The following is a 144,179-nucleotide window of genomic DNA, read 5'->3' as shown; positions in this document are numbered from 1 at the left end:
ATCTCGGGGTTGTCAAAGCACGGCAGGTTAGCTGTGAGGCACTGGCTGTATAGGGCTCTCTTAGCTGGGTCCTTAAGTGCAACAGTATTGACATTTTTGTGGCACTGCTTCTGCTGCCCCCTCCGCTTTGGGGCTATTTTGATGTTGATGATGGATCGAATTAGGCGATGGTCCATCCAGCAGTCGTCAGCTCCTGTCATGGCGCGGGTGATACGCACATCCTTGCGATCCCTGGCTCGGACGATGACACAGTCAAGCAGGTGCCAGTGTTTGGAGCGAGGGTGTTGCCACGATGCCTTGTATTTGTCCCTCTGGCAGAACAAGGTGTTGGTGATGACAAGTTCATGCTCTAGACATTTTGTCAGGAGTAAGGTACCACTGGAGTTGGCTTTCCCTACCCCCTCTCTGCCAATCACGCCTCCCCAGAGGTCTGTGTCCTTGCCGACCCTTGCGTTGAAGTCACCGAGGAGGATCAGTTTGTCGCCCGCGGAGATGCAGACAGGGAATTTTCGAGGTTGGAGTAAAAACCTTCTTTGGCCTCATCAGTTGCATCGAGTGTTGGAGCGTAAGCACTGATGACTGTGGCTCACTGGTTCCGGGATAGGGTGAGTCGAAGAGTCATGAGGCATTCATTGGCCCTGCAAAGGGAGCCTTTGAGGCGGTCAACCAGCTCGTTTTTGATGGCAAAGCCGACTCCGTGGAGGCAACATTCTTCCTCTGGTTTCCCTTTCCAGAAGAAGGTGTAACCTCCACCTTGTTCCTTGAGCTGGCCTTCCCCTGCCCGCCAGGTCTCGCATAGGGCGGCGATGTTGATATCAAAGCATCTGAGTTCCCGGGCAACTATGGCTGTGTGGCATTCCAGCCTGTCGCTGTTGGGGTTGTCCATGAGAGTTCTGACGTTCCAGATCCCGAACTTCATGTGAACAGAGTGGAAGGTGCCTGTGCGTGAGTTCTTTTAACGTGCGGTGGTCGTTGCACACCGGCAACCACAGGGGCTTAGCTGAGCGAGGTCTTGGTCCAGTGGCTAGGGGGTCCAAGACTGGAGACCAGGCACTGCTATATGGGCCTAGTTGCCTACGACGATATGTTGACCACAGGCTTGGGGCTGGGTAACGCCCTTGCTGGTAGGTGGTCCGAGGCCTGGTTGGAGGCAGGCATTGGGCGGGTCAGTGGCCCAACGGGGTTCAGGATGGGAGGGCAGGGGGAGTCACTGCCATGAAACTCACCACATGTTGAAGGTAGAGAAGAGGCCAGGTCGCCAGTGGGGAAGGAGAGCTCCGGTCGTCGCTGAAGGAGGAGGGGAGGTCAGTCGCCGATGTGAGAGAGAGGGACCCGGTCGTCTTTGAGGCGGAGGTCGTCTGTCGCCATGGGAGGTCCAGCCATCGGCGAGGCGGCCAGATGCACTCCTAGTCTGATTCCCATCTTCCACCCTCCATAAACCTAAGCTCATCCAAAGCCCTGCTGTCCATATCCTATCTCACACCAAGTCCCATTCACCCATCACCCTTGTGCTCACAGACCTACATTGTGTTCCGGTTGAGGAATGCTTCGATTTTAAAATTAACATCCTTGTTTTCAAATCCCTTCATGGCCTTGCCCCTGCAACCTCCTCCAGCCCTACAACCCTTTGAGATATCTGAGCTCCTCCAATTCTGGCCGCTAGCCGATTTTAATCGTTCAACCACTGGTGGACATGCCTTCAACTGCCTCGGCCCTAAGCTCTGGAATGCCCTCCCTAAACCTCTCCGCCTCTCTACCCTCCTTAAAACCTACCTCTTTGACCATGGGCCGGAATTTGGTGAAGGCCTCCGCCCACCCAAGTGCGGCCCAAAGGACCGGCGATGGCCGCTGAGGACCCTGACAGTTCATTGGGCGGGGTTTTCATCGCCCAGGTCCCTCGAAGGTCGGTGGGCGCCAAATCTGCAATGTACACTGCCAATCTGGGCGGCAGCTGGCGGGAGCTCTCATTCTCACTGGCAAAGGCTCTTGCCGCCCAAGTGCCACCGAGGAGGGAGTCGGGCCCACCAAGGGTCAAAGAGCAAATCCATCGGAAGACCTCAGGGGACACCATTGAGGTAAGTCGCTGTGAAATGTTTTTTTAAAGTTCACTAACCTTTTTTTTCAGGATCTTCCTACCTACCATCGGGGATAGAACAGTCTCCGACCAGCGGTACATCCCTGTTCTGGCACCAACTCCCGCCCACACCAATCTGGCATCTCGGCGGGCGGGTGCTCAGTTGCTGACGTCAGCAGGCTGTTTTTGGCAATTCTTCCCTCCCACCCGCTCCAACCCACCTCAAAATTGGCACTGGGTGGAACCCAAAGTGGTATGTCAGCGGCAGTGGGCGGTAAGGTGATCAAATTGGGGCCCCAAGTTTTTGGTCATCTGCCCCAATATCTCCTTATGGTGTCAAATTTTGTTTGATAACGCGACTGTGAAGCGCCTTGGGATGTTTTACTCTGTTAAAGGTGCTATATAAGTGCAAGCTGTTGTTGTTGTACTTGTGGACATTTGTTTTGCAGGTGTTCTTTTGATCAGTTCGAACAGCACAAGTATCAGGCTTTAATGCAAAGAGTCAGCCTCTACCAGGAATGGAAGTTTGTGTCAAGGTTAGACATACGCTGGCCCATATCAGGGCAGGGTAGCATTGACTGACCTATCAATTGGTTATTCTATTTTGCTGGTTGAGCTCATTTCTGAGAACATTCCAGAGAGAAAATAGCCTTTACTCTTCTTTTAAGATATACAAACATACCCCGACAGGATTGCCAAATTCTATGTAATATGTAGGTAACTGTTATAAATAAACCATACTCTGCAATTCTAAATACAGCTTAAAATTTGCCAGGGAACTAGAGCAAAGCCGAATGCTTGTGCTTTATTTTCATTTCTTTATTAGTACAGAGAATGGCATATCAACTTGCGTTGAAATTGGACCTCAATAAACACATGGTTCTAGAGAACAGATTCTGAGTTATTATGACTTTGTCAGTGAGTTCAGATGCAATGAACTAGCCAGAGGTCTCATATCTATTGACATTAAAGAAATGTAGATCAGCTTTTCCCAGCAAAATGTAATTATTCCTGGTTAATGTGGAATAAAACAATTGCTATGAAGTCCATGATGCATTTTAAATGCTTTGATGCACATTGAACATTATCTGTTCAGAAAATACAGGCACATTTCTGCACTTCTTAAAGCCCTGCTTCTGTGAACTGGTTTCGCGGCCAATCAGAGTAAGGCCACAGAAGGTATCCAGCGAGTAAATTCACTGCATATAAATGTAAGGTACTCAGATGGTGAGACATTCCACAGGGCGCAGTCTATGACAGCAGTTGTTTGAATGATGGAGTGTTTCTGAACATGGCTTTTCAAACTCGCGATGCTCATCTGCCTTGAAATGCCTTCAGTGTAAACCCGAGATCAGCTAGATGTTCCAGAGCTATCATGCTGATCACCTCTGGAATGCACACAGGAATGCCAGGTAGTGGTGGTGGTAGTGGGTTGTGTTAAACTATCCCTGCTTTATTCAGTCTGATGTAACTCAACATCCAACTCAAGCGGTTACCGACAAGGCAAAGATTGCTTTCACATTCAGCATCCTTTTCAGGCTAACGGATGCAAGAGAGCCTGCTTATCTCATCCTGTGCACGCTGCAATCTTAGTTGATGGTGCTAACAGTATTTCCCATGTTATAAAGCTCAGAAAATTCTTGATTGCTGTAATGGAGCTCCCCCTAGTGGACTACTGCTCCACCTCGTGGACTACTGATGTACTGCAACCAATGATGTAAAGACAATAAAAGGGTCATGTGGCAAAGTCACATGATGACAGTTTTCTGTGTAGAACCATCTTGTGTATGTGTGCTTTGTAGTGATGTCATAAGAATATATCACAATCTCCACATTTATTCTATTGTATGGCTGTTTCATATCAATAATCCAGGGTAAGAATGCTACCAGACTCTCATGAATGAGATGGTGAAATAGCAGTAACGATATTGTGGATACAAGCAACATTTGGGTTATGTTTGCTGGCATTGAGAAAACTTTAAAACAATATGCCCAATGGTTGATTTTGCCACCAGCCTAATTAACCGGTGTTGAAATGATTTGTTGGATGGTGACATTATCTGCAAGCTCGTCAATATTAGATTCCACGGACATCATCCAAAGCAAACGTAGGTTGGTGAAGTACAGTCCTTTATGGAGAGGCTGCACTCATTGCTGTAATTACTGAGGTCTGCTGATATTATCCAGCTTTGCCTGGGGAAACAGTCCTGCAGCCAAATGAAGAGTGGATAACAATGAGCTTAATACAAAATCTAAGTTTCTGTGCATGTCAGTGGAGGTTTATTCTGGCTATATTTCCACGATACTCTTTGTCAGCTGACTGACTATAGACACCTATTGTCTGAGATTCAATAATGCAATGCTTTAGTAACAGTTATTCTTAAAAGGATCGATCCTCACGAAGGTTTTTGGAAATTATTTTTCCATTTTCTTTACAATCAAAGCAGTTATATAAATTGTGTCAAAATGCTTCGGCACATCATTTGTGACAGAAATTATCCAAAACAAACATAGGTTTGCCAAACAGTTTTTCTATAAAGAGAATTGGATATATTGGGGGCAAAATTGCCCCTCGCCCTGATTGGGGGCAGTAACCTTCTGGGGCTGGGACTTTTATTGCCCGGCCCGGAAGTCCGGCCCCAACACGGAATTGGGCCTTACATCCCTCAAAGAAAGTGAAGTGCTGTCTCCGGCGGTCGGTTTCCTTTGGGGCGCTCCTGGGACGGTAACTGTGTCCAGTGCCGTAGCGCTAATGCGCTATAATGCCCTCCCCTCCGCTGTGCACTCTGCAGGCTCTCTGGTGGTCGCCACTGGCACACCAGGGCAGCGTGAGACCAGGCCAGCAGCCCAGCACCCAAAGTGGAGTGCTGGGCTGCACGATGGCAGCCCGGTCCACACTAGGGCCGCCATGGTCAGGCCAAACCAAAATGGCGGCCTGGGGTGCTGCAAGCCTCCTCTTTAAACAGTGCCCTGGGAGCGGATGTCCATCAGCTGCGCAACCCATGACCTGTGAAGCTGGCGGTGACATCTGCCTGCACTAGCAATTTCCCCAACGGGGCATTACGGGGTTGGCGCGGGGCAGTGAGGGATCGCAGTGCACGGTGATGACTTGATCACTGGTTGCGCGGCAGTCTGGGGCGCTAACCACGGTGCACGGCACTGCCGGGACAGCATCTCCCAAAACTCTGGGGAAATTTCCTGGATGGCATTGGCGCCACCCCCCCCTCCCCGGGTGAAAACTGCCTTGCGCCCCATTAGCGCCCCCAGGGACACTAACGGGGCTATAAGAAGGGGCAATTTCGCCCCCCTTATATACATTTTTATATTATTTATTCACTCGCGGGATGTGGGCGTCGCTAGCAAGGTCAGCATTTTATTGCCCATCCTTAATTGCCCTTGAGAAGCTATTGTTGAATTGCCTTCTTGAACCGCTGCAGTCTGAGTGGTGAAGGTATTTGTACAGTGCTGGGAGGGAAAGAGTTCCAGGATTTTGACCCAGCGACGATGAAGGAATGGCGATATATTTCCAAGTCAGGATTGTGTAAGACTTGGGGGTGATGGTGTTCCTATGCGCCTGCTGTCCTTGTCCTTCTAGGTGGTAGACCTCGCGGATTTGGCAAGTGCTGTCAAAGAAGCTTTGGTGAGTTGCTGCAGTGCATCTTGTAGATGGTGGACATGGTGCACCGGTGGTGGAAGAAGTGAATGTTTAAGGTGGTGCTCTTGTAGCCACAGTATTTATGTGGCTGGTCCAGTTAAGTTTCTGGTCAATGATGGCCCTGAGGATGTTGATGGTGGGGGATTCCGCGATGGTAATGCCATTGAGTGTCAAGAGGAGGTGGTTAGACATTCTCTTGTTGGAGATGGTGATTGCCTGATACTTGTGTGGCGCAAATGTTACTTGCCACTTAGCAACCCACGCTTGAATGTTGTCCAGGTCTTGCTGCATGTGGGCATGGACTGCTTCATTATCTGAGGAAATATTATAGAAAATATAGCCTGAATGCTCTTTCAATTGCATATTGATGTTCTAATTTCTACCACCAAATCAACAAACTTTTATCACAATTCATCCAGCAGCGACTCATTTATTTTAGGAATTGTTCATTTGGGAAAATTTGTGACCCTTATACAAGTGTTGGGAGAGCCTATTTAATTATTCCAGTTGGCTTTTAAATGTCCATATGACCTATAGTGACCTTAGTAGACTATAAAGTTGGTCAGTTTAAAGGTCATCCAGCTTCTACAAGAAAGATGTTGTAAACAAGGGATAGGACAAAGGTGACCTAAATCATACAAGAAAGGTTGTAGGGGACAACATTAGCTTATGCATACCAAACGAGGAAACAAATAAAAGCTGAGCAAAAGCTGCAACTGCCGACTTAAAAACCGAAAATAGACATATAAAGACAAGCAGTTTTAATAAAATTGGACTTGTTGTAACTCAAGCTGCAAGTATATCTAATTAGTATATTCCATCACTTACATTGCAGGAAATCATATAGATAAAACCATAATATAGAGCATTGCAGGATTTAGAACTTTCTGAAAGGGCTTGCCAGCACTAAAACTGGTGGTTCTTTCCGGGAGTGTGGGAGTGCAAGTGTCGCTGTGGCATGGCCCATCCCATTAAAAAATGTTGATCTTTAACACCTTGCCTGGCATTTATTCTAGCATTTGGGAGTCTACTGTAATTCTGCCTTTCAAGACAAAAACAATTTATCCTGGAAGATAAAAAATGAAAATAACATAGCTGTACAGACTTCAAAACAACTTTATTATAATAATAATGTTTATTTATATAGCACCTTTAACATAGTAAACTGTCCCAAGGTGCTTCACAACAATTTTACAACACGTTAGATATTGACCATTGAGGGAAAGAGAGAAAACGCGTGAGAAGGAAGTGAAAAAGAGGTTCAAGTCTCGGGTCCGAAGCGGCAGCCAAAATGTGCACCCAGATAGACACAGAAAAAACAAAGAAAAAATTAATTCAAATGACATTATAAATAATACAATAAGGAGCATACAATAGTAAAATCAGTGTCATAAAAATTAAACAAAATTAAATAATATGTACCATAAACTATTTACAATCTATATTAATGACTTGGAAGAAGGGACTGCGTGTAACATAGCCAAGTTTGCTGACGATACAAAGATGGGAGGAAAAGCAATGTGTGAGGAGGACACAAAAAAATCTGCAAAAGGACATAGACAGTCTAAGTGAGTGGGCAAAAATTTGACAGATGGAGTATAATGTTGGAAAGTGTGGGGTCATGCACTTTGGCAGAAAAAATCAAAGAGCAAGTTATTATTTAAATGGAGAAAGATTGCAAAGTGCTGCAGTACAGCGGGACCTGGGGATATTTGTGCATGAAACACAAAAGGATAGTATGCAGGTACAGCAAGTGATCAGGAAGACCAATGATATCTTGGCCTTTATTGCAAAGGGGATGGAGTATAAAAGCAGGGGAGTCTTGCTTCAGCTATATAAGGTATTGGTGAGGCCACGCCTGGAATACTGCGTAGAGTTTTGGTTTCCATATTTACGAAAGGATATACTTGCTTTGGAGGCAGTTCAGAGAAGGTGCACAAGGTTGATTCAGGGGATGAGGAGGTTGACTTATGAGGAATGGTTGAGTAGGTTGGGCCTCTACTCATTGGAATTCAGAAGAATGAGAGGTGATCTTATCGAAACGTATAAGATTATGAGGGAGCTTGACAAGGTGGATGCAAAGAGGATGTTTCCACTGATGGGGGAGATTAGAACTAGAGGGCATGATCTTAGAATAAGGGATCGCCCATTTAAAACAGAGATGAAGAGAAATTTCTTCTCTCAGAGGGTGGTAAATCTGTGGAATTCGCTGCCTCAGAGCTGTTGAAGCTGGGACATTGAATAAATTTAAGACAGAAATAGACAGTTTCTTAAACGATAAGGGAATAAGGGGTTAGGAGAAGTGGGCGGGGAAGTGGAGCTGAGTCCATGATCAGATCAGCCACGATCTTATTGAATGGCGGAGCAGGCTCATGAGGCCGTATGGCCTACTCCTGTTCCTATTTCTTATATTCTTATGTTCTTATGTTCTTATAATTATAAATTAAGTTAAAATTGGAAAATCAGCAATTGAATCAAATTAAATCAGCTTTTAGCTTTGTTTAAGATTAATTCCCTGTCCAGTGATGCAACTAATATGGAAGAACCAATCACTGTCCTCCATCCTTGTGATGTCATAATTTTAATACTTTTTATTTCTCATTTTGTCCTCTTGACAGGACCCGCAATAGCTCCAGACTCGAGCTGCCTCCGTTGTCAGGGAGACGCTGATGTTTAAATCTCCCTCCAGCTGCTCCAGGTTCTTTAGAGTCTTGATATACCCCTTGTTCTGGACTCACCCAAAAGAGAAAATAAATCTCTCTATTTTCCTACCAAATCCTTTAATCATCTTAAACACCTCAATTAGATCACCCTTTAAACTTCTGAACTCAAGGGAATACAAGCCTGAATTATGCAACCTGTTCTCATAATCTAACCATTTTAGCCCCGGTATCATTCTGGTGAATCTACGTTTCCCCACCTCAAAGGCCTTCCTGAGATGCGATGCCCAGAACTGAAGGCAGTACTCTAATTGAGGTCGAACCACAGCTTTTTACAACTGGAGCATAACTGCCACCACTTTGTATTCCAGTCCCTTGAAATAAAGGCAAACATTCCGTTAGCCTTTTAAATTATTTTTTGTGCCTGTTCACTAGCTTTTAGTGATTTCTGCACGAACCCCTTAATCTCTCTGCTCCCCCAAAGTTTCTAGTTTCTCACCATTTAGAAAATACTCTGATCTATCTTTCTTAGGTCTAAGGTGGATGACCTCACACTTCTCACATTTAACTCCGTCTGCCACTGTTTTCCCGCTCACTTCATCTAGTATTGTCCTTTTGCAACTTTCTGCTCCCTTCTGCACTATTTATCCTGCTGTCTAACATGGGGGTCGGCAGCAAACTTGGATCTCCAACTCTCTATTTCTTCAGCGAGGAAGATGGATCTGTCAAGTGTGACAAGTTTGAGTCATATTGACAGCTCTGCTCGTTTTCAAGCTCAAAAGCAAACAGGGGGTAACTATGTCCAAATGCTGACTGTGTGTATAAGACATGAATGGTTGGCAAGTATGACTCTTTCCAGTGCCAAGCAATGTTACAGACCTTGAGTTCAATGGATACTTTCATTTGCTATTATAACGACAGATATGATCGGAGTGATTTAAAACAATGAATTCCTGTTCCTTGAGTTAAAGAATAGCTTCACAATGACCCATTTGAGAGCCAGAAAAGATTGCTTGGATGATATGGCCGGTGAAGCAAGAGATTTGGCATCCTTACCAGCCTTGAGTGCCAGTTGCTGCTCATCTCAGTATCAGCCAGCTGGAGGTGCACTCAGCATATATGTCAACCAAGTGGTTCTTTCTCCTGCTGGGAGACTGCGGCAAGTCTCCATGGGGTCCTACTTTGAATTACAATGCCGAGACAATCTGTGTTCACGGTAGAGACATTTTTACTTCTTCCCCCTTCTTTAAACAGTCCAAATTTAGGGTAAAATCAAGTCTATGTAAACTGAGACCACCTCAGGTTTTAAGTTTAATTCGGAGCCGATTGCTAATTTATACCACGTGATGACCTCACCCGCTGGAAACAGTTTTTGTATTCAAGGTGACAATGGTTTGGAGTTTCTAGTCAGTCATTAAGAAGGTGGTATGCCTGACTGTTGGTGTGCTGACGCCACATAATTTTAAGCTTGATTTAAATAGTGTGGGTGAGTTCCCACTCTATGTTGGGCCTGGTGTTGGGAGCTCACCAGGTACAGGCAGGACTGAAATGTCATGTAAGCAATTTGGAGTAAATTTGAAGGGTTGTGGCCACTTAAAGGTAAATGGCTGAATATGGGGACAAAAATGTTGGTAGCCTTTAAAATGGCTGTTAACATTTTCATGTATCTGTGTAAAATAATTGGTGGCACTATCTGATGTCCGGCATGATAAACATGGAAACAGGAAGTTGGTCTGTGGCCAACTCATGGAATAGCACTCTGAGAGGGCTGGATTTTCGTTTGGAGGGTTTTCCGGGCACTAATGGCGGTGTGGCGGTAAATTTTACATCTGCAGCCTCAAAATTCAGCAACTGGGCCCTGAGCGTGGAGCGGAGCGCTAAAGGAGGCGTTCCACACTTCTTTTAGGGCGCTAGGCCGGCTGAACAACTGAAAATCCCAAGTTAAAGAGCCGGCCTCGGAGCGCCTGAAGAGAGGCTTCCCTGGAAAAAGGAATCGACACAAAACACACAAAAAACATTCCCAATACCTTGAACACCCAACATTAAGATAAATCGCAAAAATAAAAATAATAAAACACTCAAACGTATCTCATGCAGTAATTCCTTCACTCCAGGTTTCCTTCACACCTGGTTTTCCAGGCGGTCCCACTATGGTGCCCTACGGGGTGCTGCAGGCTCAGTGTCAATCTAAATCAAAGCGCTGTCGAAACCGGGGGCATTGCACACCGGCTTGATGTACCCGAGCAGTGCTGCTCAGCCCCTGCAAAACCGGCAGCAGATTTCCCAATGGGGCGCTGGCACCTGGCCGCCTGACCGCAAATTATTCCTGCCGCCATTAACCAGGGGCGCGAACAAAGGTGGCAACATAATGACAATCCAGCCCTTGAAGTGTGAAGTGGAAATCATGCTGATTCAGGTGGTAAGAAAGAGGGTGGTACTGCTTGGCACTTCAGGGCAAGCTCCCCATGCACAGCATTGCAGCATTCTGGGAAGGAGACAATAAAGAAAAACCTGTAGTTACATAGTGATTCTCACAATGTCAGGGATTTCCCAAAGTGCTTTACAGCCAATGAATTACTTTCTTGAAGTGCAGTCACTGTTGTAATATCGGAAGTGCGGCAGCCAATTTGTACCTAGCAAGGTCCCACAAACAGCAATGAGATAAATGACCAGATCATCTACTTATTTTTAAGTGATGTTGGTCGAGGAATAGATGTTGGCCAGGACACCAAGGAGAACATTGTTGCTCTTCTTCGAATTGTGCCATGGGATCGTTTATGTTATATATGTTTACTTGTATTTACTCTGTACAGCCACCAGAGGGCTCATCCCCTGGAGTCCCAAGGGATCCCATAATCCCTTGGGAGCACAGGTATTTAAGGAGGCTTCACAGGTTGGAGAGGCACTCTGGAGACCTGCAATAAAAAACAAAGCTCACACTTTACTTTGAGCTCACAGTGTTCAGTCTGACTCTCTCTCCATACAAAACAACTGGTGACAAGATACAGATAGAAAACCCAAAGATGCGGAGAACAGTGGGCATCCTGGAGAAATTCTCAGAGGGAGATGATTGGGAAACTTTTGTGGAGCGACTTGACCAATACTTAGTGGCCAATGAGCTAGATGGGGAAGAGAGCACTGCCAAACGAAGGGCGATCCTCCTCACCATCTGTGGGGCACCAACGTATGGCCTCATGAAGAATCTGCTCACTCCAGCGAAACCCACGGAGAAATCATACGACGATTTGTGCACACTGGTTCAAGAGCATTTGAACCCGAAGGAAAGCATTCTGATGGCGAGGTACCGGTTCTACACCGACAAAAGATCTGAAGGCCAGGAAGTGGCGAGTTATGTTGCCGAGCTAAGACGCCGTGCAGGACATTGCGAATTTAAAGGACATTTGGAGCAAATGCTCAGAGACTTTTTCGTACTTGGCATTGGCCACGAAACCATATTTTGCAAACTTTTGACTGTAGAGACCCCAACCTTGAGTAAGGCCATAGCGATAGCCCAGGCGTTCATTGCCACCAGTGACAATACTAAGCAAATCTCTCAGCACACAAGTCCTGCTACAAATACTGTGAACAAAGTGATGTTGTTTTCGAATCGTAACGTACAGGGCAGGTCACACATACCTGCAGCTATACGTTCGCAATATCTCAGAGTCCACCATCAAGAGTGATGAATGCAAGGTTATTAACACCTTGTTGGCGCTGCGGGAGGTGATCATCGTTTCCATTCATGCCGATTCAAAGGATACGTTTGCAAGGGCTGTGGAACAATGGGACACCTCCAATGAGTGTGCAGGCGAGCTGCAAAGCCTGTTAAACCTGCAGAGGAGGACAGATCCACGGAGGATCACAACAAACCAGAGCCTCAGATCGAGGAGGTACATGGGGTGCACGCATTCACCACGAATTGTCCCCCGATAATTTTGAAAGTTGAACTAAATGGACTCCCGGTGTCAATGGAGCTGGACAGGGGCACGAGCCAGTCCATCATGGGCAAAAAGACTTTTGAAAGGTTGTGATACAACAAGGCCTCAAGGCCAGTCTTAACTCCAGTTTGCAGGAAACTAAGAACTTACACGAAAGAACTGATTCCTGTAATCGACAATGCTACCATAAAGGTCTCCTACGATGGAGCGGTGCACAAGCTACCACTCTGGGCGATGGTCCCATGCTGCTCGGCAGGAGCTGGCTGGGAAAGATATGCTGGACCTGGGATGATGTCCGAGCACTATCGCCCGCTGATGACACTTCGTGTGCCCAGGTCTTAAACAAATTTCCTTCGCTGTTCGAACCATCGGGGAAGTCCAAAGAGCAAAAGTGCAGATCCATCTAATTCCGGGGGCGCCACTCATCCATCACAAGGCGAGAGCAGTACTGTACATGATGAGAGAAAGGGTAGAGATCGAGCTTGACTGGTTGCAAAGAGAGGGCATCATTTTCCTGATTAAGTTCAATGAGTGCGCCAGTCCTATCGTCCCAGTCCTCAAGGGAGACGGCACCGTGAGAATCTGTGGCAATTACAAAGTAACTATCAATCGTTTCACCCTGCAGGACCAATACCCACGACCAAAAGCCGACGACCTCTTTGCAATGCTGGCGGGAGGAAAGACGATCACGAAGCTGGATCTGACTTCAGCCTACATGACGCAGGAACAGGAGGAATCATCGAAGGCCCTCCCCTGCATCAACACGCACAAAGGTCTTTTGGTTTATAACAGATGCCCATTTGGAATCCAATCGGCGACAGCGATATTCCAAAGTAACATGGAAAGCTTACTGAAGTCGGTCCCGCACACCGTGGTCTTCCAGGACGACATCTTGGTCACAGGTCGGAACACAGTCGAGCATTTGCTGAACCTGGAGGAGGTTCTTAGTTGGCTCAACCTTGTGGGGCTCAGGTAAAATGCTCGAAGTGCATTTTCCTGGCGCCTGAAGTGGAGTTCCTGGGAAAGAGAATTGCGGCGGACGGCATCAGGTCCACCAACGAGAATATGGAGGCAATCGAGAACGCACCGAGGCCACAGAACGTGATGGAGCTGCGGTCATTTCTGGGACCCCTGAATTACTTTGGTAGCTTCTTACCAGGTCTCAGCATACTGTTAGAACCACTGCATGTCTTACTACGAAAAGGTGACGAATGGATTTGGGGCAATAGCCAAGAAAATGTCTTTGTAAAAGCAAGAAAATTGTTATGCTCAAACAAATTGCTTGTGTTGTAAGATCCATGTAAGCGTTTGGTACTAGCATGTGATGCGTCGTCATATGGCGTCGGGTATGTATTGCAACAAGCTAATGATTTCAGGAAACTGCAACCCAGTTGCTTATGCATCCAGGAGTCTGTCTAAGGCTGAGAGAGCCTTCAGCATGATTGAGAAAGAAGCGTTAGCGTGTGTCTATGGGGTAAAGAAAATGCATCAGTATCTGTTTGGGCTAAAATTCGAATTGGAAACTGACCATAAGCCACTTATATCCCTGTTATCCGAGAATAAAGGGATAAATACCAACGTATCTGCCTGCATCCAGAGATGGGCGCTCACGTTGTCCACATACAACTACGCCATCCATCACAGGCCAAGCACAGAAAACTGCGCTGATGCTCTCAGTAGGCTGCCATTGCCCACCAGGGGGGTAGAAATGGCGCAGCCCACAGATCTAGCCATGATTATGGAAGCATTTGAGAGTGAGCAATCACCCACCACTGCCCAGCAGATCAAAACCTGGACAAGCCAGCACCCCTTATTATCTCTAGTTAAGAGCTGTGTGCTTCACGGGAACTGGTCCAGTGTCCCAGTGGAAATGCAGGAAGAGATAAAGCCGTTCCAGCGGCGCAAAGATGAAATGTCTATACAGGCAGACTGCCTTCTGTGGGGCAATCAAGTAGTGGTCCCCAAGAAGGGCAGAGACACCTTCATCAATGACCTCCACAGTACTCACCCAGGCATCGTAATGATGAAAGCGATAGCCAGATCCCACATTGGTGGCCCGATATCGATGCGAACTTAGAGTCCTACATTCACAGATGTAATACATGTTCGCAGTTAAGCAATGTACCCAGACCCAGGGAGGCACCGCTAAGTTTATGGTCTTGGCCCTCCAAACCGTGGTCTAGGGTACATGTCGACTATGCAGGCCTGTTCTTGGGTAAAATGTTCCTTGTGGTTGTAGACCCGTACTCCAAGTGGATTGAATGTGAGATAATGTCGACTAGCACGTCCGCTGCCACTACTGAAAGCCTGCGGGCCATGTTTGCCACACACGATGTCCTGGTGAGCGACAAGGGCCATGTTTTACCAATGCTGAGTTCAAAGAATTCATGACCCGTAACGGGATCAAACATGTCACATCTGCCCCGTTTAAACCAGCGTCCAATGATCAGGCAGAAAGAGCAGTGCAAACCATCAAGCAAGGCTTGAAGAAGGTAACTGAAGGCTCACTGCAGACTCGCCTATCCTGAGTCCTGCTTAGCTACCGCATGAGACCCCATTCACTCACTCGGATCCCACCTGCTGAACTGTTCATGAACAGAGCACTTAAGACAAGGCTCTTGTTAGTTATCCCTGATCTACATGAACAGATAGCGAGCAGACGGCTTCAACAAGGTGCATACCATGATAGCGCAAATGTGTCACATGAGATTGAAATCAATGATCCTGTATTTTTAGTAAATTATGGACAAGGTCCCAAGTGGCTTCCCGGCACTGTCGTGGCCAAAGAGGGGAGCAGGGTGTTTCGGGTCAAACTTTTAAATGGACTCATTCACCAGAAACACTTGGATCAAATCAAACTCAGATTCACGGACTGTCCTGAGTAACCCAACTTGGACCCTACCTTTTTTGATCCCCCAACATACACACCAGTGGCAACCGGCACCACGGTTGACCACGAAGCAGAACCCATCATCCACAGCAGCCCTGCAGAGCCCAACACACCAGGCAGCACAGCAAGGCCAGCTGCACAGCAGTCCAGCGAGGGCCCAACAAATGATTCAACAACACCAGCTTTCATACCGAGACGATCAACCAGGGCAAGCAGGGCCCCAGATCGACTCACATTGTAAATAGTTACACTATTGACTTTGGGGCTTTATATATGTATACTTGTATTTACTCTGTACCATCACCAGAGGGCTTATGCCCTGGTGTCCCAAGGGATCCCATAATCCCTTGGGAGCACAGGTATTTAAGGAGGCTTCACAGGTTGGAGAGGCACTCTGGAGACCTGCAATAAAAGGCTAAGTTCACACTTTACTTTGAGCTCACAGTGTTCAGTCTGACTCTTTCTCCATACACAACAGTTTATGTCCACCAGACTGCAGGCAGACTGGGCCTCATTTAATGTCTCATTCAAAAGACGGCACCTCCAACAGTGCAGCACTCCCTCAGTACTGCAATGAAGTGTCAGCTTAGATTATGTTCTCAAATCTCTGTAGTGGGACTTGAAGCCACAGCCCTCTGACTCAGAGGTAAGAGTGCTGCAACTGAGCCAAGGCTGACACCTAAAGGAAGAGTCCTTGAAGGTGCAGCTGACCATTACTGCTGGTGATGCATGTGGCATAGCTCTACACTTGGCTCTCTGTTGACTCAGAACCTGTGCAGCCTGTTCTACGTGGTTATTGCCTGGGAGGTATGTCCCTGCCTGTAAATGAGAGTTGACGATTACTGGTGGGTAGGTACATTCCACCATTAGTGCAGCCAGGCCTCCCTGACATCTTCCTCAAAAAAAAGTGGAAATGTACCGAAAAGAAGTCAGTGGCAGATTACTTGGCACTAGACTTGCTGACCAATTAAGTGAAACAGGAATGTAAAACATCGAGAAATGGTCTCAAAGTGCTGCCACAAATCTTGCGTGAAGCCACTTTGAATCCACTTCAATAAAGGGAACAGTCCTTATCAACCCCATATGCCCATTTTCTATGGGTGAGTAGATGATGAAACGAAAAACAGGCAGAAACATTGTGACATGTCATCATTGGGGCCTGTTTATCAGCATAACCATTTGTTAAACCTGTCCTTATGTCACACTGCAGATCAGTTGGCACTGTAAAGGGGAAAAGCTATCCACAGTGAATTAATCTAAACTACTCTAAACACAATGTCAGATGTGAATATTTATAAAATTGTTTTAATTACAGATCTAACAAATACATGACAAGGATCCAAATGTACAAATGTTATCGTACTCATAGAACTGACTGTAATTCATATGACTTTATTGATGATGTTATTAGGTCAGCCACTTTTGTCATTTAGATCATATCCCACAGTTCCATATAGTGTATCCTGTAAAACTTTCCATATATTTTAGTTAGCAATTAATGACTTTATCACATGTATGTGAAGTTACCAATGTCTGAAATCACAGCTCTGGAACATCATCTTGCCTAATTTGTAGCATTGTACAGTTTTAATCCATATTTTCTGACTGCAATCAAGGCATTTTAATACATTAAAGGCGCTATATAAATACAAATTGTTGTTGTTGTTGTGAGGTTTAACCTTCACCCAACAGTTTAGCAACACATTCACAATAAACATGAAATTGGCATGAACAAATGTGTATGCATGTTTCTGATTTAGGGACTACTATAGCCTGCAGCAGTGGTGTACACTGCTGTGCAGATGATTTTGTCTGCATTGTTGTCTCGGCCTGTGGATTTACTCAGAGTTATTGCATATATGATTAACATTGTGATGATCGCATTTTACTGGGGTTCAGCTGTTTATTTTTGTGTGGAGTCTGGTGATGCTGAGTTCTCCTATACTTTCTGCTGTTGAAATTAGCTTCATTTCTCCTCATATCACTCGTACACTCCTTGGCTTGGTTCAGGCCATGAATATTGCCATGCAGCCCAGCGTGAATATGTTTCAATTGAACCACCAGGTATTAAACTCGAGCACTGTGAAAGGGTAACCCTCTTATTCTGAATTTTCCATTCCCCCAACCATACAAAGTGCTATAGATAGAATGAATTCACATTAAAACGTAGCTGACACTATATTATCTCACTTTTAAAAAGGGGCTGGATGAATATCCAGTTTAGAAAAAAGGATTGAAGGTTATACATTCAGGCACTGTGCTCCATTGAGTAACTGATGATGTGTGGGTTTAGCCCATTGAAATGGCATCTGGTCAGTATGGAACAGCATAAGTTGTCATTTTAGAATAATATCTTAGAATTTTCACTCGACTAACCCCAGGGCTATGGGGGAAATATCATGTGGTTTTCTTAGTGGTTTTGATTATGGCTTGTTACCTCTCTCAGATTGAATTAGGTTTAGTCTGTGATAGCGCAAACTGTATTATTGTAAAGAACGGGTTCAATGGAACAAAAAGCATTTTAGCATTTCACATTTTCCCACGTGCGCCCCTCACTCAGATGCCCTGATATGGAGCGGTGAAACTTATCCCCATTCAAACCTAAGTACGAATATCAATAAAAACTGGAACTTGAATTCAACATTCTGATCTTTCCATATTGTAGCTGCTAAAGTGTCTGAAGTCTAATTATTGAACTGCTAGCAAATTAAAGAGTGTAAGAAAAATATGCAATCTAACCAGAAAGTATAACAGGAGGATTTTAACGGAGAGTGGATATTTAGGCAGATGGCCGAGCATCAGAATCACCCGACGTGATCAGTTTTGAGTCCGGGATGCAGGGAGTGGGAAAGGGCAGAGAGCGGGATGCAGGGAGTGGGAAGGGGCAGAGAGTGGGATGCAGGGAGTGGGAAGGGGCAGAGAGTGGGATGCAGGGAGTGGGAAGGGGCAGAGAGCGGGATGCAGGGAGTGGGAAGGGGCAGAGAGCGGGATGCAGGTAGTGGGAAGGGGCAGAGAGTGGGGTGCAGGGAGTGGGAAGGGGCAGAGAGTAGGAAGGGGCAGAGAGCGGGATGCAGGTAGTGGGAAGGGGCAGAGAGCGGGGTGCAGGGAGTAGGAAGGGGCAGAGAGTAGGAAGGGGCAGAGAGCGGGATGCAGGTAGTGGGAAGTGGCAGAGAGTGGGGTGCAGGGAGTGTGAAAGGGCAGAGAGCGGGTTGCAGGGAGTGGGAAGGGGCAGAGAGCGGGATGCAGGGAGTGGGAAGGGGCAGAGAGCGGGATGCAGGGAGTGGGAAGGGGCAGAGAGCGGGATGCAGGGAGTGGGAAGGGGCAGAGAGCAGGGTGCAGGGAGTGGGAAGGGGCAGAGAGCGGGGTGCAGGGAGTAGGAAGGGGCAGGGAGTAGGAAGGGGCAGAGAGCGGGATGCAGGTAGTGGGAAGGGGCAGAGAGCAGGATGCAGGGAGTGGGAAGGGGCAGAGAGCGGGGTGCAGGGAGTAGGAAGGGGCAGGGAGTAGGAAGGGGCAGAGAGCGGGATGCAGGGAGTGGGAAGGGGCAGAGAGCGGGGTGCAGGGAGTGGTAAGGGGCAGAGAGCAGGATGCAGGGAGTGGGAAGGGGCAGAGAGCGGGATGCAGGGGGTGGGAAGGTCCAGAGAGCAGGATGCAGGGAGTGGGAAGGGGCAGGGAGTGGGAAGGGGCAGAGAGCAGGATGCAGGTAGTGGAAAGGGGCAGAGAGCGGGATGCAGGGAGTGGGAAGGGGCAGAGAGCGGGATGCAGGGAGTGGGAAGGGGCAGAGAGCGGGGTGCAGGGAGTGGGAAGGGGCAGAGAGCGGGATGCAGGGAGTGGGAAGGGGCAGAGAGCGGGATGCAGGGGGTGGGAAAGTCCAGAGAGCAGGATGCAGGGAGTGGGAAGGGGCAAGGAGTGGGAAGGAGCAGAGAGCGGGATGCAGGTAGTGGAAAGGGGCAGAGAGCGGGTTGCAGGGAGTGGGAAGGGGCAGAGAGCGGGGTGCAGGGAGTGGGAAGCAGCAGAGAGCGGGATGCAGGGAGTGGGAAGGGGCAGAGAACGGGATGCAGTAGAGGCCCAGACGATCCTTATTGAGCTGGCAAGAGCACCCCTGCTTCTCTTAGCCCCACTAAGGAAAGTTTTTGACTTGCCTTCGGGGGCTCCTCTTCCACCCCACCAGGTTTAATTGAGTGGGACGCACACAGTGGGTGAGTCATAGGACTCAGGTTAACATATATTAATTGGGCTCCTGCCTGAATCAGGCGGGTGCAACGGCCGCCTATATAAAAGTTAAGATGGCAGCAGGAGGGACTCAAGCGAGAGTAAGTTGTCGCAAAGCACCTACCTGTTCCCGACAGGTAGCGGGTGAACATTCCCCCAAAAATGTCTCATTTTTATAGACACAGGATTACTTATGGTAGCTTGTACATTATGCAGCACCACTCACATGGTTATAAATACATACCCCCAACATTTGTGACTTTACATAGTCACAGAAAAAATAATCATTAGTAGTGTTGAATAAATTAACAATCTGTAGACATAAAACACCACAGATGCAAGCCACAATTAAATCATGATTGTTTACAATCTGTGCACAGATAGAAAAGACAAACAACCTGTAATGTATTTGCTTCATGGGTTATTTGCTTAAGAATTCATAGCAACACATTGCTATTAAGAACCAGTTGGTTTATTAACAAAGGTTTAACAATCACACTACACATTCCCAGTTCATCCACTAGGATACTGCATACATCATCGTGGATGACCTTGACCCTACTGATTGAAGTTTTATTGAGCCTTGTGAACATCACCTGACTGGCTAAGCCACTCACAACTCAACTGCTCAACCAACCTGCGAGCATTCTCACAGGTGCATACATTACACAACCATGCCTCCAAGTTATCATTTCCTCTTTGGAGCTAAGTTATACAAGAGGTGCTCCCACTTTAGTCCTCAGTCATTTTAGGGAACAGTGGGATAGAGTTTTGTCTTCACAGCCTGGACAGCAGTCTGGCAGAGCAGATTGCTTTCCCCTGTAAAACCTGCCTGATTATCAATGGAATGGGATCTATAACAAAAGGGCTATCTGCTCTGGCAGACTACCCGCTAGTCGGTGAAATATATTTGATGCAAGTAAGTGAAACATTGAGACACCAAGTGCAGCACAACCTTACTTAACAGGAAGGGATGTCAGAGCTCTCCCAGTTTATAGTGCATGAAAAGCAAAAGATTAAGAAAAAATGGAACAAGTCAGTAGATTTATTACCCTGGGCACACTATTTTTAGCACAAGTATTAACATATTTACACAAATTCTTGTCTGGGCTATTTCAACATAGACCTTAACCTACAGACCTCATGCCCAGTTAAATACATCAAACTGATTTTTCTACAAACTGTACCATGAAGGGTGGGGTACCAGGTAAGTATAATCTATTTATAAGATGCACGATTCTGTCCTGTTAACACGTGAAATTGAAATCCTTTGGCAGAACACATTTTTAGCAGGTTGAGTAGACGCTAAAATAGTGCAGAAAGGAATTGAAGTGAACACGTTAATGGATGCACTGAAATAGCACAAAGAAAGAATGAAGTCCATGGATCTGATTAAAGTGAGATGGTAAGCTCAGTCAACACCAGTTACTAAAATGGACAAACACCTGCTTTCATTTATCACAATGCAGACATTTTTAAAATCAGCAAAATGCTTAAAATCATTAGTTTCTGGTAACTGATTGCCCCAACTCTACAATCCAGATAATGTATTTCCTTTCAGATTGATGAATTGGAAAGCTGGTTTGTCATAACACATTGCTCCCACCTAACGCATTTCATTATGTCTTCCCATCTTGGGATAAACATCTGCCCCCTCATTAATATAGATAGAAACCAGTTCCTGTGAGAAATGCTTGGGTGTAATCAGTCTGTCATTTCAAAATGGAATAAAATGACAATTTTATTATACCTGAACCATACTGCCAGCTGTTGTGCACAAATGCTGACACCAATTGGAAACGGAACCTATAGATAACTGATTTCAAAAGATCTATTGAGCATGTTTATTTCTGAAATAAATTTCATTTTAGGAAACACAAAAAAGGCAACTCCTCCAGTCTGCCATTGCTCCATATTTATATGATATTAAGTTATAATTAAATGCAAATGGTTGCTGACAAAATATAGAGTGATCGTAGTAGTGGGCAGTATTTTGCTCCCATTTGACTTTGAAAGATGATAGCATATACATCAGAGAGTTTCTGATTCCAATGGGCTTGTGTTAGCAATTTTCTAAAATTGTTTAGTCAATTGTAATTTTCCGTCCAATTTGAAAAGCAGGTTTTGGAACACCCTGCCCAGACCACTCCCGTTACTAAAATTAGTTTCTATTTTAATGCACCGAAAGCTTGTGCAAAGTGCACACGTGGCTGTTAGTCCAATTCAAACAACAAGACACAACCATGCAATGATCATCCACGGCTACGATTATCCTGGGTACAATACTGTAACTACAACACAGTGCTTCATTTACAGCAATGTAATCGGCAGACCATTTTTGAGGCACTGAAAAGTCACTCGCTAGAATTTCAACACTTCCCATGTGATCCATTCAGTTTTTCTCTTATTTTCTCCCCTGACTCCTCTGCTCCTGGAGGCAGTTATTGATGTAAGGATCGAGCTCCACGGGTAGCTGTTAACCACTGCTAATGCCTCAAATGGTCATTATTCACACGTGAGCCTGTACAGTGACCAATTCACCAACAGGGCTGTTCTGGCCAAGCTGAATCCTGCCCTCATCCATCAGGGCACTTCCAGTAGGACTCCTGATTTATGCAAGGCTGGTGAAATACAAGCGGAACTGCGTCTTATTAACAATTCAGAGAAAGAATGTTTAACCCAAATTGGTATCAACAAAATCACAATAATTCACTCAAAAATGTGACCAGTGGGCAAATAATACAAAATGTTGCAGATCATGGAAGGGGGGCAGTGAGTTGGCAGACACCGAAGCTAACTGTTGATACACCAGGGGCTGCATTTTCGGCTTTGATGATTTCGGGGTGGTAATGGCAGCGGGGCAGTAACGTTTGTGCCCTGGAATAGTTTGTGTCTCAGTCATCAAAATTGAGCAGCAAGGCCCTGAGTCAGGGGGCGCAGCGCTAAGGGAGGCGTTGTACATCTTTCTTAGGGCGTTGGCATGGGACAATCCCGAGCTAAAGAGCCGGTTCGGGAGTGTTCAGAGAGACACCTGGGGAGAAGGAAAAAAAAACACAAAAACATTCCCAATACATGGCCCACGCCACCACAACATAAATCGCAAAAGAAATTAAAAGAAAAAAACAATCACACTTACCTTAGGACTGCATTACTTACCCCTCTGCGGTCAGTATAGGTTCTCCGCCCGATTTCCCAGGTGGTCAATGCAGGGTGTGTGGGTCAGGCAGGAATCAAACACCGTGCTGGTGTCACAACCAGGGGCATTGCACACCGGCGCAGCTCTTCCGGGCGGTGCTGCTCCGCGCCCCCGTAAAACCGGCCCCAAAAACCCTCGCGGGATGCTGGAGGCTGACCGCACGCCCAGAAGACCTCACCGCCGCCATTGCCACCGCTCTGGGGTGAAAAACAGAGCGCAAAGGACTGAAATATCTGCCCCCCAGGCATTGAGACCTTCTTGGTCTATTTAAGTAAACAGCACACTTACCCTGGCACTTGCCCACTGAGCCATGCAGAGAGAGTAGTGCAGAGAGAGGAACAGGAAACATGATTGATTTCTCCTCCCTGATGCAAGAATTCTGAGCTCAACTGTTGTGTCCCTAATCTCATCCCAGCTAACCCTGCATCAATCAGGGATCTAACTGGGGACCTCCCTGAGCTGTGTGACTCAGCAACACACCACATGTGAAGTGTTGAAATTCTAGCCAGTGCCTCGGAAAATGGTCCGTCTGTTGTGCAATGAGCCACAAAGGCAGAGGATAAAAATATCTATGGGCGCGATTTTAACCTTACCCACCCGGCCGAAACCTGGTGGAGGTGGCCAGTTAAAATCACCCAGGTTACTTAGCTGCCAGGAACCCACCATTGAGAATTTGAACCCACTCTACTGAGCAGGAAGCAAGGACACCCGCCCACAACTAGCTTGTCAAGTCCTGATGGCATCATTCGAACCACACTGCAATTTTAACTTGTGGCCTGAGTGGGGAAGCTGCTGTGGTTTTCCTGTCAGATGCAAACAGTTGGAAGAGGAGCAGGGGCAGGAAGACCCCCAAACAGGTAAGTATTGTTTTTGACTTTACCTGCAGGACCAGAACGAGCAGAAGTGTTCCTCCAAGCCCAAGAGGAAAGTTTGGGCATCCCATGTGGTGGGCTCACCCCCGTTTCCCAAACGCGATTCCCCCCACGAGTGGCCCCGGAAGCTGATCCTGCCACCTACCACGTGTTGGTGGGCAGCCTTGGGGCTATGGAATTTTCTGCCAATTCCTGCCTGGAACAGGTGGGACGTTGACCAGTGGGATTTTAATAAGACTGGGAGTTAAATTAGCCCAAGCCTCATTTCTGGAGCAGGTCACACCTGCCCAGAGATAAAATGAGTTGAGAAGTGTAAAAGAGAAACAATTAGATTTTAAACTGCATCATAACTACAGGATGTGCCATGACCAGCAGTGAAATATGATTAAAAATAGAGACAGAAAGTGGCGAAAATATACGGCAGGCTTGTCAGCATTTGAAAAGTGTTAATATTTCTGATAAAGAACCATTTCTGAAAAGTGATTGATATTTTTGCAGTTTATATTAACTAGATAACTGATAAGCAGTGAACTTATGATGAACTTACAACCCAAATGTACATCATAATTAACTGCTGTATATAAAATATTCTACAAAACATAAGAGTAATTTTATCATGAGCTATTTAACTCAGGCAGAAAATCACCTATGCCAGGAATTTTCTCACAGCTGTCCCAGCACTGCTGCTGTAACTTCAAAACCCCATTTTTGGGCAGTTTCATGTACACTGACTGTTTATTTTTGAAGGGTTCATATAGCCCAAATCATAAATTAAAGAAAGAAATAACTTGGATTTATATAGATTTCTCAACCTCAGAACATGCCAAAGCATTCTGCAACAATGAAATATTGGCCTCGAAATTCACAGTCCGAGGAAGGACCATTACTGCCCATCAAAATCGAATGGCCATCACTTTGGGCTCAACTGGCCGCCCCAACATAGATTGGGCCCGGGAGGTCTTGCAGTGTTGTGGGGCTTGCGGCAGTAGTGACGCGCTAAAAGTGCTCACCACTGCCGCTCCGCCCCCGGACCCATTTTCAGCGTGAAAAAGCCGGCCCTTCAGCTGACGGTGCCCGCCAGCTTTTAGGGCCGGTGCAGAGTGGCAGAGATCTCGGAGCCGTGGGAACGGAGAGAGACAAGAAGGAAAGATCCAAACCTGAGGATGTTCAGCACAGAATCCGCACTAAAGGGGAGTGGGAACGAGGGAGGGAGGGGGAGAGGGAGAGAGGGAGAGGGAAAGGGAAAGAGAGCGGGTGAGAGAGAGAGAGGGAGAGGGAGAGAGGGAAAGAGAGAGGGTGAGAGAGAGGGAGGGAGAGAGAGAGAGAGAGAGAGAGAGGGAAGGGAACAAAAGAGAAAGGAGAAAGAGATAGAAGTGAGGAAAGGGACTGAGAAACAGAATGAGAAAATTTGATTGGGAGAGTGAGAGAGATAGAGAAATAGGAATAGAGAAAGAGAAAAGGGAAACAAAAACTAGAGAGAGAGAGAGAGACATAGAGATCCCGAGATCCCGAGATTCAGAGAGAAAACTGAAATCTCAATCCAGGGGCTCAGACTGGAAACGTCAGCCCAGCTCAGCATTCCGAGCAGTAACAAATCTGTTCCACCTCCGCCACCCCCAGGCTAGATCCAATGTCATCCCATCATCTGTCATTGAACTACAGTACGCAGACAATGCTTGTGTCTGCACACACTCGGAGGCCGAACTCCAAGCCATCATCAACACCTGCATAGAGGCATACGAAAACATGGGCCTTACACTAAACATCCGTAAGACAAAGGTCCTCCACCAACCTGACCCCGCCACACAGCACTGCACCCCCGATTATAAAAATCCACGGTGACGCCTTGGACAACATGGACCACTTTCCATACCTCTGGAACCTACTGTCAGCAAGGGCAGACATCGATGACGATGTCCAACATCACCTTCAGTGTGCCAACGCAGCCTTCGGTCACCTGAGGAAGAGAGTGTTTGAAGATCAGGACCTCAAATCTGGCACCAAGCTGATAGTCTACAGGGCAGTAGTGATACCTGCCCACCTATATGGCTCAGAGATGTGGATATTTTCCAGCAGACACCTCAAAGCATTGGAGTACCACCAGTGCTGCCTCCGCAAGATCCTGTAAATCCATTGGAAGGACAGACGCACCAATGTTAGTGTTCTTGCTCAGGCCAACATCCCCAGCATCGAAGCACTGACCACGCTCGATTAGCTCTGCTGGGCGGGTCACATTGTCCACATGCCTGACACGAGACTCCCAAAGCAAGCGCTCTACTTGGAGTCTCGACACGGCAAGCGAGACCCTGGTGGGCAGAGGAAACGCTTCAAGGATACCCTCAAAGCCTTCTTGATAAAGTGCAACATCCCTACCGACACCTGGGAATCCCTGGCCTAAGACCGCCCAAAGTGGGGGAGGAGCATCTGGGAGGGCGCTGAGCATCTCGGGTCTCGTCGCCGAGAGCATGCAGAAACCAAGCGCAGACAGCGGAAGGAGCGTGCGGCAAACAAGGCTCCTCACCCACCCTTTCCTTCAACCACTGTCTGTCCCACCTGTGACAGAGACTGTCGGTCCTACATTGGACTGTACACCTGAGAACTCACTTTTAGAGTGGAAGCAAGTCTTCCTCGACTTCGAGGGGCAGCCTATGATGATCTTACCCGTGCCTAACCTGTGACTTCACCTCAGTGTCTCTCCTGTGGCTGCCTCATGGGTCTGGGAAGGTTGCTGTGTTCCCTGTGTGGAAGCTGCAGATGTCCTTCTAGGATGCCCTCGAGCAGCTTTGGGCCTGGAAGGGCCGGCTGGAGACTGGTCAACACCCTCCTGGGAGGGTTCAGTCTGACTTAGCTCGGGCGAGGCCAAGCGTGGAGGCACTGGTGGAGTGACAGGTCTGGGGCCAGGAATGCTGTGAGCAGGAGGAAACGCATCATCCGTATCCTGGTCTGAGGAGCCTGAATAACTCACCAGGGGCGGCACAATACCACCACCACCAATCTGAGGGTGCTCAGGTCAGTGCTGTGGCACCACACCGGAAGGTCCCCTGTGGCCCGTGGTGGACCCAGCCGCGAAAGCAACAACTGAGGTCTCGGGGAGCATCCAGCTGAGATTGCATGCGAGCAACCACAGTCTGAAAGTCACCAGATATGACACCACTTAGACGCACCGCTGACTCTTGCAGAACCGCGGCCATCCTTTCCAAAGCAGCACTGATACGCTCGTTCCCTCGTGTCTGTGCTACATTGAATTTCCCGTGGGAATCACGCTTCAATTAAGATTGCAAACTTACAGGTTTGAAGGGATAATAAGACTGGAACACTTTTTGTGGTCAAAAAGCTGAATTTGAATCCAATGGCCACCGCAAACTTTGCGGCGTTAATCAGGGAAGAAAGACCTTAAAAGCATCAGCTTTCTGGCTGCACTGAATTTTGGCCCCATAGTCACTGTTACAATGAAGGGAAACACAGCAATCAATTTGTGCACAGTATGATCCTGAAAATTGCAATTACAGGTGCAGCATCCAAAATATGGAGTTCCAGAATCCGGGACGTTCCGGAATACGGACTACGGACCGATCGGTGGCAGGGTCGTCTGGAATCCGTAAAATATTCCGGAATTCGGGCCCGCCGACCCTGACGACCTCAGGGTCCTGCCGCTGCCTGACCTCGGGCCTTGCCTTACCGTCCCTCGCCCGGCTGAACATCTCCTCCTCGGCGGGGACCCGCCCCCCCCTCACCCCCCTCACCCCCCTCACCCCCATTTCTGATGTTCCGAAATCCAGAAATACCCAAACCTGGGCTCGGGTGTTTCCGGATTCGTGATGTCAGAAAGATAATCGAAAGTCGGGAAAGTCTGGAATCGCGAGGGTTCCAGATTCTGGATGCTGCACCTGTATATAAATGCTCAGATAACATGTTTTAATGAAGCTGGTTAAGAGATAGATGTTAGCGAGGACACCAGGAGAACTCTCCTGCTTTTCAACTATTGCCATGGTCAGACGGTGTTTCATCTGAAGGACAGCACCTCCAACAATTGTCAACCTAGATTATGTGCTCAAGTCTCTGGAGTGGGACTTGAACCCACGACCTCTGACTCAGTGGCAGGAGTGCTGCCGATTGAGCCAAGGCGGACACCTTGGGAAGGCCCAAGTTTGATATATGGTCTGTGCTAAGTTATCTAATTCTGCACATGCACAATCATTGAGCTATAATCCCTACTGAAATAATGCATATTAATGTCAGGTGAGGGCAGAGTCAGCTTTGCCTGCGATATTGGCTGCTAAGTCACCTGCTGTCACTCACTGTCTCGCTCGTTAGATGAGGTACTTGTTATATATGTGGACTTGTAGTTACTCTGTACAGCCACCAGAGGGCTCATTCCCCAGAGTCCCAAGGGATCCCATAATTCCTTGGGAGCACAGGTATTTAAGAAGGCTTCACAGGTTGGAGAGGCACTCTGGAGACCTGCAATAAAAGACTACGGTCACACTTTACTTTGAGCTCACAGTCTGACTCTCTCTCCATACACTACAACTGGCGACGAGATACAGATAGCGAACCCAAAGATGCAGAGAACAGTAGGCATCCTGGAGAAACTTTCAGAAGGAGATGATTGGGAAACTTTTGTGGAGTGACTCAATCAATAATTCGTGGCCAACAAGCTAGATGGGGAACAGAGCGCTTCCAAACGAAGGGCGATCCTACTCACCGTCTGTGGGACACCAACGTATGGCCTCATGAAGAATCTGTTCACTCCAGCGAAACCCACGAAGAAATCGTACAACGATTTGTGCACACTGGTCCGAGAGCATTTTAACCCGAAGGAAAGCGTTCTGATGGCGAGGTACCGGTTCTACCCCTACAAAAGGTCTGAAGGCCAGGAAATGGCGAGTTATATCGCCGAGCGAAGACGCCTTGCAGGACATTGCGAATTTGAAGGACATTTGGAGCACATGCTCAGAGACTTTTTCGTACTTGGCATTGGCCACGAAACCATACTTCGCAAACTTTGGACTGTAGAGACCCCAACCTTGAGTAAGGCCACAGCGATAGCCCAGGCGTTCATTGCCCCCAGTGACAATATGAAGCAAATCTCTCAGTACACGAGTGCTGATACAAATACTGTGAACAAAGTGATGTTGTTTTTGAATTGTAAAGGCAGCTGCACGTCTGCAGATATCTCAGAGTCCACCATCAAGGGTGATGAATGCAAGGCTATTAACACCTTGTTGGCGCTGTGGGGGTGATCAGGTTTCCATTTATGCCAATTCAAAGGATACGTTAGCAAGGGCTGTGGAACAATGGGACACCTCCAACAAGTGTGCAGGCGAGCTGCTAAACCTGTTAAACTTGCAAACCAACAGGTTGCAGAGGAGGATCACGATGAAACAGAGCCTCAGATAGAGGAGGCAGAGGTACATGGGGTACACACATTCACCACGAATTGTCCCCCAATAATGCTGAATGTTGAACTAAATGGACTTGCGGTGTCACTGGAGCTGGACACGGGTGTGAGCCAGTCCATCATGGGCAAAAAGACTTTCGAAAGGTTATGGTGAAACAAAGCCTCAAGGCCAGTCTTAACTCCAATTCGCACGAAACTAAGAACTTACACAAAAGAACTGATTCCTGTAATCCGCAATGCTACCGTAAAGGTCTCTTACAATGGAGCGGTGCACAAGCTACCACTCTGGGTGGTACCGGGCGGTGGTCCCACGCTGCTCGGCAAGTGCTGGCTGGGAAAGATACGCTGGAACTGGGGCAACATCCAAGCGCCATTGCCCACTGACGACACATCGTGTGTCCAGGTCTTATACAAATTTCCTTCACTGTTCGAACCAGGCATAGGTAAATTCCAAAGAGCAAAAGTGCAGATCCACCTAATTCCGGGGGCACAACCCATCCATCACAAGGCAAGAGCAGTACCGTACATGATGAGAGAAAGGGTAGAGATCGAGCTAGACCGGCTACAAAGAAAGAGCATCATCTCAGCGATCGTGTTCATAGAAACATAGAAACATAGAAAATAGGTGCAGGAGTAGGCCATTCGGCCCTTCTAGCCTGCACCGCCATTCAATGAGTTCATGACTGAACATGCAACTTCAGTACCCCATTCCTGCTTTCTCACCATACCCCTTGATTCCCCTAGTAGTAAGGACTTCATCTAACTCCTTTTTGAATATATTTAGTGAATTGGCCTCAGCAACTTTCTGTGGTAGAGAATTCCACAGGTTCACCACTCTCTGGGTGAAGAAATTCCTCCTCATCTCGGTCCTAAATGGCTTCCCCCTTATCCTTAGACTGTGTCCCCTGGTTCTGGACTTCCCCAACATTGGGAACATTCTTCCTGCATCTAACCTGTCTAACCCCGTCAGAATTTTAAATGTTTCTATGAGGTCCCCTCTCATTCTTCTGAACTCCAGTGAATACAAGCCCAGTTGATCCAGTCTTTCTTGATAGGTCTGTCCCGCCATCCCGGGAATCAGTCTGGTGAACCTTCGCTGCACTCCCTCAATAGAAAGAATGTCCTTCCTCAGGTTAGGAGACCAAAACTGTACACAATACTCCAGGTGTAGCCTCACCAAGGCCCTGTACAATTGTAGCAACACCTCCCTGCCCCTGTACTCAAATCCCCTCGCTATGAAGACCAACATGCCATTTGCTTTCTTAACCGCCTGCTGTACCTGCATGCCAACCTTCAATGACTGATGTACCATGACACCTAGGTCTCTTTGCACCTCCCCTTTTCCTAATCTGTCACCTTTCAGATAATAGTCTGTCTCTCTGTTTTTACCACCAAAGTGGATAACCTCACATTTATCCACATTATACTTCATCTGCCATGCATTTGCCCACTCACCTAACCTATCCAAGTCGTTCTGCAGCCTCATAGCATCCTCCTCGCAGCTCACACTGCCACCCAACTTAGTGTCATCCGCAAATTTGGAGATACTACATTTAATCCCCTCGTCTAAATCATTAATGTACAGTGTAAACAGCTGGGGCCCCAGCACAGAACCTTGCGGTACCCCACTAGTCACTGCCTGCCATTCTGAAAAGTCCCCATTTACTCCTACTCTTTGCTTCCTGTCTGACAACCAGTTCTCAATCCATGTCAGCACACTACCCCCAATCCCATGTGCTTTAACTTTGCACATTAATCTCTTGTGTGGGACCTTGTCGAAAGCCTTCTGAAAGTCCAAATATACCACATCAACTGGTTCTCCCTTGTCCACTCTACTGGAAACATCCTCAAAAAATTCCAGAAGATTTGTCAAGCATGATTTCCCTTTCACAAATCCATGCTGACTTGGACCTATCATATTACCTCTTTCCAAATGCACTGCTATGACATCCTTAATAATTGATTCCATCATTTTACCCACTACCGATGTCAGGCTGACCGGTCTATAATTCCCTGTTTTCTCTCTCCCTCCTTTTTTAAAAAGTGGGGTTACATTGGCTACCCTCCACTCCATAGGAACTGATCCAGAGTCAATGGAATGTTGGAAAATGACTGTCAATGCATCCACTATTTCCAAGGCCACCTCCTGAAGTACTCTGGGATGCAGTCCATCAGGCCCTGGGGATTTATCGGCCTTCAATCCCATCAATTTCCCCAACACAATTTCCCGATTAATAAGGATTTCCCTCAGTTCCTCCTCCTTACTAGACCCTCCGACCCCTTTTCTATCCGGAAGGTTGTTTGTGTCCTCCTCAGTGAATACCGAACCAAAGTACTTGTTCAATTGGTCCGCCATTTCTTTGTTCCCCGTTATGACTTCCCCTGATTCTGACTGCAGGGGACCTACGTTTGTCTTTACTAACCTTTTTCTCTTTACATATCTATAGAAACTTTTGCAATCCGTCTTAATGTTCCCTGCAAGCTTCTTCTCGTACTCCATTTTCCCTGCCCTAATCAAACCCTTTGTCCTCCTCTGCTGAGTTCTAAATTTCTCCCAGTCCCCGGGTTTGCTGCTATTTCTGGCCAATTTGTATGCCACTTCCTTGGCTTTAATGCTATCCCTGATTTCCCTAGATAGCCACGGTTGAGCCACCTTCCCTTTTTTATTTTTACGCCAGACAGGAATGTACAATTGTTGTAGTTCATCCATGCGGTCTCTAAATGTCTGCCATTGCCCATCCACAGTCAACCCCTTCAGTATCATTCGCCAATCTATCCTAGCCAATTCACGCCTCATACCTTCAAAGTTACCCTTCTTTAAGTTCTGGACCATGGTCTCTGAATTAACTGTTTCATTCTCCATCCTAATGCAGAATTCCACCATATTATGGTCACTCTTCCCCAAGGGGCCTCGCACAACGAGATTGCTAATTAATCCTCTCTCAATACACAACACCCAGTCTAAGATGGCCTCCCCCCTAATTGGTTCCTCGACATATTGGTCTAAAAAACCATCCCTTATGCACTCCAGGAAATCCTCCTCCACCGTATTGCTTCCAGTTTGGTTAACCCAATCTATGTGCATATTAAAGTCACCCATTATAACTGCTGCACCTTTATTGCACGCACCCCTAATTTCATGTTTGATGCCCTCCCCAACGTCACTACTACTGTTTGGAGGTCTGTACACAACTCCCACTAACGTTTTTTGCCCTTTGGTATTCTGCAGCTCTACCCATATAGATTCCACATTATCCAAGCTAATGTCTTCCGAACTATTGCCTTAATTTGCTCCTTAACCAGCAATGCTACCCCACCTTCATTTCCATTTATTCTATCTTTCCTGAATGTTGAATACCCCTGGATGTTGAGTTCCCAGCCCTGATCATCCTGGAGCCGTAATCCCAATCACATCATATTTGTTAACATCTATTTGCACAGTTAATTCATCCACCTTATTGCGATACTCCTTGCATTAAGACACAAAGCCTTCAGGCTTGTTTTTTTAACACCCTTTGTCCTTTTAGAATTTTGCTGTACAGTGGCCCTTTTTGTTCTTTGCCTTGGGTTTCTCTGCCCTCACTTTTCCTCATCTCCTTTCTGTCTTTTGCTTTTGCCTCCTTTTTGTTTCAGCGAGAGGGCCAGTCCCATTGTCCCAGTCCTCAAGGGAGACGGCACCGTCAGAATCTGTGGCGATTACAAAGTAAGTATAAATCATTTCTCACTACCAAAAGCCGACGATCTCTTTGCAACGCTGGATCTGACTTCAGCCTACATGACGCAGGAACTGGAGGAATCATCAAAGGCCCTCACCTGCATCAACACGCACAAAGGTCTTTTTGTTTATAACAGATGTCCCTTTGGAATCCGATCAGTGGCAGCGATATTCCAGAGAAACATGGAAAGTTTACTGAAGTCAGTCCCGCACACCATGGTCTTCCAGGACGACATCTTGGTCACAGGACGGAAAACAGTTGAGCATCTGCAGAACCTGGAGGAGGTTCTTAGTCGACTCAACCGCGTGGGGCTCAGGTTAAAACGCTTGAAGTGCGCTTTCCTGGTGCCTGAAGTGGAGTTCCTGGGAAGAAGGATTGCGGCGGACGGCATCAGGCCCACCAACACGAAGACGGAGGCAATCAAGAACGCACCGAGGCCACAGAACGTGACGGAGCTGCGGTCATTTCTGGGACTCTTGAACTACTTTGGTAACTTCTTACCGGGTCTCAGCACCCTGTTAGAACCACAACATGTCTTACTACGAAAAGAGGGTGAATGGGTTTGGGGAAAAAGCCAAGAAAATGCCTTTGTAAAAATGAGAAAATTGTTATGCTCAAACTAAATGCTTGTGTTGTATGATTCATGTGAGCATTTGGTACTAGCATGTGATGCGTTGTCATATGGCGTCGGGTGTGTATTGCAACAAGCTAATGATTTTGGGTAATTGCAACCGGTTGCTTATGTATCCAGGAGTCTGTCTAAGGCCGAGAGAGCCTACAGCATGATTGAAAAAGAAGCGTTAGCCTCTGTCTATGGGGTAAAGAAAATGCATCAATACCTGTTTGGGCTAAAATTCGAATTGGAAACTGACCATAAGCCATTTATATCCCTGTTTTCCGAGAGTAAAAGGATAAATACCCCAGTATGCACGAGAAGGATGCAAGACATAGGAGAACCATGAGCAAACGGAGCTGGCTGTTTGTGTTTCGGGTCAAACTTTCAAATGAACTCATTCACCGGAAACACTTGAACCAAATTAAACTCAGATTTACGGACTACCCTGAGCAACCCAAGTTGGACCCTAACTTTTCTGATCCCGCAACATACACACCAGTGGCAACCGACTCCACGGTTGACCACAAAGCAGAACCCATCATCCACAGCAGCCCTGCAGGGCCCAACACACCAGGCAACCCAGCAAGGCCAGCTGCACAGCAGCCCAGTGAGGGCCCAGTAAAAGATTCAACAACATCAGCTTTCACACCAAGACGATCAATCAGGGCAAGAAGGGCCCCAGATTGACTCACGTTATAAATAGTTACACTATTGACTTTGTGGGGGAATGTTGTTATATATGTGGACTTGTATTTACTCTGTACAGCCACCATTCCCCAGAGTCCCAAGGGATCCCATAATCCCTTGGCAGCACAGGTATTTAAGAGTGCTTCACAGGTTGGAGAGGCACTCTGGAGACCTGCAATAAAAGACTAAGTTCACACTTTACTTTGAGCTCACAGTGTTCAGTCTAACTCTCTCTCTCCATACACCACAGTACTAAAGAACTGCAGTTACTTGTCTATCTAGGAGTCAACAATTTCAGCAAAAGGGAAGGGCAAGAGAGAAAACTGACAGGAAATGTAGGAGTGAACAATCTAACAAAAATATATATTTTTATAAATGCAAAGGAAGAGTACAGCTAAATGAGGGGCTTCAACTCAAATTTTGTAAAAAAAAATCAACTAACAACAATAATCTCCATCAGAAAACATTATAAAATCATTCCAGACACTGAAAACCCCATTTATCTATTGCATTTAAATTGGCCACATCAATACTAAATTATACCCTACGTATTGGATGCCTGTATAATTTTGCTGTTTTAATTCACTACTGAACCATACCTCATCCCACATAGCGTTCCTATTTCTTTTTGGTTTGAATGTTTGATTGCTTCAGATTCATTTTGTAATGAGACTTGTCGCTCAACTTCTGATCTGTTTTAAATTGAATATTCTTTCCAATATTTCCCTTCACACTGCTCACCCATGCTTCTTGCCATTTCTCTGAGTTACTGTGCCTTTACTTGTTCTTTTATGGATTTATTCTTTGGCAATCAGCCAGCTCCATTTGCTCATGGTTCTCCTATGTCTTGCATCCTTCTCGTGCATACTGGGGCAACTTACCACCAAGCTGCCCCTATTCCCCGGCCCATTCTATGGAGTCCATATGCACCTAAATCCTGCTTTGACATTTTAAGGAACCATTCCTTCTCTCCTTTTTCTTACTTTAGTTCTTTATCCATTTCACTTTCATTGTAACAATTAACCTCAAGGCAGAACCCATTTCCATATCATCCTTCACACTTTGGAGAAGTTCTTCCAAGACCCAAATCTCTGAAAATAGTACAACAGTTCTAAGACTCTCCTGGTCCACTCTTGCCCAATGGTGGATGAGGCTGCAGTCAGATTTCTCCATCTAACTCAATCTTTCCTTCGTCCAGTTCTGATCTACCAATAATCTATTTTCAAGAACACACTGTGCTAGGTCAACTACTCCAACATTTCTAACAAGTCTTTCTTTTAACTTTAAGGTAATAATGAAGTCACATCTATTCTGTTTCCTTGCTTTAGGTAGTTATAACATGTGTAGGAGCATTGTAACCTAGCAAGACACCTTGGGGTCGAAATTTGGTATCGCCCCGTTTGGGGGGCAGTAACCGAGGCGAGGCGGGACTTCCCGTGCCTGGCACGGAAGTCCCGCCCCCGACATGGAAGTCCTACACCGGCGGCGAAATTGGGAGTACCGCCCCCGAGAGGAAATGGAGCACAACATTGGGCGCTCCCCTTCCTCTCGGGGACGGGACCAGGGCAGTAAGCACGCAAATTTCCAACTCTACACAGCCTCTCAGCATAGCATTGGCGTGAGCACAGGCTCCTCCCCTTCCATTAAAGGAGAGGGCACGCTGCGAGCTCTGCAGTGGGGCGATGGCCCTCCACTAGCCCAACGGGGATGCGGGGTGCCGTGACTGCACCATCATGGCAAGGACCCCGCGAAATACACCATGAAAGGCCAGACCGGTAAATCGGCCGGGGAAAAAAAATGGCGCCACGCACCTCCCCTTTACCTTTTGTCCCGTGAGTGGCATGCGGCCTGGTTCGTGACCCATGAGGCTGGCACTGACATCGCCCATGGTGACCTCACGGGGCGCTGCCCAATTTCCGCTGCGGGGCAAAAACAGGTCGCTGTGCATGGCAATGACATAATTATCGCTGGCGCAGTGGCCCGGCATGCGACTAGAGCAGAGAGGGGTGCTACCGGTTTTGAGCCTCTGCTAACTCCTGCGCAATTTTGCGGGAGGCGGTAGCGCCCCCTGGGCATAATTGTTTGCACCTGACGAGAGGTGCCCCGGTCATGTCAGGTAAGTAGGTGGGTTTTCAATGAGTATTCATTCTTCTGAATAGTTGATAGCAGCAAATGTGGTATAAAAGCTACCATTTCACAGCTGTCCACTTTTCAATCTTAGAAGCCGGAGCCTTCAGGATTTGGAAGTGTTTGGAATAAACTCTCTATGCACTGTCACCTCCTTGGAGCAACTTCTCTCACCGCTAACAGATCACTTCTGGCATTTCAACTTCAGCTGCCATCTAATCCAGCTGCATCGGTGCCCTTGAAAAGCATGTCACCTTGATCCTCAGAATCCCACCACGATCAGCCTGAACACCAACATCACCAGGCACACCAGCAGCACTAACAACAACACCAACCTTTTCAGCAATCACCTGATGCTGCACAGGGCACAGGGCATCAGCACCCGACCATATTGCTGCCCAGGATGCCAGGGATGGCCTCACCATGGCCAGATTTGCTTCACTTGATGCTGTACACCCTGGCTGCCACATGATGCGCCAGGTTGGCACCACCCTACACCAGCACCATAAAGCATCCCTGCAATGCCCAAGCCATTCCTTTCACACTCATCACCATTGTGGGGGGTACTGTTATATCTCGCCATTCACTATAACTCACCAAGCCACTTCCAAAGGTGCACACAAATCTGTCCAAGAAGGTAAAGTGTTGAAAATAAAGATTTTAATGTTTGACAACACTTTAACAGAAACTTTAAATGGACATGGTTAAAAGACCCAAGTGCCTACCCTTGTGTGTTGTTAGTTGGTCTGATTGGACAAGGATGAGGGTGAGTGTGAGGAGTGGCTAGTGAGATGGGAATATGATAATGTAGATAGAGAGAAAGATTAAGGGTGGAGGTGCAAGGTAAGTTGGTGTGAGTAAGGATGTGCAGGGATAGAGTAGGGAAGGCAGAGTGATGTGGATGTGATGAGTGGCAGAGCAGGATGAAGTTGAGTGTGGCTTTGCAGTAACATTTCGTGATCGACTGAGATCATTGAAAGGTTTGCACCACTGTAGCCTGGTCCTCCTGACGACATCTCTGCTTGTGCCATCCTGTACAATGTGAAACCAGGCTGTGTTGGTGTCCTGGGGATGTCTCTTCCGCTCATTGGAAGTGAAGAGAACCTCCCTACATGCTGTGACTACCTGCATAAGCATCTGGAGGGAGTCATGGGAGAGCCTGGGTGCAGCCGTACACCTTTGTGCCGTGCTTGTCAGTGTTTGCAGCTCCTCAATGCTATAGAACACTAGCAGTACAACTGTCAAAATGAATGTGGACATGATCCCTTTAAGGAAACCTGCTGATGACACGTCATCAAATGACATAATCAGATCCGCTTCCTTTTAATTGGCCGGGAACCTCGCAGCACGGGCTTAACAAGCCCCATCATTGAAAAATTATTTCCAGGAGCGGGGTCACAATCCGCCACCTACTCCGACCACACTGGACCCGCCTCAGTAGGCGAAATCTCGGCCCATGTGTGTAGACCTGGCAAGCATGGCCTCCATTTTGTATGGTTGCTGAAAATGGCACCAATAATTAACTCCTGAGTGCAGTATAAATTTCTTTACAAAAATGTTTGGCATTTGTTTTCCTCTGTCTGCCAAAAATTGAGTGGCCAGGACACAAATTGTATGAGGCCCACCTTAGAGTTATGAAATCGGATTGCTCGTGCATGGTAACATCCCAATGAAAGTGCCATGTAGTGCATGCCCTGCAGTGCTCACCAAGCACCCCATGAAGAAGCAGCCTGTTCTGAAAATTCCACCATAAAACCTGTGTGCTGATCATCAGTGAAATCCTACATCTATCACGGCAAAAAACAGTCGCATACTTTGTCCCTTTCTTGAGTAGCATTTTACTTTTCTTTTTTCTATGCAAGTACACTAAATGCAGAAAATCTAATTGATTTTCTTCCAGTTTCTTTTTTCAAAGATACTACCACTGCTTTTAAAACACCTCTGTGGCACACTCAGAGTGATACAATGATGTAATCACTCATCCTGTTTGTGCATTCTCCTCCATTTGAGAATCTCAGAAACTCTGCTGTCAGACGACATACTCTGTTCTTTTAACTTTCTTGTACTTGTGCAGTATATCCAGCTCTTAACTCTTAGTTTCAATAGGATGTAGTTCATTGTCTTTCAAATTCAAATCAGTGAATAATGTAAGCAGTTAATTGACTGGTGTGTACATACACGCTGGGAGAGAATGGAGGGATGGATGTCAATTGGCACAGTTAGTAAGTCAGGCTACACACGGTTTAACATTTTTTTTTACTTGTTTGAAAGCATGGCTTCAGAGATTTTCTAGAAGTACAGAGTCAGTGGGTGTATTTTTACTTTACATGAACTTCCTTAGGCCTCACAGTCATCACTTGCACACATTCATTCCACTGTATCCCATTGGTCCTTCCAGCTCAAATGGACAGACAGATAAAACTTTAATTTCATGCAGCTTACATATCACATCAAAGCCACTGGCTAAACAACTATTCACCACCAGTGTGCTAATTAGGTGCTTGAGTGTTAGCTACCCTGGCTTTGGATGCCCTAATTTGACCCAAACTTATGCCAGTTTGCAGATACTCTCTTTGTTTGCCTCATGGCGTGATTTGTGAGAACAAGATCACAAGCCAGATCTTACTCAGTGCACCTCAGGGATTTAAAAAAAGTTCCAAGCCTGCAAAGTCTTGGGCCTGGCCCCAAACATTGGCAGACCTTCAGGTCTACAGGGATCGTGGGACAGGTCTTTTGCATTCAGTTTTTCCCAAACGCTCCTTCCTTGTGACCTCCCAATGGTCGTAGGCAGAGGAAAGTGATGCAGGAGGCTGGAACACCGCTGTTACATCTCATTAAAATTGGGACACTGGGCCTGCATCTAGCCACGGAACCGGCCTATTGACATCACTCGGGAAAGTTCCAGGAAATCCTGGGGCACCATAGGTCTCCACTCCATTTACCGCTTCACTGCAGTTCCCAGGCGCAGAGAAATGAAAAATCAACCTTCATCTTTTCCATTTACCATGTCTCCAATAGAATGGCCTAGAAGCTGCATTAGCAGCATCATCACATAAATTGCAGTCTGAAAATACTTTAAATATATTAAATTATTTCCTAGCGCTAACTTGGAATGGATTTGTTTTTCTTATCTGGTTCAGAGCTCATCTCCAGTCATCATCATAGGCAGTCCCTCTAAAAGTGAGTCTTAGGTCACTGAATAGTCCAATACGGAAATTACAGTCTCTGTCACAGGTGGGACAGACAGTGGTTCAAGGAAAGGGTGGGTGGGGAGTCTGGTTTGCCGCATGCTCCTTCCGCTGCCTGCGCTTGTTTTCTGCATGCTCTCGGCGATGAGACTCGAGGTGATCAGCGTCCTCCCGGATGCTCTTCCTCCACTTAGGGTGGTCTTGGGCCAGGGACTCCCAGGTGTCGGTGGGGATGTTGCATTTTATTAAGGAGGCTTTGAAGGTGTCCTTGAAACGTTTCCTCTGACCACCTGGGGATCACTTGCCGTGTAGGAATTCCGAGTAGAGCGCTTTGATATGAAAAGGTATTGTATTTTCATGTGACATCATTGACTGCAATATTACCAGTATATCTTGGAGAAAATTACAGGGACCTTCAATATTCTGTGCATAATCTGAGCTGTTAACTTTCAGAAAGCATTTCTGTGGGCTAAACTCGTCAGAATAAATAACAAAAAGACCTTGATTAAAAAGCCAATATAATTTGTGTGTTTACACTGAACACAGGATATGCTGTAAGTATTACAGAGCAGGCCCAACACGTTTCCTGCTTTTTCTTTATCAAATGGATCTGTATTTCCATCATTTTCTGTTTATACTTCACAGTTTAGATTTTTTTTCCATTTTTCTCTGCAGTGTTATATTTCTAACTTCCTTCTGTGCATTACTCACAAGCCTTCAGAATTTTCGGTTAAGTCTAATAAGAATTGTTTGAAAGATGAATTCCACGATCAGGTCCTGAGGTCAACTACAGGCTAATTGCTGTTTGTGAGAGAAGTTTGCAGAGTGCTGGGTGCCTCTGAATTTACAGTTCTAGGGCAATCTGGAAACTTCCAACCAAAAGGACTCAGCATGAAATGACAATTTTATTTTACACTTGCGTCATTTTAACTGCGACAGAGACTCTAGCAGCTTTCATTTGGACAGATGTATGAAGATACAGCAAGCTCACAGCTGTGTACCACAGTTGTTGCCTTCTGTTCTTCATTCTGTCCTCATGCACAAGCTTTGTCTAAAGGACCATCATTTTTCTTCATGGAAAAGCATCTGGAAAATCTTTCATTGCTTGGCAAGGAAGAAGAGTATTTTTGCACATTTTGACACATAGCTTGTGTTAAGTATCGAATAACTCCACGAGGCTAAGTACGGTGAGCTAATTCAGGCATGACTTTACTCCAGTTTATTTATTCTCAAAGTGAGGATTCAACATGGCTGCCAACATTATATACCCAGCTTGCACGAGTCTGCCAGTGACAATTAGGACTCCACCAGTCGCGCCCTCCGGTGGCAGGTAAAACCCAGTTAACATACATAACATCATTCCCCCCAAAGTCCTTGGTACAGGTTGAATTTACAAGTAGAGACGGTCCAGGGCCTTCCACTCCCTGGTTGATCTTCTCAGTTCGAACCCAAGCTTGGGTGAGTTAGTAGGACCATTGCTGCATTGCGGAGCAGTCAGTCTGACAGGACGGTCGGGGATGGTAGGTTCGTCTTCGTGAATGACACAAGGGTCAACTGATGGTTGGATGTGTGTTGGTTGGTCGATGATGATGTCATCTTTAATTTGTTCTGGGTTATCTGTGAATCGCAGTTTGGTTTGTTCGATGTGCCTCTTGCACGTTTGGCCATTTAACAGTTTGATGACAAACACCCTGTTCCCCTCCTTGGTCAAAACCGTGCCAGCAACCCACTTTGGACCATGACCATAATTCAGGACAAACACAGGGTCATGAACAGCGATGTCACGTGATACCACCGTGCGATCATGGTACCATTGCTGTCGTTGCCTTCTGGTTTCGACATAATCATTGAGATTCAGATGATGGGAGAGCCTGGTTTTGAGGCCTCTCTTCATTAACAGCTCAGCAGGACGGACCCCGGTGAGCGAGTGGGGTCTCGTCCAGTAACTGAGCAGAATGCGGGACAAGTGGGTCTGTAGGGAGCCATGAGGCATGCGTTTTAGGCTCGCTCCGCTTGACCATTAGACGCGGGTTTGAAAGGGGCAGACCTGACATGCTTGTTGCCATCACGGGTCATAAACTTGTGGAACTCCGAACTGGTGAAACACGGTCCGTTGTCGCTGACAAGGATGTCGGGCAGGCCATAGGTGACGAACATAGCCCGGAGGCTTTCAATAGTGGCTGTGGACGTGTTGGATGACATGATTACGCAGTCAATCCATTTGGAATAAGCGTCCACTACCACGAAAACCATTTTGCCGAGAAAAGGGCCGGCAAAGTCTATGTGGATCCTTGACCACGGTTTGGATGGCCATGACCACAGACTCAGTGGAGCCTCCAGTTGCATACAAGTGTTGCAGTGATGCACGCATGACTCCAAGACCAAGTCAATGCCACAAACGTGAGACCTGGCAATGGCTTTCAGCATGACAAAAGTTTCCCTGCCTTTTTTTGGCATAACAACACGGTTATCCCATAACAGACAATCAGACTGAATAGACAATTCATCTTTGCGGCGGCTATAAGGCTTAATTTCATCCTGCATTTCCCTGGGAATGCAGACCAATTTCCATTTAGGACACACCTTTTTACCCTTGACAGTACAGGATCCTGGCTGGTCCAGGTTCTAATTTGGCGAGCCGTGACAGGTGACCCCTCGCTCTCGAAGGCATCCATGACCAGCAGCAAGTCTGAGGGCTGCGGCATTTTCACCCCGGTTGTGGCAATGGTAGCCGGCTAAGTGCAGCAGCACAATTTTCAGTGCCTGGTCTGTGGCGGATGACATAATCATAAGCGGATAATGTCAGTGACAATCTTTGGATGTGGGATGAGGCATTGGTGTTTATACTTTTGCTCTCAGAAAACAATGAAATGTGTGGCTTGTGGTCAGTTTCAAGCTCAAACCGAAGCCCAAACAGGTATTGGTGCATTTAACTAACCCCATATACGCATGCTAAAGCCTCTTTCTCTACCATACTATTGGCTCTTTCAGCCTTAGACAGACTTCTGGATGCATATGCAACTGGTTGGAGTTTGCCTGATACCTTGGCTTGCTGGAGCACACAATCGACCCCATATGATGAGGCTTCGCAGGCCAACACTAACCGCTTACATGGGTCATGGTGCACCAGTAATTTATTGAAACATAGCAGGTTCCTGGCCTTCTCAAAGGTTCTGTCTTGAGATTTGCCACAAACCCAGTCATTACCCTTTCTCAGCAACCTGTGCAAGGACTCTAGCAATGTGCTCAAACTCGGTAGAAAGTTACCGAAATAGTTGAGAAAACCCAGGAACGAACGCAGCTCCGACACACTCTGGGGTCTGGGTACGTTTGTGATGGCTTCTGTCTTCGAGTCCATAGGCCTGATGCCATCTGTTGCAATCTTTCTCTCCAGGAATTCGACTTCTGGCACCATGAAAATGCACTTGGAGTATTTTAGCCTGAGTCCCACTCTGTCCAGACGACGTAGAACCTCTTCCAGGTTGTGCAGGTGTTTGGTGGTATCGCGACCGGTGATCAGGATGTCATGTTGGAACACTACGGTTCTTGGGACGGACTTCAGCAAACTCTCCATGTTTCTCTGAATATGGCTGCCACCGAGCGAATTCCGAAAGGGCATCTGTGGTATATAAACAGTCCTTTGTGCGTGTTGATGCACGTCAGTTTTTCCAAAGATTCGTCCAGCTCCTGTGTCATGTAAGCGGAGGTCAGATCCAATTTGGTGAATGACTTTCCCCCCCCGCTAGCATTGCAAACAGGTCGTCAGCCTTGGGTAACGGGTACTGATCCTGTATTGAGACTTGGTTGATTATTACCTTGTAGTCGCCGCAGATCCTGACCGTGCCATCATTTTTCAACATCGGAACAATTGGACTGGTCGCTGAACTCGACTGGTGATATGATTCCTTCCCATTGAAGTCTGTCTAGTTCAATCTCGACCTTCTCTCTCATCATGTATGGAACCGCCCGAGCCTTGTGATGGACAGGTCTTGCATCCAGGCCTAGGTGGATCTGCACCTTGGCTCCCGTGAAGTTGCCGATGCCTGGTTCGAACAACGAGGGAAACTTGCTCATCCACTGATGATAAAGCTTTACTATCATTCCAGTTCCATTTAATTTTCTCAAACCAACTCCTGGCGAACAGCATTGGGCCATTGCCTGGAACGGTCCACAATGATAAATCATGCACAGCTCCATTGTACGATACCTTTAATGCCACGCTGCCAATGACTGGTATGAGCTCTTTGGTGTAGGTACGCAGCTTTGCATTGATTGGGCTCAGTTTGGGTCATTTTGCCTTAGTGTCCCACAGCTTTTCGAAAGTCCTCTGGCTCACTATTGACTGACTCGCACTCGTGTCCAATTCCATGGATATTGGAACCACATTTAATTTAACTTCCAGCATTATTGGAGGACTTTTGGTAAAAGAATGTACCCCATACCCTTCTTCATCCTGTATCTCAGGTTGAGTTGCCTGTGCCACCTGATCCACACTGGATCAATCATCCTCATCCACGTGGTGTGTCGCAGCACGCTTGCTCAGTTGCAGATACATTTACTGAAGGTGCCCCATTGTTGCACAGCCTTTGCACACATATTGCTTGAATCAGCATTGATGGGCCCGATGATAGCCCCCGTAACGCCAACAAGGCGAGATTTGATTCACCCCCGATGGCGGACGTTGAGCAGTTACAGGTCATAAGAATGCGGATGAGTAGGCCCTGCCATGTGCAGCTCTGCCTGCCGACGATGTTATTGTATGCACAATACTTGCCGGTGAGTTTCGATACTAAGAAGATATCTGTTTTGAGTTTTCGTCCGTGGACATGAATGCCTGGGCGATCGTGATGGCCCTGCTCAGGTCTAGAGATTCAGCAGCCAGCAACTTTCGAAGGATGACCTCGTGGCCAATGCCAATTACGAAAAAGTCCCGCAGCATTTCATCCAACATAGCTCCGACGTTGCATGGCCCAACGAGATGTCTCAGGTTGACAACAAATTCCGCCACATCCTGACTCTCAGAGCAATTGTGCATATAGAAACAATATCTCACCATGATGATGCTTTCCTTCGGTTTAAAGTGGTTCCGAACCAGCGTACACAATTCATCACAAGTCTTATCCGTTGGTTGAGTCGGTGAGAGTAGATTCTTGATAAGGCCGTAAATTTTTGACCCACAAACGGTGAGGAGAACTGCCCTGCGCTTAATTGTGTTATCGGTTCCTTCTAATCCGTTGGCTACGAAGTACTGGTCGAGGCGATTAGTGAAATCCTCCCAGTCTCCCCCTTCCACGAATCTATCTCCAAAATTCCAACAGACATGATTGCGTGAAAGTTTGTATTTTTAACACATCGCCAATTGTTAAGTATCGAATAACTCCACGATGCTAAGTCCAGTGAGCTAGTTCAGGCATGACCTTACTCCAGTTTATTTATTCTCAAAGTGAGGATTCAACATGGCTGCCAACATTATATACCCGGCTTGCACATGTCTACCAGTGACCATTAGGACTCTGACAGTCGCGCTCTCCAGTGGCAGGTAACATACATAATACCTTGTATGATTGCTTTTTTTAAAAAGTTGACCAAACAATTTTTCTCCATGAAGAATATTTTCTTTTAAGTCCATTGATTGGTGAACAAACCATTAAATTTCTGTCCCATTCCCACTCTGACCTCTCTGACCTCGGCCTCATACACTGTTTCAATGACGCTCAATGGCAGCTCGAAGAACAGCACCTCAGCTTTCGATTAGGCACTTTACAGCCTTCCGGATTCAACATTGAGTTCAACAATTTCAGATCATAAACTCTGCTCCCATTTTTTCGGACAGCAGATGCTGGTAATAATGGTTCTGCTATTGCCATTTACACCTCCTCTCGACCTATCTTTTGTTTCTTTACCTGTTCCATTACCACCTCCTTTTGCCTTACCCCATCATCCCTTTTGTCATTTAATCAATCCAGACTTACATCCTATTACAGACCTTCCATTTTGATTTTTTTCCTCTCCCCTCCCACGCCCCCCCCTTTCCCTGCCCTCTGTACTTGCTTAAAAAATGTTACATCTCTAACCTTTTCCAGTTCTGACGAAAGGTCATCGACCTGAAACGTTAACTCTGTTTCTCTTCACAAATGCTGAATATTTCCAGCATTTTCTTTATGAACATTAAATTTATCGTAGCAATACATTTAAAAATTGGGCCAAATTAAATGTCGTTCGACCTATCATTTTGCAAATACAATGCAAATTCACCTTTTGCTTAGACTTTTTTCTCAAAGTTTCTTGTTCCTATTTGAATAATGTCATTATAATCCCTTAAGGCTTTGAACAGATCATTGAACTCATTTTATTGTTCAGAAGTTCCAATAAATTTCAACGGTACAGAGTGTCAAAATAGTGGTGCTGCACGGTAATATGTTTTTTTTAAATCTCTCTGGGCACTTCTGCTAATTATCAGGGTACCCTTACTCCATTACTATGTTCCAGAACAAGAAAAAGGTTTCGACTGAAACTATAGTTCTTGTTTAAAAAGTGCCTGAACTAATCAGTTCCAGTGATAATGTTTTCAGGATTTCCCCGAATCTACCCACGGAGTTTACAGACAGGAAGCTGAAGTATCAAGTCATCGACCATTACTTCCTTTTTAGGTGCAGTGCTGGGGTTTTCTCAGAATTTATGCCTGATCTAACACTTTTCAAAAGAAATTCTAACTCCATTTTCTAGTTTTCTTTTCAAAGAACTTTACTCCTAATTTGTAATAAAAATAAGCCTCATGCAAACGAATGAGATGTTTCTCTTGTTGTAATATATAAGCAGTTCAACCAAAGGGACATTGGTCTGGTATCATGTCATGAGTTTTAAACGAGCTGGGATATAAGGGGAACTTCCCACAGCTAAAAATGCCTCAAGACGTGTGAATGGAATCCACGCTTATGCAAATTAGTAGCAAATTTTCCTTTATATACCTAAATGTTTACGAACTGGCCACGTATCATGTTCAATGTAGGTGTTCAGTAAATGAAAACACAAGGTGCAGTCATTTCATGTACCGGCTAGAAAATGATATGTAATGGGTGACTATGGGGGTGGAGAAACTGCTCAATCATCCTGAGTCAGTTTCACAGATGAAGATGAAGCAGGAAAAATGAAAGAGGCGCAGACATTATGTTCAAGGCGCAGACAGGAACTGTGAGACCCGTTGTCGTTAAAAGTCTTGGAGCTGGAAAAGCAGCAAGGTAATTTGATATTTTTTACATATACTAAGCAGGATCAAGACTGGCAAGTCAGTTAATTAATACCAATTATCTTTAAATGTATTTTCGGAAAAAAACAAACATTTCCATAAATTTCTGAATAGGTTGAGAAACTACTAAAATAATCAAAATAAATAATTGAAAATTGCACTAGTGTAAGTCGTTATCTAGATGCTATCAGGTCAGTAAATCTTTCAACTCAAAAATGCTATAACTTAATATTCAGAAATAAGTTACAAGGATTCAATTTGCCGCAAAGTGTTTATGTTTTAAAAATTATGTTAAAGTGTGTTTGTTGAAATCTTCAATTAACTTTTGGATCGGAATATTTCAAGATTGTTTCCATATGATTCTTGTGTTATAACTAGTTCCATGTATGTACAGTTCTATTAATGTAACAAATATTTGGAAATCACATGTAACGTGTCATAGCTTATAGGCTTGTTGAAACTCATACAATAGCAAAGGAAAACCAGGCCAACAATGTCAGACCCTTGACTATAGATTTTATATTTTAATATGTTTGGTAGCAAATGGTACTTAGTGTGACTATGAATGGTTTGAACACAATATTAATTTAGTAACAGAAAATCAATTCATACAAATAAATCTTTTATCATTGCAGCATATTCCTATTTAAAGGATTAAAAATATAATTTGAGGAATGAGATCTAACATTTTACAGTTTGCTCCATTTTAATATTTCTACAAGATGAGAATTATAGCTGATGCACAGTAGAGCTTCTATTTAAAGAAACAATTAATAATGCTGTTTAAAGGATTACCATTTACTGTCCTGTAGTCCAACATAGAAATGAACAAAAAACATTAAAAAATTTGATGGGAACACATTTTAAAAACACATACAATCCCAAGATTTTAACTCCCTGTTTTGACAACTGAACCACATTTAACACAATGGGCCCAAGTTTCCACATGATTTGCGCCTGATTTTTAGGAGCAACTGGTGGAGAACGGACTATCTTAGAAATTGCAATTCTCCACATTTTTTTTTCTGCAGTTCTAGTCAGGTAGAACAGTTCTACTTTGGAACAGAATTTTTTCTTCAAAAGGGGGCGTGTCCGGCCACTGACGCCTGATTTCAAAGTTTCCACAGTGAAAACGTACTCCAAACTAAGTTAGAATGGAGCAAGTGAAGATTTTTGTAGAACTGAAAAAACCTGTTCTACACATAAAAAAATCAGGCGCAGGTTACAAATTAGGCGTCCAGAACGAGGTGGGGGGGGAGGGCGGGGGGAAGGGAAGTCATTAAATTCTACAATCAATCCTTATTTATACTTCTACAAATATTATACAAATAAATTCAACCTGAATAAACATTTATAAGCAAAGAAAAGATTAAATAAACCATCTTCCTACCTGTGTGAAAGTGCTTCAGCCATCGTTCGTTCCCGTGGTGGGTGGGGAAGGAAATCGCCATTTGTTGCCGCGGAGGGGAGGGAGGGGGAGGAAACCGGCGTTTGTTGCCGTGGAGGGAAGGGAGGGGAAGGAGACAGTGGTTTGTTGCCGTGGAGGGTGGGGAGGGGAAGGAGACAGTGAGAAGGATAGCCTCAGTGCTGATGTGCTGATGGCAATGTGCTTTTATTAAAAAATGTTCAAAAATTAAACAGCTACAAAGAACTACAAAAATGGCCGAGTGCCAATGTTTCCTTCACACTGCGCGTGCGCGAACGCTCCAACGCGCACGCGCAGCGTTGCCGGCAGGAAAAAAACTAATTTAAATAGTACCCGCCCCCTCCCACTTACAAAATCGGCGCGAGTGTAGGCTCTGCCCCCCTGGGCGCCACGCCAAACAGACAAGGAGCTGCAAAGCGCTCGAGAATAGCGCGTTTTTTTTCTGGCGCCGTTTTAGGCGCGAAAAACGGGCGCCCTGCTCGGAGGGGCGCCCGTTTTTTATCCTGTGGAAACTTGGGCCCAATGTATGTATGATTCTTATTTTGAGTTCACAGCAATCACTCAATGTCACACTTCACCTCGTGTCTCGAGAATATCTGTTTTGTAACCAGTCCTCACACCACACATGCCACAGATCGAGCCCAGTGGTCATGGCATTTGTGAGTTTGTTCCTACACCCAAAATTGCTCAATTTTAATGCTTGCACTTCGGCACGAAACATTGTCAAGACTAAATAGAGCGTTTACAACAAACAGACAGCAATGTTAGCACTGTTCAACTGCTTTGAGAGAGGGGCAATTCATGCAGTCAGCCTTGGTAAAACGAAAAGTTCATTGCCTTGATTTTATTTGCAATATTCAGCTATATAACTGACCAGCTATCTCGCGACATCTACATTTTTAGATATTTTATATTGATATATACATGTATTTTGCAGGGCTACGGGAAAAGGGTGGGGGATTGGGACTAGTTGACGTGCTCTTGAGCACGGGCTCAATGGGCCAAATGGCCTCCTACTGTGCTGTAACCATTCTATATATGAATATAAAATAAGAACATTTGATCTCATTTCAAAAAAATAGAATTTCATTAGGAATAATGTATTTTAATAGCTTCCCCAAATGTATCATTTTATTACTCCCAAAAAGTAAATTTGGACTCATTTGAATAACAGAAGATTGCTAATTTTCTAATTGCCTCGCCCCAAAATTCCACCAGTGTAAGTTACTGCTACTAGCCCTTCCTCAAAAGCAGTAGCATTTCCAAGGAATTTTACACCAACACCATTTTATGTTGGTAGCTAGCATGAAATGAGGAAGACAGGATTTACAGAACTGAGTCCACAATTCTGAGAATCTCAGCACTAATTACAGAGTTCCTGCCATGTACAAATGAAGAATAAACATATGCTGCACACTGCCCACTGGGAAGGAGTAAAAGAAAGTGGTGTGTGAATTATCCTGGGACCACTGTCATGTCTCTTATATTGACGGCTTCAGAGCCGCACTGGTAGATAGCAGCCTGGAGGCAAGCTACCCAAACGTCTTGAGTGGATGAAGTACGCAGTCTAGGTAGACCAAATGGTAAAAAGCACAGGGTGTAGGTAATCAAGCAATTACATATCAATGAAGGCAATGGGCCTTAAATTCACTTCTTTCCCCCTATTTTTCTATGTAATTAATGACCCGCTAACAAAATTGCATTCTCAGCAATTTCCCTTTTGAAAAGTTATGTGTTCCAAAATATCATTAGGGTATTAATTACACAGAAAAACAGGCATATCGCCTTTATTTTAAAAGGAGAAAGTTTGGGCTCTATTGTAAAATTGTTATTGTGCATGTAGAACAGGGAGAGCAACTTCACTACTGTTTCATCAGCATCAGACATTTAAGGAGGTACCACTTCAAAAAAAATTGATTTTTGTTGTCAGTTACTGTAAAATATTTCATTGAAATGAGTTACACAAAATTGACACAATTTAAAAGAAAAGGTTTCTGTTGCTAGAGTTGGAAGCTGTTTCGTGGGTCAGCATTGAAAACAAAACTATTTGGTATTTTTTTTAATTCATTCACAATCAATTTGCGCTTAAATGTCTTTATTGGCTACAATATGGTGTTAACGACACACAAATCACATAGTTGCTATTTAAATCATTTCAACATCTTTATACTGAAAGTATATTAGTCACAAAATATTGTAAAAATTATCCATTTAAACTGTTATCTCAACAGTTGAGAAATAAAACAAAGTAGCCCCTGACTGTAACAATTACAGACTATGAACTGCAGCAAACTGAGATTAATATGTCCTTTTTGAGCACACTTTGTACAGTTTTAGACATATTTAGCCAATGCTAGAGGTCTGTGGTAGAAACATTTTCCTGGCTACATCAACCTTACTAAGAATCCCCATCACTAATTCTCTACATTAGATACATTTGATTTATTTTTCAAGAATAATTAACAATGTTACTGTCACACATTGGATAATGTTACTGCAGTCCACCGATAAAATACTTATTAACACATCAAAGCCAAACAGATAGATTGTTGGGGTGGATTTCTAATTTGCCACTCGGGCGTTTTGGATTAGCTGTTTGTTATAGAAACCGCTTAATTCTCATTTCCATTGCCCGGGTGGTGTGTTGAAAATCTACCCCATTATATTTATCACAAACAAATGAGCAACTCAATGAGTGTGTGAGTTACGCAGCCAAACTCTTGCAATTCATTCTATCGTTGTTTTAACGTGGCACAATTGCATGGGCTATATTTATCCGAGGGCAAATCAGTACCTCTTCCATAGGGAATCAAAAGATATGGGGATCGAGTGGGAAAGTGGAGTTGATGTCGAAGATCAGCCATGATCTTTTTGAATGGCGGAGCAGGCTCGAGGGGCCGTATGGCCTACTCCTGCTCCTAATTCTTATGTTCTTAAACGTTAAGAAGAACAGTTACCCCTTTTCACAATAGGGGACTGGTATGTACCCATCCCATCGGCTATGGAAACAGAAAAGCAGTATCTGTGAAGAGAAAAGACAGGTTAATATTTTGAGTGTGTAATCAGAAATATTGCAATCTGTCTTTTCACTTTACAGATTTTAACTGATCTAACATGCATTTTCAGCATTTTCTGTTTTTATTTCAGATTTCCAGCATTCCCACTTTTTTTCTCATTCTATTTTATATCTGGCATTATAGATTATCTAAAGCCAAATCTCAAAACCAGAAAAACCCATTGTGAAAGACTTCCCTGGCCTTAGATCACAAAATGTCTGCTCCACGTTACCTGCCTTTATCTCATGGCATCATGAGAACATGAAAGGCTTCAAGAAAATGGAGCCATCTACCTATGAAGCCTTACTGCAGCCATCATTACACTTCCCTTTTTAATATTACTTTTACTAAAAACAAAACAGCACAGATCTTCCAATTTTTCAGGTTAGTTACTGTTAAATACACTTAATCTTAGGGCATTGGGAATATTTTTTTTAATTCATTTTTGGCGAGGCCAGTATTTATTGTTGGGCTAGAAATTGCCTAGTGCCCTGTTTGGGGCGATAACTTTTGAAGGAGCGCAATAGTGTTGCCGGGCGCTATACAATTGATTCTGACGGGAACTTCCGCTTTAGTGTTCCAAGAGGGAAGTGGAGCGCTAAATCGAGGGCAACCACATCCCTTAGAGCGCTAAAGGGAGTGAGAAGGGTGGTAGCGGCAGAGCGCTGAGCAATGTTCCGTGTAGTGCTGTCAGTTTTACAGGCTCTTTCCATCCCTTAAAGGGAAGGGATAATACTGCGGTCATTGAAGCCTAAGGTTGTGGATGTTGGGCATGGCACCTGCGATATGCACATAGCAGCCCCAAGCACTCCAAGAGAGTGCAGGGCTGATCAATCGTGGGCTGGAACAAAATCAAAATGCTACGTTGCCCTACCTGACCACCACTGCCTTTAATTAGCACTCCTGAAGCGGCAGCCGAAATGACAATGCCTCCTGCAACTGCTGTTGTTGAACCCCGGCAATGCTGCGGGGGGGGGGGGGGGGGGGGGCGGCAGGGGAAGCAAAATTTACATCCGGGGCAGTAACAGGGCGCTGCACACTGGATAATGTCACGATCTATGGGCCGCAAGAGATCGAGGCGGTAAGTTTTAGCGCCAGCGCTAACCCAACAGGAAAGTTCGTGGGTGTTGGTGATTTTGCCGCGCCTGGTGAGGCACCCCTTAGCACCCTGTTACTGCCCCTCCGGATGTGCTAACGGGAGGCGCAAAGTAGACTAATTTCTCCCCCAAACACTTTGGTGTGGGACTAGAGTCACACATAGGCCAGACCGGGTAAGGATGGCAGGTTTCCTTCCCTAAAGGAGAGGAGTGCGCAATTGGATTTGTTACAACAAACCAACAGCTTCATGGTTACTTTGCTTTTTATTCCAGCTTTTTAAAAAAAAGCTGAATTCAACTTCTCACACTGCCATGTTCTCTGGATTATTAACTCGAGCCTCTGGATTACTAGTCCAGCAACATAACCACCACACTACAGTACTTATTTTCAATGATATGGACTGTATTTTGGAAGGAATATTTGCATTTTTTCCTGCAAATAAAAGATCAACACTGAAAAGAAATAAATGTAATCATATTTACGGCCTATCTAATGAGAGTTTCCAACATTAACATCAATGTTATTCTACCTGGAGAATGAGAAATCCTGACTTAACCCGCTCACATTTTTGTAACAATAAATGTTTCATGTTACTACAGAAAAGCTTTAGAAGTATCAGCTCCTCAATTATGAATACATGTTTAACAATTATCTCAAGAATATTTCCCTTTCTCCCATGTACCATGGCAACAATATAACTGTGAAATGCTTAGTCATTTGTGTCAGTAAATTGTTTCCTTTGAATATCTTATAGGTATCCAAGAATAACTGACTATTCATTTTCTGTGCCAATGTTCTCTCTGTTTTCCTTGACGGTGTTGGCTCATGATGGTGTATGGTTGCAATAGTGCCTTTGGTATATAGCCACTGCGGCCATTCTCCATCGATGAGTCTGCAGACTATTTGGCAATGGGTGGCGTCAAAGCCCAGCATGATCCAGTCCTCACCACCGTGGTGCCCACATGTTTGCACTTTTCTAATAGAAGATGGCTTAAACATGAAATGAGACAGTGATGAGGAACAGGAACCATGACTGTTAGCTCTTCTTCTCCTTACACCAGGGATACCAAAGACATTTTCAGCATCCTGATTGCTGCTCTGAATCAGATTAGTTAACTAAAAATCAAAGCTGGGATCTTCAAATCCATACAGCTTAGCACTGCACCTAAGGGGATGGGGGATGGGGGTGGGGGAGGGGGGACTGTTCACTCTAAAAGAACTCCATCTACATCACAGGGGTTCGGCAAATCTTTTTCTCTTCATTTGCAATTTACATGAAATATATTATGTTACTTACACATGATGTATATTTAGCTACAGTTAAACCAAACATAGTTTCATTCATTTCTTTATTCCACATAAAGTGAAATATAACCCATTGGCACAGATTCAATACATACTCATCGCTCGCTTAAATACAGAATTACTTGCAAAAATCTGCAATGATGAAACGGGCAGGAACACCACTAAGAGACAAATGAAACCATTTCAACTGACGATTGCATTTTGACACTCGTTAGTTAAAGCCAGGCTTCAGTAAAGTTTTTTGGTGCCGGTAACAATTTATATATGAACTCTAATAAACCCTAGAGAATCAGTCATTTAAACATAGAAAATAGGTGCAGGAGTAGGCCATTCGGCCCTTTGAGTTTTGTCTTCAATAGTTAACCTAAGTCGCTGTTTATGAGCAGTCTAGGGAGGACATTGTAAAGTTTCAAGCGCATATTATGTATGTTGTTGTTACAAGGTTAAAGTTATTGAAAAGTTAAAACAGTATGTGATGAAACAAAAAAGTGACAAGTTACACACCATCCTGACTTGGAAATATATCGCCGTTCCTTCATCACCGCTGAGTCAAAATCCTGGAACTGTCTCCCTAACAGCACTGTGGAGAAAACGGAAAATGCTGGAAATCTCAGCAGGTCAGGCAGCATCTGTGGAGAGAAAGCTGAGTTAACGTTTCAGGTTGATGACCCAGCATCCGCAGTATTTTGCTTTTGTAGCACTGAATGAAGCAGTTCAAGAAAACCACCAGCTTCTTGAGGGCAATTATGGATGAGTAATAAATCCTGGCCTTGTCAGCGACACCTACATCCCATGAATGAATGAAAAAAAACGATTTCACTCTGTGAACAAAGCATGAACAAAAGAAGACAGCCTTGCATTCATATAGCGCCTTTCACGACCACCGGACATCCCAAAGTACAGTCAATGATGTACTTTTTGAAGTGTAGTCACTGTTGTCATCATCATGGGCAGTCCCTTGGAATCGAGGAAGACTTGCTTCCACTCCTGAAGTGAGTTCTTTGGTGGCAGTACAGTCCAATACGAGAGCCACAGACTCTCACAGGTGGGACAGATAGTCTTTGAGGGAAGGGGTGGGTGGGACTGGTTTGCCGCATGCTCTTTCCGCTGCCTGCGCTTGATTTCTGCATGCTCTCGGCGTTGAGACTCGAGGTGCTCAGCGCCCTCCCGGATGCACTTTTTCCACTTAGGGTGGTCTTTGGCCAGGGACTCCCAGGTGTCAATGGGGATGTCGCACTTTATCAGAGAGGCTTTGAGGGTGTCCTTGTAACGTTTCCACTGTCCACCTTTGGCTCGTTTGCCGTGAAGGAGTTCCGCACAGAGCACTTGTTTTAGGAGTCTCGTGACTGTTGTAATGTAAGAATTAAGTATTTTTTGACATGTAGTCAGTGTTATAATGTCGGAATGAACCATAATATAGCACAGCTCTTACAAAACCAAAATATTGCAGATGCTGGAAATCTGAAATAAAAACAGAAAATGCTGGAAATACTCAGATCAGGCAGCATCTGTGGAGAGAGAAACAGAGTTAGCGTTTTAGGTCTGTTCTGATGAAAGGTCATCGACCTGAAATGTTAACTCTGTTTCTCTCTCCATAGATTCTGCCTGACCTGAGTATTTCCAGCATTTTCAGTTTTTATAGCACAGTTCCTGTAACATTTTCTTTTGATGCTCACCCTGCCATGCTCCATGGCCTGCACCCCAATAAGGGTGTGATTCATTCCTACATTCCTCAGGTCTCTACCAGTGCCACTTTCTAAGCAACTGTGTGCTGGGTACAAGACCAGCATGGGTGACTGTCTTCGTGACTTTCTTTCCTTCCCTGAAGAAGTCATTGTGGGGGAACCTCAGGATTACATGTGGATCCCATCACATACCTTGTTTATCCAAAAATGGAGGGGGAAAGAAAGAGAAACAGAGAAAGAGAAAGAAAGTGAGAGAGAGGAAGAGAGAGAGTGCCAGATTGCGAACTTGTGTGCTTGTGTCTGTAGTACTCAGGGCTATTTCCTTTCAATTTATAATCTGTAAAATAAAATTTCAACATCTCTCATCCCTGTATGGCGGGAAAATAGCTTGGTACCTGGGTGAGTTCACAATGTTTGCATGCTAACTGAGGATAGACACAAATATGTTCACCCAAACCACTTAATTACAGCCACCTAACATTCTCCATCTAACTTACAATACGAATGGGAACAGTCACAAGACAGTAATCTAATTGGAGGAGCTTGGAGAGTTGTACATAGAATAATGGATAGCCAGTAGTGAGCTGTTGGCTGAAATCTAATTGAGGGGTTCACATGTTGAATATGAAAAATTGGGAGTGAGTTAAAGGCTGTAACCTAATTGGAGAGTTCAAATGAAATCACAAACAAGGAAGTCAAAGTGCAGGTCACTAAGGAGACATTGCCAGTGCTGTAACTGCTATCACAATGTTGCAAATTCTCTGGTCTACTGACAGAATACTGCTTTCATGTGTTCTCTATGCTGCCTCTGTATAAGCATCCTATTGACTCGAGGGTAAGTGTAAGATCTGTCTGAACAATGCTTAATTTCTAGTTTGCGGTTTAGGTAGGCTGATCAAGTCTCAGTTATTTTTCTATGAAATCTGACCTTTGTTGAAGCATCGCGTACTCTTGTCGATCATAAATTACACCCCAGGCATTTTCCTAGGTTGACAGCTTTGCATTTAGCTAGTTCTTAAAAGTCTACGTTTAACAACAGATTGAATTTTACTTGGGGACCAAGGTTCAGTGAACACCACTTAAAAGGTGATCAATGGAATCTTTTAATCGTACGGGCCTCATGTCAAAACAATTGCTGCAATGATAAAACTTTTGATATATGTAGATTTTCACATTCATTGCCTGAAAATCCAAGTGTTTGAGTCATGGAGGAGAGGATTAGGCATGACTGTGCTGCCTTCCACAGTTGAATAGACAGCCAACATCTAAAAGAATGAAGAAAAAAATTGCATTTATGTAGCCTTTCACATCCTCAGGAAGTCCCAAAGCACTTCACAGCCAACAGAGTTTTTTTGAAATGTAGTCACTTTGGGGAACAGTGGCAACCAATTTGCACACAGCAAGGTCCCAGATGCAGCAATGAGATAAGGACCACATAATCTGTTTTTCATGGTGTTGATTGAGAGATAAATGTTGGCCAGGTCGCCCCTGCTCTTTTTCGAATAGTGTCACACTATCTTTTATATCTACCGTGAGGGCAGATTGGGGTGTTGATGTAATGTCTCATGCAAAAGATCGCTCTGAGAATGCAGTCGTTCACTAGATTATGTGCTCAAGTCTCTGGAATGGAACTTGAACCCACAACCTTCTGACTCAGAGGCTGACACCGACATCTAGGCTCACACAAAAAAATGGGTGCTTGAGTGAGGTAGCGGTGAGCCACCGATGCCCGTGGAACCATACCTAACCTAGTAAGAGTCAGCACCTTCAGGAGAGGAAGGATACATTTCGGAAGGGAAAAATAATGGCCCAGAAATTATGGTCGGAGGCTTCCCGCGATGCCAACGACCACAAAAATGTATACGAAAGTACCCGGTGGTCCCGGAATTTGGAGATGTGTGGTCCCAGGGCCTCTATGCAACGGCTTTCGTAGAGGCACACGTATCCCAGGAGTGTATGGGTTTTGTACACATCACTGGGATCACATGGGCCGGCCCAACCTATCAGAGTAGGTATGGAACCAACCTAAGTATGAATGGGAATACCCTCAAAAACGCAGAAACAATGAAAATAACCACAAAAAAAAATCACATATTTCAAATTAATAACAATGGAATTTAATTAATTATTTAAAACTAAAATCTTATTTTTTGAAAAATAAATGTACATGTTTTAAAGGGTCTAAAAATAAACTTACCTTATTTAACAGGAATTAAAATGTTTAAATTATTTTTTTAATGTATTTTTCTGCTCTTTAAAAGTCTTATGCTGATAAAAACAGGCTTTATGCCTGCTTTTATCAGTCGTAAGAATTTGAAGGACATTCGCTGGGCAGGAGATGGGCAAATAGCTCTACTCTCTATCCACGGAGGCCTTTTAGTTTCGGATGCGATGCAAGTGCCGGGTTTAGGTGCATGCGCTTTGCATACCTAAACCCTGAACTTGCAGGGACCCCATGGGCATGTGCGCACCTTGTACATGCCCGTAGGGAGCGTGAATTCAGGCCCAATGTTTGATGAAGTATTTTACCCACAATATTTTCTTTTAAAAACAATTTTTTCTTGATGGTATTTATTCATTCACCAATGGTTTTTTCAGCCCTAACTTCTGGTGCCAAAACCTCCACCAATTTACTCTTTCACCAGCTTCTGGAAAGTGTAAGCCACCCCTCTCCTAGTTTCTGTCCCTACGTAGTAAGATGTCGTAGCCGCCACTCAATGTCTCTTTGCTTGGTGCAGCCCAGATCAGGAACTGAGCAGAGTGGGGAGTGGGGAGGAGGAGAAAGGGTCAGCTGAAATCCAAGTCCTTCTGCTCTGTAGTGCTACACAATAGTGTTCTGATGCACTGTACATCTTAGTAGCTTTATAGTATAAGAGTTTACATGATTTAATCAGCAACACAATGTACCTCTGCCATTCATCACATCTGCCTTCTCCAAGCTTCCCGATCAAAATACACAATTCTAAATCAAACTGAAAGGTACTTTAACTGCCAGTGGGTTTCGAGTGGGAATCCATTGCTTTCAGTTAGATTCGTGCCAATTTGTAACAGAATGAGGCCATGGGGATTTTAACCACCTGGCCTCATTAATGTGCTGCTGGCTGACTAGAGAATGTCAATCTATGGAAATTTGGGTGGCCCTTGACTACCCGCCATCACCCGGGTAAGTGTGGGGACCAGGGCTCCAGAGGAAAGGCTGGGTGGGGGGATCTCACAGTAGGTCGCCTCACAAAGGAAAGTGATAAACTTACAAATGGTCTCTCTGCTTCCAATCCCCTTCTCGCTTACCTTCATCTAGCGGGAAAGCCACAGTGGTTATAATAATAAGACCCTGATCTACATATTTAAAGCGGACACTGCTGGCTTTAGGTAGATACCTTTGATGCCTACTCAGAGGAGCAGATTAAAATTAAAGGCAGCGGGATTGTGGTGTGACACAATGGGTAAGTCACCTGGTCAATTTTAACTGCCTAACTGCTCGGTTTCTGCCAGGACGTAGAGTTAAAATCCACCCCAAAATTTCAGAAGTTTATATTGCAACAGGTGCATGAGTAAATTCAACAATCCCTGCACTGGCAGCATGGAGCCGCATTCGAAGATAGGATGGTTCAAGAGAATTTTTATAGCCCTATCTCTGAGCCACGCTCTCTAAGTGCAGCTGTCTGCCAGGAGTATGGGACCAATGAATTTATCTCCTCCTCTTTGGCCACAGAAACCTTGCAACTAAGAGTTTTTAGGAAGGATATTTGCTGGCTGCTTCAAGGTCACAATCTGCCTGAAAACATATTTTATTAAAAAAAAATCTCTTGAATACAAGTTGACTAATGCTCGGCCCAGATTAGTACGTTTGTTGAGTTTGAGTTCATAAGAACATAAGAAATAGGAATAGGAGTAGGCAGTATGACCCCTCGAGCCTGCTCCGCCATTCAACAAGATCATGACTGATCTGATCATGGACTCAGCTCCACTTCCCCACCCGCTTCCCTTATCCCCGTATCATTTAAGAAACTGTCTATTTCTGTCTTAAATTTATTCAATGTCCCAGCTTCCACTTCTCTGAGGTAGCAAATTCCACAGATTTACAACCCTCAGGAGAAGAAATTCCTCTTCATCTCATTTTTAAATGGGCGGCCCTTTATTCTAAAGATTATGTCCCCTAGTTCTAGTCTCCGCTTTCAGTGGAAACATCCTCTCTGCATCCACCTTGTCAAGCCCCCTCATAATCTTATACGTTTCGATAAGATCACCTCTCATTCTTCTGAATTCCAATGAGTAGAGGCCCGACTTATTCAACCTTTCCTCATAAGTCAACCCCCTCATCCCCTGAATCAACCTAGTGAACCTTCTCTGAACTGCCTCCAAAGCAAGTATATCCTTTCGTAAATATGGAAACCAAAACTGCACACAGTATTCCAGGGTGTGGCCCCACCAATACCCTATATAGCTGTAGCAAGACTTCCCTGCTTTTATACTCCATCCCCATTGGTTTTCCCGATCACCTGCTGTACTACATTTGGGTACTACATTCACAGGCGATAATTGCAGCTCTACAACTCTTTGACATCTGCAGACTTATGACAAAATTAGCAAACTCATTTAGCCAAACTAGGATGTTAAATAATTGGAGTCAAAACAACGGAGGTTTGACTGCAAGTAAAGAAAAAGGTTTCTATTTTTAAAACAAAAGTAGCAAACGGTTTGTGTAAAGTATACCTTTTAGAAGTTTCCAGACACCCCAACAGAGCAACTGATTAGTCATTCTTTTTTTTGTCTTATAATACTCCTGTGAAGCGTCTTGGGACATTTTACTAAATTAAAGGCATTATATAAATACAAGTTGTTTTCTTGTAGCAGGCAGAAACTCTCGTTGCATGATAGAGCATTAATAATTGGCAGTACAGGAGTTTGGTGGGGGGAGGGGGCGGGGGAGGGGGGGTGGTGGTGAAGTGAGGGAAGCGAAAAGAAATAAGTAAATTTGATCCCAAATGCAACTGAGTTGCCAATCTCAGAAACACTGCTTAAAAGGCAGAAAATAAAGGTTAGACATCTCCCCATAGGGAAGGGAGAGGGTAATCCTGTGCCCCTCTCAGGCTGAGAACCAAACGAGGTAAGCAGGTCAGCCATTCACCATTTTGGCTGCAGGACATGCATTGCACAGGAAGATGAGAGAAATAGGGTAAACACCCAGAACCTCTGCAGCAGCAGGAGCATTCAGAAGCTATGCAAATCAGTTGTGAATGATGTCTCCAGGCATTTCCCTTGGTGTCCAGAAATAGTGGGTCTTGGGCCGGGCATCCAGCCCTCTAAGGAGCAGAGGGGAAGGCAGCAAGACCATGATGAGCCCAAAAATTACATGCCACCTTTATCCCATTGTCACTAAGAAAAGTCAGGCTGGAGGCCGTCTAGTTGCTGTCTTTGGACAGTAGCTAGTCGGCCTCAGAACTAGCAGCAATTTCTGCTTCCTGCAGGCTTCTCTGGACTGTGGCTGTGGTCGATTTCCAACCCCATTTCTAGATTCAAGGCCTTGTCACGGGGTGGGCCTATACCTGGGGTATGTTGGGCCAATCTAAATGGCCTGAACCCGGAATTACCACCTGGCAAGAGTGGAAAGTCAGCCCTATAGGACCTTACCCCTATACTCTGAAGGTGCTTTTGAGTCCTGTCCCTGAACCTAGACTGTCCAAAACATATATCACTCGCTCAAAAGGTTAAATAAAGAGCAGTTGTTCTTTTCCAATTTTATTAAAATTTCCTGCATTTTGTGAACTGATATTTTTCTCCTCTTGCAGACCTACCTTGAATTACATCTTATTTTGACCGAGAAGAAGCCCACAATCGGCCCATTGTGACAAGAATTGTCTGGGGCAATTAGCCTTCCAACAGCATCATTAGAAAAAAGCTCATCCTGCAATGCAGCCACGGACCCTTGTCTCACCAATCCCAGGTGTGATTCTACATTCTGGTAAGTTCCTAATAAAGAAATTCAAGAAAGTTGAGAAAAAAATGTATTGCGGTTAGATTCTGAAGAGGGCTCTGGGAAAAAATTAAAGTTTTTTTTTATTGTGGAGTTATTTTTCCTAGAGGTTTCCGCAACTGCTCAGTTAGATAAAATTTGTAAAACAACGACGACTTAGGAAGTTATTTTCGATTAGTATATAAAAATTAATTAATTACAAGAGAATAATAGTTTCCAAGTACCAAAAATTCAAAGAACTGAAGTGGTGATTTAACGAGTCTGTGTGTATGTGCTATAAAAACAGTGTGTGGACAATAGCATTGTACATTTGTGGGGATGTGTATTGTGTTTCTCTCTACACACAATTGCTATGACAGGACACAGAGCCTGGCATCGCATGTGTAACATAGGAACAGTAGCAGGCCATTCAGCACTTGAGTCTGTTCGGCCATTCAATTAGATCATGGTTAATCATCTTCTTAACTCCGTCTATCCGCCTTGGTTTTGTAACCCTTCACACCTACGCCTAACAAGAGTCTATCAATGGTTTAGGGGTCAAGGAAGTTTATGCATGCAGTCAATTTCTTTACAGTAACAGGGACTGCTAAATTTAGGAATAATCTGAATTTAGTTTTTCTCAAAACATTCAAATGGCAATGCTTAACTTCGATTTCCCCTATTGATAATACAACAAAATGGGTTGCTGCCTTTCAGATTTTTAAAGAGCCACTATTGCTGGGTTCACACTGAGCATTTACAGCAAGTTCTAAATGGAATGGCAATGGATAATAGCTATTATAATAGGCCCATAATTTTGGGACCATTTTCTCTCCTTTACCGAATCATTGGCTCCTGTTTGGGCAGGGTTCCATGGGTTGCGGTTACTCTCCAGATCATCAACCAATTGACCATCTTCACATATGACCCTGGACAGTGAATGTTGGCAGGGTTTTCAAATGTGGGGAGGGGTGTTATAGCGGACTCCAATCCCAACCTTGCCTACATCCACACCTGCAGAGTGTCCAGCATAGGTCCTTGATTAAAATGCAAGCAGGAGCTCTGACCTGATTTATTTTCTCCAGCCCAGGAATACTAAAGCTAATTATAGCACCCTTAGTGCCATCTTAAAAGGAGATCAGCAAACTGAGCACAGATCCGGACCTGCCTGTAAGACTCAGCTAATAATACACGAGGTGCCGTCAGTCTGTGTTGAAGAATCACTATTACTCGATATCTGAGGTGGGCAATATGGGAATACGGGACGGTCATTATAAGACGGTGCCTCATTCTGTCCTGTAATTTGATATGCAGCAGAAAGTATAATCAGGAAAAATCCCCACTCCCAAGTTTAAATGGACAAGATGCCCCAAGGCTCATCATTAAACAGCAGACATGATGAAGTACTACCTGGGAAAGATAGCAAATTAGCACATTTTATTCACCATGTAGTAATATAATCAGTATGCAGACAACTGATAAAATATGTCATACATCATCTCCACAATTGTACATAATTAATATATTACTGAATATGCTTTAATGAAGATGTTAAAAGGACAAACCTTGATTATTTCCCCCCCACATACCCTTATTATTTTAAACAAGTACAGAATTAGGGACTCAATTTTTACTGTCTCCTAATGTTGTCATGTCATACACTATTTTTTGCCTGAAATGGCTGAAGGCTCTGCATTTTAATCACTTTGATCACATGTGGTTTTACTTTTCTATGTATTTTTTTCTCCCATGCATATATTACTCATAGGGTGCGGTAAGCTCCTAATTACATACCCAGCTCTATTCTTCTAATATCGCTATTATTTCAGCATTCAATTTAGCGAAGAATTATTGTTCATGAAGATCATTAAAAATCCATACAAAATACTCTTTGCATGGTTAGGTGCTGTTTTAATACTACTGTAGCTCATCCTGTTTCGGTGTTTATTATTGAGTAATGACCTGCTCTATTTATAATACTGCAGTAAACAGCCAGAAACAAATGAGAAAGTCCAAAAATGAAAGTCTTGCATTTTTATAGCAACTTGGGGTGTCCCAAAGCACTTCACAGTAAATTAAGTACTGTTGTAATGCAGAAAAATCTTTAATGACCAGATAAGCTGATTTAATGATGTTGGCTGAAGGATAAATATTGGCCAGGCCTCCACCTCTTTGAATAGTGCCATGTGGTCTTTAACAAGGGCAGACAAGGCCTCGGTTTATTGCCTCACATAAAAGACTGCGCCTCTGACAATGCTGCACTGCCTCAGTGCTACACCAAAGTTTCAGCCTAGACTATTTGCTCAGGTCATGGAGTGAGTCTTGAACTTTTTAAAAATTTGTTCATGGGATGTGGGCATTGCTGGCAAGGCCAGCATTTATTGTCCATCCCTAATTGCCCTTGAGAAGGTGGTGGTAAGCTGGTTTCTTGAACCGTTGCAGTCCGTGTGGTGAAGGTACTCCCACAGTGCTACTAGGAGGGAATTCAATGCTCGGTGGTCCGTCCGGTTTTATTCATATTATGAATAAAACTGGACGGTATTATGAACCTTCTTACTACCACTGAGCCAAGTGGTACACCTTGAGAAAGAGAGAGAGAACATCTTTCATAGTCTATTCTTTTCAAAATACTTTTCTATTATTTGAGGCCATGTTCATTGAATATATCAGAGCAGAAACAGAAGCCAAGCGTGCATAAGTGGTGTACCCAAGTACAAATAGCTTTCCTCCTTTTCCCTCTTCCTTCAATCTTCCTTCTCCTCCAGAGAAGCAGAAATACATAGAAATATTTAAGAGATTAAAATTAAAAATATGAAAAGGACACTTGTTCAACAATCTTATTCCCTTGACAAAACATGCGCAATTTTCCCTATTCTGGACTCCACCCAGGAAACCAACCCCAGAGAAAACCTTCAATACAAGAAATCTCTGAAATTAATCTGACTCACAAATGTAATTGAGCAAGGCTTCACCATATTAATCTGATATTACACCTACGCTATTCAACTCGCTGCATTCTAAAGGTGACTCACCTGTGGTCCTAACAGCACATAAATTATTGTGTTCTGTTACGAACTTTACATCTTTATAATCTTCACTCTAGTTCCCAATTGGATATTTATTTTGTTCTTTTTAAGGAAGAGTTCAATCAACAATATACTAACTTCTTTGAATTTAGGACCCAAGATTGACTTAATTGCAAATTTCTATTTACTTGGACATTCTGTTTAGTTTACAAAGCTTTAGATGGTACAAAATATTCGGGACCATTTCCACAAATTTATTTCTAGTGGTAAGACATGTGTATAAGGAGCTGGTTGCTAGCTATTGCTGCAATGTGAAACAGTTGTAGATATCATTGGTATAGGTCTTCAGGAACCATTGCATGTTACAAGAGTCATCCAAATCTCTGTTGCCCGAATCATGACTTGCACTAACCCATCCACCCATCATCCCTGTGCTCGCTGACCTACATTGGCTCCTGGTCTGGCAAAGCCTAAAATTCTAAATACTCTTCTTGGTTTTTAAATCCCTCCATAGCCTCGTGCCTCCCTACCTTTGTAATCTCCTCCAACCCTAAAACTGTCTAAGTTCTTGGAGTTCCTCCAAATCTGGCCTCATGCATCCCGACTTCTTTCGACCCATCATTGTTGGCCATGCCATCAGCTGTTTAGGCCCTAGTCCTCTCTACCTCTCTCGGCTCCTTTAGGACATTCCTTAAAATCTATCTCTTTGACCAAGCTATTGGTCACCTGCCCTAACTAGAAAACATAGAAAACATAAAAAATAGGTGCAGGAGTAGGCCATTCGGCCCTTCGAGCCTGCACCACCATTCAATAAGATCATGGCTGATGATTCCCTCAGTACCCGTTTCCTGCTTTCTCTCCATACCCCTTGATCCCCTTAGCTGTAAGGGCCATATCTAACTCCCTCTTGAATATATTTTCCTTCTTTTGCTCAGATTCAAATTTTTGTCTGATTACACTCCTGTGAAGTGTCTTGCGTCATTTTATTATGTTAAAGGCGCAAAAGAAGTGCAAGTTGCTGTTGTTATAAATCGTGACTCTGCTTGTAGTGAAGCCCTCTACTTTTAATTGGCAGAAAGTAGAATTGCATTAGTGGTTCGACTGCCAACAGTGCTCCTTAAGGAAAATCCACTCCTTTAATCACAAGTTTATTAAAGTTATACTGATCCAATTGTGTAAATTTAGTCATAAAACAATATTGAGGTGAGATTTTCCTTGACTGCAACGGAAGCAAATTTTGGGTTTTATCCCACTGAGAGAAATTTTATACTAACTATATGTTTGGGGGGAAAATTGCGGTCGGAGGCTTCTTTCAGACAAACGCCTCCGACCCAAAAATATCTGGTGGTCCCGGAGGGAGGGAGGATTTTGGTCAGAGGCTTTCATTCGCTGCGCAGCATACGGGAACATGTCCTCCAGATACGTAAGTACAGGTTGGAATCACATGGGCCTGGACCACCAATCACTATCTACTATTCTCATTGATAATAATGGAACTTTGTTTTTACGAGCTCCCATGACTATCAATGAGAAACACCACTTAAAACAAGAAACACAACACAATAAGTAAAAAAAACACCTCACATATTTAAAATTAATTGAAATTGAATGTAATTAAAGTTTAGAAATATTTTTGTTTGGAATTTAAAATTTTTTTTTCATATGGTTAAAAATAATGGATGGGGTTTTTAATATAAAAATGAGTGATAAAATGTAATTTTTCTATGTTTTAAAACTCTTACACTGGTAAAAGTAAGCTATATAAATGGGCTGGACAAGAGTTGGGCAAATAGCCCAATCTCTCCCGTGCAGATGTCCATCGGATGGGCATGCGTAGGATCTGACAAAAGGCATTTTGACAGATCGCAAAAGCCAGTTCTCGGCGCACATCGGACGCACCCGGTGAGGCCGCAATTTTTGGCCCTTTGTGTAATTCTAGTCCATTGAGCAAGTCAGGCAGAGTTGATGAACTGTCTAGTGCGGCAAACCTTTGGAAGCAAATGATCTGGTTATTGGGAATATACAGGAAAATGTCTACTTTGGGTGTACAAATGTTGACATGCTTTTAACTGTAATGGAACATTTTTTGCAATCTAATATACAAACTGTAATATAGGTGGTAAGATGGCTTAAATATCTCCTTAGAAGGAAAAGATAGTCACCCGGGTTATAGCATGATCATAAACGTTATATGACAGCTTTATATTTGTTCGTTCAGGGCAGCTTGCAAGCAGACATTTTGGCCCAGATATAGCAGTCAGCGGCGGACAAACATTGACCACTACAATTGCATGTACCCACAGACATTCTATGGGCTTTTGCACTGGAACTTGCGGTTATTAGAAATCCAAAACAGCGCAGTGCCCTCGACAGAGGATCTGGGACCTGTGTGAACAGGTCAAGTGACTGTGTATCTCCTTAACCAATCAGATTAAAGAATCCTGACTGAGACACGCAGAGTCTGAACCAGGAAGTGCAAGTTTGAATAGCCAATTCAATGACAAATCATGTACAGAAAGCAAAATAAGAGAGGAAAAGAAAGATGGGATTAAGAGATGAGACAGAAATAATTTTTTTTTTAATTATTTAATTTAAAAAAATCTCCAACAATAATTAAAGTATGATACATGTAAACGTTGATTTCCAGTGCCAGATAGGTTGTTTGGTAGTAATTAATACTTAACACACCGTTAAAATTCATTTACACCTGAATGGACAAGCCCTAACTTCTTCTGATATGTTTAGTGCGTAACTATCATATAGAAACATAGAAACATAGAAACATAGAAAATAGGTGCAGGAGTAGGCCATTCGGCCCTTCTAGCCTGCACCGCCATTCAATGAGTTCATGGCTGAACATGCAACTTCAGTACCCCATTCCTGCTTTCTCACCATACCCCTTGATTCCGCTAGTAGTAAGGACTTCATCTAACTCCTTTTTGAATATATTTAGTGAATTGGCCTCAACAACTTTCTGTGGTAGAGAATTCCACAGGTTCACCACTCTCTGGGTGAAGAAATTCCTCCTCATCTCAGTCCTAAATGGCTTCCCCCTTATCCTTAGACTGTGTCCCCTGGTTCTGGACTTCCCCAACATTGGGAACATTCTTCCTGCATCTAACCTGTCTAACCCCGTCAGAATTTTAAACGTTTCTATGAGGTCCCCTCTCATTCTTCTGAACTCCAGTGAATACAAGCCCAGTTGATCCAGTCTTTCTTGATAGGTCAGTCCCGCCATCCCGGGAATCAGTCTGGTGAACCTTCGCTGCACTCCCTCAATAGCAAGAATGTCCTTCTTCAGGTTAGGAGACCAAAACTGTACACAATACTCCAGGTGTGGCTTCACCAAGGCCCTGTACAATTGTAGCAACACCTCCCTGCCCTTGTACTCAAATCCCCTCGCTATGAAGGCCAACATGCCATTTGCTTTCTTAACCGCCTGCTGTACCTGCATGCCAACCTTCAATGACTGATGTACCATGACACCCAGGTCTCGTTGCACCTCTCCTTTTCCTAATCTGTCACCATTCAGATAATAGTCTGTCTCTCTGTTTTTACCACCAAAGTGGATAACCTCACATTTATCCACATTATACTTCATCTGCCATGCATTTGCCCACTCACCTAACCTATCCAAGTCGCTCTGCAGCCTCATAGAATCCTCCTTGCAGCTCACACTGCCACCCAACTTAGTGTCATCCGCAAATTTGGAGATACTACATTTAATCCCCTCGTCTAAATCATTAATGTACAGTGTAAACAGCTGGGGCCCCAGCACAGAACCTTGCGGTACCCCACTAGTCACTGCCTGCCATTCTGAAAAGTCCCCATTTACTCCTACTCTTTGCTTCCTGTCTGACAACCAGTTCTCAATCCATGTCAGCACACTACCCCCAATCCCATGTGCTTTAACTTTGCACATTAATCTCTTGTGTGGGACCTTGTCGAAAGCCTTCTGAAAGTCCAAATATACCACATCGACTGGTTCTCCCTTGTCCACTCTACTGGAAACATCCTCAAAAAATTCCAGAAGATTTATCAAGCATGATTTCCCTTTCACAAATCCATGCTGACTTGGACCTATCATATTACCTCTTTCCAAATGCACTGCGATCACATCCTTAATAATTGATTCCATCATTTTACCCACTACCGATGTCAGGCTGACCGGTCTGTAATTCCCTGTTTTCTCTCTCCCTCCTTTTTTTAAAAAGTGGGGTTACATTGGCTACCCTCCACTCCATAGGAACTGATCCAGAGTCAATGGAATGTTGGAAAATGACTGTCAATGCATCCACTATTTCCAAGGCCACCTCCTTAAGTACTCTGGGATGCAGTCCATCGGGCCCTGGGGATTTATCGGCCTTCAATCCCATCAATTTCCCCAACACAATTTCCCGACTAATAAGGATTTCCCTCAGTTCCTCCTCCTTACTAGACCCTCCGACCCCTTTTATATCCGGAAGGTTGTTTGTGTCCTCCTCAGTGAATACCGAACCAAAGTACTTGTTCAATTGGTCCGCTATTTCTTTGTTCCCCGTTATGACTTCCCCTGATTCTGACTGCAGGGGACCTACGTTTGTCTTTACTAACCTTTTTCTCTTTACATATCTATAGAAACTTTTGCAATCCGTCTTAATGTTCCCTGCAAGCTTCTTCTCGTACTCCATTTTCCCTGCCCTAATCAAACCCTTTGTCCTCCTCTGCTGAGTTCTAAATTTCTCCCAGTCCCCGGGTTCTCTGCTATTTCTGGCCAATTTGTATGCCACTTCCTTGGCTTTAATGCTATCCCTGATTTCCCTTGATAGCCACGGTTGAGCCACCTTCCCTTTTTTATTTTTACGCCAGACAGGAATGTACAATTGTTGTAGTTCATCCATGCGGTCTCTAAATGTCTGCCATTGCCCATCCACAGTCAACCCCTTCAGTATCATTCGCCAATCTATCCTAGCCAATTCACGCCTCATACCTTCAAAGTTACCCTTCTTTAAGTTCTGGACCATGGTCTCTGAATTAACTGTTTCATTCTCCATCCTAATGCAGAATTCCACCATATTATGGTCACTCTTCCCCAAGGGGCCTCGCACAACGAGATTGCTAATTAATCCTCTCTCATTACACAACACCCAGTCTAAGATGGCCTCCCCCCTAGTTGGTTCCTCGACATATTGGTCTAAAAAACCATCCCTTATGCACTCCAGGAAATCCTCCTCTACCGTATTGCTTCCAGTTTGGTTAACCCAATCTATGTGCATATTAAAGTCACCCATTATAACTGCTGCACTTTTATTGCACGCACCCCTAATTTCCTGTTTGATGCCCTCCCCAACATCACTACTACTGTTTGGAGGTCTGTACACAACTCCCACTAACGTTTTTTGTCCTTTGGTATTCTGCAGCTCTACCCATATAGATTCCACATCATCCAAGCTAATGTCCTTCCGAACTATTGCCTTAATTTGCTCCTTAACCAGCAATGCTACCCCACCTCCTTTTCCTTTTATTCTATCTTTCCTGAATGTTGAATACCCCTGGATGTTGAGTTCCCAGCCCTGATCATCCTGGAGCCACGTCTCCGTAATCCCAATCACATCATATTTGTTAACATCTATTTGCACAGTTAATTCATCCACTTTATTGCGGATACTCCTTGCATTAAGACACAAAGCCTTCAGGCTTGTTCTTTTAACACCCTTTGTCCTTTTAGAATTTTGCTGTACAGTGGCCCTTTTTGTTCTTTGCCTTGGGTTTCTCTGCCCTCCACTTTTCCTCATCTCCTTTCTGTCTTTTGCTTTTGCCTCCTTTTTGTTTCCCTCTGTCTCCCTGCATTGGTTCCCATCGCCCTGCCATATCAGTTTAAATCCTCCCCAACAGCACCAGCAAACACTCCCCCTAGGACATTGGTTCCGGTCCTGCCCAGGTGCAGACCCCAGCTTCACGCCCTTCCATGTATTTGAATGCAGAGTCTCTCGGTGAGCTACCAGTATAGGAAAGCTGTTGAAGGAGCAGGGCAACTCAGACAGTAACTTCCTGATTCCCGCATTTACCTGCGCACGTGCAGTCGCCAGAAGTTGCTGTCTGATTTACACTTTAATAACGATGAGCACCGATTTTATCCTATTCTCCCATTAGCACAAGAGAAATAGAAATTTATCAAAGATTCACTTCAGTGGTGCTGGTCATTGGAGGGGTTAAATTTTCTTCTTCTTCTTTGGCAGTCCCCCTGAGTCGAGGATGATTTGCTTCCACACTAAAATGAGTTCTAAGGTGACTGATGAGACCAATGCGGGATCTCTGTCACAGGTGGGGCAGATGGTGGTTGGAGGGATGGGTGGGTGGGGTGCTTGATTTGTCGTACGTTCCTTAACATGCCAATATATTATGAGAAAATTGTTCTCAATGAACTATATGAACAGACTATACGCTTGATACGGTCACAAGCAATTTATCAAAGAAAACTGTAGCTGCAGCTATTGTAATTACAGGGGTGACATGATGAAAATAGACTGATAGAAAAAGGACAAGACCCCTCAGAGACTTCGAGAAGAATTGCAGGCCCTTGGTCCAGCCTGAAGTAGAAGTATGTCATACTGCCTGTGAGTCCGCTTTACATCTATATTGTAATGAAATACACCAAGTGATTGAATGGTGTTTGAGAACATGTGTGACTCATGGCCCTGAATTCACATGTGTGTGTTGAAACACAACACGCACTGATTTTGTTACGTTTCATTGTTCCAGTAATCTATTAAAACCAACAAGATACATACTATAATTCTTATTATAGTATATAGTTAACTTTTTCACCTGCTAAAGAGCCTGTTGGCTTATGGCACAAAACATTTAAAACGATACATGTAATGATGTGAGCATATGCAGCGATGCCCCCTCGGGTGGGCTTACAAGTAAATGCTGTAAATATAAAGAAATACGAAATGATTGGTGTGGAAACAAGCAAAACAAATGTCACACTGTCATGGTCTGAAATGCAAGTATTTTGCCAATATTCCTCAACATTAAGGTGTTGGCATCATGCATTGCAAGCAAAGTATTGGCACTGTTTGGCCCTTCACACAGAAGGAATTGCTCTTTTAGAATGGTGGACGTGTCTGAACGTTATACACCACTTATATTTAAAAAAGCCTTGCATTCCTATAGTGCTTTTCATGATATTGGCACTGTCGTAATATAGGAAACACGGCAGAAAATTTACACACAGCTAGCTCCTACAAACAGCAATGAGATCATTTGTTTTTTTTAGTAATGTTGGTTGAGGGAAACTGGGAAACATTTCCCTGCTCTTTGAATAGTGCCATGAGATCTTTAACGTCCATCTGAGAGGGCAGATGGAGCCTTGGTCTAATGTCTCATCTGACAGTGCAGCACCCCCTCAGTATTACACTTGAACCCACAACCTTCTGACTCGGATCGAGAGAGCTACCAATGAGCTAAGACTGATTATGCTCTTTTAAAGCTACACAACTATGTAAAATAGTGATCAGTCTTTCAGTTTATATGATTGACAGAAATAGACATTAAAGGAGACACTCAGAAAAGGGGTGTTGGACCCGGTGGTAGGGGTAAAGAAGCCCTATAGAGAGCTGCCAATAGGGGTCTGGAAAATTAGATGGATCAGTGACTTGGCGATAACAAAGACACTCTGCAGGATTTTGACATTTGCTTGTGGTTCACAAGTTCAGAAGCTGGTAGTTTTCAGTTCATTTAATCTCATCCTTTCAGACCCAACTTCTCATCCTACTATTTCAGCATCTAGCTGTTGTGACTGTCTATATGAAGGCAGCCAGTCAGAAGCTGAACTGTTACAGTTGCTTTGGATTTATGTCAATGGCCACTACTCATCCATCAATAGGCAGGGATTGTATTCATCCTGAACATGTCCTCTCCAAAAACTGCATCTGCAATCAATTTTGGAAAAATATTAAAAGGGCCACTTTGGTGCATACATTATCAGACAGATATTTTCATATTAAATTTTGTTTATTCACCATTGCCAAATAATTAAAAAAAACATGTAGTATAAAGATGACTGCAGGTATACTATTGCTCAATCCACCACTGCATATTTTTTTAAACATTTGTTCTGGGATGTGGGCGTCGCTGGCAAGGCCCGCATTTATTACCCATCCCTAATTGCCCTTGAGAATGTTGTGGTGAGCCCCCTTCTTGAACCGCTGCAGTCCTTGTGGTAAAGGTACTCCCACAGTGCTGTTAGAGAGGGAGTTCGAGAATTTTGATCCAATGACGATGAAGGAACGGCGATATATTTCTAAGTCAGGATGGTGTGTAACTTGGAGGGGAAATTGCAGGTGGTGGTGTTCCCATGTGCCTGCTGCCCTTGTCCTCCTATGTGGTGGAGGTCGTGGGTTTGGGAAGTGCAGCCGTAGAAGCCTTGGCAAGTTGCTGCAATGCATCTTGTAGATGTCAGACATGCGAACAATGTGCCCGCCTGCCAGTTGTGGAGGCAGGCGGGTCACATTGTTCGCATGCCTGACACAAGACTCCCAAAGCAAGCGCTCTACTCGAAACTCCTACTCGGCAAGCGAGCCTCAGGTGAGCAGAGGAAATGTTTCAAGGACACCCTCAAAGCCTCCTTAATAAAATGCAACATCCCACCGGCACCTGGGAATCCCAGGCCAAAGAGCGTCCTAAGTGGAGAAAGTGCATCCGGGAAGGCGCTGAGCACCTCGCGTCTCATCGCCGAGAACATGCAGAAAACAAGCGCAGGCAGCGGAAGGAGTGTGCGGCAAACCAGTCCCAACCACCCTTTCCTTCAATGACTGTCTGTCCCACCTGTGGCAGAGACTGTAATTCCCGTATTGGACTGTTCAGTTACCTAAGAACTCATTTTTAGAGTGGAAGCAAGTCTTCCTCGATTTCGAGGGACTGCCTATGATGATGATGATGACTCGCATAGCTGGTTATTCCAGTTACTTGGGATTTATATATTTTGACGAGTCAGTACGAGTTCCCGCTCCTACAGCAGGCTGTTTAATTAATGTTGCCATCATATCAACAACTAACAACTCATCTAAATCGCAGCAGTTGTGATTTAAACTGCAGCATTCTTGACTGCAACAGAAAGGAAGGTGTCTGTGCTGGAAAATGATGGAGTAACTGAGGCTTCTCAATCAGGTGCCTCCAGATTTACTAATGCTGCTTGAGAGCAGATGTACAGGAAATGCCACACAGAGGCAGCCTCCAACAAAGTGACTGGTGCAGAAAGCCTGGCAGGAGAGGGCCGACAGGGCGAATGCAGTCATCAACACTCAGAGGATCGAATTCTGGAAGATGGCAAAAAGTTGGCAAGTTCAGGCTACAGGACGTATTTATAGGCAAGTACTTGCCCTAAGTATTCCTCATGGCATGTTATTCATTTCCTGTCACTCCACCGTAAGCTTACATACAACCTTATAGCCTTCCAAAAGTTTGTCATGCAACAGGAATCAAATACAATCTACCTAACAACTGATACTCCTCATACTGAAATTGTAAAAGAATTTAACGCAGCAATTGTTTCTAACAACTTGCATTTAATCTAGTAAAACGTCGTTAATGGAGGATATACTTGCATTGGAGGCTGTTCAGAGAAGGTTCACTAGATTAATTCCAGAGATGAGGATAGGTTGAGCAGGTTGGGCCTATACTCATTGGAGTTCAGAAGAATGAGAGGTGATCTTATCGAAACATATAAGATAATGAGGGGGCTCGACAAGGTGGATGCAGAGAGGATATTTCTACTCATAGGGGAAACTAAAACTGGGGGACATAGTCTCAGAATAAGGGGCCGCCCATTTAAAACTGAAATAAGGAGGAATTTCTTCTTCCAGTGTGTTGTAAATCTGGAATTCTCTGCCCCAGAGAGCTGTGGAGGCTGGTCTTTGAATATATTTAAGGCGGAGATAGACAGATTTTTGAGCAATAAGGGAATAAAGGGTTATGGGGAGCAGGCAGGGAAATGGAGCTGAGTCCATGATCAGATCAGCCATGATCTTATTAAATGGCGGAGCAGGCTCGAGGGGCCAAGTGGCCCACTCCTGCTCCTATTTTTTATGTTCTTATGTCCCACAGCAGCATAATTCAATCAAATTTGACATCGAGCCACAAGGAGATATCAGGACCGGTGACCAAAAGCTTGACCTGGACAGCAGAGCCGTTCTCAGGATGCCAGTGGTTTGCACAGTTGAAACCTTGTTGCTGCATGGCTCTCATTACATCACCACTCTGCATCTATGGCCGGGTTCCTGACAGGAGTCATTAGCCAGTTGGTGAGGGGATCACCTTTGTCCCCCAGCAGCCAGCCTGTTACCCGATGATTAGGGTAGAACAGAGCGGGGTAGTGAAGACTGGCGCAGTATGAAAGCGTCTTAACTGTTGAGTATCTGTAAAGCATGCACTCCCATGTTCCACCACCAGGGAGCGCATCCCCTGAAGTCCCAAGGGAATCCTAGCATCCCTTGGGAGCACTGTACATAGCCGGCCCCTAAGGCCTGTTACTCACTCTGGAGTGTCTTAATAAAGACTGAGGTCACTGTTACTTTAACCTCCCTGTGTGCAGTCTCATCAGTGTTAGGAACACAACATTAACTACTGCCGGGAAACCATGGACAAATCTGCACGAGTCACTGCCTGTGGTCACACACAAGCTGAGCATTGAGGGAATGGAAGTCCTTCCTATTGAGAAAAAGAGCTGGTTCTTGATGTAGCGCTACATTTGTGCAGTCCTACTCCTGCGTGATTCCAGCATTGCAGGTAAATCCCAATGCTCTTTCTTCCTGCCTGGCAGCGTCCATGGGCAAGGTAATGATTGTTGAAACTTCTCAAAGAGGGCATCAGTGACCTGTTGAATCGCCGTGTGCACCGAAAACTCACTGATGCTGGTGGTGTCAACAGCAGCATTTTAGAAGGAACCAGAGGCATAAAATATTAGAGCCGTAGTGACTTCCTGATTTCACTGCTAGATGGCCTAGCTCCAATTTTAAGATAGTGCCCACTTGTAATTGATTTTGCCTACCTGAGGCAGGGCAGTGCATGCATCAGAGTTGGGCTCCAATAGGTGGCACAGCTAAGTGACCATATCCCTGTTGAATCGCAGCCTTACACCTTGCTCCTCTGTGAGGTTCAGGTGTGATGTTCTGTTCATGAATACCCGATTGCTATAAGGTCTCCTGTGCCCTTGCTTCCTTTACACTTTTCTTGGAGACAGTGCAGGTCTTTAATCCCTTCCTTGCTGCTGCTCCTCCTGATTTCGGAGCTTCAATGATAAGACTCGCAGAATTCCCAAGTTCAGTAATTCAGACCAAGCAAATGCTAAAATAATTCCTGCCCTTCACAAACTTACTCTTCAAAAGTATTAAATGGGTAAACACTTACCCAAACTACCAAAAGCCCTGGCCTAAAAGCACCCTGGCAGCCTTAAACAACTAACCAGAGATTTACACTAATGGAGATGAGGACACTGAAAACATGAGAGACACATCGCAATTTCTCCCCCAGTACCTGCCGTTTAACAGCTGCAGCTGTCACGTATTTCCTGCAGCCCAACTGAGCGAGCTTTAGGCAGCAGGCCTAATCCAGGCTGGGAGCTTGAAGTGAACATATAGGGGGGGAAATTGCAGTTGGAATCTTTCTGCGCGCGAATGCCTCCGACCAAAATTGTTTTAACGAAAATATCTGGTGGCCCCGGAGCAACTTAGGGTTGCACTCGGAGGCCTAGTTTCGCACTCCAGCATACGGGAACATGTCTTTCAGAATCGTATGCGTATCCTAGGATCACATGGACCTGGACCACCAATCACAATATCGTATTCTCATTCATAGTGTGAGCTCTGCGCTCCGATTACTGTCAATGAGAATACCACTAAAATCAAATAAAGCACAAACATAAATTTAAAAAAAACACTAAAAAAAAATTAATAGAAATTGCCTTGTTTTAGAGAAAATTTATTTCTTTGAAATTAAAAAAATGTTTTAATTGTGTTAAAAATAAACTTACCTTCATAGACAGGGTTTTTAATATAAAAATAAGTAATAACATTTCATTTTTCTATGTTTTAAAACTCTTATGCTGGTAAAAGTAGACTATATGCCCAAATCTCCGCCCACCAATGTCCTTCTCCCGGGGATGTGTGTGATTTTTTGATAGATCGCAAAAGCCGCTCTTGGCGCATGCGCATCATATCCCGAGAACTGGCATTTGCGAGGCATCTACGGGTGTGTGCGCGCATTGTACGCACCCGGAGAGGCCGCAATTTTAGGGCCATCATAGCAAGACTGACCACTCCTAATTCATATGGGCGCAAAGCTCACAGCATCCTGAACCCGAGGACTGTCGCATCATAAACCGAAATAGCTTTAAATATAAACTCGTTTATCAAGCTGAATATTTACATCTTTCATGGTGGAAACTTAAAAATGAAACTTGTGCTTTTATATTTACCCGTAGATGTATTCCTAATGAACTGAAAGCTTATTTTCCACCACAGTTTATAAATACTGTTCACCTATTTATTTCATTGATTAAAGTAATTACCATTAATTCGCTTAATGAACTTAATTCGCAACAGATTTGGAAGCAGTGTAAGTATATTTGCACGTGTAGGAATAGTAATCCTGAGCTCAAAGTATACAGGGCTGCTGTTCTGATGACTCTGCTTTATACCAATGAAACTTGGGCAATATATTCACACCTCATTAAGGGCCCAAGTTTCCACACGATAAAAAACGGGCGCCCCTCTGAGCTGGGCGCCCGTTTTTCGCGCCACAAAGTGCGCCTACAAAAACCCTCCGTATTCTCCACCTCCCTGCAGGTCCTCTGGCCCTCGGCGCGGCGCAGCAGGAGCTGTAGGGGGCGGAGCTAGGACCCTGCGCCGAAAACAGTGCCGGGAGCTCTGTGCATGCGCGCTACAGTGGGCACGCAAGTGCAGTAGCTCCAGGCTCCCGAAACTGTGTGGGAGGGGCCCGAAGCACGCAGCCCCTAGCCCTGGCCGAATGGCCTCACTGGGGCTGCGTGAATAAGGCTCCTCCCACGGCCAGCTCCTGCTTCCTGCCGACTCCCGCTCCTGCTTTCCCCCTCCCCCCAGACCCGACCCGTCTGCCGCTGCCGCTCCTGCTTCCCCGCCGCTCCTGCTTCCGCCCCCCCGATCGGACCGGACCCGACCCGACCCGCCTGTCGCTGCCGCTCCTGCTTCCCCGCCGCTCCTGCTTCTGCCCCCCCGATCGGACCCGACCCGACCCGACCCGCCTGTCGCTGCCGCTCCTGCTTCCCCGCCGCTCCTGCTTCTGCCCCCCCGATCGGACCCGACCCGGCCCGACCCGCCTGTCGCTGCCGCTCCTGCTTCCCCGCCGCTCCTGCTTCTGCCCCCCCGATCGGACCCGACCCGGCCCGACCCGCCTGTCGCTGCCGCTCCTGCTTCCCCGCCGCTCCTGCTTCTGCCCCCCCGATCGGACCCGACCCGACCCGACCCGCCTGTCGCTGCCGCTCCTGCTTCCCCGCCGCTCCTGCTTCCGCCCCCCCGATCGGACCCGACCCGACCCGACCCACCTGTCGCTGCTGCTCCTGCTTTCCCGCCGCTCCTGCTTCCGCCCTCCGCCCCCGACCGGACCGGACCCGACTCGACTCGACCCGTCTGCGTCTGCCGCTGCCGCTCCCGCTCCCACCCAACTCGACCCGACTCTACTCTCGCCCCCGGACTGGATCCGACCTGACCTCCCCCTCCCCAACCTGACCTCCCTCTCCCCAACCTGACCTCCCTCCCCGACCTGACCTCCCTCCCTCCCTCTCTCCCTCCCTCTCTCCCTCCCTCCCCCTCCCTCTCTCCCTCCCTCTCTCCCTCCCTCTCTCCCTCCCTCTCTCCCTCCCTCCCCTCCCTCTCTCCCTCCCTCTCTCCCTCCCTCTCTCCCTCCCTCTCTCCCTCCCTCTCTCCCTCCCTCCCCCTCCCTCTCTCCCTCCCTCTCTCCCTCCCTCTCTCCCTCCCTCTCTCCCTCCCTCCCCCTCCCTCTCTCCATCCCTCTCTCCCTCCCTCTCTCCCTCCCTCCCCCTCCCTCTCTCCCTCCCTCCCTCTCCCTCCCTCCCCCGCTGACCCGAACCAAACCTCTCTCCCCGACCCAACCCAATGCCACCTACCTCTGGTGCTGGGGACGGGCCCTGCCCGAAATCTCGGGCCCGGCCCGTTCAGCCTTCGGTCCCGACAGCAAACCGCTTCCTAAAGGCTTGCCTGAAGAACTTTCACACAGGAAGGAACATGGTTTATTTAATCTTTTCTTTGCTTATAAATGTTTATTCAGGTTGGATTTATTTGTATAATATTTGTAGAAGTATAAATAATGATTTATTATAGAATTTAATGACTTCCCTTCCCCCCCCCCCCCCCCCCCCGCCACCTCGTTCTGGACGCCTAATTTGTAACCTGTGCCTGATTTTTTAATGTGTAGAACAGGTTTTTTCAGTTCTACAAAAATCTTCACTTGCTCCATTCTAAGTTAGTTTGGAGTACGTTTTCACTGTGGAAACTTTGAAATCAGGCGTCAGTGGCCGGACACGCCCCCTTTTGAAGAAAAAATTCTGTTCCAAAGTAGAACTGTTCTACCTGACTAGAACTGCAGAAAAAAAATGTAGAGAATTGCGATTTCTAAGATAGTCCGTTCTCCACCAGTTGCTCCTAAAAATCAGGCGCAAATCATGTGGAAACTTGGGCCCTATGAAACTGAATCACTTTCACCTGACCTGCCTCACACGACTAATGAAGATCAGATGGTCACAAGAGCCTCAACACTGAAGTTCTCAAAAAAAGCTGAGATAGATACACTGATCATGAAGACATGGCTACGATGGTCAGGTCACGCAGTGCGAATGTCTGATGAACGAATCCCGAAGATGATCTTTTATGGTGCATTGACAACTGGTAAGTGATTTTGTGGTGGTCAGCAAAAGACATATAAAGATTGCTTCAAAGTTACTCTGAAATAGTGCCAGCTGACATCCCTAAGTGGGAACATCTTGCTCAAGATAAGAAAAAAAGACCTTCATGACCACCGGACTTCTCAAAGCACTTTACAGCTTTGAGGGCGTAGTCACTGTTGTAATGTGGGAAACGTGGCAGCAAGCAAGCTCCCACAAATAGCAATGTGTTATGTTGATTGAGGGATAAATATTGGACAGACCACCAGGGAAAACTCTCCTGCTCTTCTTCAAAATAGTGCCATGGGATCCTTTACGTCCATCTGAGAGAGCAGGCAGGGCCTCGCTTTAACGTTTCATCTGAAAGACGGCACCTCCGACAGTGCAGCACTCCCTCAGCACTGCACTGGAGTGTCAGCCTAGATTTATGTGCTTAAGTTCCTGGAGTGGGACTTGAACCCATAACCTTCTAAGAGGCGAGTGTGCTACTCACTGAGCCACAGCTGATACTATGAAAGCATGTTAAAAAAACAAACCATGAGGGCACCTCCTACTATAACACTCGTCGCATTGCTGATGATGAATGTAAACGCCAGGGGAGGAAGTCTTGCTCGAAAAAAAAATCAGGATTCTCAACCTGGTGCATCGGGATCCATTGTTCACCCTGGGGATGCTCATTCTGAGCACAAACTCACTGCAAAAAAAATATACGTTGGTAATCTGGCTATCTTCTTCGATATCGATGGACGATTGATGATGACAGATATGGAGCAAAATATTAGCATGTGGGTAAGCAATCAGTTGCCCCGTATGTAGTGAACCCTTGTCTGCTGCTTGTAAATCAAGATTCAGTCTTTCATACAAAGGGCCAGATTTTCACCAGGTTTGTGACCGGGTTTTCGCCGCGATTTGACCCTCCGTGGCGAAAACCCGGTCAGCGGGATCCTTGGGCACCTCTTTGCGGCGGTGCTTCTAAGTACCGCTGGGGAGAGGTGCGCCGATGTGCAACAATGCAGATTGTGCTTGCGTCATACTTTCGACTCTCTCCCGATCCATACGCCCAGAATAGCAACAGGTCAAACCTGTCGGTGCAGCCCTACCAGCAGTGGTAAGTATGAAAACCTGCCAAAAAAAGGGAAGTTAAAGTTTTTATTTTTTAAATTTTTGTTCAGCGATTCAATAGATAATGGTCGTGTAAATGTTTTTTGAGTGCTTTTGGAATGTTTTGGGGAATTTTTTGTTGTTCTTTTTCCCCCTCCCAAGGCCTCTCTTGCAGTGCTCCCGGCCCCGGACACCAGAGGACATATATTTAAGTTGTTTGGCAGAAGAACGAAAATCAACATGAGGGAAAACTTTGTTTAAACAGCGAGAGGTTAGGGTTTGGAATGCACTGCCTGAAAGGGTGGTGGAGGCAGACTCAATTGTGATGTTCAAAAGGGAATTGTATAAGTACCTGAAGGAAAAACATTTGCAGGGCTATGAGGAAAGGGCGGGGGAGTGGGACTAATTGAAGTGCTTGTGCAGAGACTTGGCCTGGGCTTGACCTCCATCTGTGCTGAAATCATTCTATGATTCTACAACACTTGGGGGTGGAAATTTGGTCGCGCCTCAGTTGGAGCGGTGTCCTGGGCAGAGCAGTAAATTTTGCACCGGCAAATGGTTTGCATCTGCCACCGAAAAAATTCATCAGCTGGGCCCGGAGTTTGGAGTGGGGCGCTAAGGGAGTTGTTGCACACCTCTTATTGGGCGCTAGGTCGGCTGAGCAAGTGCTGAGCTAAAGAGCCGGCCTTGGAGCGTCATAGCAGAGGCCTGGGGGCGGGGGGAGAAAAAAAACCTGAAAAAAGCCCACCAAAAACATTCCCACTACACAATTCATGACACCACAACATAAATCGCAAAAAAGAAATGATAAAAACAGTCGCACTTACCGCAGGTCAGCATTATCTACCTGATTGCAGCCACTACAGCTTTTAACGGCAGCTTTTACAGGTGTTCCCTAGAGGGCAGCTACGGAGCGCTACAGGTTGGGCGCCAACCAAAAATTGAGCCGGTGTCGCAACCGGGGCATTGCACACCTCTCCCCGGGCAGTACTGCTCTGCCCCCGCCTCCGGTCAATACCAGCACCGAATGTCCCGGCAATTGCTTATTACCGCCCCTCCAGGGCGCTAAGAACGACGGCAAAAGACCAAATTTCCACCCCTGAGTTTTTTATGTACTTATGTTTTCCCCCCTCCACTACAAGTAAGGGAATGTGTATAACTACTGCTTAAGCTACATCATCATCATCATCATCATTGGCAGTCCCTCATATTGAGGATGACTTGCTTCCACGCCAAAGAGGGATGAATTCACAGGTGTTTCAATGAAGGACCTAATATTCCAGGTCCTGAACTACATCCTGAAGAGTGGAAGATGCCTGTGCATTGATTTTTTTAATGTGTGGTGGCCGTTGCACACCAGCCACCATACGGGCTTGACAGAGCTAGGTCTTGGTCCAGCGGCAAGGAATAACCCAGACGACTGGAGACCAGCTCTGCTGCATGGACCGAGCACGCACACATATCGCAGTGTGGGCTGACCCATGCTGCCCCTGGGCCCTCGCCTCTTCTGGCCCCAAACTCATGCCTCTCCTGGGCCCCGATCACGTCGCTCTGTAATCACTCGCCGCTCTTGCACCCCAACCTCGCCACTCCTGCTGTACCGGCCAACGCTCCAATCACCGACCTGTACCTTGGTGGCATCCAATCCAGTCGCCCTCTTCACAGCCGTTGCTCTCCAGCATGTACTGTACCTTGAAGTGCTAAGCTACAAAGGCATGATGACTACTTAGCATATCAAGGCCATTCCAGATTTGCAAGCGCGATAGGGCTGTGCCGGGTTTTTATATGAAGTTGTTTGTTAGCTTTTACTAGTTTTTATATATTGGCATGTATGGTGGAATTTCTCACCTCTTTCAATCGTTCCTTGCTCCTATTATCTTCAGCATTCAAAACCATAGGATAGGATCAACTAACTACTACTTGGCGATTTATTTTGCCTTTCCTTTTATTCGTGGTGTCCTGCATTGTGGGCCTTGACCCTTCATCTAAATTTCTAAAAAAATAATTCAAAAAGAGATAATGACTACTTTAATCCATAAAAAGAAACTGCATTGATCCTGAAAACCCTGCAGTTACAAAATAACTTTTATTATTAAGGGAAAGCAATGTGTTCCACACATCATAGGATAGCAATGAAAGGAGTTCAAAGCAGCTCTTATCGTTCAGACTAAGATTACCAAACCCAAAAGTCTGAGTGCTCCAGGATTAAGAAACATTTGACTAGCCATTTTAAATGAGAAATATAGTAACTGACAACAGTTGTTATAGTTTTTATAAATCATTTGGTAAGAAAGGGAAAAGAGAAAAATTTACTTGACTCTTCATTTTAAGTAGCTGACATAACAGGATGCAGCAAGCAGGAAACAATAATAAGCAAGATCTCTCAAATTTTACCTTGGTAGTTGAGAGATTGAGAGAAGCTACACAGTGATTGGCAAGGCTAATGTGTGTCCCAACAACTGTGATTTAATAAGTTATGGCTAACTTTGCATTGGAATTTCTGCTCCAGGTCTGAGAAGAAAGTACGTGAAGTTTCCCTTTTGGTATTCTCTATTGATAGTTTGGATTGCTACAGGATGTGGAAGTACAGTAATAGTGGCCTTTGTATTTCAGCATTACATGCTGGCCTGGCTCAAGAACTAGTAGTGTGAGTACAGCTGCTTTAGTCAATCTTGAAGCCAAATTGGTGTTCGAATTTGGGTACTAAACTGCAAACTGCCGTCTGATACTAGTAATACTGCTTCATGATCCTCCTCCTCATCCTCATCATAGGTAGTCCCTCGAAATTGAAGAAGACTTGCTTCCACTCTAAAAGTGAGTTTTTAGGTGACTGAACAGTCCAATGAGGGAATTACTGCCTCTGTCACAGGTGGGACAGACAGTGGTTGAAGGAAACTAGTATTAAAATAGTCTATCTAAACACACGCAGCATTCGAAATAAAGTAAATGAGTTGACGGCACAAATCATTACAAATGGGTATGATTTGGTGGCCATTACAGAAACGTGGTTGCAGGGTGGCCAAGACTGGGAATTAAACATACAGGGGTATCTGACAATTCGGAAGGATAGACAAGAAGGGAAAGGAGGTGGGGTAGCTCTGTTAATAAAGGAGGATATTAGGGCAGTTGTGAGAGACGATATTGGCTCCAATGAACAAAATGTTGAATCACTGTGGGTGGAGATTAGAGATAGTAAGGGGAAAAAGTCACTGGTGGACGTAGTTTATAGGCCCCCAAATAATAACTTCACAGTGGGGCGGGCAATAATCAAGGGAATAATGGAGGCATGTGAAAAAGGAACGGCAGTAATCATGGGGGATTTTAACTTACATATCGATTGGTCAAATCAAATCGCACGGGGTAGCCTGGAGGAGGAATTCATAGAATGCATACGGGATTGTTTCTTAGAACAATATGTTACAGAACCTACAAGGGAGCAAGCTATCTTAGATCTGGTCCTGTGTAATGAGACAGGAATAATAAACGATCTCTTAGTAAAAGATCCTCTCGGAATGAGTGATCACAGTATGGTTGAATTTGTAATACAGATTGAGGGTGAGGAAGTAGTGTCTCAAATGAGCATACTATGCTTAAACAAAGGGGCTACAGTGGGATGAGGGCAGAGTTGGCTAAAGTAAACTGGAAACACAGACTAAATGGTGGCACAATTGAGGAACAGTGGAGGACTTTTAAGGAGCTCTTTCATAGTGCTCAACAAAAATATATTCCAGTGAAAAAGAAGGGCGGTAAGAGAAAGGATAACCAGCCGTGGATAACCAAGGAAATAAAGGAGAGTATCAAATTAAAACCAATGCGTATAAGGTGGCCAAGGTTAGTGGGAAACTAGAAGATTGGGAAAATTTTAAACGACAACAAAGAATGACTAAGAAAGCAATAAAGAAAGGAAAGATAGATTACGAAAGTAAACTTGCGCAAAACATAAAAACAGATAGTAAAAGCTTTTACAGATATATAAAACGGAAAAGAGTGACTAAAATAAATGTTGGTTCCTTAGAAGATGAGAAGGGGGATTTAATAATGGGAAATGTGGAAATGGCTGAGACATTAAACAATTATTTTGCTTTGGTCTTCACAGTGGAAGACACAAAAACCATGCCAAAAATTGCTGGTCACAGGAATGTGAGAAGGGAGGACCTTGAGACAATCACTATCACTAGTGGGGTAGTGCTGGACAGGCTAATGGGACTCAAGGTAGACAAGTCCTCTGGTTCTGATGAAATGCATCCCAGGGTATTAAAAGAGATGGCGGAAGTTATAGCAGATGCATTCGTTATAATCTACCAAAATTCTCTGGACTCTGGGGAGGTACCAGCGGATTGGAAAGTAGCTAATATAACTCCTCTGTTTAAAAAAGAGGGCAGACAAAAGGCAGGTAACTATAGACCGGTTAGTTTAACATCTGTTGTGGAGAAAATGCTTGAAACTATCATTAAGGAAGAAATAGTGGGACATCTGGATAGGAATAGTGCAATCAAGCAGATTCATGAAGGGGAAATCATGTTTAACTAATTTACTGGAATTCTTTGAGGATATAACGAGCATGGTGGATAGAGGTGTACCGATGGATGTGGTGCATTTAGATTTCCAAAAGGCATTTGATAAGGTGCCACACAAAAGGTTACTGCAGAAGATAAAGGTACGCGGAGTCAGAGGAAATGTATTAGCATGTTTAGAGAATTGGCTGGCTAACAGAAAGCAGAGAGTCGGGATAAATGGGTCCTTTTCGGGTTGGAAATCGGTGGTTAGTGGTGTGCCACAGGGATCGGTGCTGGGACCACAACTGTTTACAATATACATAGATGACCTGGAAGAGGGGACAGAGTGTAGTGTAACAAAATTTGCAGATGACACAAAGATTAGTGGGAAAGCGGGTTGTGTGGAGGACACAGAGAGGCTGCAAAGAGATTTAGATAGGTTAAGCGAATGGGCTAAGGTTTAGCAGATGGAATACAATGTCGGAAAGTGTGAGGTCATCCACCTTTGGAAAAAAAACAGTAAAAGGGAATATTATTTGAATGGGGAGAAATTACAACATGCTGCAGTGCAGAGGGAGGTCCTCCTGCAACTGTATAGGGTATTGGTGAGGCTGCACCTGGAGTACTGCGTGCAGTTTTGGTCACCTTATTTAAGGAAGGATATACTAGCTTTGGAGGGGGTACAGAGACGATTCACTAGGCTGATTCCGGAGATGAGGGGGTTACCTTATAGTGATAGATTGAGTAGACTGGGTCTTTATTCATTGGAGTTCAGAAGGTTGAGGGGTGATCTTATAGAAACATTTAAAATAATGAAAGGGATAGACAAGATAGAGGCAGAGAGGTTGTTTCCACTGGTCGGGGAGACTAAAACTAGGGGGCACAGCCTCAAAATACGGGGGAGCCAATTTAAAACCGAGTTGAGAAGGAATTTCTTCTCCCAGAGGGTTGTGAATCTGTGGAATTCTCTGCCCAAGGAAGCAGGTGAGGCTAGCTCATTGAATGTATTGAAGTCACAAATAGATAGATTTTTAACCAATAAGGGAATTAAGGGTTACGGGGAGTGGGCGGGAAAGTGGAGCTGAGTCCACGGCCAGATCAGCCATGATCTTGTTGAATGACGGAACAGGCTCGAGGGGCTAGATGGCCTACTCCTGTTCCTAATTCTTATGAAAGGGTGGGTGGGGAGTCTGGTTTGCCACACGCTCCTTCCATTGCCTCCTCCTCAACCTCAACCTGTAGCTTTGGCAAGGCACATTTGACAGTCAATATGCATGATGTGAAAATTTCCTCTGGCTGCAGAATAGTACCTATAATCCTGTATGCTAATGCATCAGCAACTGAAACTATTAAATCTAAGTCATTAAAAGCCTTGCATCCAGTGTGTATCCATCACGTCATACTCTACAAAGGTATCACACCCGATAGTAACCTAAATGCCAAAACGGTCGTACCTCAAAAGCACCATGATCGAGGAATTTGACTCAGGCGGTGATGCAAAACAGGCAGTATCGAACTGGCCACCCGTCACACACAGTGCCTGATATTCAGTATTGCATTCAATGTCTAGGCCAATATCGCCACAAGGCAAAACATACAGTAATTGGGTGAGGAGAGCATTCATCTGTTCAGTTACCAATTAAATATTTTGATTGCTTAAACATGAAGAAATCAAAAGCAGTTGGATTCAGTTCATGGGCACCAATGAGGAATGAGTAAACAGGAGAAAAGTGATCTAATCACACAACATTTTTTTCAAAGCCATCGATCTGAAACTGGCAAGTAGCAAAAGCTGACCAAATAATTTTGTAATCTTGATTTGGGCCACCTTCTGCTTCTGAGAACAGTTTTGGAGTTCCAGGTGTTTGCTTCCTGCTAATTAAAACATTATAACATCCCTACATTACAACAGTGACTACACTTCAAAAAGTACTTCATTGGCTGTAACATGCTTTGAGATGCCCTGATGTTGTGAAAGATGCTATATAAATGCAAGTCTTTCTTTTTCTCTTTTAGGATTACAAATGCAGGTTGGTTTGTGCCAGCAGGATATGAAAATTACAGCCCAAGAGCACTACCAAGCTGACTCGATGACCAGAGCCATCATTCTCCTTTACTAATGCAAGTTACACATGTGTTTTCTTTCATAAAACCTTCCCCCTAATCTGCTCACATTGCTGGAAAAGCCATATGATGCTACTACAAATGGAACATTGGCTAACAGATGGGTTGCACATCCCCCATATTTATTTGATGTGTAGTATTCGAGCAGTTTTCTATTGCTGGGTGAAGTGACAGAAGTTACCACAAGTGCTGGATTACAGCCAGAGATAACCATGTGACATAGAGCAGTAAAACATGCAGTAACAGCTCTCCGTGAAGGCTGCCCAGCCATATACTACCATCCCGAGCTGAAGTGTTTATCACTTGATCTACCTTTGTGCACTTTACTCCATTACAAAACCCTCAATTGTGTAACAAAGTAGACTGAAATTTTGAAAAAAAACTTTTTAAAAGTGTAAAGAAAGTATTTAGATAGCACTCAGAATGTCCCAAATCACTTTATTAGTACTTTTTGAAATGTAGTCACTATTGTAATGTAGGAAATGTGGCAGCCAATTTGCGCACCGCAAGCTCCCACAAACAGCAATGTGATAACAGCCAAATCATCTGTTTGTGACATATATACATTTTCTCATAGCTCAGAATTTTCTGCAAAAATAAGTGTGAATGATGCTCGCCATTATTAATGTGAAAATCAGCCAGCAACTTGTGGCGAGGGAAAGATACCCTGTGAATTGTGAATCGGCACAAGTTGCTGGATCGTTTGCGCTGCTCCAACATCAACTTCATGAAAAATGCATCTCTCCCTTAACTTTAATGTTTGCTGCATTTGTACATTAATTGCTTATAAAACTCACAGAAATTTAAGAGTAGTAATTAATTGTGCAAGTACTCTTTTAATGACATAATTGTTAATGACTGCCAATCAACCCCTCTTGCACAGAAAGTAAAGAATTAAAAGTTGGGTTTCTTATTCCTTCAGGTTGTGAATTGTTGTTAGAGATTTAAAAATGTCAAATTTTAAAATTAAAATAAATCTTACTTTTCCTTTCTGTCTCTTTTTCCTCTCTCAATCCAATCTTTCTTTCCCTGTCTTTGGTTCTCTTTCTGTACCTGATTGTCATTGAATTTACCCACTCTAATTCACCTTCCTTCTCAGTCCTTCCTCTATTTATTTCTTAATCCTTAAATCTCATTGGTTAAAGAGAGAGACAGTTTGTCCTGTTGTTCACCAATGTCCCAGATGCCCCGTTGTCCTTGACGTACCATTATCAACTCGCACTTCCAGCAACTTTGTGGTGCAAAATATTTTGAGCTGAAGGGTGCAGGAACAAGTATAAAGGGCAGGGCACGCGTGAGATGGCCCACTCCAGACAGCAGAGGGAGATGGGAGGTAATGGCTGTGACTCAGTCAGGGCTATTTCCTGCTCTGTGGGCAGGGGGAGTGTAATCGGTCAGGTTCTATTTTTTTCACAGTTGGAAGTTGGGGGTGGGGGGAATGCTGAAATAAGCCAAGGAAAATTTCGCACAGAAGAGATGGAGAGGAGTGATTTACTTCTCAATAGTGGGTGTGGAGGTTGGCAGTATTGGAGTCCAGCTCAATGTAGGACTTGGGATCCTTATCCATGCGGAAAAGGCCGGAATTCCTCAGCAAGGAGAAGGAGCTCTGATTTGGTTCTGTCATGCATTGCATATCTGTGTGTCACTGAGTGGGGGGGGTGGGGGAATTAATAAGCAAACAATGCTATTATCTCTAGCTTGGGCTGTCTACAACCTTACCCTTCCCCACTCCCACTATGGGTTCCAACTAGAGTGTTTTCTTAAAACTAGTCAATCCCCCAATTGCAATACCAGTTTGCTTTTGCTCATGTCTCTTATGTGACCACTTTTTTCCTTTAAGCAGATACAACATATATGATTTTAGAATTGCAAAGACCAGAGACATCAACATCCAAGTTGTCACCCTGCATCGGGACTTGTTTAAGTCCACAGCAGCACACAAGCACTATGGACTCAACTTACAACACAAGTGTGGGACATTAGTTATATATGTCTTGTGTAAAAGTGCAAAAATATTGGTTGATAACTTCGCATGTCACCTCAGTGAAGTTGCACCATGCTGTGAGTAAATTCTGATATGAAAACAATGACCATAGTTTGAGCAGACAAAAACGAGGTCATTTTAGCTTTGCAATCGTCACGATGCCTCTAAACATCTTTAGCATTTGCTCCCACATTTAGACATGGGAGATTGTGTTCACTTGCTTAGCCACCTCTATTCAGGCATTCTGAACAGCTGTTCTAATAGGCAGGTGCCAGTTTGCCCCAAAAAGGGAGACCTCCTTTGCTACACCAGTTGGAGCATCACCTCTAGGGCAGCATCTTCACATGGTACAGATCTGTTCCTCAGTCTTTTCCCTGCCATGAGGTAAAGATCGATGTTAACACATTTAATCACTTAATGCACCTCCTGCAGACTTTAAAGATGGTGCTGCAGCAGGTATCCTGCCCCACAATCAGCAGGCTCCTTGTGTTTGCGCCTATCGGTGCAGGTTAACAGAAAGCATACTAATAAACTGACCGTGCAAAATTGTGGCCCGTAAGCCAGATTTTAATGTTTTTCAGTTATCTGGTTTTCAAATCCTTCCAAGCCTCGCTCCTCCCCTATCTCTGTAATCTCCTCCAGCCCCACAATCCCTCCCCCATATCTCCCACCCTAAGATATCTGCGTTCCTCTAATTTTGCCATCTTGAGCATCCCTGATTATAATCGCTCAGCCATTGGTGGCCGTGCCTTCTGTTGCCTAGGCCCTAAGCTCTGGAATTCCCTGCCTCAACCTCTCTTCCTCACTTTCCACCTTTTAAGATGCTCCTTAAAACCTCTCTCACCTGCCCTTATTTCTCTTTATGTGGCTCGGTGTCAAGTTTGTCATAAAATACTCCTATGAAGAGCCTTGTTAAAGGTGCTATATAAATACAAGTTGTTGTTGTTCTAGTAACGTGACTGAAGGAAAGTCGAGGCATTATTTAGTGCCAGTCACCAACAGACTTCACAAGATGTGGATTTTTGATGGGCAAGCCTTCAGACCGATGGAAGATGCCCCCAGCTGTGAGAACTGAATTCCATGAGTTGTTCAAGCTACTGTTTCTCAGCCCATGGTACTCAGTTCTGCAGCTTGGAAGCTTTTTACCTCCATGCAGCAGCTACTTGTTTGGGACACCCTGTGTACTTGAATGAGGTAAGTAAGCAACCAAAAGTCTGTGCCATTTAGATATTGGAAAACCAGCAATTTGCACCTAAATTACAATTTGTAAAATAAAAATTATTAATGGAAGTGGTGACTCATAGAAAATGACATTCATTGTGCAATTTAATACATTATTCTCTTGCAATAAAGCTGTTCTACTTGAGCAATAGTGGAGTCCGAGCAGTACTTGAAGCTAATATTTTGTCTCACCTTGTGCTTATTACAAAGGATTCATTCATCTTGTGGAAGAGGAGACATTTAACGAGCAACTTGGGAAATAATTTCATCAGTTTGAGGAAACCCCTTCAAATTGCTAGTAAATGGAGTGAACAGGAGCAATACACTGAATCAGTGAGCATAAGCCCCAATGCAAAGACACATTTAAATAATGGCAGGTGAAATAATAATCTGTAATGGAACCATGACCTACCCAAGTGAGACATTAAGGACTGAAAACAGCAGGAAGATAGAATAGGGCACAGTTTTGAAGTAAGAAAAGCAACATTCTAAGAGCAAATAAAAGAGTGCAATGGGGGGGGGGGGGAGGAGATTGTATAATGTAGGAACTGCTGCACATGTTTCCACTAACTTGTTAGTTACATGAAAGTACAGCCAGTCAACAAAACGCATATCGGTCATTAAATTTGATTCTTTTTCAAAATGATAGGAGACCCATAGAAATTGTCTGTGACGGCATAAATTCATGGGGAGATCAGATGACTAAACTTTTTAGAATAGGCACTATATTTAATTGCGCAGAATTGTTGGAGGCAGCACGGTATGTTGACCTGCCATAATCTTTCTGTCTTCATATTAGCTATCTTTTCACTTAATGCATGTAGATATTTTAATATTTCTACCTTCAATAAATGTTATATCTTGAACATTTCATCACACCAATGTGATTTTTATACATAAAAATAAATCTATATTCTATATGAAGTGCTGTTTTCAGATAGGGGTAGGTTTTTATTTAAACAATAAGGTATTTCTTGCTATATTGACCTTAAATACACTACTACCTTCTGACATTTGTGGAAAGTATAAAACCTTTTTTAAAACTAAAACATTGTGAACAAGCAACAACTCTTCATTATTCTGCTTTCATGACCTCAGAATGTCTCAAAGCTCTTCAGTCAACGAACTACTTTTGAAGTGTAGTTGCTGTTGTAATGTAGGAAACACAGCAGCAATGTGATCATGTCTAGACTGTTTTAGTGGTTTTGGTTGAGGAATAAATTGACTGTGAAGTGTTTTGGGAGATCCTAAAGTCGTGAAAGGCGCTATATAAATGCAAACTCTTTATTGCCAGAGCAACTTAGCAGTGTTGATTAAGAAATAACAAAGCTATAATGCATCGATATTTGCATCTACTGAAGTAGCACATACTATTCTGCAGTGTAAGGTGCCCTAACATTGTGACTGATAACAAAGCACTCAATAGTTTAGCTTTGTAAAGTCCTGTCCCCTCAGTACAGTTTCACACGAGGCATATAGTGAAGTCAAGGTCACTCTGGACCTGCACCTTTATTTCACAGCTCTGGAATGCTGCACTTGCCTGAGACCTGTCCTTATATACCTTTCTCTTGCAAGTGCACCCCTGGTGGTAAGGTATGCTGGTGGTTACAGGTCATATCTTAATACAGTCATGTATACCATGTTAGGATACAGTGATATATAATAATGTAAGATACATGACATCACCCTCCCCCAAGGTCTTTTTGTCTTTATAGGTTCAGTCTCTCAGGTGGTCAACTCTCTCGCGTGGAGCGTCTGAGTTGTGGTTCAGTTGTTTGCCTTGGTGTCTGTTTTTCTTTGCGTGTGGTTGCTGGTATCTCGCCTGGGCTGTCTGTTTCCATTGCTGTGATTGTTGTTGACTCGCCTGGGCTGTCTGTTGGGATTGCCCTTTCCTCAGGTTGTTCCCTCTGTCTGTCCACCAGGTGTGGTGCGAGTTCCACATTGTAGTCTGCCTCTGGTTCCGCAGTGTTGTTGGTAAATCTGCTTTTGACTTGGTCTACATACCTCCAGCAGGTTTTGCCATTGTCCATTTGTACTACCAGTAGCCTGTTTCCTTCCTTGCCCATTACTGTCCCTGCAAGCCATTTGGGACCCCTGCCATAGTTTAGAACAAACACTTTGTCCCCTGTCTCATTCCATCTCCCCCTCGAATTTCTGTCATGGTACTCAGTCAGCTTACGGCGCTTTGCCTGAACGATTTCGTGCATGTCTGGTAGGATTAATGAGAGCCTTGTTTTTAAAGTCCTTTTCATCAACAGTTGTGCGGGGGGGATCCCAGTCAGTGAGTGCGGATGAGATCTGTATGCCAGCAGTAGTCGCGACAGGCGACCCCGTAGCGTGAGACCTTGGATTTTAAGCATGCCTTGTTTAATGATTTGCATTGCTTTCTCCACCTGGCCGTTGGAGGCCGGCTTGAACGGTGCCGTCTTGATGTGATTTATGCCGTGGTCAATTATAAAGTCTTGGAATTCTGCGCTGGTGAAGCACGGACCATTGTCACTGACCAATATGTCAGGGATTCCGTGCGTTGCAAACATGGTTGCGAGGCTCTCCACAGTGGTGGAGGTTGTGCTCGAGTTTAAAATGGTGCATTTTATCCACTTTGAAAATGCATCTACAACTACGAGGAACATTTTGCCCATGAATGGGCTCGCATAGTCTACGTGCACCCACGACCACGGTTTGGTAGGCCAGGGCCAGGGGCTCAGTGGAGCCTCCTTGGGGCATTGCTGAGTTGGGCACAAATGGTGCACCTTCGGATGCAGAGCTCCAAGTCCACGTCAATACCAGGCCACCAGACGTGGGATCTGGCTATGGCCTTCATGAGAACGATCCCCGGGTGCTCGCGATGGAGCTCCCGGACAAATGCCTCTCTGCCTCGCAGAGGCATGACTACTCGGCTGCCCCACATCTGGCAGTCTGCTTGTAGTGATAGCTCATGCATGCGCCTGTGAAAGGGTTTTAATTCCTCGGGGCAGGCATCGCGAGCCTCTGCCCAGTCACTGGTTAGGACACATCTTTTTACTAAGGATAACGCGGGGTCACTGGCCGTCCAGGCTCTGATTTGGCGAGCCATCATGGGTGAACCTGTGGACTCAAAGGCATTGATTGCCATGACTATCTCACAGTCCTGTTCATCAGACCCTTCCATAGTTGCCAGGGGTAGCCTGTTGAGCGCGTCGGCACAGTTGTCTGTGCCTTATTGTGTAGTCGTAGGACGCCAGCATGAGTGTCCACCATTGAATTCGCGCTGAAGCGTTGGCGTTTATTGCCTTGCTCTCGGGTAGGAGGGACGTGAGGGGCTTGTGGTTGGTTTCTAACGCGAACTTGGCCCCGAAAAGATATTGGTGCATCTTTTTGACACTGTACACGCACGCGAGTGCCTCCTTCTCTACCATTCTGTACCCGCGCTCTGCCCACGAAAGTGACCTGGAGGCATAAGCTATGGGTTGTAATTTGCCCGCACTATTGACATGTTGCAAAATGCACCCGACCCCATACACTGACGCATCGTATGTGAGAACTAGCTTTTTACCTGGGTCAAAGAAAGTCAAAACACTGTTGGAACACAGAAGGTTGCGTGCGTTATTGAAGGCGCATTCCTGGGCGTCCCCCCAAAACCAATAGCACCCCTTCCTGAGTAGCACGTGGAGACGCTCCAGCAGCGTGCTTAAGTTCTGCATAAAGTTCTCAAAGTAATTGAGTAGCCCGAAAAAGGCGCACTGTTCTGAGACATTCCGGGCCTGGGTGCCAGGCGAATTGCTTCTGTTTTGGACTCTGTTGGGCGGATTCCATCAGCGGCAATCCTTCTGTCCAAAAATTCAACCTCGGGTGCGAGAAACAGGCACTTAGATTTCTTGACTCATAGGCCTACCCGATCCAACCGCTTTAGTACTTCCTCCAAATTATGGAGATGGGAGTCGGTGTCCCTGCCCGTGATAAGTATGTCATCTTGAAATACAACCGTCCCCGGGATGGACTTGAGCAGACTCTCCATGTTGCGCTGGAATATGGCAGCTGCCGACCTGATGCCGAATGGGCATAGATTGTACATGAAAAGGCCTCGATGTGTGTTGATGGTGGTGAGTAGCTTGGATTCCTCGATCAATTCTTGCATCATATACGCAGATGTGAGGTCTAATTTTGAGAAAAGTTTACCTCCAGCCAATGTGGCAAATCAGTCCTCCGCTCTGGGCAGCGGGTACTGGTCCTGTAGGGAGACTCTGTTTATGGTAGATTTGTTGTCCCCACAGATTCGTACGGATCCATCAGGCTTCATGACTGGGACGATGGGACTTGCCCAGTCGCTAAATTCCACAGGTGATATAATGCCTTCCCGCAGAAGCCTGTCTAGTTCGTGTTCAATCTTTTCTCTCATCACATAAGGTACAGCTCTGGCCTTGTGATGGACCGGTCTAGCATCCTGTGTGATGTAGATTTTGACTTTGGCCCCTTTGAAAGTGTCCACACCTGGCTGAAAGAGATGTTCAAATCATTTTATAACTGTTGAGCAGGAGGTCCGTTCCTCTAATGACATGGCATGGACATCATCCCATTTCCAGTTTAGTTTTGCCAGCCAGCTTCTCCCCAGCAGTGCTGGGGGATCTCCGGGGACAATCCACAAGGGAAGTCAGTTCACTGTCCCTTTGTGTGTGACAGAGAGTATGGCACTGCCGAGGATTGGTACGATTTCTTTGGTATAGTTCCTTAGTGTGGTGTCGACCCTTGTGAGTTTTGGTCTGTCTCTTTTATGCGGCCACAGTTGTTCAAATTGTTGAGCGCCCATGAGAGATTGACTCGCTCCCGTATCCAGCTCCATGTTGACAGATATCTCATTGAGTAGGATCCTCATCATTCTAGGAGGCATCCTGTTGTAGGATCAGCGGCCATTGATCGTGTTGACCCGCTGTACATCGGTGTCCCGGGTGCTGTCCCCACCATCTTCTGATCCGCTTTCCGACCCATCCGATTCGTATACCAGCCGAGCTGCCATTTTTTTGCACATGTGGGCCAAATGCCCTGTATAATCACAATTTCTGCAAACAGCCTGCTGAAATCGACATCCCCTTGACGAGTGCCCAACCCCACACCTCCAGCACAGACCTGTTCTATTGTTTAAAGTGTTCCCAAAGAATGAGCTGTGTTTGGCTGATCTCTCTTGAGCTTCTCTCAGTTTGTAGTTGATTGCTCGCATTGTGGGTTGATGAGGTGTGAACGGCCGTTCCTGTGGCCCTTGATGGCTTCTGCCTGCTGTTGAGAGCCTGTTCTCCCGGTTTTGTCTGTGTGAAGGGGTAGCAGCTTGTTTAGTGCTGTGAACTTTTTGTTCCGATATTTCATTAGCTGTCGTATCTGCATTGTAAATCAACCTCGTTTCTTCTTCCTCTACCAAGAATGTCTGTGCAACCAGTGCTGCTGCCTCTAAGGTCAGGTTCTTGGTCTCTATGAGCTTTCGGAATATGCCTGTGTGGCCTATTTCTTCAATGATAAAGTCTCTCAGCATTTCTCTCCTCAGTTCATCGGAGAACTCACATAAACTAGCCAACCTCCGAAGTTCCGCCACGAAGTCGGGTATGCTCTGGCCCACACAGCGTCTGTAGTTGTAGAACCTGTGTCTGGCCATGTGTAGGCTGCTCGCTGGCTTCAGGTGGTCTCTTACCAGTGTGCTCAATTCTCCAAACGACTTGCTTGCTGGTTTCTCGGGTGCCAACAGATCCTTCATTAAAGCGTATGTTTTCGAGCCACAGCTGGTCAAGAGATGGGCTCTTGTCTGCCTTATCGTCGCCTAACCAGTCTTTGGTTACAAAGTTTTGCTGGAGCCTTTCTATAAAGTCCTCCCAATTGTCTCCCGCATTGTACTTTTCATCTGATCCGTTGTTTGTCATTCTGTGGATTCTGTAATCCCGTAACTCGTCGCCACTGTAAAGTCCTGTCCCCTCAGTACAGATTCACACGAGGCATGTAGTGAAGTCAAGGTCACTCTGGACCTGCACCTTTATTTCACAGCTCTGGAATGCTGCACTTGCCTGAGACTTGTCCTTATATACCGGTCTCTTGCAAGTGCACCCCTGGTGATAAGGTATGCTGGTGGTTACAGGTCATATCTTATTGCAGTCATGTATAGCATGTTAGGATACAGTTATATATAATAATGTAAGATACATGACAAGCTTAATATTAATAAAAACAAAAATGCTGAAAATCTGAAATAAAGCCCGAAAATGCTGGATGTACACAGAAGATCCGTCACCATCTGAAAGATAGATTAACTTTTCAGTTAGTGACCCTTTGTTAGAGCTCATTCTGATAAAATAATCGTCTCTCAAAACTTTGACCAGCCATGAGTCATTTTAGATGCTGAAGAATTTTCTGTGTATTTGCACATTTCCTGTTTTTATTTTAGGTCAAATAGTTTACAAGGTTTATCATTATTTTCAACTATAAGGGGTTCCTACTTCTTAAAATGGAACTCTTTTTGCTGTTTATTTGATTCAGTGCCTGTCCTGATTAACTAATGTTGTCCCTTCCAAAACTCAATTTTCAGCTTAAGTATATTCATCGGAGTAACTATTTGTACTAAATCTCCCTGCTGCGCATGCATCTCCTGACACATGCGCAGAAGTGAAAGTTGGACAAATATCACCGACTCCGCCCCCACCCCAGCGTAATTCTCACTAACCCCTTTCTGTGCATGCGTCCAACACCACGTTGCCTCCGATCCATCCAGCAGCAGTGACCGCTTCTGCTGAGCCTCCCGCAGCGCCGCAAGCATCTGCTTGGGGGGGGAGCGCGGGCAGCGGGGAGAGCGAGAAGCAGAGAGAGAGCTTGGTGGGGGTGGGGGGGGAGAGAGAGAGAGAGAGATAAAGAACTTGGGGGCAGAGAGCCTGGGGGAAAAGAGCGAGCCTGGGGGGAGGGGAGGGGGGCTAGAGAGAGAGCCTGGTGTGGGGAGAGATAGACCCTGGGGGGAGAGAGAGAGATCTTGGGGGGAAGAGATAGACCCTGGAGGGAGAGAGAAAACCTGGGGGGAGAGAGCGAGCTTGGGGGGAGAGAGAGCTTCAGGGGGGAAGAGAGAGCTTGGGGGGGGGGGTATTGGAGGGGAGAGAGGGAACTCAGAGAAGACGGATCACGTTCTTCCTATCCCTGGTGCGTGCAAGCTCGATGCTTGTGTTACAAGGGACATCGTTGGGGTAGACAAAATCCAGAAGTCACGGCACTGTCACTATTCACTTCATACCCAATAAATATTTTAACAATCCGCACACAATGCCCCATCTATCGGGGTGGGGGTAAGGTCTTGCGCTGGGGTAATGGACTTTGGCTGTGGGAGGCAGCACATGTGCTGGGTTAAGGATCTTCAGCTGGGGGAGAGATGCACTTACGCTGGGGTAATGGACTTCGGCTGGAACTTGGTGGCTTTTGGGGAGATCTATCCTCTGTGACTTCAGAAGTCAAAATGGATCAAATTACAAATTGGAAAGTCACTCAGAACTTGGGCTGGGCGGTTCCAGTTACACATTCAGAACTTCAGGGCATGGCTTATCCTCCAAGGGGACTAATCAGCAATAGGTCATGTAAAAATGGAGAGCCAATCAGGGAAACTGTTGCATTTCAGTTCGTACAAACAGACGCAGCCTATATTGACAGATCAAATTGTTGCTATTGAATTAGGACCTCTAGACTTAATGATTGAAGTCCAATTGTCTATAGTTATTCAAGTGGTTTTTAGTTTCAATTTCTTTTTAAAATCTTTAAAAAGCTGTCAATGGAAAGTAAATCTCAGATTCTTTAAAAAATATATATTTTTGTATTAAGCTTGCTCATAGGAAATGTTTTAAAAATCACAATATATTGGTAAATTTAAAATTACATTTCTATGTACGTCCAAAAATGGGTCAACCTCTATTGATGCCACTGAGGCTGGTACAAGCTAATAAATGAATTTAACTGCTGTTTTGCATTCTTTTCCTACATTTGTCTAATTGCTTGAAAATAATTTTGTGTACTCTAAACCTCCAACATTAGTTCATCTTTGTACTGTTCCAGTATATGCTGTGAAAGAATGATGATATCAATTGTCCCAAGATTCGGAAGTGTTAAACTATAGCTTTTGATACTACTTATGAGCTATGCACCACCTTTGGCAAGATTACACTGGCCAGTTCTTTGCATTATTAGATTTTCTCCCGTTCCCTGTATATTTATGTTTGTGCTCTTCAGTAAAGGGAAGGCACTTGTTGATATCTCCAGTTCAAACTTGGAACTGTGTAAAATAGATACTGACCTATTTTATACTTTTTGTATGGTTCAATAACAGACTATTCATGCCGTGGGAATATATCGGCTGAAAAAGGTGGCATTATCATCCATTTCAGACATGGCTCTCTCAAAGTACCTCCGCAACTTTTGCAGTACCTCCAGATCAGTTCATTCTTCATATCCTAAATTGCTAAAGAATTCATGATCTGTTGTCATGGTATGTAATGCATTGTTGGACTGGCTCTACACAAAAACCTATACCGATCTCTAGAACTCCTGAATAGCACTGTGGATTAATGCCCTGTGTGCTATAGTACTGGGGCAGATAAGGATGGTCTAGTTTAAGAATGTAAGAAATAGAAGCATGAATAGGCCATTTGACCCCTTGAGCCTGCTCCGCCATTCAAAAAGATTAAGGCTGATTTGATCTTGGCCTCAGCTCCACTTCCCTGCCCACTCCCCATAACGCTTCACTCCCTTATCATTCAAAATATATTCAATGACCCAGCCTCCACAGTTCTCTGGGGTAGAGAATGCCAGAGATTCATGACTTTCTGAGAGAAGAAATTCTTCCTCATCTCCGTTTTAAATGGGCGACCCCTTATTCTGAAACTATGCCCCCTAGTTTTAGATTCCACATGAGGGGAAACATCCTCTCTGCATCTACCCTGTCAAGCTCCCTCAGAATCTTATACATTTCAAGATCATCTCTCATTCTTCTAAACTCCAGTGCGTATAGCCCAAACCTGCTCAACCTTTCTTCACAAGACAACGCCTTCTTCTCAGGAATCAACGTCACGAACCTTCTCTGAACAGCCTTCAATGCAAGTATATCCCTCCTTAAATACGCAGTACTCCAGGTGTGGTCTCACCAATACCCTGTACAGTTGTAGCAGGACTTCCCTATTTTTATACTTTTACATTTGTGGTCTCTACACATGTACCTCATCTTAGCTGAGACAGCATGGGAGCACAACAATTGATTTCAGCATCCCCAGACTGGGGGTGGGGAAGATGATAGTGAGGAAGGAAATTAGATAGGATTTATATTACTGATCACTTGCTGAAAAAAGTCTTTATGAGAACACTGGCCTGGACAGACTGGCTTAGTCAGCTCATAGCTTCCGCTGCTCAATAGCTTCATACACTGGCACATGTACGAAGAATTACCATTTGGGTGGCTGGAGAGCTGCTGGACCCCATGGAATTCCACCCCAGCTGTTGGCGTCCATGGAGCCTATACACAGCTTGACCATCAGGACTGAGAAACCAAAAATATAGTGTTCTCTTGTCTATCTTGTACAGTAATTTGCTACAACAGATTGGACCTCCAATGCACCACGGCACAAAGTTATAGAATGCAGCTTCATATCTATGATTCCCCTCACTGGAAACTCATTCTACATTTAAGTTATGCCTCTGTGGAGATGCCCCAAGTGCACTCCTGGTGCTTCCTTTCAGGGCAGGAAGGAGAATTGTACGGTCAGCTTCCATAATTCACTCTTGTACATCTTCTGAAAGCCAACTACAGGGTAGGGTATCACGGGCAGGGATCAAGGCACTGATCTTGAACCTGTCCTCTTAGCTAAGATTTCTGAGTTGTATTGACATACTAGCCAAGCAAGCAATTGAGGACTTTCTGTTGTTCTTAATATTACATCATGAGTTTTGTGTGTTACCTTGATCTCTAGAAATGATGCCAACATGCAGAATCTTGATTTCTGTAGAAAAGCTCGTGTTTGTCGAGCAAAAATCTGCAAGAGTTTTAGCACATGAGCAATCTGCATTATGGTAATTACCATCCTGTATGACTTCAGCAAGTCCGTGCCGTTGTCAGCGAGATACATAACAGTCAGATTCTGGAGAAACTACAGCTCATATGTGATTGCTCTCGACACTGAGTAATGTTTATCTGCACTAATTAGCTTTTACTGTGCTCACAGGTTCATTGTCTGAAAATGACCTAGTGCATACCGAGACTTAGGAACATGATTCAAACTGTTCCAGACACTTATGAAATTAATTAAGTTTCTCCTGAGCCTCATTGATGAGACAACTTCACTTTTCAAAATTTGATATGATGAATAACTGAAAACAAAAACAGCGCACGTCAGTTACATTGTAAACGGGTTTCCAAAAGATTAACAATCACGTTTTACTATTTTACCTGGAAACAGCTAAAAAGCAAATGTGTAGTCATATAAAACAATGGCTTTGATATTTATTAATTAACAAATACCCAATTTAGATTGCTCGGTTAACCTGAGACATACAACAGTGATTAAAGGCATATAGAAATAGGTGGGAAAAGGATCAGCTTGTTCTGGTCATAAAAGCATTGTTACCCTCCGAAAAGTGCTTTGATCAGATACAGAAGTTTCCCAATTGCTGTTATTGTCTTTGTTCCAGAATCAATGAGATGACTGCAGTGACATTGCCATACTACAGTACTATATTAGCGCCCAAATGTGCATCTTGCCTTCTTGACAATGCTGTTCTTGACTTTGCAAGTCAATTTTTATTGATGGAAAATTATTCCACACAATGGAACATTGTGGGAGGAGAATCTACTCCTAGGCCATCAGCTAGTTTAGTTGATTTGGTTGATTTAGTCTTACTGCCATCTATGGTCCTTTTTGCTAATTTATCTGGGGCCATGTCCCTGTTTAGGGCTTATTAGGTGCCTGTTAGTAAGCTTATCCATCGTGGCTTAAGTTAATATAACTAACTCAGGACTATGTACTCATGACCTTAAGCTAATTTAGGTTAATAATAGTGATGAAACCTTTAGCAATTGGATTAATTACAGGAGTTCCTGCCTTGCACCTACCTCAAACATGTCAAATGCTCTTAGATATAGATTTTTGGATGCTTGCTAAATGAATTGAAAAATGTGCAGCAGAACACGTGTGAAAACCAAAAAGAGTGCAATGAACCAGTAGCCAGGACTATGCAAAGTGCAAGATCAACAACAGAGGCTGACTGGACAGACCACAGTGTAGTTATTTTCAACAACATTCATCTTGACCTGAAACCAAAATATTATTGACATTTTAAAAGGGAAAAACCCAAGTGATCTTGGGCTGATAAGACAGATTACACTTTAATAGTTACTGAAATATATTTTTTGCAAACTTAGAAGGTTGACGGTCACCAAACCTACTCGTTCAAAGAGAAGTTAAATTCGCAACTGTTTTTACCAAAGGTAAGCAGAACCCTCAAGAGGAAATGATTCACTGACCTGTTTTCATATGCATTTGTTAGAAAGCCACATAGGAATGATATCTAGGCTAGTAGCTAAGCACTTCTAATGGCAGTTGTTGCTCTGCAATTTGTATCTGTCCACAACACGGCCTCCATTCAACAGCAAAGCCAATGGCATGACATGTTGCTCACAGTACAAGGCCAGTACAAATCCGAGCATGATCATCACGATGGAGACATCACCATATCCGTAAGTGAGGCTTGTTAGACAACAAACATAAACTAATACCTCACTTGAGTGTGCAGCCAATGGCACATCACATTCCTCACAGTATGAAGCCAGTGTTATAAGTCGGAAGAACAAATCACCATATTCCTACTCATTAAATGAATGCAGAATCTCCTGCTCCAGTTGCCAAGCTAAGGGATATCAGTCTATCTCAGACCTTGGGTACAAAAATATTCAACTTTGATAAAGCAGGAGACAGCTTAAAGACAAAAATATTCTCTTCTCGAGCTATCAGGGGGAGCTCCAGCTGTCAGCTTGCCTGGCTGCAGGTTGATCCAAGCTTCAATCAGAATTCCAAATCATCACAGTGAATGAAATTATAATAGCACTGCAAGGCAAGGAGTACCACTGTGCATATAAATACTGTCGGTGTAAGATTTAGCAAAATCTTCCAAATTCAATTTAGGCTGTGCTTTAAATAATTATTTTAAATAATTTTGCAAAAGAGAAGTTCTCCCAGTGTCCTGGCCAACATTTATCCCTCAGCCAACATTGGTAAAAATGTTTAATTGATCATTTATCTCAGTGTTGTTTGTGGGAGCCACGTTTCCCTACACTACAACAGTGACGACACTTCAAAAAAAGTGCAGCACTTTGGGACATTCCACGATGAAGATAGGTTCTATATAATTGCAAGTATTCTTTCCAATGAAATGTGTAAAGCAGAAAATTATAGTAATGATAGTACATTTGGTTTTACTCTTAATGGCCCATAATTTGCGGTCAGCAGCGAAGCAAAGGCCCCAAAGAAAGCTTCCCACAAAGATCTTGCAATCTCTGTGAACCATTCATCCCTGGAACCATTCTTGTAAATCTTTGCACCATCCTCTTTGAGATGGTAACAGCTCTTTAAAAGGGGGGTAATTTCAGCCGCTGTGACTCCTATTTATGAAGCCCAGGACCCCATATGGCTTTTCCAATGTGCGATTAAGATCAGTGCAGTTTAGTGGGAAATCCCGAGTACGAGCTGCTGTGATTCCTACAAGCTGTCTAAGCAGCCAATCACAATGCAGACTTCTCACAGACAGGGAACCAGGAAGTGAAGGAGCTCCCTTTAATTCTAACTTTTAAAAAATGTTCTAAAGACCGGGCGTCTCACATGGGGAAAAGGTAAACCTGAAATAAATAATCTTAAAAAAATATATATTTTTTTAAATGTTCCTAAAAAATAAATTGAAAATTAAAATGGAGAAATTTGACACACCAAAATTAAAATTCATTTTTTGGGGCCATAATGCTTGTTTAGCCATCAATACGTTGTTAAAACCCTAGTTATACCTAATGCAGCAAGGTCTAACTTTCAATTGGATATTTATCATCGATATTACTGCGGAAAGGCCGATATTTGTCAGTTTCACTGATTACACGGATTGTCAACTGTGGGACCGGGCGCAGCGCAGCAAGTATCGGAGCGGTGAATGATTGACCACAACTTCAGGATTTAACGCATGCACATCCTAACGCAGAAATTCTCGGAAAGTTTCAAAGGGGTAATAACAGCAAACACTGTTCATTCTGTTATTACTCATGGCGAATTCCGGGCAATTGCTTGGTTAGCTGGGCTACAGCAATAAGGCAACTACTTAAAACAAGAGTATGTAATTAAAGAGTGAAATAAAAAATAGACCAGACATTAACGCAAGTAAATAAAATTAAAGATCGATAAAAATGATACAACAGATTATATTTTTAAATGAAGAATGCATTCAAATCTAATACGCATGCCCTATGTTAATGCCAATATAATACCTTTATGCACCCAAGCTGTCTGTTTAGAAAGCGAAAAGCTGTTAAAAAAATTCAGTATGAAGCTGCTCTTATGCAATTGAGCAGTCTTAAAGCTAACATAAGGGGGACAATTTTAGGCACTTAAGTACCTCCAAGTTGGTCAAGATGGGCTGTTACGTTGAGATGCCGGTTCAGCACAAGATGCCAGCTTGGTAAAAAAGTTTAAGCTTGCACTAGGAACAGCCGCCCAGAGCATCGTTAAGGTACTGATCACCACTTAAATGATCTGCTAGTGCTAATTAAGGATGCTGCACGGCATTTTGATAGTGCTTGACCTAACTTCCGCTCCGAGCATTGACCAGCTGATTCGGAGTAAACAAGTTGGTGCAGAGGACTTCAAGCACTACTTACATAGAAACATAGAAACATAGAAAATAGGTGCAGGAGTAGGCCATTCGGCCCTTCGAGCCTGCACCACCATTCAATAAGATCATGGCTGATCATTCACCTCAGTACCCCTTTCCTGCTTTCTCTCCATACCCCTTGATCCCTTTAGCTGTAAGGGCCACATCTAACTCCCTCTTGAATATATCCAATGAACTGGCATCAACAACTCTCTGTGGTAGGGAATTCCACAGGTTAACAACTCTGAGTGAAGAGATTTCTCCTCATTCTCAGTCCTAAATGGTTTACCCCTTATCCTTAGACTGTGTCCCCTGGTTCTGGATTTCCCCAACATCGAGAACATTCTTCCTGTATTTAACCTGTCCAGTCCCATCAGAATTTTATATGTTTCTCATCCTTCGAAACTCCACTGAATAAAGGCCCAGTTGATCCAGTCTCTCCTCATATGTCAGTCCAGCCATCCCGGGAATCAGTCCGGTGAACTTTTGCTGCACTCCCTCATAGCAAGAACGTCCTTCCTCAGATTAGGAGACCAAAACTGAACACAATATTCCAGGTGAAGCCTCACCAAGGCCCTGTACAACTGCAGTGAGACCTCCCTGCTCCTATATTCAAAACACCTAGCTATGAAGGCCAACATATCATTTGCCTTCTTCACCGCCTGTTGTACCTGCATGTCAACTTTCAATGACTGATGTACCATGACTCCCAGGTCTCGTTGCACCTCCCTTTTCCTAATCTGCCGCCATTCAGATAATATTCTGCCTTCGTGTTTTTGCTCCCAAAGTGGATAATCTCACATTTATCCACATTATACTGCATCTGCCATGCATTTGCCCACTCACCTAACCTGTCCAAGTCACCCTGCAGCCTCTTAGCGTCCTCCTCACAGCTCACACCGCCACCCAGTTTAGTGTCATCTGCAAACTTGGAGATATTACACTCAATTCTTTCATCTAAATCATTAATGTATATTGTAAATAGCTGGGGTCCCAGCACTGAGCCTTGCATCACCCCACTATTCACTGCCTGCCATTCTGAAAAGGATCCGTTTATCCTGACTCTCTGCTTCCTGTCTGCCAACCAGTTCTCTATCCACATCAGTACATTACCCCCTATACTATGTGCTTTAATTTTGCACACCAATCTCTTGTGTGGGACCTTGTCAAAAGCCTTTTGAAAGTCCAAATACACCACATCCACTGGTTCTCCCTTGTCCACTCTACTAATTACATCCGCAAAAAATTCCAGAAGATTTGTCAAGCATGATTTCCCTTTCATATATCCATGCTGACTTGATCTGATCCTGTCACTGCTTTCCAATGGAATGATCCTGTCACTGCTTTCCAAAAGCTGCTGGAGGTTTGAAGAGGACTTTTGAAACACATGGGGAGACTTTAAGAACATAAGAAATAGGACTCCGCCATTCAATAAGATCATGGCTGATATGATCATGGACTCAGCTCCACTTCCCCGCCCGACCCCCATAACCTCTTATCCCAATGTCCCAGCTTCCACAGCTCTCTGAGGCAGTGAATTCCACAGATTTACAACCCTCTGAGAGAAGAAATTTCTCCTCATCTCTGTTTTAAATGGGCAGCCCCTTATTCTAAGCTCATGCCCTCTAGTTCTAGTCTCCCCCATCAGTGGAAACATCCTCTCTGCATCCACCTTATCAAGCCCCCCCATAATCGTATACGTTTCGATAAGATCACCTATCATTCTTCTGAACTCCAATGAGAATAGGCTCAACCTACTCAACCTTTCTTCATAAGTCAACCCCCTCATCCCAGAATCAACCGAGTGAACCTTCTCTGAACTGCCTCCAAAGCAAGTATATCCTTTCGTAAATATGGAAACCAAAACTGCACGCAGTGTTCCAGGTATGGCCTAACCAATACCTTGTATAGCTGTAGCAAGACTTCCCTGATTTTATATTCCATCTCCTTTGCAATAAAGGCCAAGATACCATTGGCCTTCCTGACCACTTGCTGTACCTGCCTACTATCCTTTTGTGTTTCATGCACAAGTACCCCCAGGTCCCGCTGTACTGCGGCACTTTGCAATCTTTCTCCATTTAAATAATAACTTGCTCTTTGATTTTGTTCTGCCAAAGTGCATAACCTCACTCTTCCCGACATTATACTCCATCTGCCAAATTTTTGCCCACTCACTTAGCCTGTCTATGTCCTTTTGCAGATTTTTTGTGTCCTCCTCACACATTGTTTTTCCTCCCATCTTTGTATCGTCAGCAAACTTGGCTACGTTACACTCAGTCCCTTCTTCCAAGTCATTAATATAGATTGTAAATAGTTGGGGTCCCAGTACTGATCCCTGCGGCACCTCACTAGTCACTAGTTGCCAACCAGAGTATGAACCATTTACCCTGACTCTCTGTTCTCTGTTAGTTAGCCAATCCTCTATCCATGCTAATATATTAACCCCAACCCCGTGAACTTTTATCTTGTGCAGTAACCTTTTATGTGTCACCTTGTCAAATGCCTTCTGGAAGTCCAAATACACCACATCCACTGGTTCCCCTTTATCCACCCTGTTCGTTACATCCTCAAAGAACTCCAGCAAATTTTTCAAACATGACTTCCCCTATAAATTCATGCTGACTGCCTGACCAAATTTTGCTTTTCGAAATGTCCTGCTACTGCTTCTTTAATAATGGACTCCAACATTTTCCTAACCACAGATGTTAGGTGAACTGGTCTATAGTTTCCTGCTTTTTGTCTGCCACCTTTTTTAAATAGGGGTGTTACATTTGCAGTTTTCCAATCTGCTGGGACCTCCCCAGAATCCAGGGAATTTTGGGAAATTACAACCAATTCATCCACAATCCCTGCCACTACTTCTCTTAAGACCGTAGGATGCAAGCCATCAGGTCCAGGGGATTTATCTGCCTTTAGTCCCATTATCTTACTGAGTACCACCTCCTTAGTGATTGTAATTGTGTTGTTAAGTTCTTTCCCCCCATAGCCCCTTGACTATCCACTGTCGGAATATTGTTAGTGTCCTCTACCGTAAAGACTGATACAAAATATTTGTTCAGAGTTTCTGCCATCTCCATGTTCCCCATTACTAATTCCCCGGTCTCGTCCTCTAAGGGACCAACATTTACTTTAGCCACTCTTTTACTTTCTATATACCTATAGAAACTCTTGCTATATGTTTTTATATTTTGTGCTAATTTACTTTCATAGTCTATCTTCCCTTTCTTAAACAATTTTTTAGTTGTTCTTTGCTGGCTTTCAAAAGCTTCCCAGTCTTCTGTCCTCCCACTAGTTTTGGTCACATTGTATGCCCTTGTTTTTAATTGGATACCGTCCTTTATTTCTTTAGTTAGCCACGGATGGCTATCTTTTCTCTTACACCCTTTCCTTCTCACTGGAATATATTTTTCTTGAGAGTTGTGAAATATCTCCTTAAATGTACACCACTGTTCATCAACTGTCCTACACTTTAATCTATTTTCCTAGTCCACTTTACCCAACTCTGCCCTCATACCTTCATAGTCTCCTTTATTTAAGCTTAGTACGCTGGTTAGAAATCCAACTTTCTCACCCTCCATCTGAATTTGAAATTCAATCATGCTATGATCACTCATTCCGAGAGGATCCTTTACTAGGAGATTATTTATTAATCCTGGCTCATTACACAGGAACAGATCTAAGAAGCCTGCCCCCTGGTTGGTTCCATTACATACTGCTCAAGGAACCTGTCTCTTATGCAGTCTATAAACTCCTCCTCAAGGCTACCCAGATCAATTTGATTTGTCCAATCAATATAGAAGTTAAAATCACCCATGATTATTGCTGTTCCCTTTTTATAAGCCCCCACTATTTCCTGGTTTATGTTCCAATCAGTAAGCTGTCTGGGATACTTTCTGCGATACTTCGTCAAGACTTCACCAACACTATCATGAGGCCAGACAGAGCAGCACCAGCTGCTGCAGGAGAGCAGGATAGGAGAGTGAGGTGGGCTCCTGGGCTCCTCCCACCCCCCTCCCCCCACTCTTTGCGGATACAGGACATCTCTCCTCCTCTGGACCTCCTCCACCAGGACCTCCAGTGCCATGCCCAAGAACGCACTCGGTCCCTGAGCCATCCTAAAATGTGTCAGCATACACCACACCTTCAGTTGAAGTGGATAAGTGGAGCCAAAACTGTACACAGTGCTGCAGGTGTGGTCTCACCAAACTCCTATATAAAATTGCAGCAAGACTTCCTTACTCTTATACTCCAACCCCCTTGAAATAAAAGCTAACATAACATTTGCCTTCTTAATTGTTTACGTTTCCTTACCTGCTAGCTTTCTGTGATTTGTATACAAGGACCCTCAAATCCCTTTGAACATTTACTAGACTGTCACCTTTTAAAAATATTCTGCTTTTCAATTCTTCCTACCAAAGTGGATCATTTCACACTTCCCCACATTATACTGCATCTATCACCTTCTTGCCCAATCACTTAACCGGACTATATCCCTTTGCAGCCTCTTTGCGTCCTCCTCATAGCTTACTTTGCCACCTAGATTTGTATGATCAGTAAACTTGGTACATTACACTTGGTCCTCTCATCCAAGTCATTGATATAAATTGTAAATAACGGAGGCCCTAGTGTTGATCCTTGCAACATTCCACTAGTTATACCTGGCCATCCAGAAGATGACCTGTTACTCTGTTTTCTATCCATTAACCAATGCTAATATATTACCCCAATCCCATGAGCCCTAATCTTGTGTAACACGCTCTTGTGTGGATTGTCTTCTGAAAGTCCAAATATACTACATCCACTTGTTCCCCCTTATCTAGCCTACTAATTACACCCTCAAAAAACTCTTAATAGATTTTTCAAACACGATTTCTCTTTCATAAAACTGTGTTGACTCCACCTAATCATATTGTGATTTTCCAAGTGCCATCCTTAATAATAGATTCTAGCATTTTCCTTACTGCTGGTGTCAGACTAACTGGTCTATAATTCCTTGTTTTCTCTCTCCCTCCTTTCTTGAACTGCAGAGTTACATTTGCTCTCTTCCAATCCATGGGGACCGTTCTAGAATCTAGGGAATTCTGGAAGGTCAAAACCAATGCATCCACTTTCTCTGCAGCCAATCTCCAATCTTGCTAATGGTCTCAACACTGCAGCAAAGTTACTTGCTATTTCTCAGGCAGATCAAACAAAATTAATTTTGTTAATTCATTAATTTAACGTTTCCTTCATGATCTTGTATTAGCAAAATATCAGATTTAGAAGAGTTGATATTACAATATTGGTGAGGGAGATCCAACATATGTGTATTTTTATGCTTCTCTAAACGATACTTTTTGCTGATCGCAATATGAATCACCAATTTAGGATAATGTAGCACATGAAAGTGGGTGGGAATAATGCAAGGACACGTACTGAGAAAGTGCTCAGGCATCAGGTGTCAATTATTGAAATGAAGGCTTGCAATAGGCAGTGGAGATAGTATTTTCCAATTCAGATTTCCAGCATTTGCAATATTTTGCTTTTGTATTTTCCACAATTACCAGGCAAGTTTTATTTCAATTAAATTTAATTCAATTGATTATTAAATGTATTCACCTGCTACAAACATTAAGCTTCTCTCCTTGCTGGCTGATTTTCGTCTCCTTCAGCTGCTCCTTTGGGAGTCTCTCCCATTTGAGCCTTTGTCTGTTGCCGTGGTGATCACAAGTCTCCTTTCGAGTCTCTCGCCATTTCCTCAGCCAGGCCCAAGGTCAGTCCTGATCTTGTTCTGGTTTATTGCCACCTACATGCCCTCACTCCCTTGCCTGCCCTCGCTCCCTTGCCTGCCCTCGCTGCCTTGCCTGCATGGCCCCAGTCCCAGTCCAGTTCACCTTCTCTCCCTCACCTATCCTCAGCTCACTACTTGCTGCTCATGGTTACCATTTGTTGTCTTCGCCGAGAAACCGACAATTTGTTTTGAAAGCTCTGATGCTGCTAGGATTTATAAATGTTTAAAAACAAATGACCAGTTTCTGAGTTTAGTATTCAAACTAACTTTTCTTTGAAGCTTGTGTGAGGGGATGGGTGGAGAAGGAGTGAAGAGAGGAATAGGGCAGAATGCAGAGGGGTGGGGAGGGTTAAAGGGCTATGGGTGATAGAACACAGAGGAGAGGAGTGAAGGGAAGTCGATTGTGACAAGGAGAGGGTGGACGTGATAAGAGGCAGAGAGTAAGCAGCCTCTGGCTGCCTATCCTTGGGGGGATTAAAGGGAGGCAAGTGGGCTGAGGGGGAATAGAAGGCTGCAGTAAGGAAGAAAAGGGGTGAATACTTCAATGGGGTAAGCGAAGCAAGAGGTTAATAGGAAAATTAAGAGATAGAATGACAATTGAGGGATAGGAAATGGCATGAATAGTTCCTGGGTGGGTGAGCATGAGAAATGAGGGTGGATGTATTCAAATTAAATGTCAATTGATCACAGTTCAAAAATTTTACAAAAAACAAATTATACAAAGACAATTTCTGTCCTGACCTGCACTGCCAGCCATAATGTGCCATGGCAAATGCCACAGTGATTTACCTTCCGCTTCCAAGGTGGGTGATCCAATGGAACCAGAAGTACTGTTAAGAGACAGACATAATTATTATAAATCAATGAGAACCCAGAATATCCACCAGGGTGGATTGAGACAAATCGACATCAAGCCGGACCTGTCCGTTATATCCCCTAACCAACTGTAATGTATACACCTGGTTTGTAGAGCTGTTGAGTTGGGAGTGGCTTAGCCAGTCACATGATGTTCACAAGACTCAATAAAACCCCAGCCAGTTGGGTTCGGGGGAGCCACGATGAGGCAGGTAGTTGTGAGCCTGGTGGATGAACTGGTAATGTGTCATCATCATAGGCAATGCCTCAGAATCGAGGAAGACTTGCTTCCACTCTTAAAATGAGTCCTTAGGTGGCTGAACAGTCCAATACGAGAGCTACAGTCCCTGTCACAGGTGGGACAGATAGTCGTTGAGGGTAAGGGAGGGTGGGACTGGTTTGCCGCATGCTCTTTCCGCTGCCTGCGCTTGATTTCTGCATGCTCTCGGCGATGAGACGCGAGGTGCTCAGCACCCTCCCAGATGCACTTCCTCCACTTAGGGCGGTCTTTGGCCAGGGACTCCCAGGTGTCAGTGGGGATGTTGCACTTTATCAGGGAGGCTTTGAGGGTGTCCTTGTAATGTTTTCTCTGCCCACCTTTGGCTCATTTGCCGTGAAGGAGTTCCGAGTAGAGTGCTTGCTTTGGGAGTCTCGTGTCGGGCATGCGGACAATGTGGCCTGCCCAACGGAGCTGATCAAGTGTGGTCAGTGCTTCAATGCTTGGGATGTTGGCCTGGTCGAGGACGCTAACGTTGGTGCTTCTGTCCTTCCAGGGGATTTGCAGGATCTTGCGGAGACATCCTTTGTGGTATTTCTCCAGTGTCTTGAGGTGTCTACTGTACATGGTCCATGTCTCTGAGCCATACAGGAGGTCGCGTATTACTACAGCCCTGTAAACCATGAGCTTGGTGATAAATTTGAAGGCCTGGTCTTCGAACATTCTTTTCCTCCGGTTGGCCAAAGGCTGCACAGGCACACTGGATTGGGTTGGGGCGATGACGCAGCCCTGTTTGACCCCGGTCTGGACGTGAATTGGGTCTGTAATGGATCCGTTGGTAAGGATCACGGCCTGCATGTCGTTGTGGAGCAGGTAGAGGATGTTGATGAACTTTTGGGGGCATCCGAAACGGAGGAGGACGCTCCATAGACCCTCGCGGTTGACTATGATTGTTAAACCTTTTGCTAATATACCAATTAGTTCTTAATAGCAATTCTTAAGAAAAGAACCCATGAAACAAATACTTTACAGTCACCAATAACAATGCCACAGGAGATCTGCTGCTATAAGCTAATCCTATACAAATAAAATACGCAGGACATAGACTAACTGTGTCCATGTTATTACAAACATCATTCTCAGACCGTTCAACAAGGCACAATACAGCTGGCAGGGCAGATCGGGACAGAAATTGTATTTGTATAATTTTCTGGTAACATTTTTGTGCTGTGAATCAATTGATCAAATGAAGCTTTCTCCCCTTTTCTTCCATGTGATGTCATGTGCTGCTGGCAGGATGGGGGGCTGCTAATACTTGGTGCTATTGAATGGGCTGGATGTAGGACCAAGCCCATTTGCAACAGTGTCAAATAAGGATGCATCAGACAAAGGCACAGGGTGTAGGGAAAACCAGAGGCGAGAGCTACCTATCCATCCTGCAGGACCCTGGTGGTCCCACGCAGTAGATTGTGTCATCGCCCTTTTGGAACTCAATGGTGTCAAGCCAGATAGGTAAAGAAAGGGATAAAATTAAAAGGAAAATTGGAGATACTGTAAAAAAAAAAATTCCCCACAGAAAGTTAAAAATCATCCCCATGCACAAATACACTTTTTAGTTTAGCTACATTTTCAGAGTGCAGAATAATCCTAGTAAGACTGGAAAACATTGAACCCTTCCTATGAAAACATAAGCAAAGACAGAAAGAAGCCTTTTCGTGGATAATTGGTGCTTTTTAGCGGCTCTGTGCCATCATCTAGGTAGGTCTTATCAGGGCCACCAGATGAAGCCCCTTGCAAACTGAATAACGAGAGTTTGTGGATAAATGTGGATTTCCATATCCCACCCCACATTCCTCCCCAGCAATGGGAGGACAACATCCTCTACAGATCACAGTTTGGAGAAGAATTGAATGTTGCTTTTGGTAGCATCATTATAAAAAAAATGTCACCGTACTTGAAGGCGTTACTGTTAGCAAAATGAATCATATTAAATAATACACATTATGCTTTGTCTATGGATGAGGTTCGGTCAGTAAGATGCAACTGAATATTCATGCTTCACAAAATACAATTCTAAGTACTGTAGTAGAGAAACATTCTTTTGAAACCATTTAGTAAAAAACAAGCTGTTCAATTATCTTCCCTTTTTGAACAAGGCCCTTCAAACCTCTTTGCTACAAGCTGTAATTACTTACAGTTCAATTTGTTTAATAAAAGGTTTTATCTGCTGCCAGTCAGGATATTTTCTCGAGAACCATGTCTCTCTGCTTCAGCATCTCAGGTTAGGAAGGTGGGGGGTGGGGGGTGAGAAACTGCTCATATCCCTTTTCCTGTCACACCCTAAAACTCTTACCCTGGTGCCTTCCTCTTCTGGTCTATATGCTTGTCCTTGGTGACAAAATATTCAGAATCACAGGATCAAATCCATATGTACATTGATGCCATTCAGCTTTATCTCTGTCTTTTGATTCCAAAGCTATTGCTCAACTTTCCTTCAATTGCCTTTCTGACACCAAGTCTTGATCAAATCAAAATTTTCATCAGATCAATGTAGGTAAAGCCAAAGCCAAAGCCATCCTTTGTGGTTCTTGTCAGCTCCTATGTACTTATTTTCTTAACTCCAGCAACCTCAGATCATGCCAGTAGTTCAAAGCATGGTTGGTTGCTTGATCCACAACTTAGAATAGATGTGGTGAAGAAAGTGGTCATCAAGACAACATCACTCTACCTTCAAAATATCACACCTCTCCATCCCTACTATTTCTCCATTGTTGCCAACATTCTTAAGCCATGACTTTATCTTGGAAGCTCAACTTCTTTAATATTATTCTAGCCAATTTCCTTGCTTCCATCCTCCAAAAATTACAACCCATTCAAAAATGCTACCATCCATGTCCTTGCCTACTCAAAGCACCTGACTTCTACCACAATAATTGCTGCCAGGCTCTACTAGCTCTTTTTGCCCTTCATTATCAATTTCAATCTTTGCCTTTAGCTTTAAATACTGGATGTCCTGGATGTCTCCAATTCTGTGGTCTCTTTCAGCTCTATGCCCGACTCATAGCCATCACTCTAACAGTGATCTACTCCTTGTTCGAGGAGGTAACCAGGAGGGTCAATGAGGGCAGTGCATATGATGTGTGTAAATAGATTTAATCAAAGCTTTTAATAAGGTCCCACATGGCAGACTGGTCATGAAAGTAAAAGCCCATGGAATCCAGGGCAAAGTGGCAAGTTAGATCCAAAATTGGCTCAGAGGCAGGAAGAAAAGGGTAATGGTTGATGGGTGTTTTTGTGACTGGAAGAATGTTTCCAGTGGGGTTCCACAGAGCTCAGTATTAGGTCACTGGCTTTTTGTGGTATACATCAATGATCTAGACTTGAATATAGGGGTATGATTAAGAAGTTTGCAGATGACACTAAAATAGGCTGCGTGGTTGATAATGAAGAAGAAAGCAACGGACTGCAGGAAGATATCAATCAACAGAAAAGGACAAAGACATAAATGAGTGGGCAAAAATTTGGCAGATGGAGTATAATGTTAGAAAGTGTGAGGTCATGCACTTTGGCAGAAAAAAATCAAAGAGCAAGTTATTATTTAAATGGAGAAAGATTGCAAAGTGCTGCATTACAGTGGGACCTGGGGGTACTTGAAACACAAAAGGACAGTACGCAGGTACAGCAAGTGATCAGGAAGGCCAATGGTATCTTGGCCTTTATTGCAGAGGGGATGGAGTATAAAAGCAGGGAAGTCTTGCTACAGCTATACAAGGTATTGGTGAGGCCACGCCTGGAATGCTGCATGCAGTTTTGATTTCCATATTTACGAAAGGATATACAGAGAAGGTTCACTAGGTTGATTCTGGGGATGAGGGGGTTGACTTATGAGGAAAGGTTGAGTAGGTTGAGCCTATACTTATTGAAACTCAGAAGAATGAGAGGTGATCTTATCGAAATGTATAAGATTATGAGTGGGCTTGATAAGGTGGATGCAGAGAGGATGTTTCCACTGATAGGGGAGACTAGAACTAGAGGGCATGATCTTAGAATAAGGGGCCACTCATTTAAAACAGAGATGAGGAGAAATTTCTTCTCTCAGAGGGTTGTAAATCTGTGGAATTCGTTGCCTCAAAGAGCTGTGGAAGCCGGGAGATTGAATAAATTTAAGACAGAAATAGACAGTTTCTTAAACAATAAGGGGATAAGGGGTTATAGGGAGCGGGCGGGGAAATGGAGCTGAATCCATGATCAGATCAGCCATGATCTTATTGAATGGGGGAGCAGGCTCGAAGGGCCTTATGGCCTACTCCTGTTCCTATTTCTTATGTTCTTATGTTCTTATAACTGGTCAGGTGGGCAGAACAGTGGCGAATGGAATTTAATCTAATAAAGTGTGAGGTAATGCATTTGGGGAGGACTAACAAAGAAAGGGAATACACATTAAATGGTAGGACACAGAGAAGTGTAGAGGAACAAAGGGACCTGGGTGGATGTCCACAGATCGTTGAAGGTGGCAGGACAGGTGGATAAGGTTAAGAAGGCATACGGAATGCTTGCCTTTATTAGCCGTGGCATAGAATATAAGGAATATACTTGAACTGTATAAAACACTGGTTAGGCCACAGCTGGAATACTGCGTGCAATTCTGGTCACCACTTTACAGAAAGGACGTGATTGCACTGGAGAGGGTACAGAGGAGATTTACGAGGATGTTGCTGGGAGTGGAGAACCTTAGCTATGAGGACAGATTGGATAGGCTGGGTTTGTTTTCCTTGGAACAGAGGAGGCTGAGGGGTGACCTCATTGAGGTGCATAAAAATATAAGGGGCCAAGATATAGTGGATAGAAAGGGCCTATTTCCCTTAACAGAGGGGTCACCAACCAGGGGGCATAGATTTCAAGTAATTGGTAGAAGGTTTTGAGGGGATCTGAGGGAAAATTTCTTCACGCATAGGGCAGTGGGGGTCTGGGACTCACTGCCTGAAAGGGTGGTAGAGGCAGAAACCCTCACCACATTTAAAAAGTACTTGGATGTGCACCTGAAGTGCCGTAACCCGCAGGGTTATGGACCTAGAGCTGGAAAGTGAGATTAGGCTGAATAGCCTCCTGTTGGCCGACGAGGACACAATGGGCCGAAATGGCCTCCTTCCATGCTGTAAACTTCTATGATTCTATGATTATCTTCTACGCTCCACCACTGGTGGTCATCATTTCAGCTCGTGTGTCACTGTCTCTCTGTCTTCCCTCCTCTCTTGCTGATTTCAAAAGTCTTCTGAAAGCTTTTCTTTTCTCTTTCCTTTTTAACCCCATCCCCTCATTCCATCCACCAGTGTTGCCTTTCACTTGATGTTCAGTTGGCTGTATGTAAATCATTTGAGGCCAGCTTTCTGACATGTTTTCCAGTAAACCCTGCTTCATTGCTGGAAGTGTACTGCTTTAAGATCTTTTGACTATTTTTCCCACAGAAGAGATTTGGAAAAAACAAGTTATTTTAAATGTTATAGCATAATGCAATCATCCAATAAAAAGGAGGGGTGAGATAATTGGTAGTTAAGATGCTAATGAGCTAACTTTCCTCAAACTGTGAATAATAAACAATTTATTAGATTTTCTTGGTAATCGATAAGCACCTCAGATCCAGTGTGTTGGGCAGTCACTGATTCTGTGCACTCTGCAAGGAAAAACTGGATGCAATCAGAAATGCACCGACTCCCAAGAATGTCACTGAACTTCGATCATTTTGGGGTCTTTTGAACTATTATGGGAAGTTCCTATCAAATTTGGCCACAGTATTACATCCACTGAATGACCTATTGAGAAAACAGGCCCATTGGAAGTGGTCAAAAGAATGCGATACATCATTCAAGGAGTGTAAAAGTAACTTGGTAGAGAGCACCATGTTCATTAATGGGCCGCCCCGACCTGTGTGAGAACACCACCACAGGTCAGGGCTATAAATAGAGCTGGAGCACCGGGCCCTGGAACATCATGGGCCGCTCCGACCTGTGTGAGAATACCACCATAGGTCAGGGCTATAAATAGAGCTGGAGCACCGGGCCCTGGAACATCATGGGCCGCTCTGACCTGTGTGAGAACACCACCACAGGTCAGGGCTATAAATAGAGCTGGAGCACCGGGCCCTGGAATATCGTGGGTCACTCCGACCTGTGTGAGAACACCACCGAAGGTCAGGGCTATAAATAGAGCTGGAGCGCTGGGCCCTGGAACATCATGGTGGAGGTGCGTCGAATGAAGGTATGGGGCCCAGAAGAGCCGAGGGCCCAGGGGCAGCACGGACCTTCCCACACTGCGATATGTGTGCGCACTAGGTCCATGCAGCAGAGCAGGTCTCCAGTCGTTCTGGTTAATCCTTGCCACTGGATAAAGGCCTAGCTCTGTCAAGCCCGTGTAGTGGCTGATATCGGTCATCACACGTTAAAAAAAAATCCACGCATAGGCATCTTCCACCCCCTCAACTGGAGTTCAGGACTGGAACATCGGGTCCTTCATTGAAACATCTGTGAACTCTCGTGGAAGCAAGTCATCCTCGTTCGAGGGACTGCCTATGATGATGATGATGATGCACTCTGCAGGAAGTCTGCCAAACCTTCCTTTTCAGGCTGTGAGCAGCAAGGGATAAAACAAAGACAGATACCAGCAGCCAGCATTATGAAACAAAGTAGTGAAGCAGTGAAGCCCAGACAAAGACTATGAGTAGGACATAAAGCAGGGGGAGTTAGAAATATCTAGTTCAGATCACAAGGGAGTACTATAGTTAGACTCATGGCTTACTCAATTGTGCGAGTAGATATAGAGCAGTGCGAGTGAACTCACATAAATAAAGGGCTCTATTTTCGCCACCATTGGGCGCCGTTTTTTGGCATCCGCTGATTCTTTTTTGAGCAATCATTTTCCTCAAAGTTTGTATGCCAGTAGCGACTGTCAGCGCCATTTTTTGTACACCAGATTTTTTGGCACAGGGTCTGGTTAAAAACTGATTTCTGCACCATTTTTGGCCCTTTAACTGATTTTTGCCAACAGGACAGGGCACAGTGGCCTTAAGTACCCATCAGAAAAACCCTACGTTAACTTAACAAAATCGGCGCTGAGTATATTTCTGAGTTTTTGGAGCGAGGGAAGAAGACAATTTAAAGCACAAATTCATGATGGTTTTTGCAGAGGGAACTCAGAAAATAACTCAGAAAGTTCATTTTTCCCACAGAATGTTTTTGAGAATGGGAAAATTGCGATTCCACCCCACCACAAAATCCCTGCTCACGGGACTCCAGGCATGGGTCAGAGGAGTGCCAGCCAGCTGAAGGATCGCTCCCTCGGCCAGACACAAGCACAGGAGCTCAGCGCTTGGATTCCACCATCCCCCGGGCTCAGCTTGTAATGAAGCCCAAGGGTGGGGAGGCGGGTGAAATCCAAGCACCGAGCTCCTGTGTTTCTGTCCGGCCGAGGGAACGATCCTGCCGGCATGCACTCTAAACTGTACATTGGAGATGGCACAACACACCAGCAAACATAGGCATTTCGGCATAAGTTATAACTAAAGTGCCATAAATCTCTGTGCATTGCGTCTCCATGCGCGCAGACCAGGGTGTGGCCCATTCTGCTAGCGCGTCACCTAGCAAAGGTGTGTGTGTGTGCTGTGCTTCAGTAAGTCTCACAATAACAAGAATAACAAAGTTAAGAATAATAATATTACTATGCCTCGTGTAGTAAGGTTGGTTTACATGCACGGCATATGGAGGCGACGGATAATATGACGACACTGACGTCGCACAAACCAGATCGCGCGGGCATTAATGGGGAGGAGGCCATACCCTGATCGAATCTACAGGGACAGGCGCTCATACCTACACATGAGTGAGGCAGACTGCATTCGCAGGCTGAGATTTAGAAAGGAGGTCATCATCGAGATCTGCCAGCTAGTCAGGTCAGACATACAGCCAAGACGTGACAGGAGGACTGCCCTACCTTTGGAAGTGAAGGTCACTGCAGCACTTGCCTTCTATGCTTCTGGCTCATTTCAAGCAGCAACTGGGGACATGTGCTGCATCTTGCAACATGCCACATATTGGCCCCAAGTTTCCACATGATTTGCTCCTGATTTTTAGGAGCAACTGGTGTAGAAAGGAGTATCTTAGAAATCGGATTTCTTGTCATTTAGTTTGCTCCAGTTCTAGTCAGTTAGAACAGTTTCCCTTTGGAACAGAATTTTTTTTTCAAAAGGGGGTGTGTCCGGCCACTTACGCCTGTTTTCAAAGTTTCGTCAGTGAAAACTTACTCCAAACTAACTTAGAATGGAGTAAGTGAAGATTTTTGTACGCTCGAAAAAACCTTGTCTACACTTTAGAAAATCAGGTGTAGGTTACAAATCAGGCGTAGGGAATGGTGGGGGGAGGGTTTAAAGGGAAGTTTACAAACATTAAACACTTCAATTTTACAAATAAAGAGCCATCATCAATAATAAATGATAAATACATCAATAAATCAACCAATAAATCAATCAAAAAAAATGAATAAGAAATAATTTTTTTTTTTTAAATCAATAAATAAAACATTTTCTACTTACCGACTGCAGCACCAGGAGCCCTCCAACAGCGTGCTGGGATGCCCCCCCCCCCCAAGTGTGTCTCTGTCAGTGTCTCTATCTCTCTGTCTGTCTGTGTGTCTCTCATTCTCTGTCTGTCAGTGTCTGTGTTTCCGACAGCGATGGGAGGGGGAGGAGAGGGGTAGAGGGAGAGAGGGGGGGGAGCAGAGGGAGGGAAGGGGGAGGGATGGGGGAGAAGGGGGAGGGATGGGGGAGAAGGGGGAGGGGGGGAAGGAGGGAGGAGGGGAGAAGGGGATAAAGGAGATGGGGGGAAGGAGATGGGGGGGAAGGAGATGAGGGGGAAGGAGATGGGGGGGAAGGAGATGAGGGGAAGGAGATGGGGGGAAGGAGATGGGGGAGGGAAGGAGATTCGGGGGGGGGGAAGGAGAAGGGGGAGGGAGGCTGAACGGGCCGGGCCCGAGATTTCGGGCAGGGCCCATCCCCAGCACCAGATTTACAGGTAGGTGGCGTTGGGTCGGGTCGGGGGGTTGGTGGGAGGGAGGTCGGTTCGGTTCGGGGGGAGGGAGGGAGCGGGAGGTCAGGTCAGGGAGAGGGAGGTCAGGTCGGGGGGAGGGAGGTCAGGTCGGATCCAATCCGGGGGCGGGGCGGGGGGGAGTGGGAGTCGGGTCAGGTCCAGTCGGGAGGGGGGGGTAGCGGGAGTCGGGTCGGGTCCAGTCGGGGGGGGAGCGGGAGTCAGGTCGGGTCCAGTCGGTGGGGGTGGGGGAGCGGGAGTCGGGTCGAGTCCAGTCGGGGGTGGCGGGGCGGGGGGGGGGGGGAGCGGGAGTCAGGTCGGTGTTGGGTCCGGTCCGGAGGCGGGAAGCGGGAGTCGAGTGGGGTTGGGAGGAAGCAGGAGCTGGCCGTGGGAGGAGCCTTATTCACGCAGCCCCAGTGAAGCCATTCGGCCAGGGCTAGGGGTTGCGTGCTTCGGGCCCCTCTCACACAGTTTCGGGGCCTGGAGCTACTGCACTTGTGCGGCCACTGTAGCGCGCATGTGCAGAGGTCTCGGCACTGTTTTCGGCGCAGGGACCTCGCTCCGCCCCCTACAGCTCCTGCTGCGCTGCGCCGAGGGCCAGAGGACCTGCAGGGAGATGGAGAATCTGGAGGGTTTTTTTAGGCGCACTTTGTGCCGCGAAAAACGGGCGTCCAGGTCGGAACTGCGCCGTTCTAGGCGCGGCTCGAAACTTGGGCACATTGCTTCATTTGACAGGTGACGGCTGCACTGTATGCCAAAAGGGACCAGTTCATCAATTTCCATATGACCACGCAAGCAATGCGAGACAGAGCTGTGCGGTTCTCCAGAATTGCTGGCTTCCCCAAGGTACAGGTGGTGATCGACTGTACCCACATTGCCTTGAGAGCATCTTTGGACAATTCTGAGGTTTATCGCAACAGGAAAGGGTTCCATTCCCTAAATGTGCAGCTCGTCTGCGACGATATGTATTGGATCATGGCAGTGGATGCCAAATACCCAGGAAGCATCCACGATTCTTTCATAGAAATATAGAAACATAGAAAATAGGTACAGGAGTAGGCCATTCGACCCTTCGAGCCTGCACCACCATTCAATTGGTTCATGGCTGATCATTCACCTCAGTACCCCTTTCCTGCTTTCTCTCCATACCCCTTGATCCCTTTAGCCGTAAGGGCCACATCTAACTCCCTCTTGAATATATCCAATGAACTGGCATCAACAACTCTCTATGGTAGGGAATTCCACAGGTTAACAACTCTCTGAGTGAAGAAGTTTCTCCTCATCTCAGTCCTAAATGGCTTACCCCTTATCCTTAGACTGTGTCCCCTGGTTCTGGACTTCCCCAACATCGAAAACATTCTTCCTGTATTTAACCTGTCCAGTCCCGTCAGAATTTTATATGTTTCTATGAGATCCCCTCTCATCCTTCGAAACTCCAGTGAATAAAGGCCCAGTCGATACAGTCTCTCCTCATATGTCAGTCCATCCATCCCGGGAATCAGTCTGGTGAACCTTCGCTGCACTCCCTCAATAACAAGAACGTCCTTCCTCAGATTAGGAGACCAAAACTGAACACAATATTCCAGGTGAGGCCTCACCAAGGCCCTGTACAACTGCAGAAAGACCTCCCTGCTCCTATACTCAAAACCCCTAGCTATGAAGGGCAACATACCATTTGCCTTCTTCACCGCCTGCTGTACCTGCATGCCAACTTTCAATGACTGATGTACCATGACACCCAGATCTCATTGCACCTCCCCTTTTCCTAATCTGCCGCCATTCAGATAATATTCTGCCTTCGTGTTTTTGCTCCTAAAGTGGATAATCTCACATTTATCCACATTATACTGCATTTGCCATGCATTTGCCCACTTACCTAACCGGTCCAAGTCACCCTGCAGCCTCTTAGCGTCCTCCTCACAGCTCACACCGCCACCCAGTTTAGTGTCATCTGCAAACTTGGAGATATTGCACTCAATTCCTTCATCTAAATCATTAATGTATATTGTAAAGAGATGGGGTCCCAGCACTGAGCCCTGCGGCACCCCACTAGTCACTGCCTGCCATTCTGAAAAGGATCCATTTATCCTGACTCTCTGTTTCCTGTCTGCCAACCAGTTCTCTATCCGCGTCAGTACATTACCCCCAAAACCATGTGCTTTAATTTTGCACACCAATCTCTTGTGTGGGACCTTGTCAAAAGCCTTTTGAAAGTCAGAATACACCACATCCACTGGTTCTCCCTTGTCCACTCTACTAGTTACATCTTCAAAAAATTCCAGAAGATTTGTTAAGCATGATTTCCCCTTCATAAATCCATGTTGACTTGGACCGATCCTGTAACTGCTTTCCAATGGACCGATCCTGTCACTGCTTTCCAAAAGGTGTATAGTTACTTGCTGATGGAGGTTTGAAGAGGACTTTTGAAACACATGGGGAGACTTTAAGAACATAAGAAGATAAGAAATAGGAACAGGAGTAGGCCATACGGCCCCTCGAGCCTGCACCACCATTCATTAAGATCATGGCCGCCCGCTCCCCTTAACCTCTTATCCCCAATGTCCCAGCTTCCACAGCTCTCTGAGGCAGCAAATTCCACAGATTTACAACCCTCTGAGAAAATAAATTTCTCCTCATCTCTGTTTTAAATGGACAGCCCCTTATTCTAAGATCATGCCCTCTAGTTCAAGTCACCCCCATCAGTGGAAACATCCTCTCTGCATCCACCTTGTCAAGCCCCCTCATAATCATATACGTTTCGATAAGATCACCTCTCATTCTTCTGAAAATCAATGAGTAGAGGCCCAACCTTTCCTCATAAGTCAACTCCCTCATCTCCGGAATCAACCTAGTGAACCTTCTCTGAACTGCCTCCAAAGCAAGTATATCCTTTTGTAAATATGGAAACCAAAACTGCACACAGTTTTCCAGATGAGACCTCACTAATACTCTATAACTGTAGCAAGACTTCCACAAGTATCCCCAGGTCCCGCTGTACTGCAGCACTTTGCAATATTTCTCTATTTAAATAATAACTTGCTCGTGGCTGAGATTTGCTGGGTGATCGTGACAGAGGTTCAGCGAATGTTTGGTGTGGAGGTGCGGTGCGAGGTCGTGGCAGAGGTGTGGCGAGTGTCTTTGTGGCGGAGGAGTAGTGAGGGATCGTGGCGGAAGTAGGCGAATGCTTGTGGCGGAGGAGTGGCAAGTGATTGTGGCCGAGGTGCAGCGAATGAGGGTACGGGGCCCAGAAGAGCCGAGGACCCAGGGGCAGCACGGGCCAGCCCACACTGCAATATGTGTGCGCACTAGGTCCGTGCAGCAGAGCAGTCTCCAGTCATCCAGGTTAACCCTTGCCACTGAATAAAAGCCTAGCTCTGTCAAGCCCGTGTGATGGCAGGTGTGCAACAGTCACCACACGTTAAAAAAATCCACGCACAGGCATCTTCCACCCCCTCAATTGGAGTTCAGGGCTGGAACATCGGGTCCTTCATTGAAACATCTGTGAACTCATGTGGAAGCAAGTCATCCTCGTTCGAGGGACTGCCTATGAGAGCCCAAGCTCTGGAATGACCTCCCTAAACTTTAACGCCTCTTTCCTCCTTTAAGATGCTCCTTAAAACCTACCTCTTTGACTATGCTTCTGGTCACCTGTCCCAATATCTTATGTGGCCCGGTGTCAAATTTTGTTTTGGTAGTGCTCCTGTGAAGTGCGTTGGGACGTTTTACTAAGCTAAAGGTGCTATATAAATGCAAGCCGTTGTTGTAGTAAATATCCCTTGTTTAAAAGTATTAATGTATTGATTTTAGATTTTCTTTAATGTGCTTAGTTTTGGAATTTTCCAGAAGCCATTGAATACTGACATCTTGTTTAAAGGAGCTACACACTCTGATGTTGCTTCTTCCCCTGAAAGCAGTACCTCTGCTGGAGACCTGTGGCATCTCACCCAAATGGATGGTCACATGTGCCTCTTGACAGAGAGCGTCACCGGCATGCGGTTCCCCAGATGAAGGGAACACATTGCCACTGTCTTTTTATCGCATTAAATAATGTTGAGACAAGAAAGAATTAACAGAAGGGTGATAGACTTCATTTCATGTTGCAATGATACCCCTGTTGCTGCAATTTCCCACATTACAAAAGTGACTAAACTCCAAAAGTACATCATTGGCTGTAAAGCGCTTTGAGATGTCATGTGGTTGTGAAAGGAACTATATCAATGCAATCCTTTTTTTCTTTCTGCAGACAAGAGATTAGGGAATATTGCACAACAAAATGATAACTGAGACTTTCTGGTCTTGCCACCGTTTCTTATTGTAGCCTATGATTTAGTCCGACGCTCTCTTCAAGGTCTCACCTGACTAATCAAGGCAACGGAACGAAAATCTTCACTCAAAAGTCGTCACAAAGGAGCAAGCAGCAATCAGAAGATGAAGAAGATAAAGTATTGAACCAAGACCTGGAACATCAAAAGCGTTAGTGATTCACAGAAGGTGCCATCAAAAGTTAGCGACTTATGGAAAAACAATCTCAAATGAACATTTAATAAATCTGTTACATTGATTAAAAAAAAACATTTGTGTTGACAATAAAATACCTGATCAGAAAGAAGAGATAATGGAATTATATATATATATATATATATACAGTATGCTTTTAATACTGCACCATGTCATAAACAAAGTAATTTATATAGTAACTACAAACTTACACAGCCCACTTGCCTACCCAACATTTGTGTTTACAAGGGCCTTGGCTTCATGAAAGTGCTTGGCAAATATTTTGCTTTCAGAGGGAAATGGGCTATAATTTCCATTGCACAGATGTCACATTCAAATGACATGTAGATTCACTTCAAAATATCACCACAAAAATCCATGAAATGTTTCCTAAACCCGTTCATGAAGGCTCTGCCCCCTGCAGTAAGTAGCAGGCAAGACAGGCAGAATTCAGGCTAGTACAGCTGCAGTATGTTATCAAACAGTCTCACATTTCTTGGCAAAATAGCAATGCATCATATGATTTCTGCCAATACAGTTATTGTTCCAATTCTTTTCTGTAACAATTAGAATTGTAAGAAAGCCTCTGGCTGAGAGTAATTTAAGTTGACAATGCATCATATCTTTATGAGGCTCAGATTTCCCCAATTTTCAATGTACTTACATTTTTCTTGTAAAGAAAAAGTCTTTATTTTCCATCAGGTGTTTATGCTGAAGCAGCATGTTCCTCAGGGATCTTTTACTTTGCTGCTTACATTGTTGACTAGTCATGTATCTGGCTTCTCACTTAAAGGTCAGTGTGTAGACACAGAGAAATCTCTGTCAGTAACCCCAATGCTTTTTTGTAGCTTATTTGTACACTAACCTACATAGTAACAGGAATTGGCATTCAGCCACTAGAGTCTGCCCCGTCATTCAATTAGATCACGGCCGACCCATACTTCAATTCCTTTTACCTGCCTCTGATCCATTTCCCTAGATACCCGTATCAATCTCAGTCTTGAAAGCTTCAATTTAGTCAGAATCCACAGCCATCTGGGGGGTGAGGGGGTGGGGAGGGGGTGAAGGGAGTTCCAGATTTTGACTACACTTTGTGTGAAGAAGTGCTTCCTGATTTCAATCCTAAATGGTCTGGCTCTAATCTTGAGATTCTGCCCGCTTGGTCTGGATTCCCTCACCAGAGGAAAAATACCTTCACACACAGAATGCTGGGAGAGCAACGAACAGACTGAAGATGATGTCACCTGTGTTCGAGAGATTCCAGTGACCAAGGGCTGAGAGCTGTCGTTCAATTATCGCCTTTTGTTAAGTATACTACGCTGTAAGCTTAATAAATCTTGATCTATGGCTCAAACATACTGAGTTCTGTCTATTGATGTCTTGTCCAAGAACTTTTAAAAAGCTCTCTATCTAGCCTATCGAATCCTTTTATCATTTGAAAAACATGTCAATTAAATCGCATTTCAATCTTCTAAACTCAAGGGAATAAAAGCCAAGTTTATGCAACCTGTTCTCAGCCCTAGTATCATTCTGGTGAACCTGTGCACCCCCCCCAGCCAATAAATCATTCCTCAGGTGCGGTGCCAAAATCTAAACATGGGGTCTGACCAAGGCTCTGTACAACTTTTTCCACTTTGTATTCCATCCTCCTGGAGATAAAAGCCAAAATTACACTACCCTTTTTGATTACGTTGTGTACCTGTGCACTCGGTTTTAGTGATTTATGTACAAGAACATAATCATCATTGTAACCAAAATGATATACAGCTCTTCCTTCCGAAGGAAAAGGTTTCACCAAAGCTTTTTCATGGAAACATCATCATCATCATAGGCGGTCCCTCGAACGAGGATGACTTGCTTCCACGTGAGTTTACAGATGTTTCGATGAAGGACCCAATGTTCCAGTCCTGCACACCAGTTGAGGGGTGGAAGATGCCTGTGCATGGATTTTTTTAACGTATGGTGACCGTTGCACATCAGCCACCACACAGGCTTGACAGAGCTAGGCCTTTATCCAGTGGCAAGGATTAACCAGGATGACTGAAGACCTGCTCTGCTGCACGGACCTAGTGCGCACACATATCGCAGTTTGGGCAGGTCCGTACTGCCCCTGAGCCCTCGGCTCTTCTCGGCCCTGAACCCTCATTCACTGCACCTCCACCACGACTGGACAACCTCTTGTTGACTGGCGCAGACACAATGGTAAGTATATCATGGAATCTAATACGGCCAGAGTGATCCCTTGGACTAGTTTTGATCGCCTGGATGGGTTGGAGAGGAATTTTCCCAATTTTTTTTCCCCCCAATTGGACTGGGGTTTTAAACCTGTTTTTTTTCCTCTCCTAGGAGATCGCATGGCTCCGGCTGAGGTGGAGTGTAGGGGGTGGTCTCGAGGGTCAGGTTCACTTCTGACCTTCTGAGCAGTTCGAATCGCTCCCACTCCCTGGGTTCTAGACTTTGGACTTAGTACCCACTCAATAAGCAAGTTAGAGTCATAAATGATACAAAGACACACAGGGATGGCAGCAGCAAGCCTCTCTGAAAATGAATAAATCTGCAGAGAACCTGTCTGTGTATCTGCCCAAATCTTCTGTGCAGTGAAAATCTTGCTTATAGTATGGGGACATCTAGTGTCCATACGATTGCATTGCAGCACAGACAGAGCACCATTCTACTCATGCAACTGTATCCAAAGGAATTTTCACTTTTGCTGTCGATATCTATATAATGCAAATCAGTATCTTATTCACCAGTAAAGGTGGTCTATTCAAACCAGAGACTGACAAATTGCTTGCTTCAGGATTAATTGCCTCAAACCCCTGATCTGAAAAAGGAGAGGGGAGAATAATCAGCGAGGATTCCAATTCATGGCTGCCATCTAATGAAAAGTGCACGTGTGGATGTTACCAGAGAACAAAATTGAGCTTAGCTGTGATGCCTTCCATAGTTGAATAACCCATCAACACACAAGCTCATACTTGAAAAATTATCACATGAACTGGAGGGGCTTACAGTACAGAGAGGTCATTGGGCCATCATAACTGTACCAGAGCTAATCTATGTTCCTGTCCTTTCCGCAGATGTTTGTCATGTTTTTCAAAATATTTATCCAGTTCCATTTTAAATAATGTTATTGTTTCTGCTTCAGTAGCCACTTATGTAATGCATTTCATGTTCTAATGACCTTTAGTGTGAAAACATTTCTACTGACATCTTCCTTTATTCTTCTCATGTCAATGCACAATCTGCACCCGCTTGTTACTGATTCACCATATAGCAGAACACCATGGCCTCGATATTAACCACCCCTCTCCCCACACACAACAGGTAGGAGGGGGTCCGGGGGTGGGTAAGTTAAAGACTTAGGGGCCGAAATTGCTCTCCGCCCCGTTTGGAACGGATAATTCAAATTATCTGGCGAATTACCGCCAGTACTGATGCGGCCAGGAATTGAGGGCAATTGCCCACTTTTGTCTTTAAAAATCAACAGGATGGTGTTGGGAGTGGCAGAGGGGAGGAAGCGAGTCGGGAGCAGGGCAGAACGCAGGCAGTGTCATCAGAGCCGCGCTGAGCACGTAAGCACGATGTGGACGTGCCGTGTCGCGCTGACGCATAGCAACGTCCCTTCCCTTCACTTAAAGGGGAGCAACGCTCCAAGGCCGAGCGAGGCTTCCTTAGTGCCCACTGGGCCACTGGAAAGGGCTTCAGCCGGACCAGCAGTCTGGCACCCAAGAGGGAGTGCCGGGCTGCCTTTTGGCGGCTCAGCCGAACCCATGGCCGCCATTGTCGTGCCGACTGCAGAGTTGGCCGAAAATTAAAATAAAATGGCAGCCGCGGCGGTGTGTCCTCTTTAAGGGCGGATGTGTCGCCCAGCCACTGGCAGCATCCTGCCACGCAATGGTGCGTGTCCTACAACGGATCAGAACCCTGGGCGGGGCGGATACACGGGACGCGGTGGACACCTGTTTCTGCTGCCTCCGGCCCGGGGGCAATTCCGCATGAGTCGGACCATCTGCCTGCCCCCAGTCAGAAAGGCCTTACCGGCCCGTTACCACTTTTAATATGAGGAATGCGCCCCAACACTGCCTTACAGGCACCGGATTTAAAATTCATCGCTGCTGCATGGGTTTTCCAGGGGTCATGAAACCCGACAGTGCAAGGGGTAGCGGGGTGGGGGAGGTGCAGGAGCTGCTGCCTCGACAGTTTAAGTGCCTTTCTCAGCACTGCCTGTGGGCCAGGAGGAGCAGGAGTGTTCCCCTCCAGGCCTCACGAGGAAGGCTTCGGTCTTGCCCCCTGACAGATCGTCAACAATTCCCCTATCCCCCATCCCCAGACTTGACTTCTCCTGATTGCTGGGAAGTATCCCTAAGGGTCGCCGGCTACGGATTCCTGCCAGGCTGTCAGATGCTGGGCAGGAAATGGATCACAAAATGAAAATGATGTCCTGTGGTCCCCGGTCTTGCCGGGTTCGTTGGCTGTTTTTAGCTGCCTAGGCAAATATCGGGTCCCATACAGAAGAAACAATGTTTTACTGTTTACACTCCAAACCTTTCAGAATTTTAAAAAATGAACAATTTCTACAATGAACACTATTGTGTTCCTAACACAATGAGGCTGCACACAGGGAGGTTAAAGTAACAGTGACCTCAGTCTTTATTAAGACACTCCAGAGTGAGGAACAGGCCTTAGGGGCCGGCTTATATACAGTGCTTCAGGAGATGCGCTCCCTGGTGGCGGAACATGGGAGTGCATGCTTTACAGATACACAACATCACTCCCCACAAAGTCAAAGTGAAAACTATTTACAAGGTGAGGCGATCGAGAGCCTTTCTTTCCCTGGTGGACCGCCTCAGTACAAATGTCTGTTCTGGTGTGTTGGCTGTGCCCTCGCTGGGCTGGCGTATTGTTGGCTCTGCAGGGCTGCTGGGTGAGCCTGGCCTTGCTGGACTGTTGGGCGTGATGGTTTCGATTTCCTGGTCCGGGGTGGTGTCGTTGATCCTTTGGGTGTGTGTTGTGGGCTCGAAAAAGTTGGTGTCTGCTGTGGTTTGTTCAGGGCAGTCTGTAAAACACAGCCTTGTTTGGTCCAGGTGCTTTCTGCAAATTTGTCCATTGTTTAGTTTGACTACAAACACCCTACTCCCTTCTTTAGCTATCACCGTGCCCGCGATCCACTTGGGACCATGTCCATAGTTTAGCACATATACAGGGTCATTCAGATCAATTTCCCGTGACACAGTGGCGCGACCATCGTTTACATTTTGTTGCTGCCGCCTGCTCTCTACCTGATCATGCAGGTTGGGGTGAACCAGCGAGAGTCTGGTTTTAAGTGTCCTTTTCATGAGTAACTCAGCCGGGGTCACCCCTGTGAGCAAGTGGGGTCTTGTGCGGTAGCTGAGCAGTACTCGGGAGAGGTGGGTTTGGAGTGAGCCTTCTGTGACTCGGTTAAGGCTCTGTTTGATTGTTTGTACTGCCTGCTCTGCCTGCCCATTGGAGGCTGGTTTAAACGGGGCTGAGGTGACATGTTTGATCCCATTGCGGGTCATGAATTCTTTAAATTTGGCACTGGTGAAACATGGCCCGTTGTCATTGACCAGTATGTCAGGCAGGCCGTGGGTGGCAAACATGGCCCTCAGGCTTTCAATGGTGGCAGTGATGGTGTTTCCCGACATTATTTCATATTCAATCCATTTTGAAAAAGCATCCACCACCACCAGGAACATTTTACCGAGAAACGGTCCTGCATAGTCGATATGGATCCTTGACCATGGTCTGGAGGGCCAGGACCACAAACTTAGTGGTACCTCTCTGGGCGCGTTGCTCAACTGAGCACACACGCTGCATTGCCAAACACAGGACTCTAAGTCAGAGTTGATACCGGGCCACCACAGGTGGGATCTGGCTATCGCTTTCATCATTACTATACCCGGGTGTGTGCTGTGGAGATCCGAGATGAATGTCTCCCTGCCCTTTTTGGGTTGCACTACACGGTTACCCCACAACAGGCAGTCTGCCTGAATGGACAGCTCGTCCTTTCGCCTCTGGAACGACTTGATTAGCTCTTCCATTTCAACGGGGATGCTGGTCCAGCTTCCATACAGTACACAGTTTTTTACTCGGGACAGCAGAGGATCTTGGCTGGTCCAAATCCTAATCTGGCGGGCTGTGACAGGTGATTTATCATTTTCAAACACTTCCATGGCCATCAACAAGTCTGCGGGCTGTGCCACCATCAACAAGTTTGCAGGCTGCGCCATTTCCACCCCCGTGGTGGGCAATGGTAGCCGACTGAGAGCATCCACACAGTTCTTGGTGCCTGGCCTGTGGCGGATGGTATAGTTATACGCTGATAGCACGAGTGCTCACCTTTGTATGTGGGCTGAGGCATTAGTATTTATCCCCTTGTTTTCAGCGAATAGGGATATGATCGGTTTCCAGCTCAAACAGGTACTGATGCATTTTCTTTATCCCGAACACACACGCTAATGCCTCTTTCTCAATCATGCTGTAGGCCCTCTCGGCCTTAGACAAGCTCCTGTAGGCATAGGCGACAGGTTGCAACTTCCCAGCAGTGTTAGCTTGTTGTAATACACACCCGACTCCATACAACGACGCATCACATGCTAGCAGAAGTCTTTTACACGGGTTATACAATACAAGCAGCTTGTTGGAGCATAAAATGTTTCTGGCTTTCTCAAAAGCAATTACTTGTTTTTTTCCCCATACCCAGTTCTCACCTTTACGCAATAACACATATAGGGGCTCTAAGAGGGTGCTTAACCCCGGTAGGAAGTTACCAAAATAGTTGAGGAGTCCCAGGAACGACCGCAACTCCTTGACGTTCTGTGGCCTGGGCGCGTTCCTGATAGCCTCTGTCTTGGCGTCTGTGGGCCGAATGCCGTCTGCCATGATCTTTCTCCCCAAAAACTCCACTTCTGTTGCCACGAAGACGCATTTTGACCTTTTCAGCCGCAGCCCTACGGAATCCAGTCACTGGAGGACCTCCTCCAGGTTTTGCAGGTGCTCGACGGTGTCCCGACCCATGACCAATATGTTGTCCTGAAAAACCACCATGCGTGGTACCGACTTGAGTAGGCTCTCCATGTTTCTCTGGAAGATCGCTGCAGCCAATCAAATTCCAAACGGGCATCTGTTGTAGATGAACAGTCACTTGTGCGTGTTGATGCAGGTGAGGCCCTTCGAAGACTCCTCCAGCTCCTGCGTCATGTAGGCCGAAGTCAGGTCGAGCTTGGTGAACGTCTTGCCTCCTGCCATCGTCGCAAATAGGTCGTCTGCCTTAGGTAGCGGGTATTGGTCCTGTAGCGAGGAACGATTAATAGTTACTTTATAATCGCTACAAATCCGGACCGTGCCATCACTTTTGAGTACTGGAACAATTGGGCTGGCCCACTTGTTGAATTCCACTGGGGAGATGATGCCCTCGTGTTGCAGCCTGTCCAGCTCGATTTCCACTCTCTCCCTCATCATGTGAGGTACCGCTCGCACCTTGTGGTGAATGGGTCGTGCCTCTGGGACCAAGTGTATCTACACCTTTCCCCGGAAAAGTTTCCAATGTCTGGCTCAAAAAGGGAAGGAACTTTGTTAAGAACCTGGGTACATGAGGCCTCATCGACATGTGATAGCACTTAGATGTCATCCCAGTTCCAGCGGATTTTGCCCAGCCAGCTTCTTCCAAGCAGTGTGGGGCCATCGGCCGGGACAATCCAGAGTGGTAGTTTGTGCACCGTGCCCTTGTAGGTGACCTTGACCATGATGCTGCCCAGGACAGTGAGAAGCTCTTTGGTGTACATTCTCAGTTCTGTGTGGATGGGGCTCAGGGCTGGTCTGAGTGCCTTGTTGCACCACAGTCTGTCAAACATCTTTTTACTCATGATGGATTGGCTAGTGCCAGTGTCCAGTTCCATGGCTACAGGTAAGAATTCAATTTTACATTTAGGTGGACATTATTCGTCGAAAATGTGTGCACCCCATGTACTTCAGCATCTGCCTCCTCTCTCTGAGGCTCAAAATTGCTTTGATCCATCATGGACCGATCTTCCTCTGCCACGTGGTGGTTAGCAGGTTTTGCAGAGCTTGCAGCTCGTCTGCAAGCTCATTGGAGGTGCCCCATTGTTCCACAGCTCTTGCAAACGTACTCTTTGAAGCGGCATGAATAGGCTGAATAGAAGCCTCCACAATGCCAAGGTGTGAATTGCCTTGCATTCATCCTTTGTTGCGGACTCTGAATCATCTGGGTCACCTGAGGCCTGCTGGTAGTTGCAGACTCATGGTCTCTGCCCTGTATATTTCTGCTCGCAGACACAGTTCCAGTTAATTTATGAACATTGCTAGCACTTGTGTGCTGAGAGACTTGTTTGGTGTTATCACTGGTGGACATAAACACCTGTGCTATCGCAATGGCCTTACTGAGGGTCAGTGTCTCTACAGTCAGTTTTCGTAGGATGGTCTCGTGGCCAAAGCCCAGTACAAAAAAGTCTCTGAGCATTTGCTCCAGGTAGCCATCAAACTCACATTGTCCTGCAAGTCGCTTTAGCTCGACGACATAGCTCGCCACTTTCTGACCTTCAGATCGCTGGCACGTGTAGAACCGATACCTTGCCATCAGCATGCTCTCCCTTGAGTTAAGATGCTCCCGAACCAGTGTACACAGCTCCTCATACGATTTATCTGTGGGTTTCACCGGAGCCAGAAGATTCTTCATGAGGCTGTAGGTCGGTGCCCCGCAGACCGTGAGGAGGACCGCTCTCCTTTTTGCAGCGCTTCCTTCTCCATCCAGCTCGTTGGCTACAAAGTACTGGTGTAGCCATTCGACATAAGCTTCCCAGTCCTCACCCTCCGAGAACTTCTCCAGGATGCCCACAGTTTGCTGCATCTTTGCGTTGGATTCGTATACTCGTCGCCAGTTATTATGTTCCTAACACAGATGAGACTGCACACAGGGAGGTTAAAGTAACAGTGACCTCAGTCTTTATTAAGACACTCCAGAGTGAGGAACAGGCCTTAGGGGCCGGCTTATATACAGTGCTCCAAGGGATGCTGAGATCCCATGGGACTTCAGGAGATGTGCTCCCTGGTGGCGTAACTCAGGAGTGCATGTTTTACAGATACACAACATCTTCTATGTAGAAATTTGAACAAACATCTTCATAAAGACATCAACCTTTCAGAGCTCACAAAGTTATCTTCCTGTTCTTGATTTAAAATCGTCATTATATTCTACAACTCTCCTTATATATAAAGGGCTATCTAAGAGTATGTTGCAGAATGGTAGACGAAGAATGGATGAGCAGGAAGAAGAAAGGCAAATGAAAGCTTTGAGGCAAATGCATGGTCAAAAGACAACGGGCAGAATTGCCCTCCACCTCAGTTGGGGTGGATAATTTCAATTAACTGAAGATTTAGCGCCCTAGAGATGGGGCGGAGAATGGAGCAATATTCGGGACTTTGTTTTTTGGGAAGCCTCCCCGGCGCTGTTGGAGGTGGGGGCGGGGCAGAACAGAGTCGCGAACGGGGCAGAAGGCAGGCGTGTTGTTTAGTATGGTATTGAGCACATCAGCACGGCACTGATGATGTCAGCGCGACGGGGACAGCCACGTTGCACTGACACGTCACAGCATCCCTCCCTTTTGCTTAAACGGGAGGGATGGTGCAAGGCCTCCTGGGCCACCAGGGAGGGGTTCGGCCGGGCCGTCAGCCTGGCACCCAAGAGGGGGTGCCAGACTACCTGTTGGCGTCTTGGCCGAACCCACGGCTGCCATTGCCGGGCCGACTCAGGAGTCTCTCGGAGACGGTAAGAGGCCTTAAAAAAGGGGGCAATTTTGGTCCCAAAGTCTTTCGGAGGCTTTTGAAAGCAGGAACAGAAATGATGAGACTAAGTGTGACTGTAAAACTCATTGATATGACATACATTTCAGCAAAATAAACCCTGGGAACATTCCTCCTGTAGTGAAAAATTCAATCTTCTGAGCCTTTCCTCACAACTGAGCTTTAAATCTTGAAATTCTCCTGGTCATCCCTCTCTCAACCTTCCCCATGCATTAATGGCCTTTGAATGCTCCCAGAATGACTTACGATATTTCAGCTGGCTTTGCCAATGGATTACTCAGGGCTAAAATAACTTGTCTCAATTCATAACCAATAATGCTGCTTATAACCACAATATAGCTTTCCTTACTCTTTTTTTAAGATAACAGAAAACTCCTTTGCAACCCTTACAGCCTGTTTTTATAATCAGCCTCACCTGATACCACCCGATTCCTCCCGGTTACAATCAATTCAGTCAAAGTAGAAGTGCTCTACTGCTCATTTCCTCCAAATATAACCCTACTTCTGAATGTGAGAACATTTACTCGGAGCACATATGAAAGTGGACTCTAAAATTAGATTCATGAAATCTGAATGTTTAATTTTGGGAGCTTTTTTTTAACCCTTGGAGCAAAATCTAATCATTGCTAAAAAAAAATCAAAATTATTGATGTGGGGATTTCCTCTCTTTGTGTTACTTGGAGAAAGATGAGGATCAAAAGAGGGATGTGAAGCAGGTTCAGTTGCACCAAACGCAGCCTGCCCTTATTCGCACTGCCGTGGCTGTGGAGTTGCGTGTTTTGAGCTCCCCAGGAATATCCGACATCGGCCTCTGCTCAAGCAGAGCCTTGCAAAGGGGCTGACTTTTTGCGTGTCAGATCTGAGCTGCCGACAACCTTCATCCCTTGGATGGCTTTGCCAATGGCAGTCAGGCTCATCGCAGCTCTGATGTGCCTCAGCCTAATTCCCAAGCTGCTAGGTGGGACATCTGCAACAAGTCAGTTCACAGAGACGTGAAGTTGGTTACTGGTGTGAATGGGGCTGAAGCGGAGGATGGCCACTGAGACAAGCAACTTCATCACTTCCCCCCTGGAAAGCCAGCAGCAGAATGAAGGGGCATGGCGTTTATTTTTCCTCTCTGGCCAATCTTCCCCTCCTTGGTCACCGACAGCTTCGGGATGTGCATCAGGGGGAGAGCCGCCAGCTCGGCACGCATCCGAGCAGTCTTTAGAGTCGGAGAGCCTTGATGTGCTGCAGCAGTAACAAGCCTGCTGCCCCAGCCCTGGCCGAAGGGCTAGCCAGTGCATGCTGCAGTCGGCAAGATAGGACTTTTTATTTTTTTACTGATTGATTTATTTTTCATTTATTATTGATGTTGTGAAGATGTTGTGATGAAGATGTTGTGATATTGTGCTGATGTTGTGAAGGTGTTTAGTACTTCAGAATCCTCTCACTTCCCTCCACACACACCCACGCCCCTCCCCCCCCCCCCCCCCGCATCTCTGGCTTTTTCTGAGCAGACACAAATGGTCTCATACACTGGCCTAAGTTAGTTTGGAGTAACTTTTAGCTGGCTAAACATGCTTAAATAGCCAAAACAGGTGTAAGTGGCTGGTAATGCCCCCTTTTGGAAAAAAAGTCAACTAAAAAAAAACCTAACTAACTCACTTACACTGGAGCAAAATAAATGGGGAAAATTGTGCTTTTTAAGTTATTCCAAAAAAAATCTAGTTGCTCCAAAAAAAACGAAGCAACTCTTGGGGAAATTTGGGCCCATATGTTTCTACTCACTGGAACAAAGCAGCTTACAATTCAAAGAAAGCTTCATTTTATCTAATGTTACATCAACCCACCTTCACAGAAATTGAAGACATATGTCTTCAAAAGACATGAAAATCCAGTCTAGAGAATAAGGGAGTTCTATTGTTACACTCCTGGGTCCCACTATCCTACAAGTGGATATAGGGCAATATGAGATAAGTCCCATAAAAGTAAAAGGCTGAGATTTTATGGGAGAAACTGATGCCCCTGAACCTGAAAAAGTTTCTATGACAGACTATCGATCATAACAATGATTTTTGTTGGTGATATTGCTCTATAAAAAGCAAAATATAATACCTGATGTTCTCATCATATGGAAGATGAGATTGTAAATAAAAGAAAACTTTGATCCATTTTCTACAATCTGTGATAGTTGAACTGACCAAACTAACTCCTTGTTTTATACAAAAGCAAAATACTGCGGATACTGGAATCTGGAATAAAAATAGAAAATACTGGAAATTTCAGCAGGTCAGGCAGCATCTATGGAGAGGGAGCAGAGTTAACATTTTGGGTTGGTGACCCTTCATCAAAATTGGAAAGTGTTCAGAAAGAACAGATGCTTAACAAGAACTGAAAGGGGGAGAGGAAGAAAGAACAAAAGGGAAGGTCTGTGATAGGTTAGAAGACAGGAGAGATATGCTTCCTGGTAAATGGTGAGAAAAATGTCTTCAGCTTGATACTCGACCTACAGTATAATAAAAGAGGCATTAAAAACATGAAACATGTACACCCTTGATGGGTGTCCATTGGCAAAGCTGGAATATTAGTAAGATTTTGCTGTGATTATTAGACAATCACTGAAACTATTCAATCAATGGCAGTTACTAACAAAGCTAAGTAATATGACTGTCACTTTCAGAGGTAGGGTTATATTTGAAGGAAATGAGCAGTAGAGCACTTCCACTTTGACTGAAGAGATTGTAACCGGGAGGAATCGGGTGGTATCAGATGAGGCTGATTATAAAAACAGGCTGTAATGGTTGCAAAGGAGTTTTCTGTGTGGGGATTGCAGTGTGAGTGGCATTTGATTGGTCAGGCTGTGTGTCCTTATTGTAGCAGCTATCTCACATAGGTCGCCCCTGATGGTCTGTGCCATCGTTTGCACTACCTCTGACATTCCCGCCTTCAGTTCCCGTGTCATTACTGCTATTTCTCCCGACAGTGCCATTACCTCATCACCCACCCCACTGACAGTGCCCACGAGTGATCGGGTAAGGACATTGGTCTCCACAGCCAATGCCATAACCTCAAGCACATCTGTTGCATGCTGCATCTCAGGAGAGCCTGGTCGGATTCTCCTTCCCCTCGCCCTGGATCTGCCTCGCAGCACCCCTCCAGTGCGAGGCGCAGGCTGGGACGGTGGGGCCCTGGGTGTTCCAAGCTGCAATCCACCACCACCACTGGGACCTGCTACCTCTGACAGTGGGGAACTGGGTGTTCCAAGCTGCATTCCACCACCACCACCACTGGGACCTGCAACCTCGGGACTGGTGAAACCATGGAATGTAGCACCAGAACTTACATCACTATACGCGGATGGGTGCATGAAGAAATGATGGCATGTCGCATCAGAACTTAAAGCACTACGCAACGATGGACAGGGGATGAAACCATGGAATGTCGGACCAGAACTCATGGAAGTGCCTGGCAAAGTGAGGCCCTGTACTATGGACTGATCCATATTACAATCAACATTCTCCCCTGACACATATCCATGCCCCATTCCTCTACCCCCCCTTGGTCTGGATCGCACGCATCTGAATCTTCTTCAGGATTGGCATCATGTTCTGCAAAATATAACAGAACATTCAAATGGTTAGCAGCACAGGAGGGGGCAGGATGGGTGGCATGAGTAGGCTCACACATAGCAGGCCAGGTAGCAGGTTGATTTGAAGGGACACGATGCATTTTCAGGATTTACCCTCTCCCTTGTGTGTGGGCCCAGCTTGTGCTGTACTGATTGCTTTTCTCCAGGTGCGACTCATCAAAGCAGCGACCCACTGTTCCAAGGGTGTCAGTTGGTGCAGATTTGGCGGGCCTCCTCCTGTTCAAGTTCTTTCCTTTTTGTTGTGGGCCAATTTCTTCTGCAAAGATGAAAATATAACTTTTTAGAGAGGGTGTCTTTCTGCTGGGTGGGACATATACACATGATCACATTTACAATTGCAATTCCATTGAAAAATGAAGATATTACTTAAACTAACTACTTGACCAAGGTCCTGCCATTTCTTTTTACACTGGCTTCCAGATTCCAGGTATTCACCACTCCGCAGTAATCTTCTGCAACTAGGTTTCAGCATTTCTTCATTTTTTTGGGTGACACTTTTGTGCAACCTCTATTGCTGGTATCCAGCTCCTGCCATCTTTCCTCAATGACATTAACTAGTATCTCCACTTCATCATGCAAGAAATTCTTCGTTCTTGGTGTACGTTGTTGCATTGCTGTATTGAATTTACACTCAGTGATTTTTCAAAACACATAGTCCTACCTTGCATGCACCTATGCAGCACTCCTTTCCACTCCTTCAGGCACCCAAAAATCACTGAGCACGCTTTATCTTGAAATATGGCTGACCCACTGAGCATGCTTCACCTTTAAATGGCCAATTGCCAAGGTGCTGACCCATTGCGCATGTGCACACGCTCCAACGCGCATGTGCAACGCTGCTGGCACTCACAAACACGCTGGGCCCTAGCCCCGCCCCCCTGCTGGCTGTGTTGACCCAGCTCCGCCCTAGCTCCGCGCCCCCACAGCTTTTGCTGCGCCACGCCACGGGCCTGCAACATTCCAGGAGCAGCGAGAATTACAAGGTTAGTTTTCAGCGCGGTTTTTATCCTACAAAGTCACCGCACCTCATGGAGGTGCGCCATTTTAAGAGGGGGGCGGGGTGGGGGGGGAATTGGGCCCATATAGAGTAAAAGGCATGCTTAGTTCAATCGGTGCAACGTGGCTTCACATGGTTTAAAAATACTTGGGCCGTAAATTGCGGCCTCTCCGGATCTGTACGATGTATGCACGCACCCAAAGAGGCCTCAGAAATGCCGGTTCTCGGTGGCAATGCGCATGCGCCGAGAATCGGCATTTGTGACCTGTCAAAATGTCTTTTTGACAGATCGCACACATCCCCGGGAAAAAAGCCTTCGCGGGCAGAGATTTGGGCTATTTGCCCAACTCCTGCCCTGCGAGTGTCCTTCAAAGTCTTACACCTGGTAAAAGCAGACATGTAGCCCACTTTTACCAGCATATGAGTTTTTAAAAGATAGAAAAATTACATTTTATCACAAATTTTTATGTTAAAAACCCTATCCATTATGATACGTTTATTTTTACTCCTATTAAAACATATTTTAAAACATTTTTGTCCATAACATTTAATTAAATTCAATTTTAAATATGTGAGGTGTTTTTTTAATTTATTGTGTTGTGTTTCTTATTGCTAGTAATGGGAGCTCAAACAAACATAACTCACCATTACTATCAATGAGAATACTCCATGTTCATTGGTGGTCCAGGTCCAGGTTGCACTTACGCTCCTGGGATGCGTGAGTCCCTACGCTGGGCTGCGAAAGGAGGCCTCGGACCACAAGTATACATTCCTCCGGGACCACCAGGTACTTTCATTAAAAACTTTTTGGTCGGAGGCACCTGCCCGCAGGAAACCTCTGACCGCAATTTTTGCCCCACTGAATGTGCAGCACTGTCCTACTTTGGTGGGTCATCTTGCCTAATTTTCACAGAATAACCCCTCTTCATTGTCTTACAGTCCTAAGGTAGATCTTTTTTTTCTTGCATTCTTGTCTTTTGCAGCTTTTTGTTGAAAAAGCTCTTGTCTTAATATTGACTTTAATAACTTCAGGCTTTAACTGTAACTTCCACGTTCTCTTTGGCAGGAGGTGCTGACAATGTGGGATGGGTATGCTGGTGATTCCAAGGAGGTGGGGAGAAGTGAGTTGAGTTGCTGCTCGGGGTTGGAACCTTTCATCAGAACATCATGCTGGTGGATTGGTCTGCACCCTTTGTGTTGACCTGTTTTTTTCTTCTCCCAGGCTTCTTGGCTGCTGGACACATCTCCGCTTTGCCAGTTTTGTGTGTTTCAATCCTACTTGCCTCATCCCTCATCTGCTTGAGCAAGTCATACATTCTCATTGTCTTGTAAATGTAGTGGCTCTGCACCTTGTTACAAACTCACACGAGGCATGGATATATCAGACACGGTCACTCTGTGACCTTCACTTTATTTCCAGGATTGAAGAGTGTTGATCCTGGGTGGGACCTCCCCTTTTATACCTGGAAGCCCAGGTGAGGAGCTCACTTCCTGTGGTCAGGGTGTGCATTACATGGGTACAGGTACAGTATGCATGAGTTACAGTTACATACTTATAGTCATTGCAAGATGGTGAAATACATGACCCGTTAGACTTAACCTCTGAAACTAAAAGACCTATCGGGTGGTCGGCGCTCTCTCGTGGAGCGCCGCAGTTGTGGCTCTGGTGGCTGAGCCTCAGCACGTGTCTCTGTCACTTGAGCTGATTCTGCCCTGTCCGGGCTGGCCGCAGGGACTGTGCATGCTGAGGGCTGTCTTTGTTGCTCGTACGCTGGCAGTGGTGTGGGTGCTATCTCATCATGCTCTTCTTCCGGTTCCTCCGTGTCTGCACTGAACCTTGTCTTTACTTGGTCCAAGTGTTTGCGGCATATCTGCCCATTGTTTAGTCTGACCATCATGATCCTGTTTCCTTCTTTGCCAATTATGGTGCCCTCAAGCCATTTGGGTTCCAAAGCATGGTTAAGAACAAATACCGGGTCATCTATTTCTATACACCTCCCCCTTGAGCCTCGATCATGCAGCTCGGTTTGGGACTGGCGCTTGCCCTCAACAATGTTTGCCAGGGCTGGGTGAATGAGGGACAGCCGCGTCTTGAGCGTGCATTTCATGAGGAGTTCCGCTGGTGGGACTCCCGTGAGCGAGTGTGGCCGGGACCTGTAGGCCAGCAGGAGGCGCGATAGGCGGTACTGAAGGGAGGGTCCTTGGATGCGTAGCATGCCCTGCTTTATGACTTGGACCGCCCGTTCCGCCTAGCCATTGGGGGCTGGCTTGAACGGCGTTGTCCGGACGTGCTTGATCCCATTGCCCGACATAAACTCCTGGAATTCATGGCTGGTAAAACACGGGCCATTATTGCTGTCCAGGATGTACGGCAAGCCATGGGTCGCGAAAACCGTACGCAGACTCTCCACAGTGATGGATGTCATGCACGAGTTCAATATGATGCACTCGATCTACTTCAAGTATGCATCGACAACGATCAGGAACATTTTTCCCTTGAACGGGCCTGTATAGTCCACATGAATACGTGACCATGGCCTGGTGGGCCAGGGCCACAAGCTGAGTGGGGCCTCCCTGGGGGCATTGCCCAGCTCGGCACACGTCGTGCACCTGCGAACCCAGTGTTCCAGGTCTGAGTCAATCCCCGGTCACCACACATGTGACCGGGCAATGGCCTTCATTAACACGATGCCAGGGTGCTCGCTGTGGAGTTCCCTGATGAACGCTTCCCTTCCTTTCGGGGGCATGACTACCCGGCTGCCGGCTTGGATGGAGAGTTCATCCATCCATCTCTGAAATGACCTGACTTCCTCGGGGCATGCCCTGTGTGCGGGCGACCTATCCCCAGTCAGGACACATTTCTTTATCATGGATAGGAGGGGTCCCTGTTGATCCAGAGTTTGATCTGGCGGGCTGTGATGGGGGAGCCAACAGTGTCAAAAGCTTCAACAGCCATGACCATCTCGCCGCTCTGCTCTGACGTCCCCTCGGTGGTGGCCAGTGGGAGCCTGCTGAGTACGCCAGTGCAATTTTCGGTGCCTGGCCGGTGCCGTATGGTGTCGTCATACGCAGCCAGCGTGAGATCCCATCGCCGTATGCGAGCTGACACATTAGCATTGACAGCCTTGCTGTTGGACAACATGGTTAAGAACAAAGCATCGTTGAGAACAAATACCAGGACCACAAATTAACAGCTTGTGGTCCGTCTCTCGCTCAAACCGTCTACCGAAAAGGTACTGGTGCATCTTTTTCACACCATACACACACGCGAGTGCCTCCTTCTCGACCATGCCGTATCCACGCTCTGCCTGGGAGAGTGACCTGGAGGCATAAGCCACCGGTTGGAATCGGCCGTCATCGTTACCCTGCTGCAAAACACACCCAACCCCGTAGGATGACGCATCGCATGTTAAAACCAGTTTTTTGCAGGGGTCATACAAAGTCAACAGTTAGTTGGAACACAGCAGGTTCCTTGCCTTATTGAATGCCTGTTCTTGACAATTCCCCCCAAGACCATTCACAACCTTTACGGAGGAGCATGTGTAATGGCTCCAACAATGTGCTTAAGTTCGTCAGGAAGTTCCCAAAATAGTTCAAGAGTCTCAGGAATGATCGCAACTCCGATGTGTTGCCGGGCCTGGGCGCCTTAGTTTTTGATTCAGTGGGCCGGATCCCATCTGCGGCAACCCTCCTGCCCAGGAACTCAACCTCTGGGGCCAAAAACACGCACTTGGCCTTTTTCAGCCGCAGGCCTACCCATTCCAAATTGGCGTAGCACCTCCTCCAGATTGCAGAAGTGTTCCTCAGTATATCGACCCGTTATAAGGATGTCGTCTTGGAACATGATCGTTCCAGGGATGGACTTGAGCAAGCTATCAATGTTTCGCTGAAAGATAGCCGCTGCCGAATGAATGCCAAACTGATACCTATTGTAAACAAATAATCCTTTGTGTGTTGTGATGGTGGCCAGAAACTTGGATTCTTCAGCCAGTTCCTGAGTCATGTAGGCCGAAGTGAGGTCCAGCTTCATGAACAGCTTACCACCTGCTAGCATGGCAAAAACGTCCTCCGCTCTCGGGAACGGGTATTGGTCTTGCAGCGACATTCGGTTGATGGTGGCTTTGTAGTCGCCACAAATCCTAATTGAGCCATCTGCTTTGAGGACGGGAAAAATGGGACTTGTCCAGTTGCTGAATTCAACAGGCGAAATTATGCCCCCTCTGAGCAGCCTGTCCAGTTCGCTTTCAATTTTCTCACGCATCACGTAAAGCTCTGGCTTTGTGGTGCACTGGTCTGGCGTCCGGAGTGATGTGTATCACTACTTTAGTGCCCTTGAACGTTCCGACACCAGGTTGAAAAAGTGACTCGAATTTTTGCAATACCTGTGAGCATGAACTTCGCTCCACGGATGAAATGGCGTACACATCCCCCCATTTCCAATTCATCTCAGCTAGCCAACTGCTCCCCAAGAGTGCGGGGCCATTTCCTGGAACAATCCAGAGTGGCAGCCGGTTCTGTGATCCATTATGCGTTACCACCAAGTTTGCACTGCCCAGCACTGGGATGATCTCTTTGGTGTACGTACGTAGCTGCGTCTCAATGCGTTCCAATTTGGGACTGCTAGCTCTGTGTGGCCATAGTCTCTCAAATTGTTGGGTGCACATGAGGGACTGGCTAGCTCCAGTATCCAGCTCCATGTGCACCGGGATGCCATTCAGTAAGACTTTCATCATCATGGGTGGCGTTTTGGTGTATGAGCTGTGGATGTCAGCCACATGAACTCTCTGAACTTCAGCATCCATGGTTGTTCCCCAGGCCTCATCCTGCATTTCAGACCCCTCGTCTGGTTCGTCTGTCTCGCAGACTAGCCTCGCTACTGCCTTTTTGCACATCCTGGCCAGGTGTCCCTTGACATTACAAATCCTACAGGTGTAAAGTTGGAACCTGCAGATTTTTGCAGTGTGTCTGCTCCCACATCTCCAACATGAGCTGAGACTGCTGTTATCAAAAGGGCTATTCCCAGGCATTCCTCTCTGATGGCTAGTTTGGCTGTTTCTAAGCACTCTGATGGAGGGTGTTAATTGTCCCATCACAGGATGCATTGTTCCTTGTGATGGCATGAATTGCCAATCCCCTTTCCATTGTCCCTGTTGCAGGCCCACCCTGGAGCTAGTTGCTGCCTGGACGGTGTCAAATTGCCCTTGCCTGCCTGCCTGGACGGTGTCAAATTGCCCTTACCTGCCTGTGAGGTTGTATGTCCTTTTTACAACATTAACTCCCTGGTTCATCGCAACATTGAAACCAGGGCTGTGTGTGTAAATTAGCTTGGTCTCCTCTTCCCCTGCCATGAAGGTCTGGGCTATCAACGCTGCCCCTTCTAAAGTCAAATCCTTAATCTTTATGAGCTTCCTGAAAATGCCGGCATGATTAATGCCCTCGATGAAAAAGTCCCTGAACATCTCCCCCCCTGCAGGCATCAGAGAACATACAGAGACTGGCCAAACACTGCAGTTCCGTCACGAAGTCCGAGATGTTTTGACCCTCCCGACGCCG

The 144,179-nt window shown here is 45.3% G+C and overlaps 1 long non-coding RNA gene across 2 annotated transcripts; it reads left to right on the top strand.

Annotated features, from left to right (window-relative positions):
- The first annotated feature begins 46,239 nt into the window (after positions 1–46,239).
- LOC139263054 (uncharacterized) lies at positions 46,240–125,199 on the top strand. Of its 2 annotated transcripts, XR_011593031.1 has the most exons (4): positions 46,240–46,467; positions 60,835–61,007; positions 86,555–86,659; positions 123,902–125,199. It is a non-coding gene; the product is annotated as an uncharacterized lncRNA (long non-coding RNA). The 2 variants fall into 2 exon arrangements; XR_011593032.1 differs by lacking the exon at positions 86,555–86,659.
- The last annotated feature ends 18,980 nt before the right edge of the window (positions 125,200–144,179 follow it).

This window comes from Pristiophorus japonicus, chromosome 4 (genome assembly GCF_044704955.1).
Source record: "Pristiophorus japonicus isolate sPriJap1 chromosome 4, sPriJap1.hap1, whole genome shotgun sequence".
In the NCBI taxonomy this organism is placed as follows: domain Eukaryota; kingdom Metazoa; phylum Chordata; class Chondrichthyes; family Pristiophoridae; genus Pristiophorus; species Pristiophorus japonicus.
This window is presented reverse-complemented; position numbering and strand designations above follow the sequence as displayed.